General features: G+C 37.2%; 5 protein-coding genes, 2 long non-coding RNA genes and 4 pseudogenes across 13 annotated transcripts in view; 4 read left to right on the top strand and 7 right to left on the bottom strand.

The window, feature by feature from the left end:
• Positions 1 to 5657, bottom strand: part of LOC121972755 (sialidase-like) — an 11853-nt gene extending 6196 nt beyond the window's left edge. Inside the window, exons 1-2 of the mRNA XM_042524394.1 lie at positions 5403 to 5657; positions 4527 to 4690 (exon numbers count right to left, since the gene is read on the bottom strand). Coding sequence (XP_042380328.1) covers positions 4527 to 4690; positions 5403 to 5657 — 419 coding nt within the window. The remainder of the gene's footprint in view (positions 1 to 4526; positions 4691 to 5402) is intronic.
• Positions 5658 to 26920: 21263 nt separating this feature from the next.
• Positions 26921 to 32645, bottom strand: LOC121972756 (annotated as a pseudogene).
• A 12254-nt stretch (positions 32646 to 44899) lies between these two features.
• On the top strand, positions 44900 to 46859 carry LOC121970976. Its single transcript, XR_006109041.1, has 2 exons — positions 44900 to 45390; positions 46319 to 46859. It is a non-coding gene; the product is annotated as an uncharacterized LOC121970976 (long non-coding RNA).
• Positions 46860 to 70659: 23800 nt separating this feature from the next.
• On the bottom strand, positions 70660 to 74858 carry LOC121972757 (annotated as a pseudogene).
• Positions 74859 to 80618: 5760 nt separating this feature from the next.
• Positions 80619 to 83440, top strand: LOC121972758 (annotated as a pseudogene).
• A 622-nt stretch (positions 83441 to 84062) lies between these two features.
• LOC121970977 (protein SUPPRESSOR OF K(+) TRANSPORT GROWTH DEFECT 1-like) lies at positions 84063 to 91067 on the bottom strand. Its single transcript, XM_042522011.1, has 8 exons — positions 90318 to 91067; positions 88108 to 88213; positions 85693 to 85891; positions 84986 to 85054; positions 84804 to 84878; positions 84627 to 84725; positions 84387 to 84542; positions 84063 to 84315 (listed from the first exon to the last, which is right to left on the bottom strand). Exons 1-8 carry the CDS (start codon positions 90787 to 90789, stop codon positions 84190 to 84192), a joined length of 1302 nt encoding a protein of 433 aa, XP_042377945.1. The 5' UTR covers positions 90790 to 91067; the 3' UTR covers positions 84063 to 84189.
• A 1228-nt stretch (positions 91068 to 92295) lies between these two features.
• Positions 92296 to 94265, bottom strand: LOC121970978 (ataxin-2-like protein). Its single transcript, XM_042522012.1, has 2 exons — positions 93192 to 94265; positions 92296 to 93117 (listed from the first exon to the last, which is right to left on the bottom strand). Exons 1-2 carry the CDS (start codon positions 94169 to 94171, stop codon positions 92487 to 92489), a joined length of 1611 nt encoding a protein of 536 aa, XP_042377946.1. The 5' UTR covers positions 94172 to 94265; the 3' UTR covers positions 92296 to 92486.
• Positions 94266 to 108999: 14734 nt separating this feature from the next.
• Positions 109000 to 110811, bottom strand: LOC121970979 (dehydration-responsive element-binding protein 2D-like). Its single transcript, XM_042522013.1, has 2 exons — positions 110512 to 110811; positions 109000 to 110400 (listed from the first exon to the last, which is right to left on the bottom strand). The coding sequence occupies exon 2, from the start codon at positions 110226 to 110228 to the stop codon at positions 109371 to 109373; it is 858 nt and encodes a 285-aa protein (XP_042377947.1). The 5' UTR covers positions 110229 to 110400; positions 110512 to 110811; the 3' UTR covers positions 109000 to 109370.
• A 10327-nt stretch (positions 110812 to 121138) lies between these two features.
• LOC121972759 lies at positions 121139 to 123673 on the top strand (annotated as a pseudogene).
• A 6565-nt stretch (positions 123674 to 130238) lies between these two features.
• Positions 130239 to 137132, top strand: LOC121970982. Its single transcript, XR_006109044.1, has 2 exons — positions 130239 to 130542; positions 136716 to 137132. It is a non-coding gene; the product is annotated as an uncharacterized LOC121970982 (long non-coding RNA).
• LOC121970980 lies at positions 136488 to 138728 on the bottom strand. Of its 7 annotated transcripts, none has more exons than XR_006109042.1 (4): positions 138024 to 138544; positions 137855 to 137918; positions 137304 to 137731; positions 136488 to 136937 (listed from the first exon to the last, which is right to left on the bottom strand). XR_006109042.1 is itself a non-coding variant. In XM_042522015.1 (4 exons), the coding sequence occupies exons 2-4, from the start codon at positions 138191 to 138193 to the stop codon at positions 137447 to 137449; spliced, it is 519 nt and encodes a 172-aa protein (XP_042377949.1). In that variant the 5' UTR covers positions 138194 to 138231; positions 138580 to 138728; the 3' UTR covers positions 137149 to 137446. The 7 variants fall into 7 exon arrangements, 5 of the variants coding, with proteins under 5 accessions (XP_042377949.1, XP_042377951.1, XP_042377952.1 ...); XR_006109043.1 differs by having other exon boundaries at positions 136488 to 136942; XM_042522015.1 differs by lacking the exon at positions 136488 to 136937 and adding an exon at positions 138580 to 138728 and having other exon boundaries at positions 137149 to 137731; positions 138024 to 138231.
• Between the last annotated feature and the right edge of the window lie 5451 nt (positions 138729 to 144179).

Consider the following 144179-nt stretch of genomic DNA (forward strand, 5'->3'; position numbering starts at 1 on the left):
CGGATTTAGGCTAGGATTTTATCACCTATAATATAGAAGGTGACCCTGTGACATATAGAGATGCTATGGCTTCTCCTAAAGCTAAGCACTGGAAAGAGGCCATTAAAAGTGAAATGGACTCTATTATCTCTAATGGCACTTGGGAGTTGGTAGATTTACCTCCTGGGTGTACCACTATAGGATGTAAATGAGTGTTTAAGAGAAAACTAAAATCTGATGGGTCAGTAGATAAATTCAAAGCCTGCCTAGTTGCTAAGGGATTCAAACAGAAAGAAGGGATTGCCTATTTTGACACTTATTCTCCTGTTACCAAAATTACTACAATCCGAGTGTTAATAGCATTGACATCCATATATCATCTTGAGGTCCATCAAATGGATGTCAAAACGGCATTCCTTAATGGAGATCTTGAAAAAGAGATATATATGGATCAACATAAGGGACATGTAGTCTTTGGAAATGAGAATAAAGTCTGTAGGCTAGTCAAATATTTTTATGGTTTGAAGCAAGCCCCAAAGCAGTGGCACGAAAAATTTGATAGTGCTATGCTATCGTTTGACTTTGAAATGAATGAGTCTGATAAATGTGTGTATGCTAAAATGAAAGGTGATAATTATATTATCTTATGTTTATATGTAGATGATATTCTACTTTTTGGTTCTAACCTTTCTATTATTGATGAGACTAAGACCCTCTTAAGTGGTAAGTTTGATATGAAGGATATGGGTTGTGCTGACATGATTTTAGGGCTGAAGTTGACTCGTTCAACTGATGGAATAGCAATTTCTCAGTCACTCTATGTTGAGAGAGTATTAGAGAAATATGACTATAGCCAAGTTAAATATGTCGTCACACCCTATGATCCTTCAAAAACTCTCCACAAGAATAAGAGTAGTGTGGCAGTGTCTCAATTAAGATACTCACAAATAATAGGTAGTCTAATGTATTTAGAAAATTATTCTAGACCTGATATTTCTTTTGCTATAACGAAATTGAGCAGGTTAACCAACTGTCCAGACAGAACGCATTGGGATGCATTAGACAGAGTACTCAAATACCTAAAAGGCATTATATCCTTGGGCTTGTGGTATGGGAGATTCCCTGCAGTCCTGGAGGGATATAGTGATGCTAGTTGGATAGCTGACACTGTTGAGTGTAAAGGCGTTACTGGTTATGTCTTTACACTTGGAGGCGGTGTAGTTGCTTGGAGGTCTGTTAAACAAACGATTATAACCCGTTCTACATCTGAGGCAGAATTGTGTGCTTTGGATACCACAGTAACTGAAGCTGATTGGCTTAAGGGTCTTCTTTCTGAAATTCCCTTGATGATGAAGCCAATACCTTCTATTTTAGTACACTGTGATAATCAAACAACAATAGCTCAGATTAGAAGCTCTAAGTATAACCAGAAACAGAAGAGACATGTACGACTAAGATTAAAGTATATTCATGAGTTAGTGTCTCTTGGAGTGGTGTCATTGGACTTTGTAAGTTCAAAGGACAATATTGCTGATCCACTCAGTAAAGGACTTGATTATGAGAAAATCAAGATATCCAGTAAGGGAATGGGACTGAGGCCTATCCTGGTTTCATCTATAATGGCAACCCAACCTATCTGATTGGAGATCCCAAGAAGTAGGTTCAATGTGGTATAAACAAGTTATAAGGGTGAACCGTAAGCATCAAATTGATTGAGATGTAATCTCATAGTCTCTTCCCTGGATAGATGCTTGACTGCTAGTAAGGATGAGCTTAGGAGCTCTTAATGAGTTCAAGGTCTTAATGACAGGATGCTCACAGTACATCCTTGGAGAACTCACCTATGTAAGTATAACTATGGGGCCGCAGTGTGGGAGGTCTAGACAACTCTCCTTAGCACACATGAAACAAGATCGGTGGCATGACCGTAATGCACCAACCCAGAAGGATTCAACCGTCGCCCGTGATGAGTTGTTACCAATTGATTTTCACATATAAAAGGTTTAAGATCAAGACTGAGTTCTCTTCAAACTTATGTGAATAAGATTGGTGTACTTAGGTGAAAATTCAAACCAGAAGGTATTTTCACTAAAAGCTCATTGCAACTAAGCCTCAGAACATATCTTTGTTTTCGACCAAAATAATTTGAATTAGTGGGGGCTTGTTGAGTTTTAATTCAAACTATTCCTTTTGTGTTTTGGTAATGCATATGTGTATGCATTTAGTCCCACATTGCTAAGCTAAGAAGGTTGGAAGGCCTTATATATGGAGCCTTTCCATGCTTGCTTAGCAAAGTTAAGGGGACTTACACGCATGCGCGGGCCGAGCCCAAATCGAGTGGTTTCGGGGGGTTCGAGCCGGAAATCCATAAACGGGGGGGGGTGCAAATCCCCAGCTCGTGGGCCTCACGCTTGCAGGCGACCTGGTTTGTTTTTGCCAGTCTTTGGTTCGCTGGCAAGGCTTGGTTAACTCCCGCGCGTGAGGAAACGACACACGCTTTGGTTCTGTCCCGCGCGTGAGGAAGCGGAAGTGCCGCACTTCGAACCGACGCACGCTTTGGTTCCTGGTGTGCGTGCACTGCTTCAGAGTGTATAAATTCTAAAGCATTCTGCTTTCTCCTTCTTCCCTCTCTAGTGCGTGCACTACCTTCTTCTTCTTTTCCGAGTTTTCCCTTATTCTGAGGCTTGGTTCCGCGATCTGAGGTTGAGTCCGAGTGCGCCGTTCGTCTTGGAGTGCACCTACGGACTACGCGAGTGGTTGTCGGATCTTGGGAGGATTTTGCCGGAGAGCCTTTGCACCGTGGGCGGCAATAAATTCTCTAAAGACAGCCGGCACGCCGACGCTTCAACCGGAAGATACCAATTTCTAAATCTTACTCTTTTATTTACCTGTTTATTGCATGCTTGCTATTTTGGTGCAATTTACTACTGTTTAGTACTCTCCTAACAACAACAACACCGTGGGAACATCTTGGGCAGAATTCGAGACGACCAACAGAAGCACGAGAACAAAAGTGATCTTCATCATTTAAGCGTTGCGGCGAGAGCGGGTGAGATTTGAGATTTATAGTGGAGGGAAAGCGCTGTGTACATGGAACATGGCAAATGGGACAGGACACTACATATGTGGAGAGGGACAAAATTACAATGGTGGTTATGTCCGGGAATATTTTATTGAATTAAACATAATGCAAATTACAAAGTATATTCTTTTGTTTTTTTTAATAATTTTTTTTGGATATGAAAAAGTACTCATTTTTGTAATCAATATGTTAGTTTTTGTTGATAAACTTTATTTTTTTAATCAATATTTTAGTAAAGTATTTTGTTAATGATTGATTATGTTTTTTAAAATATTATTGTTTGTTATACATTTGTTAATGCTTTGTTATTATTATAAACAAGAGTATTATTTGGCTTCTGAATTGGTTATGTTTCTTGGTGTCAAAGTGATTTTGTTATACCAAAATTTTTGGTAAGATCGGTATGCAATTTATTCTATACCGAAACTTTGGTATGCTGAAGTTTTGGTATAATGAAATTTTGGTATACCAAATTTTCACTATAGTATATGTATAAATTTTTTTATGTCAAAATTTTCGATATGGTATACGGTATCGTATGAAAAATTTAGTATAGCATACTGAATCAACCCTAAATACAGCATGACCTTCGGCGGCTTGGGACCACCATGAATGAAATCGTAGGGCAGCACCTTGGGATCACCTTGGGTCAAATTGGAGGTCCGCGTCTTTAGAAAACCCTTGGCCGAATCGGAGGGTGGTACCTTGGGAACACCTTGGGAGGAATCAGAGGTCAATGCCTTGAGAATAGCCTAGGCAGAATCGGAGGGCAGCGCCTTGCGAATATCCTGAGCGGAATTTAAGACAACCAACAGAAGCACAAGAACGAAAGTGATCTCCATCATTTAAGCATTGTGGTGAGAGCGAGTGAGATTTGAGATTTATAGTGGAGGGAAAATGTTGTGCACATGGACCACAGCACATGGGACAGGGCACAACATTAGTGGGGAGGTATAAAATTACAATGGCGGTTATGTCCGAGAATATTTTACTGAAAAAACATAATACAAATTTCAAAGTATTTCCATTTGATTTTTTTAATAATTTTTTTTTGGATATGGAAAAGTACTTATTTTTGTAATCAATATGTTAGTTGTTGTTGATAAACTTTATTTTATAATCAATACTTTCGTAGAGTGTGTTGTTAATGATTGATTATGTTTTTTTTTAAATCGAGTATTATTTGGCTTCTAAATTGGTTATGTTGTTTGGTATCAAAGTGATTTCATTATACCAAAATTTTTGGTATCATCATACTTTATTGAAACTTCGGTATATTGAAGTTTTGGTATAACAAAATTTTGGTATACTAAATTTTCAATACAACATAGGTATAAATTTTTTTATGCCAAAATTTTGATATGGTAAACGTCATCGTAGGGAAAATTCAGTATTGTACATCAAACCAGCCCCTAAATATAGCATGGCCTTCAGCGACTTGGGACCACCCTAGGTGAAATCATACGACGGTGCCTTGGGATCACTTTGGGTGGAATCGAAGGGTTGCGTCTTGGGAACACCCTGGGCGAAATCGGAGGGTGGCGTCTTGGGAACACATTGGGAGGAATCAGAGGTCGGTGCCGTGGGAACACCCTGGGCGGAATTAGAGGGTGGCGCCTTGGGGACATCCTGGGCAGAATCCAAGAAGAACATAAGCACGAGAATAAAAGTGATCTTCATTATTTAAGCGTTGTGGTGATAGCGAGTGAGATTTGAGATTTATAGTGGAAGGAAAGCGCTACACACATAGTCCATGGCAAATGGGACAAGACACTACATTAGTGGAGAGGGACAAAATTACAGTAGTGGTTAAGTCTGAGAATATTTTGCTGAATAAATCACAATGCAAATTATAAAGCATTTCCATTTGTTTTTTTAATAAAATTTTTTTTGCTATGAAAAAGCACTTAATTTTGTTTATTCAATACATTAGTTGTTATTGATAAACTTTATTTTGTAATCAATACTTTAGTATAGTGTGGTGTTAATGATTGATTATGTTTTTTCAAATCTTATTGTTTGTTATATATTTATTAATATTTTGTTATTATTATGAACAAGAGTGTTATTTGGCTTCTAAATTAGTTAAGTGTCTTGGTGTCAAAGTGATTTCGTTATATTGAAATGTTTGGTATATCAGAACTTTTGCTATAATCGGTATGCAATTTATATTATACCGAAACTTCGGTATAATGAAGCTTTGGTATAGAAAATTCGATATACCAAATTTTCAAAACGGTAGAGGCATACATTTTTTTATTACAAATTTTTTAATATGGTATATGGTATCGTATGGAAAATTCAGTATTGCATATCGAACCGACCCTAAATTTAGCATGACCTTTAGCGGCTTGGGACCACCCTGGGAGAAATCGTAGGGTGGCGCCAAGGGATCACCCTGGGCGGAATCGGAGGACGGCGTGTTGGGAACACCCTGGGTGAAATCGGAGGGTGGTGCCTTGGAAACACCTTGGGAGGAATCAGAGGTCAATGCCTTGGGAACACCTTGGGCAGAATCGGAGGGCGACGCCTTAGGAACATCTTGGGCGGAATTCAAGACGACCAATAGAAGCACGAGAATGAAAGTGATCTTCATCGTTTAAGCATTGTGGCACGAGCGAATGAGATTTGAGATTTATAGTGGAGGGAAAGCGTTGCGCACATGGACCACGACAAATGGGACAGGACACTACATTAGTGGAGAGGGACAAATTACAATGGCGGTTATATTCGGAAATATTTTATTGAAAAAACATAATGCAAATTACAAAGTATTTCCTTTTTTTTAATAATATCTTTTTTGAGATATGAAAATGTAATACCCCGGTTCTGAGATTCTGGTTAAGTATGGGTTAAAATGTTAGATGTTACTATCCATATCACCAAGATGAACCTTCCTTTTCGGAAGCCCAAACTTAAGAACTCCAAAGTTAAGCGTGCTTGGCTTGGAGAAATCTTAGAATGGGTGACCTCTTAGGAAGTTTCCCAGGGTGCATGCGAGTGAGGACAAAGCACGCTAAAAGGACTTTCGGTGGTCTGTGGAGCTAGTCGTTAACCTGATGGACAATTCTAGTGGCATGGCCGGTTCGGTTCGGGTGTTGCTCGCCTGGGCCTAAGCGTTACAGATGATATCAGAGTGACCTTGCGGCCGTGAGTGCGCCTGTGGTAGGAGCACCCAGGGCACCACCTAGGGAGGGAGATTCTGGGATTTGTCTGTAGTGTGATTCGTGGTTACACAATGAGGACATTGTGTGTCTTTAAGTGGGGGTGATTGTAATATCTCGGTTCTAAGATTCTGGTTAAGTATGGCTTAAAAGGTTAGATGTTACTATCCATATCATCAAGGTGCACCTTCTTTTTCGGAAGCCCAAATTTAAGAACTCCAAAGTTAAGCGTGCTTGGCTTGGAGAAATATTAGGATGGGAGACCTCTTAGGAAGATTCCCAGGGTGTATGCGAGTAAGGACAAAACACGCTGAAAGGACTTTCGGTGGTCTGTGGAGCTAGTCGTTAACCCGATGGACAATTCTAGTGGCGTGTCCGATTCGGTTCGAGTGGAGTCCGCCCGGGTCGGGGCGTTATAGAAAAAGTACGTATTTTTGTAATTAATACGTTAGTCATTATTCATAAATTTTATTTTGTTATCAATACTTTAGTAAAGCATATTGTTAATGACTGATTATGTTTTTTCAAATCGTATTGTTTGTTATACGTTTGTTAATGCTTTGTTATTATTATGAACATGAGTATTATTTGGCTTTTGAATTGGTTATGTTTCTTGGTGTTAATGTGATTTCATTATACCAAAATTTTTGTTATACCAAATTTTTTGATATGATCGGTATGCATTTTATGCTATACTAAAACTTCGGTATATTGAAATTTTGGTATAACGAAATTTTGGTATACCAAATTTTCAATATGGTATAGGTATAAATTTTTTTATATTAAAATCTTTGATATAGTATACGACATCATATGGAAAATTCAGTATTGCATAACAAACCAGCCTTAAATACAACATGGCCTTCGGCTGCTTGTGACTTCCCTTGGTGGAATCGTAGGTGGTGCCTTGGGATCACTTTGTGCGGAATCAGAGGTCCGCATCTTGGGAACACGCTAGGTGGATTCGGAGGGTGGCGTCTTGGGAACACGTTGGGAAGAATTAAAGGTCGGTGCCTTGGGAATACCCTTAGCCGAATTGGAGGGTAGCTCCTTTGTAACATCCTGGGTAGAATTTGAAACGTCCAACAAAAGCATGAGAACAAAAGTGATCTTCATTGTTTAAGCGTTGTGGCGAGAGTGAGTGAGATTAGAGATTTATAGTGGAGGGAAAGCACTGCGCACATGGACCACGATAAATGGGACAGGGAAAAACATTAATAGATAGGGATAATATTACAATGACGGTTAAATCAGGGAATATTTTATTTTAAAAAAAAAACATAATGCCAATTAAAAAGTATTTCTATTTGTTTTTTTAATAATTTTTTTTAGATATGATAAAGTACTAGTTGTTGTTGATAAACTTTATTTTGTAATCAATATTTGAGTAAAGTATGTTGTTAATGATTGATTATGTTTTTTTAAATTTTAGTTTTTTGTTATATATTTGTTAATGTTTTGTTATTATTATAAACAAGAGTATTATTAGACTTTTGAATTCGCAATGTTTCTTGGTGTCAAAGTAATTTTGTTATACTGAAATTTTTGGTACTATCGGTATAAAATTTATACTTTACCGAAACTTCGGTGTACTGAAGTTTTGGTATAATAAAATTTTGGTATACCAAATGTTCAATACGGTATAGTATAGGTATAAATTTTTTTATGTCAAAATTTTCGATATGGTATATGGTATCATATGGAAAATTTAATATTATCAAACCAACCCTAAATACAGCATGACCTTCAATGGATTAGGACCATCTTGGGCGGAATCGTAGGGCATCACCTTGGGCGGAATCTGAGATCCACATCTTGGGAATACCCTGGACAGAATCAGAGGGTGGTGCCTTGGGAACATCTTGGGAGGAATGAGAGGTCAGTGCCTTGGGAATATCTTGAGCGGAATCGAAGGGCGGCGCCTTGGGAACATCCTAGGCGAAATCCAAGACAGCCAACAGAAGCATGAGAACGAAAGTGATCTTCACCGCTTAAGCATTGTGCCGAGAGCAAGTGAGATTTGAGATTTATAGTGGAGGGAAAGCACTGCACACATGAATCATAACAAATGAGACAGGGCACAACATTAGTGGAGAGGGACAAAATTACAATGACAGTTATGTCCAAAAATAGTTTACTGAAAAAAATATAATGCAAATTACAAAGTATTTCCTTTTGTTTGTTTTTAATATATTTTTTTAATATGATATTTATTTTTTTAATCAATACATTAGTTGTTATTGATAAACTTTATTTTGTAATCAATACTTTAGTAAAGTATGTTGTTAATGATTGATTATGTTTTTTCAAATCTTATTGTTTATTATACATTTGTTAATACTTTGCTATTACTATGAATAGTAGTATTATTTGGCTTTTGAATTGGCTATATTTTTTGGTTTCAAAGTAATTTCGTTATACTAAAATTTTTAGTATACCAAAATTTTTAGTATGATCGGCCTGCAATTTACACTATACCGAAACTTCAGTATACTAAAGTTTTGATATAATGAAATTTCGATATACCAAATTTTCAATACGGTATAGGTATACAATTTTTTATGCTAAAATTTTTGATATGGTATACGATATCGTATGGAAAATTTAGTATAGCAAACCGAATCAGCCCTAAATACAACATGGCCTTCGGCGACTTGGGACCACGCTGGGCGGAATCGTAGGGTGGCTTCTTGGGATCACCTTGGGTGGAATCGGAGGTCCGCGTTTTGGGAACACCCTGGGTGGAATCGAAGGGCGGTACCTTGGGAACACCTTGGGCAGAATCGAAGGTCGGCGTCTTCGGAACACCTTGGGCGGAATCGGAGGGCGACACCTTGGGCAGAATCAGACGGCGGCGTCTTGGGAACACCCTCGGTGGAATCCGAGATAGTCATTGAGACGACCATCAAAAGCACAAGAATGAAAATGGTCTTCATCGTTGAAGCATTTTGGCTAGAGCGAGTGAGATTTAAAATTTATAGTGGAGCGCAGCAGACATGAACCAGGACAAATGGCACAAGGCTCGACATCAGGGAGGGATAGAATTACAATGTCGATTATGTCGGAGTATTTTAATGAAAAAGACTAAAGCCAAGAGCTGCACATGGAGGTGGTACCTACTCCCGCCACGTTCGAGTCACTACATTGGAGCCACGACATTTTAATTTTACCCAAAAATAAATAGGCGTTGATAAATAGTCTATTATAACGGTCACAAAATCTAAATATTAATTCTTTTTACTATATAATTTTATCTTGTTTTAATAAGATTATTAGCTTCCTGATAAAATTTAATTGATTTAAAAGAAATAAAATAATTTTTAAAAAATTCTAATAAATTATTAAAAATAATAATTTGGACAATTTTAAATAATTATAAATAAAATAAAATAAAATTTTAAATTATATTATTATTCTTCTCCGTCAAAAGACTTTAAGAGTTGTTGATTTCTTTCTTAAACTATTATAGTTTTGATTGCATCAAGAACTTACTGCAAATTAAAAACCAGGCTGGCACATATACACGTACAACTTACTGCAAAATGAACACTTGATTCTCACTGATATTCATCTGTTTTCTATGGCTACTGAGTGACTTGGTTCCATTCGATATTGTAATAATCCTAGTAAGACACTCAATACTTTTATTTTTAATTTGCTGTTTAAATATACTCTGTTTTGCAGTGATGGTTGGCTTCTAGGAGCTGATATTCTTTTTCTTTTTCGTTTTTTTAAGAAATGGCAAGGGGGATCTTGATCTTCGAAAGAAGATCCTCAATTATAACATGAATAATAGATCATTATTTAAATGAAACTAAAATTTTTAATTTTAAGTTCATTGTCAATTACGTGAATTTAAAATTTAAACTTTTAAATGATGAAAATTGATGTACATTAATATTTAAAATTTTTAAAAATTGTCCATCTTATTTTGAAATTCTGGCTTACGCCACTGTCATATCAGAAGCCGCCACATAAAACTTTCTTTGAAGTATATGTCAGCACGATGTTCATTTTGCCGACGAAAGAAGGAAACATGAAAAAGACACCCTTTAGTCCTTTACTTCAGAAAAAACAAAAGGACTGGAAGGTATCAGCTGCCCAGTTTGCATGGAGTACCCACACAATACTGTTCTCCTTCTCTGCTCTTCTTAGGAGAAAGGCTGCTGCACCTACATGTGTGCGACCAGTCACCGCTACTCCAACTATCTCGAACAATTGAAGAAGGCGCACACGAAGACTACTTTGGTGGTCGAAGATCAGATCCATGATCTTCTGCCTACGAGGAGGAAATCTGATGTAACTGAACTAGCATGCCCGCTGTGCCGTGGCCAGGTGAAGGGATGGACGGTGGTGGAACTGGCACGCAAACTCCTTTGTGAATTTCTCATGGATTTCTAGGTCTGCTTTGCTAACTGTCGGTCTCTGCCGCGCCAGCACCTTATCGAAATCTGCCCTTGCGATTGGAGGTGGAAGGATCTGTTCAAACACTTGAATTTTTTTTAATTATTTTTTAAAAGAATAACAATTCGACGAAGTTTCAAAAGGCACCTTATCGGCGAGCCCCTTCACGGCCAGATCCTGCAATGTGGTTTGAACAGCACCGGGTTGTCTTGGCCCGCATGGCAACCACATACCTTCACTGGTCTTGTAGAAATGCATAGCCTCTTGAGCTTTTCAAACTGGTTCGAACTCAAACTGGTTCGAACAGCACGTCCTTAACCTGTTTGATCAAAAGCACAAAATAAAGCAAAAAATTAGTCATTTTGCATAATATAGAATTAGGTGTCGCTGAAGACTTTGAACCAAATAAATTAGTGTGTCTTGTTTATTTCTCTTCCTTGATCATTTTATTCCGTTGTGCACTTGTTTTTTAAGTTTGAAAAAGACTCGTTTTTAAATACACGTGATTCACCCTCTCTCTCACGTGCACACAATCCTACCAGTGGTATCAGATCTTTGCTCACTCTGAATTAGTGCAACCATCATTCGAGCAAGGGGTTTTCTCTTATTGGTTTTTGCTTCATTTTTTTTGATTTTTGAGTTTTTTGATTTAGTCAAATTGGTGCAATCACCTCTTTGGATAAGTTTTTTTTTCATTGTATTTTGCAAATTGCTCGAAATTGGTGTAACACCACTGAGTCACTTTTTTCTACATTATTCTCTCCCATATACTAATTCAAGATTTAGTCTTGGGACTTGTCTCTCTGGTTTTTTATGTGTGCAAGTTTTCTTTTCTAAATGGGCTAAAACGAAAGCTATAGCACCGCTCGCCCTGCACTCTTCTGCGGGGATGATTTTTCTTATTGAAAGAGGATAATAGAGGTGTACCTAAAGACAGACATCGACTAATGATTTTCCCTCCGACGAGGATACAAGGTGTCAATAGATGAGTTAACAAAAGTACCTCTTGACCCGGAGAACTAGAACCTAGAGATGAAGAAAAAGACACAAGTTAATTCAAAGGCATTGAATACTCTTCAATGTGGACTGACCATGGAAGAACTCAACCGGGTCAAGCCATTCGAAAACACAAAAGAACTCGGGGATAAGTTGATTGAGTTGTATGAAGGCAAAAGCGATGCTAAGGTAACTAAACGTGATTTTTTATTAAATAGTTTACTTAATAAAAAATAAAGGACGGAGAAACGACAACCAAGTTTCACGGGAGGATCAAGGACATCCTCAACAGACTGCATCTAATCGACCACTAATTGGAAAATAGAGATGTTATCAAGTATGCACTAAACTCATTTTCTCGAAATGCACTGTGGACCTAAAAAAATAAGTAGGACAAAATCAATTCTATGTACCCAAAAATGAAATTTACTGTAATAAAAACTAGACATAGAATATATGATTCAAAGGGAGACATCAACTTAGTTGGTATCTCAAAAACATAACCTATTCGTTTGGGTAATTAGGACTAGATTGGAAAAAGATAATTTGACTCTTGTCCAACATAGTTCTAGGGTGGGGCGAGATAATAGTACGTTAGAAAAATTTGATCAAGGAAGTCAAGTAGGATAAGACGTACCTTACTTGATGTACTTAGCTAAGTGGAACTAACCGAAGCTATCTTGTCACATCCTAGACTAGTTAGACCAAGATTTTTCAATAGGAAGGTTAAATGTCAATTTTGCTAAAAAGACTTTGTTTAAAAGTGGTCGTTGCTCTGATACCCAAGAAGGTCTCTATGCCTCGCCATAATCTGAAAGCTAATTTTTGAAATGTACATTTAATTAATTAACGATTAAATCTGAATCAAACACAAGGTTGAACTATCTTCAAAATAAGAAATTTAACTAACTCATCTCACAAAATTATAAGAATACCTTAGTTTAAAAACTAGACCAGGTGAGATGATTAAGGACCCTAAATTTAAAATATTTGATTAAAATCATTTTTTAAAACTTAATTAAATTTGTAAAAGTTAATTAAAAACATAATTTAAAAACTTAAAATTTAAAATTAAATAAAAACTTAATTAAATTTTTTTAACTTAATTAAAAACATAATTTAAAAACTTAAAATTAACGACTTAATTAAATTTTTTAACTTAATTAAAAACATAATTTAAAAACTTAAAATTAAAAATTAATTAAAAACTTAATTAATTGTTTAAAACGTAATTAAAATTAATTTAAAACTTAATTAATTGTTTAAAACATAATTAAAATTAATTAAAAACTTAATTAAATTCTTAAACTTTATTAAAACTTAAATCTAAACCTAACTTAGACTTAATCAATGTTTCCAAAGTTAAGTATTAACGACTCCTACTTTTTGTCGGAATTTATGTGGATATTGGATAGTGGTTGTTTTAGACATATAATTGGAGATCACACCAAATTCATTGAACTAAAATATAAGAGCTTAGGAACAATTGTCTTTCGAAACAACGTCAAATTTAAGATAATTGGAATAGGTACTATTGAACTTAAATCTAATTTCATTATTCATAAAGTATTATTTGTTGAAAATTTTAAGTTTAATTTATTTAGCGTCAGTCAATTGTATGATTTTGACTATAAAGTTAGATTTTTATCATCTAAATGCTTAATTAAACACACAGACAATCGTAACATAAGACTTGAAGGATTTAGGCAAAATAATATCTATGCAATTAAACTAGCTAGCTTCTCACTCAAGTGTCACTTGACATAGAAAGAGGAAACCTCACTATGACATAGAATACTGTCTGATACGATGGTGAAGATGGGTCCTCTAAAAGTGAGTCAAAGCAGGGAAGACTGGCTGACGTGGAGGTCAAAGTCGCAGGTTCATGTGGACTACGGAATACAGATAAAAGAGAGTCAACCAAGCGGACCATAAGAGCCGGTCGAACATGAAAGCCGACCAGACCATTCGAGCAACAGTCCTCCACAACTTGCAGCCGAGGTCTAGATCCAAATACTGAGCTACCCGGTCCGCCATCCTACCTAATTGGACCTTAGGTCCGATCGAGAAAAGCGTGCCTCTCTAACAATAGTTAGGCTGAGTGAAGATCAGCCCAACAACCCCATTAAGTATGATCAAGATGGCGATGTCTTGGACGAGCGGCTTCTGGTCGGCATATAGTGGGACCCATATACGTACTTCACCATACTCTTTTGGAAATTTGTCCCGCCGACAACAGAGCATGTCCAGTGTACAAATCGTACTTTAGAAGCTTCTACCTTGTCACATTAGAGATTTGCATGCTCACTTAAGTAAAGGTGTTAGGTTCACTTTTTAACTTGTCTTTTCCTAGGATACTTGGGAAAACATGCATACACTTTGAGATGTGTGCACAGACGCTATAGTGACACAATAAAAGGGGATTTCCATCCATAAGCGGAGGTAGGTGATACTTTACTTTTCAATACACTCACTGCTACAGTTTCACTACTGTTCTTCTCTAAGCCGAGGACTGAGTTGAGCGTTAGAGGACCAACATCGGAAAACCCTTCCCGACCCGACACTAACGCTCCTGGTTTTGTAGGAGAATGAGGAGTCTTCATCCAGTCAACCACAAAGTCACATCCCCAGCTAGTCGTTTTCTCCACTTTTAGACAGGATCATATTTGGTGTCATCTGTGGGAACTTCACATGATTCGAAAACGTGAAGATGGAAGACGTTGGATAACTTACTATAGTAACGTTGACGGAAGAAGAGCTGGAGATGCTAATACATGTCTGAGATGCGAAGATGGTGGAATAGTAACAAATAGCAGCCGACTGTCGAGCACCGAACGACCCAGTTACGTCGGCAATAGGATAGCAAGTTGACCAGAGAGCCCAAGCGGAACACCCAACCGGCCGCAAACCAAACAACAAGTCGACTACTACCTTCCAGGAAGAATTGAATGCGCCGATACCATATCACCAGGCGTTATTCCGCACGCCCTCGGAAGAGCCTGACCAACCTGAAAGGACACAAGGATCCTCTTCCGAGAATGCACTTGTGCGGGATGGACGGAAGGGCAAAGCACCTCGACTCAATGACTCTCTCGAGAAGATCAACAAGCAGTTCTCCCAAGAGATCCTTGACAATTAATTGCAACCCCACTATAGACCGTTGACTATCGGAGAGCATATTGGGGCCATCGATCTTGTGGAACATCTCATCAACTTTAACAACATGGCCACACTCTAATAGTACACCGACAGAGTCAAGTGCCAAGTAATCCTCACCACACTCTTCGGATCGGTGCAGAGGTGGTTCAAACGCTTGTTGATTAGCTCAATCGACAGCTTTAAAGACTTCCAAACGGCGTTCCTTCAGCATTTTACTAGCAGTCGCCGCTACCAAAACACGAACGTAAACATGTTCATGGTCAAACAAGGGCCCAAGGAAGGATTGTGGGCCTACATTAAAAGACTCAATCAAGTGGCCATGGATGTCCCATCAGCCACCTCGGAGATCTTGGTAAATTCTTTTTCCCAAAGACTTATAGATAACGATTTCTTCCATTCACTCATCAGGAAGTCTCCGAAAAAAATTCAACCACCTGCTCGGAAGAGCCACGAAGTACATCAACGTCAAAGAGGCCCAGTCAGCTAGGAAGAAAGAAGTGATCCCCGGGTCGGCATCTGTCCCAGAGTGTCGAACGACCCACACCCATCAACTACCAAAAGAGCCCCGAGCGAGCTCGATTCGGCAACATCCAGAGCCCCGAGCTCATGCGGTTCAGCATGTGGAAGTCGAGCGGGCAAAAGTCACTGAGCCCCGACCGTGGACGTCATTATTTTGCTATTATCACTGATCGACAACCCATAACACAAGGGATTGCTACCATCTCAACCCAAAGTTGCGCCAACCAACTTCTCAAAGATTTCACCGTCGATCTCCATCTCCTGATCGCTACCATCACCATCGATCAAGCAAAGAATGTGAGGAGGGTAGGCTGACTGTTAGAGTGTATATTGAAAGCCTAAGCTTTTGTAAACATTTATTTTGAATAAAGAATCACATTTGGTCAAATCATCTACATTTGTTGTAGTTGTTCAATTAATTTATATTGTAGATAACATAGTATGTGGTGTCACATACAGAAAATGATGTTATCAGTACCTTATAAATTATAAACAGTAGCTCACGACCAAAATGGAAAGGAACAAGCCATTAGAAGGTCGTAGTGTAATTAGGTATTAGTTTATCTTAACTATATAATTACACTAGTACACTTAGAGTGTATTGAGTAGGACCATCAGAGGTCGTTTTCTTTTATACTGACTTTATAAAGGAACAAAGACCTCAGTTATTATGGAAGTGTGTGCTCTTAATCCTAATATAATAACAAGCACATATATTTGATATTTATTTCTTTAATTTATCAAAGGGTGAGATTTAGTTCGATGAATCAATAAGCCCGATAAGTTGGGAAATGATATCACTTATAGTGTGTGTTGTTGATTATAGAAGGAAACTGTGTCCTAGTAATTTAGGTTGATAATGTCCCCAAGATGAGCTCATAAAGATTGTCATGTTAAACCCTGCAGGTGGACTTAGTCCAACATGATGATAAGGCTGAGTGGTACTATTCTTGGATTAAGATATTAATTAAATGAGTTGTCAGTAACTCACTTAATTAGTGGACATTCGACATCTTAAACACAGGAAGACTAACACACTCATAATAAGAAAGAGCCCAAAAATGTAATTTGGGATTCGTGCGGTAGTTCAATAATAGTTCTCTAGTGGAATGAATTATTATTGATAAAATTAAGTTGTGTGTTCGGGGCGAACACGGGATGCTTAATTTTATCGGGAGACCAAAACCAATTCCTCCTCTCGGTCCCTATCGTAGCCTCTTATTTATAGAGTACTATACTCACCTATACCCACCTTTGTACCCATGATATAGGGGCCGGCCAAGCTAGCTTGTGGTTCAAGCTAGGGCCAGCCAAGCCTTAATTCATGGGTGGCCGACCCTAGCTTGAACCCAAGCTTAGGTGGTCGGCCCCCATTAAATTAAAAAGAATTTTAATTTTTAATTTTTATTATGTGGAAGATATAATTTATTAAAGAGAATTAAAATTAAAATATCTCTCTTAAAAGGATCTACAAAAGATTAAAGAAAGAGATTAGATCTCTTTCCTTATTTGTAGATTGGAAAGATATTTTATTTTTCTCTTTGAAAATTATTCACATGTTGAAAAATTAAAATTATAGAAATTTCTTTTTATCAACCATGAAGGGATTATAAAGGGAAATTTTATTTTTTTTAAATTTCCAAAGACAAATAAGGAAGTTTTAATTGTTGATTGAAACTCTCCTAATTTATCTATTTGAGGTGGCCGGCCATGATTAATTGATTAAGTAATTTTATTTAATTTTTCTTAATTAATTGTTGTCAAGGAAAGTTAAGGAAATTTTATTATAAATAAATTTCCTTATTTGCCAAAGCCAAGGAATATAAAAGAAGGGGTAGGGGTGCCTTCATGGGTTACAACTTCTATTGTTCTCTCCCTCTTTTCCTTGGTGTTGTGGTCGGCCATCCTCTCTTTCTTTCTTCCTCTTTGTGGTGGCCGAATTCTTCATCTCCCTTGGAGCTCTTGTGGTGGCCGGATACTACTTGGAGAAGAAGAAGAAGAAGGAGAGAAAGCTTGCATCCCTTGGAGCTTGGTTGGTGGTTTTCTTCATCCTTGGTGAAGCTCTTGTTTTGGCCGAACCTAGCAAGGAGGAGAAGAAGGTGTGTTGGTGATTTCTCATCTCGGAAGATCGTTGCCCACACAACGTCCAAGGTTAGAGGAGGAATACGGTAGAAGATCAAGAGGTCTTTCTAAAAGGTATAACTAGTAATTTTTCCTTTCCGCATCATACTAGTTATTTTTGGAAATAAATACCAAATACAAGAGGCTTACGATTCTAGTATTTCGAATATGTTTTTCAATGTTGTATTATTTTGTTTTTACTTTTCCTTGTGATTTGATTGTTCCTTTCGGTTAACCTAAAGTTATTTTAGGAAATTAAATATTAGCTTTCCTTAAAAGGTTTTGTCTAATCGGTGGTAGTTGCTCCCATATCCAAGAAGACCATGTGCCTCGCCACGTCAGTACTGGGAACCAATTATGGAAATTAATATTTAATGGAATTAATAACTTAGGTGATTTGGATCGAACGTGTTAAGTTCCGCAGGAGATCCAAGTCTAAACCTAAAAGAACAAATAAATTAAGTTTTGAATCAAACGTGTTAAGTTCCTCAGGCGATCCAAAATTTAATTTAAAAGAACACATGGTAGCTAGGAAAAGGTTCAGACCTTTGTACAAAATTTTTGTACAGTGGAACCTCTAGGTTTTCCGAGTAGCAACCAACACTGACATCCTAGTATCATCAACCGCAACCCTAGTGAAGAGATAATCAGAGGCCCGCCCGAGCATCTGCTAAGCGGTCGCACTCGTTAGCTTGGGAAGAAGAGAATCACATCAATGCCACTCAGGGCAACATCGACATGATTGCAGGAGGTCCGACCGACGATGATTCTGACCGGGCTTGGAAATCACACGCTAGGCGGTTGGAAATCTATGCAGTCAGGTGCAGCAAGAAGAAAGCACAAGGACCAAAAATCAATTTCGGTCTCCAAGATTTGGAGGGAGTAGAAGTCTCTCACGATGATGCTTTGATCATCAGGACGGTAATTTCTAACTATAACATTCACTACACTTTGTTAATACAGCCAGTTCGGTGAATATTATATTCAAGAAGGTTTTTGACCAACTTTAGATCGATTGGAGAGAACTTCAACCCATAATAACTCCACTGTATGACTTCACAAGGAATGAGGTACTGCCGATCGACTAGGCTCGGCTGACCATATCACTTGGGGAAGAGCCACTCATGAGGTCGAGGATGACAAATTTCATTGTGGTGGATGCTCCATCTGCTTACAATGTTATATTGGAACGACCAACGCTGAACGAGTTCCTAGCTGTCCTTTCCACTTTCTGCTAGAAGGTCAAGTTTCTGGTGGATAACTCGGTCGGCGAAGTTAAGGGTGACTAGCTTGCAGCTCGCCGTTGCTATGTGGAAATGGTGAAGACTGAATCGCGAGAAGCTCGGAAGGCCCAACGGCTGGAGGTCAATGCAATTCTGGAGGAACCTTCCACACTGGTCTACAAAGAAAAGGAGGAGGTTCAAGTGCACCCCAGCTGACCGGAGGCCACTACCTTTATTGTTGTTGATCTGAGCGCAGAAGCAAAGGCCGAGTTGGTTGCCTATCTAAGGGAAAATTATGATGTATTCGCGTGGCCAACTCATGAGCTCTTGGGTATCTCGCCAACAATAGTGCAGCATGAATTGCACGTCCGATTGGATGTCAGTCCAGTCAAGAAGAAGAAAAGAGATTTTAGCTTGAAACAAAATCAGATTATTCGTGTGGAAGCGAAAAAGTTGCTGGAGGCAGGGCACATCCGAGAGATACAATTTCCGAGCTGGCTCGCCAATATGATGTTGGTCTCCAAGCCGGGTAACAAATGGTGGGTCTGCATCGACTTCAGAGATCTGAACAAGACTTGCACGAAGAACTACTACTACCCACTGCCGCACATCGATCAAATGGTCGGCTCCACTGAGGACTGCGAACTGATCTGCATGCTGGATGCATATCAGAGCTACTATCAGGTTCTGCTCACCAAGGAAGACCAAGAAAAGATTAGCTTTATCACGATCGACGGGACCTTCTGCTACAACGTCATGTAATTCGGACTGAAGAATGCCGAGACTACCTACCAAAGATTGATGAACAAGGTATTTCGGAAGCGGATCAGCAGAAATATGGAGGTATACGTCGATAACATATTGATAAAATCTCTTCGAGCTGCTAACCTATGTGCAGATATAGAAGAAATATGTCGGACCTTGAGGAAGTACGGAGTCAGGCTCAACCCTAACAAGTGCTTGTTCAGAGCAGGAGCGAATGATTCCTCGGTTACATGATAACCGAGTGGAAAATCGAAGCAAACCCGAGTAAAGTGAAGTCACTTTAAGACATGCCCCCTCCACATAATATGAAGAAAGCTCAGCATCTGATCGGACGAATTACAACCTTGTTAAGATTCATCGCTAAGTCATCTAATTGGAACCAGTCATTCTTCAAAATTCTACGCTGAACTACTAAATTTCAATGGGACACTAAATGCGATAAAGTGCTCGAGGAACTCCAGAATTATTTAATTTCTTTACCTATAATGATAAAACTCATCGCGACGAAGGGATTCGAGAATAAGGTGAGGAGAAGCAAGAGCAGTCATGGCGCGAAATTAGTGTCGAGAATCTAAATTGCTATCTCTTCTGACCATGATTATCCGTACATATTAACAGAGTGATACTGATATGATCTTTCATCACCAACAACATCTTTATACATAGAGAACTTCATTATTTTTGTGCTGAATGGCCAGCTATTAAGGATAGAATTGCCCAACACACACTTCCTCTCGTAGAGAGATAATGCAGAAAGTTCACCCACGCAATTTGTCCTCACTGATGTTGCATGCCATATAAAAACAGGCAAACATTGCTATATCTTCATCCTCGCCTCCATTTATTACTCTACGTAGCTCGCTTACATGAGCATGATCAATCAAATGATCCAAAATCATTGATACTCGTCTACAGGTACGATCATAATGACCTAGTAAGAAAATTATCAACTGCAAGATTTGCATCTCCATGAGCAACAGCATCCTCTACTTCCGGCATGTAAAGTGTGAATGAGGAAGCCTAAAACAAAAAATTGTGGTGAGCTAAACATTTGAGGAAGTGACATTAATTTTCCCTAAAGAACCATTCAGCTAAATGTCGCACGGTGATAGAACAAATTCCCCTCTAGACAATCTGACTGCTATTATTTGATTCCAATTTTTTTTTTCTCATATTAGAAATGTATCTACACTATTCTAAATTAATTTGAAGCAACTTTGAATTATTAGTATATGCTTAGAAGCACGGAAAGGATTTAATCTAGTTTCCTAAATGTTCCAAAATCCTTATGTCCTGTAGAAGCTCAAAGAAATTTGCATCTTAAACAAATTTTAATACTCATTTGGCTACCGAAAAAGACAGGAATCACTAGGAACTACTAATGACAGGGCAGGATGGAAGAATGGTTAGTTACTCTGGTGCACGCCGAACACAAAATAGCCCAACTCTTGTTGAAGAAAAGATAGTTTTACTTTTTATAAGTTATAAACTGATCGTATTACCATATACTAATTAAAAAATACAGTGGACATTTCCTTGATTGTTGCTGTTGCTAAGAATTCAGATAGGTGGCGTAAGGTACCCAGTAATTAGGTCAATGACTATCATGAGTGGGAACTACATCTCCAGTTCACTGGGCAGGGGCTCTGGATGTTCCCATGAAGAATTAGAATTTTTTACTTAACGCATGTGAATAACTGCAACTCTGCATTATTAGAAGTGAGAACTGCTCCATGTGCCCTTAACCATTCCTCACATTCTTCAAATCCATCGATGCTAATTGCATCCTGAATTTTGAGAAGCCCAGGGTCGAGTAATATATGTAACCCCGTCCGGAAGCTGAGTCGGACGAAGGCGGGCTGCGTTGTCCAGGAGGTTGACGGAAAGTCGTTGCGAAGCCTGGTCAATCTGGCACCCACTGGAAGGGCTCGCACGGGCGGATGACGGGGGATGATGACTCGAGGGCTCTGCGCACACTCAGACAAGCCACCTCACGTTAGAGACCGAGAACCAAGGAAAAAGTCCCTGGGTCAGGCCCTCGGACGCTCAAGTCAGGTACTTTTTCCCCATAAGCACAGAGAAAGGACGAAAAGTAAAAGACGAGAATGAAATGACGAGTGAGCGTACCTGCATAAGGGACAACGCATCCCTTTTTATACTGCAGTGGATGCTTCTGGAGTCTGATGGGTGTTAGGGAATGTCGGATGTCAGACTTTGTCTGGCGGTGAATGACATGTGGCGTCCTCCTATAGGTCTAAGAAGGAATCAGCTGACAGTGAATGCCAGACCATTAGCATATTCTCTGACAGACAGTGATTATTCCCTGACAGGCTGTTACGATTCCCTGACTTGCTTGTCGTGTAGTGTATGTCTGCCCCGATCTGTTAACCGTGGACCGGGTCCCTGTATCTACCGATCTCAATTTGGGGGTGTAGACCTATCTTTCCCGACCTGCATTTGCCGTCTCACAACTCCAGACCTATGTGTCCATCCCTATCTTGTGTGTCTTGTTCTGTGAATTTCCGACCCGTCTTACCTTGTAAGTCGTGACCTATAAGCCTTAGTCTGGTTCCGCTCATCCTGAATCCCGACCTGTACGCCTTAGTCTGCTTCCGCTTATCATGAGTCCCGACCTGTACGCCTCCGTCTGCGTTCGCTTATCCTGCGTCCAGACCTGTACGCCTCAGCCTGCTTCCGCTTATCCTGAGTCCCGACCTGTACGCCTTAATCTGATTCCGCTTATCCTGAGTCCCGTCCTGTACACCTTAGTCTGATTCGGGATGTCCCGCCCCGTACGCCTTGGTTCATGTGTCCTGCCTGAGCCGTGAGGCTATAAGCCCTGACCTGTATCCTTGGTTGGCACATCCCGACATGTACGCTTTGGCCCATGAGTCCTGTGTCGCAAGGCTATAAGTCCTGACCTGTATCATTGGTTGGCACATCCCGACCTATACGTGTTGATTCATGTGTCCCGCCTAAGCCGTGAGGCTATAAGTCCTGACATGTATCCTTGGTTGGCCCATTCCGACCTATACGCTTTGGTCCATGTATCCTGTGCCACAAGGCTATAAGTCCTGACCTGTATCCTTGGTTGACCCATTCCGACCTATACGCTTTGGTCCATGTATCCTGTGCCGCAAGACTATAAGTCCTAACCTGTATCCTTGGTTGGCACATCCCGACCTATACATGTTGGTTCATGTGTCCCGCCTAAGCCATGAGGTTATAAGTCCTGACCTGTATCCTTGGTTGGCTCATAGCCGAGTATCTTTTTGGGTACATCACCCAGCGCCGTCCAATCAAGGAACGCCATGCTCTTATGGGAAGTAGTGTACAAAAAAGAGTTAAGCGGGCAGTGTTATACGATGTAAGCAGTAAAGACGTGGGACAGGTGTCACCCCCCTAGGAAGCGTATTAATGATAGACGTGATAAGAAAATCATGAGAGGGGGTAGGCATACGGAAGCGTCTGCCGCGCGATCTTCTCGGGAAGCAGCGAAAGAAATGGCGGGAGATAAATTCGAATGTTGCAATGCTACATTGTGTCATTTCCATGAGGGTTGAGTAAGGTTTTAATATTTTTTATCTTCACTTACGTCTGATACTGTATATTTCTTGACTGCAGACGGGGTCAAAGTGTTCCCTTCAAATAGTCCCTGGTCGGGAGCTCACCCCCAGGTCGGCAGCATCTTTCCTCGAGCGGGTTATCCTAAAAAATCTCGGTCGGTTGTCCCAGACTCTCGTCCCAGTGTGAGTTATAAGTGAGCACTGCTCTCACGCCTAACAACCTTCCTGGTCGGTTGTCCCAGACTCTGGCCCCAGTGCGAGTTATAAGTGAGCACTGCTCTCACACCCAACGACCTTCCCGGTCGGTTGTCCCAGACTCTCGCCCCAGTGCGAGTTATAAGTGAGCATTGCTCTCACGCCCAACGACCTTCCCGGTCAATTGTCCCAGACTCTCGCCCCAGTGCGAGTTATAAGTGAGCATTGCTCTCACGCCCAACGACCTTCCAGGTCGATTGTCCCAGACTCTCGCCCCAGTGCGAGTTATAAGTGAGCACTGCTCTTACGCCCAACGACCTTCCCGGTCGGCTGTCCCAGACTCTCGCCCCAGTGCGAGTTATAAGTGAGCACTGCTCTCATGCCCAACGACCTTCCCGGTCGGCTGTCCCAGACTCTCGCCCCAGTGCGAGTTATAAGTGAGCACTGCTCTCACTCCCAACGACCTTCCCGGTCGGTTGTCCCAGACTCTCGTCCCGGTGCGAGTTATAAGTGAGCACTGCTCTCACGCCCAACGACCTTCCCTGTCGGCTGTCCCAGACTCTCGCCCCAGTTCGAGTTATAAGTGAGCACTGCTCTCACGCCCAACGACATTCCCAGTTGGCTGTCCCAGATTCTCGCCCCAGTGCAAGTTATAAGTGAGCACCGCTACGCCCAACGACCTTCCTGGTCGGCTGTCCCAGACTCTCGCCCCAGTGCGAGTTATAAGTGAGCACTGCTCTCACGCCCAACAACCTTTCCGGTCGGTGTTCCAGACTCTCGCCCCAGTGCGAGTTATAAGTGAGCACGGCTCTCACGCCCGACCGTCCAGGTCAGTGTAACGACTCTCTCGGTCAGTACCCTTTACATTCGCCTGGACAGAGTACAACAAAACATACTCCCGCGCTCGACTGGTCAGTAAACTATATTTCCATTATTTCTGTTGCTAAATATGAATACTAGCAGGTATATTCTTAAGCATCATGACTTCCCATGCATCATGGTGAGAGATAAGAAGAAAGTCGGGTAAGTAAGTTATTATGTTTACTAGAAATATTGGAGAAATACAGGTGATGCGAAAGCAAGGCGACATAGATCTGCACCATAATAAACAGAATCTAGGAAACATGTTTCATTTCATTAAAAAAGGAACATTTATCAGGGGCTTCAAGTGCTGCCAGACCCAGAAGCCTGATGTTTTCCCTCTAAATGAGCCCTTGCCCGAACCAGTTCTTTCTGGACATGGTCGAGGGTAGTCTGTAGTTGGCCAATGGTCTCGTCCTTTATCCGACTCTCCTCTTTCAACAAGGTCACCTCGTCTTCGTGTTTCATTTTCAGATACAGAATATGATGGATCTGACTCTGGAAGTCTGCTTGCGCCTTCATCTTCAGAGCTATCTCGACCCGGGTTCTATATTGGGCAGCCTACCAGAGCTCTTCCATTTCCCTACGGAGGGAGGTCTGAAGATCCTTGCTTAGTGTCATGTCATGCAAAGCTTTTTCTTTAAGAGCCAGCTGGCGACGTAAAGAAGATAGCTCGGCGGGCTCCATGAGCGAGAGGAGGATAGTAGGGAGAAAGAAGAGATAAAAGTACGGGTGGGGATGAAAGAGTACGCTAACCTTTTTATAAGGAAGGAGAAGGTGAAGGGATTTCCTCGAAACTTGAATTGACGTTTGGAGAACAGTGCGGCATTTATAGAAAAAGGGTATGCTCGAAAATCGAAGAATCAACATGCACGTATTGACCATGCAGCTTATCTACTAGGGAGGTGAGAAATTCTAAAGGAGATAGAGGAAAACAGATCAGCAGGAGATGTGAGCACCAGGTCAGGTAACCAAGGGACTTGGATCTAGTCAGTCGGACTAGAGCCTCCTTCGACTAGACTTGAAGGGGAGGCTTGTGATACGGTGCATGAGAGGGGGGTCAGGCCGCTGACGCGGTTAAGGGTCAAGCCCAGGGGATGGTCAGAAGTCCAACCCCCGTGGAGGTCAGAGGTCAAGCTTGCGTGGTAAGGGTCAAAGCTTCCGTTGACGGGGCAGTCAAAGGTCAAGAATACAGGTTTGACAAGAGCCAGCCTCGATGGCAGTTAAGAGCTGGGCCCACAGGACAGGTAAAGACCGGGCCCACAGGCCAGGTAAAAGCGCAGAAGGAAAGGTTTTTGGCGTAGAACAGACCTGCCGTACAGGTCAGGAAGTATAGGTCGGGAAGTACAAACCAGGGATAGCAGAAGACAGAAGCAGGTCGGTTTACGGACCTAGCGTACAGGTCGGGAAGTACAGACCATGAATATCAGAAGACAGAAGTAGGTCGGCACACAGACCTGGCGTACAAGTCAAGATGTACAAACCATGGATAACCGAGGACAGAAGCAGGTCGGTTTACAGACCTGGCGTACAGGTCGGGAAGTACAGACCATGGATAGCAGAAGATAAAAGCAGGTCGGTTTACAGACCTAGTGTACAGGTCGGGACGTACAAAACATGGATAGCAGATGACAAAATCAGGTCAATTTACAGACTTGGCGTACAGGCCGGGACGTACAAACCATGGATAGCATATGACAGAAGCAGGACAGATTAGAGACCTGGCGTACAGGTCAGGACGTACAAACCATGGATAACCGAGGATAGAAGCAGGTCGGTTTACAGACCTGGCGTATAGGTCGGGAAGTACAGACCATGGATAGCAAAAGATAGAGGCAGGTCGATATACAAACCTGGCGTACAAGTCGGGAGTGTGCTTACCAAGGATACATGTCGGGACTTATAGCCTTACGGCATTGTGTACAGGGATCAAAGCATATAGGTCGGGAGTGTGCTTACCAAGGATACGGGTCAGGATTTATAGCCTTACGATGCAAGATACATGGATCGATGAAGCGTACCGGTCGGGATGTGCAAGCAAAGGATATGGGTCAGGATGTATAGCCGTATGGTCCAGGATAAGCAGAGTTGGATGTAGACATACAGGTCAGGTCGGACGGAGTCAGATAGACGTGTAACTGTGAAGGCGGGATAAACAGAACCGCACTAAGGCATACAGGGCGCAATACGTAGTGCAATAAGAGGCAGGGCTGGTCGGGAGTCTGCAATATGAGATGCATAGGACAGGGTTAGATGTACAGGTTTGGAGGCGATATCAGATCCGGGTCAGCAAGTGCAAAGACCCAGTTTAGCAACCACGAACGAAGTAGACCGGGCACTACACTACAAGTAAGGAAGGGAATCGTAACTACCTGTCAGAGAATAATCAGAGTGTCAGGGAATATGCTAACAGTCGGGGCTCATTACCCCTTCGGTTCTTCCGCCAGCTTATAAGAAGATGTCATGTGGCACTCACCGCCAGACAGAGCCTGACATCTAACATTCCCTGACACCCGCCAGACTCCAGAAACACCCATGACACTATAAAAAGGGATGTTTTGTCCCTTACGCAAGTACGCTCACTCGTAATTTTTTACTCGTCTTTACTTTTCATCCTTTCTCTGTGCTTCTGGGGAAAAAGTACCTGACTTGAGCGTCGGAGGGCCTGACTCGGGGACTTTTTCCCTGGTTTCTGGTCTCTAACGAATAGTGGGCTCGTCTGAGTGTGCGCAGAGTCCTCGCACCGTCATCCTGATCATCATCCCTCGTCATCCGCCCGTGTAAACCTTTCAGGAGAGTGCCACATCGACCAGGCTCCGCAAAGACTTTCCGTCAACCCCTAGTACATCGAGGCCCGCTTTTATCCGGCTCAGCTTCCGGACAGGATCAGAGCACATGAATATAGGAAGCTTTCAGGGTCTCTCGCTTGTCAGTTCTACTTCTACATGGTGCATTTAAAAGAGATTAGTTGGGAATATTATAAATGATCTAGATTCGAAGAAAGTGCCAGCCGTTCACTATCTTGATACTATAACTATAAAATGCTGGAAATGCAACAAATATTTCTACAAAAAGAATCACATTATATGCAATGATATTATATATTATCAATAATAGTAATTAGGGAGAGTACTTACAATATAAAAGCAGCAGAAAAATCATGCTTGTTAAAGCCTATCCCTGCATTGTATTTAGTGAAAGAAGCAGATGCACTATCAAATCAAATCTCAGCTCCAAGACTAAGTTCCCTGCTGCCAATTGCTGCAGCAAACTCTAGCAATGGGGTCGGTGTCAAGCCAATGCTAGAATTGAAAGTAACTAACTACTGATGAAGGTACTGGACGTGCATCAAGCTGCAACAAGAGGGGACATGATCAGATTCTAACTTCGGGTGCCAAATGAGGGGGTGAGCTTGTGGGATGATCTACTAGAGGCGATTCAGTATGCAAATTTATTACTAGAGGCGATTCAGTATGCAAATTTATTGACTGTTACTTGGGGAAAACTACATTAGGTTGAGAGGAAAAAATGGTATGGTCTCACGAAAGTATAAGGGTGCGTTTGGTACGTGCGTTTTTCATTTTCATTTTATGAAAAACGTGCATTTTCTGAAAAATGGTGTTTGATTTGTGTTTTTCGTGCCTGTTTTCTAAAAAAATAGATAGCATTTTCTAAAAAAATAGAGAGTGACAAAAAGTTATTTTTTGTTTTCTAGAAAATGCGCATTTTTCAGAAAATGAAAATGAAAAACGCGAGAACCAAATACACCCTAACTTTTTCAAAACTTTAAAAGTGAATTAAAAATTTAGAAACACAATAAATATTTTTCTCTAAGAAAGATATATACATGGCCTAAGACTATTACTTGGCCATAATCATTACTAGTGATAGTTTTTTCATTATACAAGGTAACAATATCAAAGTCAAAAGCTAAGAACAATATAAATTTGAAAAAGTATAGGCAACATTTTTAGAATTTTAGAATTCTCTTAGATTCATTAATATATATATATATATATATATATATATATATATATATGAGAAATCTTATGTTACGGTGCCTTATGTACGGTTTTACTGCGGTACTTGCCACGTCAGTGGCCTGGACCGATCAGGCTCCAACCTGATCGGTCTGGGAGTCTCCTGATCAGTCTGTGAACCGATCATGCCCTAGGTTGATCGGTCGGCCTTGACCGATCAGGCTCCAACCTGGTCGGTCTGGGAGTCTCCTGATCGGTCTGTGGACCGATCAGGCCCTAGGCTGATCGGTCCCCAGACCGATCAACTAACTCTCTATGAGAGTTGGCTTCGAAGCCTGATCGGTCTGTGGACCGATCAGGCTATAGGTGGATCGGTCCACAGATCGATCCCCTTACCTTTTTTTGCCTCCTGACAGGCTATAGGTTGATTTTTTTTTGTATTTTTTCGCTGACGTGGTAAGTACCGTAGTAAAACCGTACATAAGACACCGCAGCATAAGATTTCTATATATATATATATATATATATATAGACAAAATGTGATATATACAGAAATCAGTAAATATGGGTATATATATATATATATAGACAAAATGTGATATATACAGAAATCAGTAAATATGGGGGAGCTGAAACAACAAATTAGAATTGTTAAGAGGGTGACACCAAAGTCAAAGAAACCAAAATATATCAAAGCCATGTTTTTATATGGTTTTAGATGTGCCAATGTAAAATCCAACTCCAAATGATTCCCCAGCGTATATTTATGGACATGTGGAAAATTAATTCCAATACCAAATCTCCTAGGAGCATCATTTAATAGGCGTCATAAAAGTTATAAATTAATTTTAGTAGTATTCTACAAAATCTAATACTTCCATCCAATACATGCGTCACTCATTTTGGTATTTGGAATATATACAGAGAATCTTATTATATTTTTGCAATTTATTGCTCTAAGAACTTATCTATTGACTTATATTTTTTATAGGCTCATATTTGAAAGTAGACAAGCTAAGAGGAAAAGATTATGTGATATAAAACTTAATTGAGTTGAACTTGAAATGCTTTGAAAACTTTGATACAAATCAGGAATGATTTCTCAAAATAAACTAGCTCTATCATGTGACATTTGTATATCAAAATATTGATATTATATGAGAAGACATATACATTCCAACTATGTCTTCTAAGATATATAATCCTTTAGATTGTTGACACATGCTAATTTAGTGTGTTTCAGACAGATAACAACGTAGGTTGTCATCAAATATTTAACACTCAAAGAAAGAAATAAGAACATTTACTTTCCAAGGCATGAAATATTAACCCAACCCATGTGTCTATCTCACAGACAACAAGAAATAACCAAGAAGAAACTGAGTTACTAAAATAAATCGCATCACCATAGGCGAATAAACAGAGTAATAGTTAGGCTTGTGCATTTGTAGGAAACTAACCTTGCTGGACTTCTGATCATGTAGCTTGAAGCTTAACTTAGTCTTTGCACCAGCAAACGATTCATCTACAATAACTTTTGTTGAGACCTGATAACAGATATAGCATGTCTCAGTGGAAATTCAAAGAATCAGCCTTTAGGTAATGCATAGCAAGCACATAAGGGATTACAAAATACCATTGGAATCCATAAAAAACATAGTTGTCAATTTGAGGAGCAAGGAAATTTACAACTGGAAGTCAATTTACTTTGTAGTCGTACACTAAAGAACATAGAGTGTGTTACCACATTAGTACAAAGTAATAACCACTTTACATTAGAATTTGTATCACCTTTGACATCAACAAGTGTTTTACCACTCCTGTACTGAGAACTTATATCACCAAGACATTGTTCATTCACTTTAATGTCAGTAGCTGTGAGGCCCTGAACCAATTTAAGTTCATTGAGATGTAAATGCCAAAAAAGGCCAAAAATGAAACTATCAATAGAGTACATACACATACACAACAAAATACTCTTCATCGGATTAAGAGTCTCCAATACTAAAGCTGGAAAACAATGAATTAACCTCCAATAAAAATTAGTACAGTATCATTTTCTAAGTACTTAGGAAGGAAAATATCAAAAATGTAGTAGTAGCATTTAATAGACATATAATCAGTAACAAAATTGTTAAACTATTCTTGAAATTCAAGAATCAATACCTTAACAGTTTTAGAGGAATTGGAAGAAATAATCAATCATGGCATAAGAAATCAACAAGAACAGTAAATCATCAAGATACCCAATACCTTGTAGGCAACATAACATGGAGAACATTGGTTTGGTTAAGCAAACAAGCATTACTAGTTGTTAAGTTCATAGTTTGGTTAGCGTATCATAGATTATTAGATTATGCAATTTGGACTTGATCTAAAAATATACGATCCCAATATGAGTTAATAGTAATTCTGGGGAATTTTATTTTTATATGGATATATTGATAACAAGCTTCAGAAGTAATTAATTTAAAGAACAAATATAAAAGCAAGAAACATTGTGGAATATGAAACACGGTAGAAGCCTCCAATATTATCTTTCCTTTATCTCTAATCTATACAGCAATTCTTGTCCATAACTAGTTCTGTAAGAAGTCTTTGGCATTTGGTATCCCGCGTTGTGTGAGAGAGGAAAACTAATGCAGCTAGGAGCATTTGTTGTCCAACACTGAGAGGAAAAAAGATGTGCGGTATGGCAAGCAACCAAGGGTAAAACCTCATTATCACAATATGGTATCAGTCATTGTTTAGGTCTCTTTCCGTATGGTATCAATCGTTGTTTAAGTCTCTTTCCGTATAGTAAAATTTACTTATTGTTCCTTCCATGAACCAAAATGGGCATTAGTTGGTATGGGCATTGAGACATTAACATAAGTTGTTGGTCTAGTTGGTGCATTGATACTAGAATTAACTCTCCTTTTGTGGATTCAGCAAACTGGCGCCACGTTTGGAGCAATCCTAGCTAGGATTTGTAGGTATCTATCTATCTGCATTTTAGAAAACTGGCGTAAATATGTAGTTGGGGTTGTTTGTTGTGGTATCCGGAAATATTTCCGGAATGCGATTAAAAGTAGAATGTTGAAAGCGGGACCGGAGCTTGTGAATAAATAATCTTAATTTTGTTAATTATCATGGTTCTCGTTTGGAATAGTTATCCCCGGGGTCATGGTGTCGCGGTAGGATATCCAAGTTATCACTTAGACATCCACAGTTTGAACCCCAGCTATAGCGTATTTGCAGAAATTTTTTCTCCAAATGGAGGGCGTAATTAAAGGATGTTGGGCTGACCGCTTGTGCTTCCCGATTTATCCTGGTGGCCGATGGAAACTTTCGTGGGACTGAACCAATTACTTCCAGGAATAACGAATGAGGCTAATTGAATTATTATTCATTCGGAAGAGGAGATTATTTCAATAGATTCTTGACGATTTAGTTTTGTTCATGTCGTGCAACAGCTTCCCAACAACATGAATGAAAATAAGAATTATAAGCAAAATAGCAAATTAAATAGGGTTAGGCCATCCATTTCTTGATTACTAAAGTCAATATCATATCCATTACTAAGTCAATATCATATCATATCATAATCCCTTACCGTAGTTATTTAGGGATACAATCTCTCATTTCTCATTACTTCGGAGGTAGCGGTGGAACCCCTGGAATGGGTGGAATTGGAAGTACTGAAATAACGATGGCTTTATAGCATATTTTGAACTTTAGTCTGCAACACAAATTGGGCTTCGGCAACTTCGGCGGTAGAATTGGAATGACGGATTTACAGCATATTTTCAATTTTAATATGCAACGCAGATTGGGTTTCGGCAACTTCGGCAGCTCTCAGCATACAACTTTTCAAGGGTAAGTCTCACAGCATACAGTCGGTCAGTCAAAGAGCCGGTCGGATTTACGGGATTCGACTCCCTATTCTCATATACCAGTCTCCCAGCATACAGTCATTCGGCCCTATAACTGATCAAACTTAAAAGACTTAACTTTCCACTCTTCAAGTGCAAGTCTCTCAGCATACAATCGATCAACCCAAACGTCGATCGGACCTTCGGGGCTCAATTCTGCACTCCTTATGTGCAAGTCTCTTAGCATACAGCAGGTCGGCTACAGGGCCGGTTGGATTTCCTCCAGGAGATGATATTGTCAGAGAATCACAATAACCTATCAGATAATAACAGCTACCCCTCAGGGAATATTCCTTTACTTTGACATATACATGCAACGGAACCTTCCTCTGATGATGGTCATACATCATCCATTACCTGATATATTCTAACACCCGATATTCTCTGACACCTCATTATTACGGAGTTATGAGAGTTAGTATAACAAGGGGGTCCTCTCCATTGGCCAAGTACACTCACTTACGCTTTACCACACGCATTCATGTACACACATCCACATTGGCTGCTCTACTGTTCATCCTCCACCTTTTGGGATACTTGTTTGACTTGAGTGTCGAGTGCCTGCTCCAAGACCCCCTCCCTGGTTCTCTCTCTAACATTTCTATTTGCTCTCTCTAATGTGCGCAAAAGGGATTGCTTTGGGTCATCTTCTTCCACCTCATAGTTTTCCTTCTCGCGGTCAACAAGCGAGCTGCCTACCCAGCGCATTATCTCCATAGATTTCCAATAGGATCAAATTTGACATCGTTAATGGGAATCTTTGCCTGAATCTGAAATGCAGAGATGAAGGAGATTGGACGATTCACCACAGTTACTTTGTCACAAGAATATTTGGAGTTGTTAATAACTTCCCAAGAACAGAAGTTAATGCAACAACAACAAGCAGCAACCGTTGGTCCTCTACCGCATGACCTGGTTGTATCAATGGCGGTCCTCACATTGAGAGAGGGACCCGAGTAGAAGGACCAACTGGGTTTCTGCTAGTTTCTCCAACAACTAGCTTCGCACAACCACCTACTCATCCAATCATCCTTCCGCCCATGTCGTCATCCCTGGTCTAGTATCACCGGGAATTGCTCTGCACGCCATTTGATGATATAGGTCGGACATAAAGACCCTAAGGATCATCTTCTGAAGATGCACCTATTCGTGATCCACGAAAGGGAAAGACTCAGGTTCCTAGTAGTTCTCCCGAACAGAAAAGCATGTCATTCTCCCAAGAAATATTCGAGGACAAATTGTCGAGTCAATTCCGACCCTTGACGATAGGAGAATACCGACCCAAAGGACCGCCTCTTAAAATTTAAAAATACAGCTATCCTCCACCAGTACATGGATGGAGTAAAATGTCGAGTATTCCTTACTACTCTATCTGGCTTAGTACAGAGGTGGTTCAACCTGTTGGTCCATTGCAGTCGACAACAGCGAGGTATCCTACACAAAAAAAAAAAAGAATACCTTTCTCATACAATCGGGCTTAACAAAATTACACACTTAATTAGAATGAGTATGAGACACACAAGGTTTTACTTCATTGGCAATCAGACGATTGCTACTCTGAGGAAAGTAGGCTTAGTAGAAAAATCTCATTCTCGAATAAAACTTCGGAGGCAGAGAAGCCTCTACACGGAAATTAAGCTCGGAAATGTAAAACGGGAAAAGGAATTCAAGTACAAAGTCTGTTATCCTTCAAGGAGAAGACCAGGGCTCTATTTATAACCCACTAGTCGAAACTGACCGTTGCATACGTGGAATAGTCCGGTGCCTGAAGGTCTCCGAGTGTCTGGGTGTGGATAAAACTTTATTCTCGTCGCAACAGCTCGCAACGAATCAATCCGTTCAAATCTTATCTAGTCCGAGTGCATAGAAGGGGGTCGGGCACCTAGACTCGGCTGACCCGCCCCTGGTGGGCAGTGCGGGATGCATAGGGGGTCCGGGTGCTCAGACTCTAGTCAACTCTGAGTTTACTTTCTTCTGGGTCTTCCGTTTCAGCTCCGCTCGGTTAGGTGATTTTGGTCATCCAGAATAGGGCTCACCTGAACCCATTTTCTAGCCTTCTCGAGTAACCTTCCGCCCCGGCTTCTCATCCCTCGGAAACGCCACTCTCTTCCTTCTCGTCCGCCAGCGTACTCTTTTGCAGCGCCTCGTCCCTCGGACACATCGAGCCCGTCGACTTTCTCCCATGTCGTCCTTCTAACTAGTTGTATCTTTAGCTCGACTTCTTGTGCTCCTAAATTCTTGCACACTTAGATACAAGGCATTAATAGACAACAAGACCTAACTTGACTTGGTTGATCACATCAAAACTATCATGAGACACTTACAATCTTCCCCTTTTTTTATGTGAGCAAACCAAATTTAAGTTAGGATAAAAAAACAAATAATAGAGAAAAAAATAAGTACATTAATTGTAATTAATAATATTTATTGTAAAAGGAATGTACCCTCCCCTAGACTTGATCATTAATTCTACCCATTTGATCATATTAAAAATAGGGGGAAAACTAAATCTTAAATGGAGGAAATCTTAAATTTTGTGATTTATAAAGTAGTTTGAAAAAAGTAACTTTAAAATTCTTTTTAAGTGTTATAACAGTGAAATTGATATATCCAAAATAGTAAATAAATTTTTACAAAAAAGTAAAATTAATTTTAGCAGTAATTAATTTTCACGAACAGCAAGATATATTTTAAAAAAGTAATTCTTAAAAATAGTTTTAAAGCTAGAAAAGTCTTGAATATTTTCATAATGTAATATAGCAACTATTTTTATAGAAACAAATAATTTTTAAAAAATTAATTCTTCTAAAATTTTTAATATTAACGGTTAGCATTTGGATAAAGAATTCATATAAAATTCAATAACAGTAATAAAATTTTTTTAAAAAAATCATGGATAGAGAACATGATAAATGTTCAAAGAAAAATAAAGTTTGCAAAAATAATTCTAAGAAATACTTTTAACTTTAACATTATAATTTTTGTTTAAAAATGCATTAAAAAATAATTCAACGGTAAAAAAAAATTTTTAAAAATTTCTATAGATAAGTAATGAAATCATCTTTTTAGAAAAAAATTAAAGATACAATTAACTTCAACCAGAAATTATGCAAATCAATTTATTTAGATAATTCTAAGCAACATCAATTCATAATACGACATGTATAAAAATTAAATTAAAGCACGATTTTGGAACCGAATATATGTGAAGGATCGAAAGATGCGATAGAAGAGGGGTGAATATTTCTTTTAAAAAACTTTTTTTTTAAGGTTTAAAACACGAGTGGTGCAGCGAAAAATGAAAGACACGTTTCGGTTACCTGATTCGGAGCCTAGGTCGACTCCTACTCGTGACCTGTGATCTCTTGATCACACCGTTGGGCAATCCACTAAAACTCTTCTTTCCAAAAGTAATTCGTACAATGAAAGATGTAAGATAGTAACTGTTGGGACCGAAATGTAGCTAGAGGGGGGGTGAATAGCTCGTCGCGTGCTCATGTGCTTGACGTTGCTTGTTTCTTCAAAGATGCGCAGCGAAAATACAAGAAACAACTACAAACAATGCTAACAAGTAGATTTACTTGGTATCCACCTCCAAAGGAGGTGACTAGTCCAAGGATCCACACACTCACACACCCTCCACTATGAAAATACTCATTTTCGGTAACTACCAAAGGCGGAGAAGCCCTACAAGTTCACACTACAAGGAGAAAGGGAAAGGATATAAAATACAAGCACAAAGCTTACAATGAGTACAAGAAAACCCTAACCCTAGCTTTCTTCCTTGCAATAGATCTGCCTCTTGACTTGGAAGAACCTCCAAGAACTTCAAGAACTGGCGGTGAGAACCCTGTGGAGAAGCTCTGTGATCGCTGGTGAAGATTGGAAGAAGTGCTCGAGAGATCTTAGAAGCTCTGCCGAAGGAATCGAGCGCCTGCAGCTTAATATGACGCCAACGGTCGGATCCCGATCGATTGGATTGCTCCCAATCGATCGGGGAGGCTTTGGATCGATCAACGGATCGATTCACAGCGCCTCTGTGCTCTGGGAATTCACCTGGATCGATCAGCTGATCGATCCAGGGCTTATCGCGACAAAACGCGACTTCCCAATCGATCCACTGATCGATTAGGACCTCTGGATCGATCAGCTGATCGATCCAGAGGCGTTCTGTGCGCTCTGCGACTTGCCCACTCGAGGCTTATCGCGGGGGCCTTCCCAATCGATCGGTCGATCGATTGGGCTTCAGCCAATCAATTGGCTGATTGATCCAGCTGCTGGTTTTTGCCCAAAACCAAGTCCCAAGCTCCCAAACCAACATCCGGCCAATCCATAACCTATTGGTTCATCATGCCTAGCATCCGGTCACCCTTGACCTGCTAGGACTCCCTCACCAAGTGTCCGGTCAATCCCTTTGACCCACTTGGACTTTTTTTCATCATGCCAAGTATCCAGTCACTCCCTTGACCTACTTGGACTTTCACCAGATGTATGGTCAACCTTGACCCATCTGAATTTCCTCGTGCCAAGTATCCAGTCAATCCTTTGACCTACTTGGACTTTCACCAGATGTCTGGTCAACCTTGACCTATCTGGATTTCCCCGTGCCTGGCTTCACTCACCAGGACTTCCATTCTCCCTAGCTTCACTCACTAAGACTTCTCTTCTGCCTGGATTCACTAACCAGGACTTTCACCTAGCTTCACTCACTATGATTTTCACTTGGCTTCACTGACCAGGATTTTCTTTTGCCTAGCTTCACTTACCAGGACTTTCACCTAGCTTCACTCACTAGGGTTTTCCTCTGCCTGACTTCACTCACCAGGACTTTCACCTAGCTTCACTCACTAGGATTTTCTCACTGCCTAGCTTCACTCACTAGGTCTTTCACCTGGCTTCACTCACCAGGATTTTCCTTCTGCCTAACATCCCAGTTAGGACTTTCCCAGTCAAGTATCCGGTCAACCTTGACCTACTTGACTCTTCTTCAACCAACCTGATTAGACCCTGATCAGAGGGGAATTGCACCAAGCAATCTCCCCAAATGAACAACTGCACCTGCATTGTTCATATCACCGAAGTCTTGTATTGTCAAATATTGAAACTCAAACCAAGACTCAAGCTTGGTCAACCAGGTAAACCTTGACCTGAGGGATGTTGCACCAACAATCTCCCCCTTTTTGATGTTTGACAATACCACTTGTAAGTTAGGCTAATCTCGTAGCCTAAACCTCCTTCATGCCACTAGGTAATGAAGACATAAGTTAAACTCTTCATTCTCCTCCTAAGAGGGCAAACTCCCTCTAGGTAATGAAGTCCTAACTTAAACTCTTTCATTCTCCCCCTATTGGCACACATCAACAACATGCCCCATCTTTGGGCATACATCAACAAATTCACTTGTTGAAAACTCTCCCCTTTGAGACTCTCCCCCTGAAGAGTTGCTCATCATTGTTCATAACTTCACTCGTTGTGATCAACACGATAATGAAAGTCTCATACCTTTCATTTATCCTTAACCCTACATTCTCCCCCAATGTAGTCAAATGCTCATCCTTGAGTATTATCCACTTGAACAATGAGGATATCCACTCCCCATTAAAGTTCAAACGCTCAACCTTGAGCATGTTCTTAAAAGAAGGTTAACCACCTTCCAAGGTTCATGAAAATTAGTTTTCATGTCTTTAAAGAGTCCCTCCCCCTAAAGACATGGTGTTAACTTCTATCATTGCACCAACAATGACTTGGAATCCCTAAACCTTTAGGAAACCCAAATTTAGAAGTTTAGAGGTTCAATTGTTCAAAATTTGAAGCAAACCTCACTTAAACTTATACCTAGTCTACCTTAACCAATCCATCCTTGTTTTCAACATGAAAACACCCTTTTTATGTATACAAATGTATTTTGAGGGGTTTGGAATGGTTACATAGACTAACCATGGTTCAAAATGCTGAAAACAGGCTTTTCCAGCCAAAATCAGCAACTTCGATCGATTGGAATTGGGTCCCAATCGATCGGACCATGCTGAATCGATCCACTGATAGATTTAGGAGGGTTGGATCGATCGCTGGATCGATCCAGACGGCTTCTGGTCGCAAGAAGCCTGCTCTCAATCGATCGCTCGATCGATTGAGACCCTTCAATCGATCGGGTGATCTATTGAAGGACTGATATTTCTGAAATTCACTTTCAGTGAATTTCAGAAACCCCTAGAAAAATCTATAAAATTTCAAAAATCGTGAAAATTTGTGTAGACATTATTTAGGGTATACTTTATCATGGAAAAATAGTTTTCTATGAAAATACATCATATTTTCAAAGATTGACACAAACTTGAAAACTTGCGAAAACTTTAGTGTTTTCTTCAAGTTTGTGTCTAACTATTCAATGGTGATTACTATCAAAAGATAGCCTTCACCAAGGTTTTCCAAAATCATTTTAAAAATATTTTCAAAACCAATATCCCACCATGTTCCTTGGGCATAATGCACATGACTTGTACATTAGCTTTCCCAATGATGGGAAAACACATAACTATGTGTTTTGATGAACTTAAAACTCAAAAGAATACACTAAATCAACATCTTGAGTTTTGTTCATCATCCTAACATCTCACTTGTATCTAATGTGCACTAAAACACATACAAGTCATCTTATAGGTCTTTGTGAGATGTAAAGTTTTGGTTTTTCCCTAATCTAGGGATCATGCATATCTATCTAGGCATTTTGAGTGGTAAACATCCACCAAGGATGTTACTTATTGATTCCACTTGTTTATAAATCTCATTTGTCCTTAATTTTAAGGAAATAAACATAATGCATGATAATGTTATGGCATACATCAAAATGAAATAGCTTTCAAAAGAAAGATTCCTATAACTACATGATGTATGTATGACATGACATGGTATTTTTGTATTTTTCATAATAAAAGATGAATGCAAAATACAAAACTAAATATGATGTCATGACATATAATGAGCAAACAATCATGGCAAGGTTTAGCATACATAAAATACCTAGATTACTTATCTAAGTGTCCTTAAACCTTAGCTAACTTAAAGTTAAACCTAGATTGCCCTCTAAATGCTCCAAGAAAATGTCAAAACCTAAATTGGCATTTCTAGTTCTCTTGATTAACTTATGCCAATTTAAATTAAGCTTATTCCTCAAATATTGGCATATTTCGTTCTTCCACAAGAGTAACATTAAGAAATTACCAAAATCCCAACTTGCTATTTCCTTATGTTTTTCCCAATATGTGTCATTTTAAAATAAAATCAATACTTCTCAAATTTGGCACATTTTACTCTTTCAAAGAGTAACTCATACATCCATTTCATTTTCAAAGGTTAATAATAACCTTGAAAATGCTCCTTGAGTGTCAATTTCTTCAAAGTTGGGTTAACTACCTTTCTTCTTAGAGTGGACACTCTCTAACTCATCTATGGGGTAGAGAAAATGCTCCTAGGAACCCAATACCTATTGGTGCTCCTTAGATTCTCTAGGTACTCACTAGGGATAACTTCCCTAGATACCTTCCTAGTGACCTTGTTTGGCTTCTTAGAAGCCTTGGTCACTTTTTCTAGGTCAACTCTAGGGATTGCTTCCCTTGTGACTTTCTTAGACTTCTTAGAAGTCTTAATCCCATTTTTTGTTGCAAAGATACTTCTAGGGATAACTTCCCTTGTATCCTTAACTTGACCTCTAGACTTAGGGTTGGTTCCATAACTATATGGAACCCTATGATAGGTAGGTACATCCCTTTTGATTTTAGGTTTGTATCCCAAACCTCTATGGCCCTTGGATGACCCTTGTTGTTCTAAACCTAGATTTTGCTCATTTTGCCCTTTAAGGATATTTTCCATCCTTTTTAGGGTCTTTTCTAGTTTGTCAAGTCTTGACCTCAAGACTTGATTTTCCATCACTAAATCCTTAGTTTTTGGTTTTCCATTAAGTCCATGAGCATTTTTGTTTCTAGGCTTGTAGCTAAAATTCTTAGAGTTCTTGCCTAGACTTTTACCTACCTTCCTAACCCTAGGTGTGGTAATCTTAGCATAGAGAGTCATATGTTTTTCTTTAATGTTACCATGCTCTCTATTCTTATGGTAAATAGCATTAAAATGATATAAGTTAGAACTATCATGTTTTTTTATCATAATTTAAAGGAGTAGGCTCAATAAAAGATACCTTCTTTTTTACCTTGAAGGCTCCCCCTTGAGTTGAGCTTCCTCCTTGAGCCTTGACCACCTTCTTCCCCTTAGGGCATTGACTTCGGTAATGCCCCTTTTGATTGCAAGAAAAGCACACAATGTGCTCCTTGCTCTTCTTTGTTCCGGGGATGGTCTCCTTGGGCTTCTCCTTGCCCTTTTGTGCCACTTGGCCCTTCTTCTTGGCCAATTTAAGGCATTTACTTTTGTAATGTCCTTTTTCCCTACATTCAAAGTATATAATATGATTCTTATTATTAATTGAAATTGTTATACCTTTGTTTGTAGGGGTGGCATCTTCTCCTTTTGATCCGGAGGTAGAAGCTTTCTCTTGATCCGAAGATGATACTCCTCCAATAGATTTGACTTGACTCGTGGAGGTGGAAGCTTCTTCATCCTCTTCTTCTCTTGACCCGGATGTAGAGGATTCTTCTTGCTCTTGATCTGGTGTCAATGAAGATTGCTCCCCCTCAATCCTAGAGGTGGAGGCTTCACCTTCTTCTTCATCCTCTTGTACATGAAACAAGGAATATACTCCTTCCTTGCTCTTTTGATTGCACTCCTTTGAGGATGAAGCTTCTTCTTGGACTTCTTCTTCGGAAGTTGAGCATCTCTCAACTTCGGAGTCCTCCTCTTGGTCTTGCTCCAATGAGTCGCCCTCTTTGGATTTTTCTTGGCTTGGTATAGTGGAGGGGATCTCATGAATAGTTGCCAACTTGCTCCAAAGCTCCTTGGCATCTTCATATTGTCCAATTTGAGCCAAAATGTGGCTAGGCAATAAGTTGACCAAAAGCTTGGTCACTTTATCATTTGCCTCACCCCTTTGAATCTGCTCTTTGCTCCATTTGCTTTTCTTGAGGACTTTTCCCTTTGAATTTCTTGGAGCCTTGAAGCCTTCCATTAGAGCAAACCATTGCTATATCTCCACCATCAAGAAATTTTCGATCCTTGATTTCTAAAGATCGAAGCTTGTAGATGTGTACGGTGGAGCCACCCTCGTGTCAAATCCAAGTCCATCTTGGAATTGCATCTTGAAGTTGAGCTTCTTGAACTTTGATGAATTTGCTCCAACTTTTTCACCCTCTAGCTTTACTTGTTTTGTTTGCCCCCTTCGGCGATGATTCCGGTGAAGAGCGACCTGGCTTTGATACCACTTGTTGGGACCGAAATGTAGCTAGAGGGGGGTGAATAGCTCGTCGCATGCTCGTGTGCTTGGCGTTGCTTGTTTCTTCAAAGATGCGCAGCGAAAATACAAGAAACAACTACAAACAACGCTAACAAGTAGATTTACTTGGTATCCACCTCCAAAGGAGGTGACTAGTCCAAGGATCCACACACTCACACACCCTCCACTATGTAAACACTCCTTTTCGGTAACTACCGAAGGTGGAGAAGCCTTACAAGTTCACACTACAAGGAGAAAGGGAAAGGATACAAAATATAAGCACAAAGCTTACAATGAGTACAAGAAAACCCTAACCCTACCTTTCTTCCTTGCAGTAGATCCGCCTCTTGACTTGGAAGAACCTCCAAGAACTTCAAGAACTGGCGGTGAGAACCCTGTGGAGAAGCTTTGTGATCGCTGGTGAAGATCGGAAGAAGTGCTCGAGAGATCTTAGAAGCTCTGCCGAAGGAATCGAGCGTCTGCAGCTTAATACGACGCCAACGGTCGGATCCCGATCGATTGGATTGCTCCCAATCGATCGGGAAGGCTTTGGATCGATCAACAGATCAATTCAGAGCGCCTCTGTGCTCTGGGAATTCGCCTGGATCGATCAGCTAATAGATCCAGGGCTTATCGCGATAAAACGCGACTTCCCAATCGATCCACTGATCGATTGGGACCTCTGGATCGATCAGCTGATCGATCCAGAGGCGTTCTGTGCGCTCTGCGACTTGCCCACTCGAGGCTTATCGCGGGGACCTTCCCAATCGATCGGCCGATCGATTGGGCTCCAGTCAATCGATCGGCTGATCGATCCAGCTGCTGGTTTTTGCCCAAAACCAAGTCCCAAGCTCCCAAACCAACATCCGGTCAATTCATGACCTGTTGGTTCATCATGCCTAGCATCCGGTCACCCTTGACCTGCTAGGACTCCCTCACCAAGTGTCCGGTCAATCCCTTTGACCCACTTGGACTTTTCTTCATCATGCCAAGTATCCGGTCACTCCCTTGACCTACTTGGACTTTCACCAAATGTCTGGTCAACCTTGACCCATCTGAATTTCCTCGTGCCAAGTATCCAGTCAATCATTTGACCTACTTGGACTTTCACCAGATGTCTGATCAACCTTGGCCCATCTGGATTTCCCCGTGCCTGGCTTCACTCACCAGGACTTCCATTCTGCCTAGCTTCACTCACTAGGACTTCTCTTCTGCCTGGCTTCACTCACCAGGACTTTCACCTAGCTTCACTCACTAGGATTTTCACCTGGCTTCACTCACCAGGATTTTCCTTTGCCTGGCTTCACTTACCAGGACTTTCACCTAGCTTCACTCACTAGGATTTTCCTCTGCCTGGATCACTCACCAGGACTTTCACCTAGCTTCACTCACTAGGATTTTCTCACTGCCTAGCTTCACTCACTAGGTCTTTCACCTGGTTTCACTCACCAGGATTTTCCTTCTGCCTAACATCCCAGTTAGGACTTTCCCAGTCAAGTATATGGTCAACCTTGACCTACTTGACTCTTCTTCAACCAACCTGATCAGACCCTGATCAGAGGGGAATTGCACCAAACAATCTCCCCAAATGAACAACTGAACCTGCATTATCCATATCATCAAAGTCTTGTATTATCAAACATCGAAACTCAAACCAAGACTCAAGTTTGGTCAACCAGGTCAACCTTGACCTGAGGGATGTTGCACCAACAGTAACAGCCTACTATCTTACTAAAAATTAAGTACAATGCAAGCTAAATAAAGATATACAGAAACAAATAAGAAGAGTTGTAGATCGTAGGTACTTGATCAGAGTAGTAGCTTACTTGAGGATATGATGCAGAGCTGAAGCACGAACAGAGACTTTGTAGAGAGATGAAAAGAAAACTTGATACCATGCCTCGGACCTCGAGCTCCCATTTTATAAGCATGGTTCGGTCGACTGATAAACCCATCGGTCGACTGATCCGTTCAATCGATTGAACCTCCTATCGGTCGACTAAACACACTCCCTTCTTTCCTTATTGAGATCCAATCTTCGAGCATTAATGAGATTTAATGGTTTGGTTGACCGATCAGAATGTTCGGTCAACGGTGCACTTGCTCCATTCGTCAAGATTCTTCATTAATGTGCCTTTAATGTGACAATCGTTCGGTTGACTGATCAGGCTAGCTTCCATGTCTAGTTCTGATTGATCTAATCTGTGTCACATCATCAAGGTTCAGTCGACCGATCTACTAATTCGGTCGACCGATAATGCAGTGATCGAACTTTGCTTTTGGTCTGATCTATGGTCTGAGTCAACCTGGTGAGTGCTCCCGGTGAGTGCTTTGTCCCGGTAAAATAGTAACTTAGTAAATTCTTTTTTTACCTAAATATGTAGCTTATTGGAGGAGCCTTAAATTATTCCTATTCCCTAGCATCCAAAAAATGTTACTGAGCGTCTGAGCCACTTGCTTTCCATCGAGTCATTGCATTGTTTTAGTGCATTTTTACACTAATTGTCTATGCTTCATTACAAAATTCTAAAAGAAGAATCGAATCTCAAAATTTTGATTCAAATGTAAACACAGGTAGTTCCTTTTTGTTTCCTTCAACTAAATATTTAAAATTTGGAAATGTAAATTTTCATAAAAGATATTTACTATTTCATTATTACAATAGTGAAAGATATATAAGATATATAAGTTATTTTTGGAAGCCTGTTAGCTATCTTTGGTTTCATCAATTCTTTGAAATTGTTGGCTTGGGTATCTAATTTTCTAATAAATCTATAAGTCTACTAGTGCTATGTGTATATTCATATTTATCCTGACATAAGCATTTTGTTGTTACTAAAAAAATTAACTGTTTCCATGAGGCAGATGACTGCTGAGTGCTGACATATATGGTATATATGACGGTATGACGGTATTATATCGATATTATACCGATATTTCGGTATACCAAAATTTCGATATATTGAAATGTCGGTATGGTATCGGTATCATTTTTTAGAATACCGAATGTTTCGGTACAGTATACGGTACTCGGTTTTCGATACGGTAGATCGTACCGACCCAGGCCTAGCTATAGAGACTGCCATTAGAAGTACGAGAACGAAAGAAATTTTCATCAGAAGGAAAGTGGTCTTCATAGTCGAAGCGATGTGGCAAGAGCGAGCGAGCGAGATGGAATTTATAATGGAGGGGAAATCGTAGATATTAGGCACGGACATTAGCGAGGAGGGGCAGGGCAGTTACGTTCGGGATTGAAAAATCCTAAACTCGGCAGCTGACGAGTGACAGGGCGGTTACGTCCGGGACTGATGTGGAGAATGTAAATTATTTTAAAAATTATTATTATTTTAAAAACTTTAAAAATCATTTTAAAATTCTTTCAAAAATTCTTTTAAAAATTCTTTCAAAAACAAAAAAAAATTAATCATTTAAAAAAAATATTTAAAAACTTTAAAAGTCATTTTAAAAAATCTTTTAATTTTTTTTAAAAAAGCTTTTTTAAAATTATATATATATATATATATATATATATATATATATATATATATATATATATATACAGTTTTGTTCCGCTGCGGAACAAAACTTACGGACTTGTGCGGACCGCCGACGTGGCAAGGTCCGCGTCAGTTATTTCCACTGGGGAAAAAACGCGAGGCGAGGTCCAGTTAAGCCCTAACGCGCTCTGCATCGCCTTTCTTCTCGCCGCCGCCGCGTCACTCAACTTCTCTCCCTCGCGTCGCAGGTTCTGCCCTCGCCTTCCTCCTCGTCGGCGGAACATCTTCTCCTCGCCGGCTAGTGATCTTCTCCTCGCCTTCCTTCTCCCTCGCGTCGCGAGTTCTGCCCTAACGCGGTTCGAGTCTTCTGCCCGCCTTCCTTCTCGCCGAGCCCCCGCCCTTTACTGATCCTCGCGAGTGCGGCTCACGGCCTTCCGTCGAGAGAACAGAAGACCTCACTGCCGAGCTGCATCTCGGCTTGTGGAACGGAGCTAGGGTTCCCGTCCCTCACTTGCCGCAGCCTTCCTCGTCTAGCAGCCGTCGGTGTATCTAGGGTTCCCATCTCTCAACGCGACCAGTTTCTTTGCAGGTAAAACATCACAGATTATTATTGTTATTGTTTCTCATTTAGTTTCCTCTTGTCGCGGGTTCTGCCCTAACGGGATTTTTACCTACAAACTCAATAAAAATTTCCTCACCGATTACCTCTTGTCTCTCTCTTTACTCTAATCTCTATTGGAGAGTGCATGTTAACCTCGATGAAGGAAGACTTGATTTCAATCAAATATTCTATCAATTCTGATAATGTTTAGATTCTAGTTTTTTTTTGCAGTGCCCGAATTGATGTTGATAGATTCTTCTGATGAACTGAATAGTCACAAGAATTATAAGAAGTTTTTATAAGATCAATTAATAATATCAGTGTGCATGATCAATGTTTTTATTTGTGATTTGTTATGTTGATCTTTGTGATATCTTCTTCTGTTGAATTGAACAGTCATAGGAATTATAAGAAGTTTTTATAAGATCAATTAACAATTTGATTTTTGTGAAATCTTCTTCTGTTGAACTGCGGCCAAGTGATCATGCTTTGTAAATGTTGTGGTCAGAGGAAAATTAAGTTGAACACAATAATCCATCGACGGATGTTCATCATCGTCCAACTCGAACACTTTGGTTTGATTTAATCGCCTTTCGACTGGCCCACCAAACAACCTTAGATTCCTTCAATCATTCAGAGGCTCATGCAATCAGAGCTAGCTAGCTAGCAAAGTGATTGATTTTCTATGGCCTACTAGGTTTGTTAGGAATCAGTTGAGTGCAGATTAGCTGACAGAGTTTTCACTAATCTTTGAGATACAATACAAGTCTATCTGTAGTTATATTCTTGTAGCGCTTTAAGTTGCAATCATTTCTTTGGAATGCTCCAAATATTGTCACTTGAATACCATCTATATTCTTCATTACTTATGCAAACTGCTATTGTTTAACTTGATTTTGTTAATTTTTACTTTTAGGTTGTTATTGAATGGCATCATCAAGTAACAGTAGCATCAACCATACCAAATATGAAACTGTACGTTGCAGGGACTGCGGATTAACAGCATTTGTGCTAGTCTCTAGATCGATCAAGAATCCAGGAAGACTATATTATGGATGTAGGCAGCATGGATGGTTAAAGTGGGTGAGGTCCGATACTGAACTAAATGTTGACACCAATGATATACATTTTAGGATGTTGCCAAGAGTGGAGTCAAGATTAGGAAGTGAACACATTGTTTATCCTCGAAATAATATGAGAAATTGGAATGTACCGCTTATGGTCTGGATATTAGTCATAGTGAATTTATTTCTTTTGGCTATATACTTGTTTTGTTTGTTGGTTGGTCTAGTTAAGTAATGCTAGTTTTGTAATGTGACAAAGAAATGTAATGATGGATGATGTTGACAACGTCTTTGATGATGGTTGCAATCTTTGTAATGATGGTTGGTCTGGATTTTGTAAGTTGTAATAAATCAATTGTTTTGAGTAGTTATATACATATTTAGTTTTATTAATTGTTGTACTCCGTCTTTGATGCTATATATTTAGTTATGAATTGCTCCACTAAATGGTCTTATGCTTGCAATTAATTTGAGTATGTTGGCAGCATCTTCATAATTTTCTTTTTTTTTCACTAGAGGACCTTGATTATAGTACTAGATCTTCAACCATCTGGAATATGATAGCTATAGACATTGATGCTTTTATGAAAATATAGTCTACAAGATGATTTAATGGTAATTCATCTCATCAGTGATATTTTGAGGAAGAGACAAATAGTCATTTACAATGAAAGAGAAATCAAAAGCTGTTTTATTCATAGCTTAGTGAGTGCGTCTTCTCTTGATTATAGCATCTTTTATCCAGCAGGTCTGGCTCGATATGTTTGGACCTAATCAACCAGTCTTGGAGTTCAATGTTCGGTAAGGATTATGAAAGTATGCATTAAAGTGTTTACTGACATATATGGCTTAGATTGGGAGAATCATTTCAGCTCGTTCCTATGACCACTCACATAAAATTGAATCGCAAGTACAGTTGGGACTAAAATCAAAAACATTGTGGAACTGAAAATTAGGTTTGATTCAGAAACAAACAAACAGTAAATCAGCTCGGTTACATTTGATGCTAGGTCGAGGAGAATTCATTTTCTTATTTGTTTGAATGACTGCAGATTTGCTGAATATCTTTGAAGTCTTTCTTCCCCAGCTGTTGTTGTATCCAAACCCTTTAGATCCATTAAATAGCGATGCCGCTTCTTGATAGATTCCATTTGTTCATTTTATTGCTGTTTTATTGCATCAAAGTGAGTTACAGTGAGCAAATGAAAAGCAAAGGAGTATTGAGTGTTACTGCATCAAAGTGAGTTACAGTGAGCAAACGAAAAGCAAATCCATTCCTCTTTCATGCTTCATTAAAGAACAAATATGTAGAAATATATCTCAGTACCAACTTATGTGCAAGGCACATACAAGAAATAAATGAGAGATATAGCCAGAATTAAAGAAAATATATGTAGCATCAAAGACACATCCAACACAATGCCATTAGAGTTGTCAATGAACTGCATCCAGCATCCACAAGTAAAAAGGTTTTGATGTCAGATAATACATGAATTAGGACTACAACTCATACTCAATTACCCAAGTACATAGTTTTTGATGTCAGATAATACATGAATTACTAATACAGCTCATACTCAATTACCAAACTGCCATCTTCTGTGCCTCTTACAAACTTTTTCAAGCACTTGAACACCATGCTGAGAAGAGTAAGCAAATAGTTTCCAACCAAGATATCCACGTAGGAAAATATCAGCCTAATTGGATCAACAATATAAACAGTATGTGAATGATAAAAAATATGATACCACAACATAAAATAAAAATTAAAACAGTATGTGAATCAGATTAACAATCTAAGAAATAAATAATATGATATCCATGTAGCTAAATTTGTTTGATCTATCAAGTTAAGAAGTTGATCTTTGTGAGGTTATCTTGTGCTACAATATGATGTTTAGGATTGTAAAATATAACAAAATATAGCATTCACTACTTTTCTAATTAGTTGTGTACATTTTGTGTACTGTGCTACATTCACTGTTGTGTAAATCTGATTAGTGTGTTGTGCTACATTCACTACATTTTGTGTGATGTGCTACATTACTACTTTTGACAATGGTGAATGGACAAATCATTCACGAATGAAATAATTTACAGCAAGTAAAAAAGTAGCAACTATCAAATCTCAAAATTTTAAACCCACACCAAAAAGTTAATCTACAATCACATAAAGACTCAAACCTATACATACTGTTTCCAATGACACTAAATCACAATAAGCAAACACCTCAATATAATAAACACAATAAACCAATCAAACTTACCAACAAAGCAAATAGATGAATACCAACCATAGTTAGCATCCTAACGCATGTTATTAGAACCTGCTACAATAAAAATAATTATTATTTACATTTTCTCAATAAACCACTATAATTCAACAGAAAAAACGTTAATAGTACCAGATATAGATGCCAAATCTGGTTCATATGTATTGTCAACGCTGTTATGATAATTATCTTGAGTTGACCTGAAAATTAACACAGTGTCATATTTATAAAATATAATAAAATTAATCTGTTCTTGCAAGTAAAATTATAATATAAATACAGAATTAATAGACACTTACCCTTGCTGTAAATTTGGACAATTACGCTTGTCATGTGACACTCCTCGATGTCCACATCCATGACATAGCCTGGAATTTGAGGTTGATTTCTCCTTCGCTGATTTCAATCTCTTCCCACATCCCTTTGTTCTAACTAAAGAAGGATCAATAATACCAAGACCCTCGTCCATGGATTTCTTCCTTTGACTTCTATCACTGCATGCTCTACTAATGTTCAACTCTTGAATTTTATTATAGATACAATCAAATTGTTCATCCAAGAAGGTTGTCCCCTCATTAGTCAAAGATGCATCATCAATTAATATTGAAGCTTTATAGGATAACCTTGAGTGTCTCGACATCAAAAACTTTTCTGGATCTGGATCATCGATGACATTTTGCTCACCCAAACCATATACTGCTCCAACTTTTGCATCTCTTGTCCATCGCTTAAGTATATATGTATCGGGCAAATGAAACACCTGGTTGATACGAAAAAAAGCTAACATATGCCTGCATGGAATGCCCTCGAACTCGAATTTTGTGCAACTACACGATATGTAATCTCTTTGTTTATCATGCGTGAGCACCCTTGATTTGGAGGAAGAAGAACTTTGAAATTTCATCACATGGTAAACCACTGAATCAACACCTGTAAATGCATGTTGCACATAATAACCATGACTTTCGGTCATCTCACTTTGAAATTCAAGCCATTTCTTTTTTGTGTACACCTTAACCATTTGAATTTCCATTGGCCAGTTTGTATTAATCTTAGGATGCTCATTCATATCAATATGATCTGCAACCAACTCATTGTGCCTTTGGTGTCTTAGTGCTCTATTAAAACGGGTGACAAAATCCATCAATGAGTTCTTATTTGAAACATATCTCTTGAAAAATGCATGTGAACCTTCGGATCTTTGACTACTTGACATTCCAGCACAAAATATATGGCTAAAATATATTGGCACCCATCTGTGTCGCAGTTCATACATCAAAGACAACCAATCATTATTTCCTAAGTTAGCACACTTGATAGCTTCTTCCCATGATTTTTCAAAATCATCAGGCGTTGTAGAATTTGCAATGACATTCTTTATGGTTTGATAGTGGTTTCGGAAAGTCAAAGGGTCCAATTTATCTGGAAATTTATTCAATATATGCCACAAACAATATCGATGCACTGTTTGAGGGAAAATCTGTGCAATAGATTTTGTCATAGCAGGATCCTGGTCAGTGATGATAATGTTTGGTGCACCTTTGGGCATAGCTTCTAAGAACTTTGTAAGCAACCAAACAAACGAATCAGTTTTCTCATCACTAAGAAACCCGCAGCCAAAAAGAATTGTTTGATGATGATGATTAACTCCTACAAATGGTGCCAAAATCAAGCCATATCTGTTGGTGTTATATGTCGTATCAAATACCACTACATCACCAAATACACTGTATGCCCTTCTTGATACATGATCAGCCCAAAAGCACCTACTAAATCTGTTATCTGAATCAGTCTCGTAATCAAAGAAAAAAGCTGAATTCTTCTCTTGCTCAGATGTAAAAAACTCAATAAGTGTTTCTGCATCAATACCCTTTTGTTCATCCCTTAGATTTCTTTCAAAATTTCTAATATCTCTTTCTGTGCAACCTACACCTTCAGGTCCTCCATACTCTATCTCTAATAATCGCATTTGTTGACAAGTTGGCACATTTGCCTCTGAAAATTGTTGAGTTAAAGCTTTCTTTGCAGCAGAAACATTACGATGTGAGCGTAGCAAATGCACCTTTGATGGAGTTGCAAGTGGATGATTATGGGTTTCTACAAAATTACTGACAACCCAATTAGGTCCAGTTTGTTTCTTGACAAATGCAATATTTGACTTACATCCCGTTCTAACTGACCCACGTGCTCTTTCCCTTGTCAGTTGATCAAATTGTGCATGTTTATTCCACCGCATTACATCTGTATGCCCTTCTTTAAAGCATACAATTTGTTTCCACGTTACTTCATTTGTTATCTTATTTTTCTTGCTCGTGTGCATCCTTGAACTAAATCCGGCTTCTCGTGCATATTGGTTGTAGAACGAATATGCATCCTCTAGTGAAGAGAATTCCATTCCAATTTGTGGCTTTCGATCTTCTGAAACTTGGGGAATGTATTCCTGATCATCAACTCTATTTTCTTCCATTTCTAGGCGCCATCACATAATAATTGACAAAATATAATTAGATAAAACCAACAATTAAAACCTCATTACTATTTGCATAAGTAATGGAAAATATATACAATATATGGAGCATTCCAAAGTTTTGATTACAACTTAAAGCGTTACAGAAACCATAAATAAACAATTAGGTGTAGACTTCTTTATAATATCATGCATAAGGGTAGTGTGAATCTAATTAATTTAGTAGACATTATAGGAGAATGTCTAGTTATAATTCCTATGTCTGTTCAGATATTTGGGCAATGTGACTAAGAACAGAAATCATAAATAAAAATATAAACCATCAAAACTTCTTATAAAAACATTGATCAACAGAAAATGAAAGAATCGAGATTTCTGCATCACTCACGACAATAAAAAAATGTAGTAAATATGATTCACATATGGCAGTTAGTAAACTAGAAGCATGTAGTGGCACATCGGCACTGCAAAAAAAAACTAGAATCTAAACATTATCAGAATTGATAGAATATTTGATTGAAATCAAGTCTTCCTTCATCGAGGTTAACATGCACTCTCCAATAGAGATTAGAGTAAAGAGAGAGACAAGAGGTAATCGGTGAGGAAATTTTTATTGAGTTTGTAGGTAAAAATCCCGTTAGGGCAGAACCCGCGACAAGAGGAAACTAAATGAGAAACAATAACAATAATAATCTGTGATGTTTTACCTGCAAAGAAACTGGTCGCGTTGAGAGATGGGAACCCTAGATACACCGACGGCTGCTAGACGAGGAAGGCTGCGGCAAGTGAGGGACGGGAACCCTAGCTCCGTTCCACAAGCCGAGATGCAGCTCGGCAGTGAGGTCTTCTGTTCTCTCGACGGAAGGCCGTGAGCCGCACTCGCGAGGATCAGTAAAGGGCGGGGGCTCGGCGAGAAGGAAGGCGGGCAGAAGACTCGAACCGCGTTAGGGCAGAACTCGCGACGCGAGGGAGAAGGAAGGCGAGGAGAAGATCACTAGCCGGCGAGGAGAAGATGTTCCGCCGACGAGGAGGAAGGCGAGGGCAGAACCTGCGACGCGAGGGAGAGAAGTTGAGTGACGCGGCGGCGGCGAGAAGAAAGGCGATGCAGAGCGCGTTAGGGCTTAACTGGACCTCGCCTCGCGTTTTTTCCCCAGTGGAAATAACTGACGCGGACCTTGCCACGTCGGCGGTCCGCACAAGTCCGTAAGTTTTGTTCCGCAGCGGAACAAAACTGTATATATATATATATATATATATATATATATATATATATATTAGTAAATGAACATTTAACCTTAATTTAACTTAATATACTTTAATTTTGACGTTTATCAAAATCTTAATCATAATTTATATAAATTAAAAATTAACTTAAATTAACCTTAACTTTACTTAACTTTATTTTCAAAGTTTAACTTTGAGTCAATTCAAATCCTAGCTCAATTTTAATGAATAATTTGCCATAAGTTAAACCTTATTAAAACTTAAAATTAAAAATACTCCAATTAGTCAATCAACTCATCAGTTAATATAAGTTAAGTATTAAATTATTGAATTAAGTGAAGTAAAAATCAATGATTAACTATTATTGAATTCATATATCTAAATCTAAAATTAATTATTTAATCGAACTTCAGTGAATAATCATAATAAGATATAAATAATTTTGATGAACATTAATATAACGAGCAATAAATTCTCTAGGCACTAAGGTCCCAAGGTACTAAAGTTCGAAATCTTTGTTGCTAACAAAGATAATCAGGAGGTGCTAAGTTAAGGGAGAGTAGTAAATCAGGAGAATATCAAAATCAGGAGGAGTATCGAATTCAGGGGAGTATTGAATTCAGTAGGAATATTAAATTCAGAGGAGGATTAATTCAACTTATTAATAAAATTATTTTCTCTTTTTTTTTTTTTTTTTTTTTTTTTTGAACTAAGCCAATAGTTTTGGATATTTAATAAACATATCTAATCCTCGATTTCTAATGAGGAATAAAGCGAAACAACTACTTAAATATGCCTAGGGTCGAGGGCTAGAGCCAGACCAAATCTGGAAGGTGCACTTGCTGCCTTCGGATCAAACTCGGCGGAAACCGTTAAGAGAAATATTGGCCTCCACTGGTGCTGACACAGACAGCACTGCGGATTTTCTGCTGTTGTTAAATCAAGTCTTTATCGTAGTCAATGGATTGAGATTGTGCGAGCTTCCGATGGCAAATCTGTTCTCATATGTGTTGAACTTATGAACCATTTCATCAGTGATTACTTGGCCATAATCATTACTAGTGATAGTTTTTCATTATACAACGTAACAATATCAAAGTCAAAAGCTAAGAAGAAAATAAATTTGAAAAAGTATACGCAACATTTTTAGAATTTTAGAATTCTCTTAGATTCATTAATATATATATATATATATATATATATATATATATATATATAGACAAAATGTGATATATACAGAAATCAGTAAATATGGGGGAGCTGAAACAACAAATTAGAATTGTTAAGAGGGTGACACCAAAGTCAAAGAAACCAAAATATATCAATGCCATGGTTTTATATGGTTTTAGATGTGCCAATGTAAAATCCAACTCCAAATGATTCCCCAACGTATATTTATGGACATGTGGAAAATTAATTCCAATACCAAATCTCCTAGGAGCATCATTTAATAGGCGTCATAAAAGTTATAAATTAATTTTAGTAGTATTCTACAAAATCCAATACTTCCATCCAATACATGCGTCACTCATTTTGGTATTTGGAATATATACAGAGAATCTTATTATATTTTTGCAATTTATTGCTCTAAGAACTTATCTATTGACTTATATTTTTGATAGGTTCATATTTGAAAGTAGACAAGCTAAGAGGAAGAGATTATGTGATATAAAACTTAATTGAGTTGAACTTGAAATGCTTTGAAAACTTTGATACAAATCAGGAATGATTTCTCAAAATAAACTAGCTCTATCATGTGACATTTGTATATCAAAATATTGATATTATATGAGAAGACATATACATTCCAACTATGTCTTCTAAGATATATAATCCTTTAGATTGTTGACACATGCTAATTTAGTGTATTTCAGACAGATAACAACGTAGATTGTCACCAAATATTTAACACTCAAAGAAAGAAATATGAACATTTACTTTCCAAGGCATGAAATATTAACCCAACCCATGTGCCTATCTCACAAACAACAAGAAATAACCAAGAAGAAACTGAGTTACTAAAATAAATCGCATCACCATAGGCGAATAAACAGAGTAATAGTTAGGCTTGTGCATTTGTAGGAAACTAACCTTGCCGGACTTCTGATCATGCAGCTTGAAGCTTAACTTAGTCTTTGCACCAGCAAACGATTCATCTACAGTAAGTTTTGTTGAGACCTGATAACAGATATAGCATGTCTCAGTGGAAATTCAGAGAATCAGCCTCTAGGTAATGCATAGCAAGCACATAAGGGATTACAAAATACCAATGGAATCCATAAAAAATATAGTTGTCAATTTGAGGTGCAAGGAAATTTACAACTGGAAGTCAATTTACTTTGTAGTCGTACACTAAAGAACATAGAGTGTGTTACCACATTAGTACAGAGTAATAACCACTTTACATTAGAATTTGTATCACCTTTGACATCAACAAGTGTTTTACCACTCCTGTACTGAGAACTTATATCACCAAGACATTGTTCATTCACTTTAATGTCAGTAGCTATGAGTCCCTGAACCAATTTAAGTTCATTGAGATGCAAATGCCAAAAAAGGCCAAAAATGAAACTATCAATGGAGTACATACACATACACAACAGAATACTCATTTTCATCGGATTAAGAGTCTCCAATACTGAAGCTGGAAAACAATGAATTAACCTCCAATAAAAATTAGTACAGTATCATTTTCTAAGTACTTAGGAAGGAAAATATCAAAAATGTAGTAGTAGCATTTAATAGACATATAATCAGTAACAAAATTGTTAAACTATTCTTGAAATTCAAGAATCAATACCTTAACAGTTTTAGAGGAATTGGAAGAAATAATCAATCATGGCATAAGAAATCAACAAGAACAGTAAATCATCAAGATACCCAATACCTTGTAGGCAACATAACATGGAGAACATTGGTTTGGTTAAGCAAACAAGCATTACTAGTTGTTAAGTTCATAGTTTGGTTAGCGTATCATAGATTATTAGATTATGCAATTTGGACTTGATCTAAAAATATACGATCCCAATATGAGTTAATAGTAATTCTGGGGAATTTTATTTTTATATGGATATATTGATAACAAGCTTCAGAAGTAATTAATTTAAAGAACAAATATAAAAGCAAGAAACATTGTGGAATATGAAACACAGTAGAAGCCTCCAATATTATCTTTCCATTATCTCTAATCTATACAGCAATTCTTATCCTTGACTAGTTCTGTAAGAAGTCTTTGGCATCTGGTATCCCGCATTGTGTGAGAGAGGAAAACTAATGCAGCTAGCAGCATTTGTTGTCCAACACTGAGAGGAAAAAAGATGTGCGGTATGGCAAGCAACCAAGGGTAAAAACTCATCATCATAATATGGTATTAGTCATTGTTTAAGTCTCTTTCCGTATGGTATCAGTCGTTGTTTAAGTATCTTTCCATATAGTAAAATTTACTTATTGTTCCTTCCATGAACCAAAATCGGCATTAGTTAGCATGGGCATTGAGACATTACATAAGCTGCTGGTCTAGTTGGTGCATTGATACCAGAATTAACTCTTCTTTTGTGGATTCAGCAAACTAGCTCCATGTTTGGAGCAATCCTAGCTAGGATTTGTAGGTATCTATCTGCATTTTAGAAAATTGGTGTACCTATGTAGTTGGGGCTCTTTGTTGTGGTATCCGGAAATATTTCCGGAATGCGATTAGAAGTAGAATGTTGAAAGCGGGACCGGAGCTTGTGAATAAATAATCTTAATTTGGTTAATTATCATGGTTCTCATTTGGAAGAGATGTCCCCGGGGCATGGTGTCGAGGTTGTCACCCAGGTATCCGCGGTTTGAACCCCAATTATAGCGTATTTGCAGAAATTTTTTCTCCAAATGGGGGGCGTAATTAAAGGATGCTGGGCTTCTGGGCTGGCCGTATGTGCTTCTCGATTTATCTTTGTGGTCGGTGAAAAACTTCCGTGGGACTGAACCGATTACCTCCAGGGATAGCGAATGAGGCTAATCGAATTATTATTCATTTGGAAGAGAGATGGTTTCAATAGATTCTTGACGATTTAGTTTTGTTCATGTGGTGCAACAGCTTCCCAACAGCATGAATGAAAATAATAATTATAAGCAAACAAGCATATTAAATAGGGTCACGCCACCAAGAAATTACTAAGTCAATATCATATCATATCATATCATATCATAATCCCTTACAGTATTTATTTAAGGATACAATCTCTCATCTCTCATTACTTCGGAGGTGGCGGTGGAACCCCTAGAATGGGTGGAATTGGAAGTTCTGGAATAACGATGGCTCTACAACATATTTTGAGCTTCAGTCTGCAACACAGATTGGGCTTTGGCAGCTTCGGCGTTGGAATCGAAATGACGGATTTACAGCATATTTTCAAATTTAATATGCAACACAGATTGGGTTTGGGCAGCTTCGGAAACTTCGACAGCTTCGGCAGCTTCGGCAGCTTCTGCAGCTTCAGACCTTCCTGGGTGGGCGGCGCCTTGAGATCACCGTGGCTGAGATCATTGTGGCTGGAATCGGAGGGCGGCGCCTTGAAACCACCATGGCTGATTTCCTTGAGATCACCGGAGGGCGGCGGGGCTTGAGATCGCCGTGGCTGATTCCCTTGAGATCATCGGAAGGCGGCATCTTGAGATCACCGTGGCCGATTTCCTTGAGATCACTGTGGCCGGATTCGGAGGGCGGCGCCACAGCCATAGATAGTGCTAAAAAAAAATACTGAAATACCGAAAAACTGTACCGACAAAATACCATATATACCGAAATTTTTGGTATACCGAAAAATTTGGTACGGTATCATATCGTACCGAATTTTCCAGTAACGGTAACGGTAACGATTTATATTATTTTGGTATACCAAAATACCGACAAACCCATATATTAATTATATTAATTTAATTACACTTAAACCAAACGGTCCAAACCCTAAACTCTTCCCAAAGACCCAAACCAAATTCACGTACACGACTTCTCTTGCGTAGCCGATCATCGCGCACAACCGCCGTCGTGATTCTTTTCCTTGCACAGTCGATCATCGCGTGCAGTCGCAGTCGTAATTAAATAGGGTCAGGTCACCCATATCTTGATTAATAAGTCAATATCATATTCATTACTAATATCAGATCAAATTATATCATATCAGATCATATCATATCAGATCATATCATAGCATAGCATAGCATGTCCCTTACAGTAGTTATTTAAGGATAAAGGAACAATCTCTCATCTCTCATAAGTCAATATCATATTCATTACTAATATCAGATCAGATCATATCATATCATATCATATCATATCATATCATATCATATCATAGTATAGCATGTCCCTTACAGTAGTTATTTAAGGATAAAGGGAAAATCTTTCATTACTTCGGAGGTAGCGGTGGAACCCTTGGAATGGGCAGAATTGGAAGTACTGGAATAACGATGGCTCTACAGCATATTTTGAGCCTTAATCTGCAACACAGATTGAGCTTCGGCAGCTTCAGACATTCCTAGGTGGGCGGTGCCTTGAGATCACCGTGGCTGAGATCACCGTGGCTGGCACCGGAGGGCGGCGCCTTGAGACCACCATGGTCTGATTCTGAGGGCGGCGCCACAGCCAAAGATAGTGCTGGAAAAAAATACTGAAATACTGAAATACCGAAATACCGAAAAACTGTACCGACAAAATACCATATATACCGAAATTTTTGGTATACCGAAAAATTCGGTACGGTATCATACCGTACCGAATTTTCTAGTAACGGTAACGGTAACGATTTACATTATTTTAGTATACCAAAATACCGACAAACTCATATATTAATTTAATTACTCTTAAACCAAACGGTCCAAACCCTAAACTCTTCCCAAAGACCCAAACCAAATTCACTTACACGACTTCTCTTGCATAGCCGACCATCGCGCCCAGCCGCCGTCGCAATTCTTCTCCTAGCGCAGTCAATCATCGCGTGCAGTCGCAGTCATAATTAAATAGGGTCAGGTCACCCATATCTTGATTAATAAGTCAATATCATATTCATTACTAATATCAGATCATATCATATCATATCATATCATGTCCCTTACAGTAGTTATTTAAGGATAAAGGGACAATCTCTCATCTCTCATAAGTCAATATCATATTCATTACTAATATCATATCATATCCCTTACAGTAGTTATTTAAGGATAAAGGGAAAATCCCTCATCTCTCATTACTTCGGAGGTAGCGGTGGAACCCTTGGTATGGGTGGAATTGGAAATACTGGAATAACGATGGCTGTACAACATATTTTGAGCCTTAATCTGCAACACAGATTGAGCTTCGGCAGCTTCGGCAACTTTGGCAACTTCAGCAGCTTCGGCAGCTTCAGACGTTCCTAGGTGGGCGGCGCCTTGAGATCACTGTGGCCGGATTCGGAGGGCAACGCCACAGCCATAGATAGTGCTGGAAAAAAAATATTGAAATATCGAAATACCGAAAAACTGTACGGACAAAATAACATATATACTGAAATTTTCGGTATATCGAAAAATTCGATACGGTATCTTACCGTACCGAATTTTTTAATAACGGTAACGATTTACATTATTTTAGTATACCAAAATACTGACAAACCCATATATTAATTATATTAATTTAATTACTCTTAAACCAAACGGTCCAAACCCTAAACTCTTCCCAAAGACCAAAACCAAATTCACGTACACGACTTCTCTTGCGTAGCCGACCATCGCGCACAGCCGCCGTCGCGATTCTTCTCCTTCGCAGTCGATCATCGCGTGCAGTCGCAGTCGTAATTAAATAGGGTCAGGTCACCCATATCTTGATTAATAAGTCAATATCATATTCATTACTAATATCAAATCAGATCATATCATATCATATCATATCATATCATATCATAGCATAGCATAGCATGTCACTTACAGTAGTTATTTAAGGATAAAGGGACAATCTCTCATCTCTCATAAGTCAATATCATATTCATTACTAATATCATATCATATCATATCATATCATATCCCTTACAGTAGTTATTTAAGGATAAAAGGAAAATCTCTCATCTCTCATTACTTCGGAGGTAGCGGTGGAACCCTTGGAATGGATGAAATTGGAAGTACTGGAATAACGATGGCTCTACAGCATATTTTGAGCCTTAATCTGCAACACAGATTGAGCTTCGGCAGCTTCAGCAACTTTGACAGCTTCAGCAGCTTCGGCAGCTTCAGACGTTCCTAGGTGGGCGGCGCCTTGAGATCACCGCGGCTGAGATCACCGTGGCTGGCACCGGAGGGCGGCGCCTTGAGACCACCGTGGCCGGATTCGGAGGGCGGCATCACAGCCATAGATAGTGCTGGAAAAAACAATACTGAAATACCAAAATACCAAAAAATTGTACCGACAAAATACCATATATACTGAAATTTTTGGTATACCGAAAAATTTGGTTCGGTATCTTACCGTACCGAATTTTCTAGTAACGGTAACGGTAACGATTTACATTATTTTGGTATACCAAAATACCGACAAATCCATATATTAATTATATTAATTTAATTACTCTTAAACCAAACGGTCCAAACCCTAAACTTTTCCCAAAGACCCAAACCAAATTCACGTACACGACTTCTCTTGCGTAGCCGACCATCGCGCACAGCCGCCGTCGCGATTCTTCTCCTTGCGCAGTCGATCATCGCGTGCAGTCATAGTCGTAATTAAATAGGGTCAGGTCACCCACATCTTGATTAATAAGTCAATATCATATTCATTACTAATATCATATCAGATCATATCATATCATATCATATCATAGCATAGCATAGCATGTCCTTACAGTAGTTATTTAAGGATAAAGGGACAATTTCTCATCTCTCATAAGTCAATATCATATTCATTACTAATATCATATCATATTATATCATATCATATCATATCATATCCCTTACAGTAGTTATTTAAACATAAAGGGAAAATCTCTTATCTCTCATTACTTCGGAGGTAGCAGTGAAACCCTTGAAATGGGTGAAATTGGAAGTACTGGAATAACGATGGCTCTACAACATATTTTGAGCCTTAATCAGCAACACAGATTGAGCTTCGGCAACTTTGGCAGCATCAGCAGCTTCGGCAGCTTCAGACGTTCTTAGGTGGGCGGCGCCTTGAGATCACCGTGGCTGGCACCGGAGGGCGGCGCCTTGAGACCACCGTGGCCGGATTCAGAGGGCGGCGCCACAGCCATAGATAGTGCTGGAAAAAAATACTAAAATACCGAAATACCGAAAAATTGTACCGACAAAATACCATATATACTGAAATTTTCGGTATAGAGAAAAATTCGGTACAATATCTTACCGTACCGAATTCTCTAGTAACGATAACGATAACGATTTACATTATTTTGGTATACCAAAATACCGACAAACCCATATATTAATTATAATAATTTAATTACTCTTAAACCAAACGGTCCAAACCCTAAACTCTTCCCAAAGACCCAAACCAAATTCACGTACACGACTTCTCTTGCGTAGCTGACCATCGCGCACTGCCGTCGTCGCGATTCTTCTCCTTGCGCAGTCGATCATCGCGTGCAGTCGCAATCGTAATTAAATAGGGTCAGGTCACCCATATCTTGATTAATAAGTCAATATCATATTCATTACTAATATCAGATCAGATCATATCATAGCATAGCATAGCATGTCCCTTACAGTAGTTATTTAAGGATAAAGGGACAAATCTCTCATCTCTCATAAGTCAATATCATATTCATTACTAATATCATATCATATCCCTTACAGTAGTTATTTAAGGATAAAGAGAAAATCTCTCATCTCTCATTACTTCGGAGGTAGCGATGGAACCCTTGGAATGGATGGAATTGGAAGTACTAGAATAATGATGGCTCTACAGCATATTTTGAGCCTTAATCAGCAACACAGATTGAACTTCGGCAGATTCGGCAACTTTGGCAGCTTCAGCAGCTTCGGCAGCTTCAGACGTTTCTAGGTGGGCGACGCCTTGAGATCACCGTGACTGAGATCACCGTGGCTGACACCGGAGGGCGGCGCCTTGAGACCACCGTGGCCGGATTCGGAGGGCGGCGCCACAGCCATAGATAGTGCTGGAAAAAATACTGAAATACCGAAATACCGAAAAAATGTACTGAAAAAATACCATATATACTGAAATTTCCGGTATACCAAAAAATTCGGTACGTTATCTTACCGTACCAAATTTTCTAGTAACGGTAACGGTAACGATTTACATTATTTTGGTATACCAAAATACCGACAAACCCATATATTAATTATATTAATTTAATTACTCATAAACCAAACGGTCCAAACCCTAAACTCTTCCCAAAGACCCAAACCAAATTCACGTACACGACTTCTCTTGCGTAGCCGACCATCGCGGACAGCCGCCGTCGCGATTCTTCTCCTTGCGCAGTTGATCATCGCGTGCAGTCGCAGTCGTAATTAAATAGGGTCAAGTCACCCATATCTTGATTAATAAGTCAATATCATATTCATCACTAATATCAGATCATATTATATCAGATCATATCATATCATATCATATCATATCATGTCCCTTACAGTAGTTATTTAAGGATAAAGGGACAATCTCTCATTTCTCATAAGTCAATATCATATTCATTACTAATATCATATCATATCATATCTCTTACAGTAGTAATTTAAGGATAAAGGGAAAATCTCTCATCTCTCATTACTTTGCAGGTAGCGGTGGAACCCTTGGAACGGGTGGAATTGGAAGTACTGGAATAACGATGGCTCTACAGCATATTTTGAGCCTTAATCTGCAACACAGATTGAGATTCGGCAGTTTCGGCAACTTTGGCAGCTTCAACAGCTTCGGCAACTTCAGACGTTCCTAGGTGGGATGCGCCTTGAGGTCACCGTGGCTGAGATCACCGTGGCTGGCACCGGAGGGTGGCGCCTTGAGACCACCGTGGCCGAATTCAAAGGTCGGCGCCACCGCCATAGATAGTGCTGGAAAAAAAAACTGAAATACCGAAATACCGAAAAACTATACAGATAAAATACCATATATACTGAAATTTATGGTATACCAAAAAGTTCGGTACGGTATCTTACCGTAACGAATTTTCAAGTAACGGTAACGATTTACATTATTTTGGTATACCAAAATACCGACAAACCCATATATTAATTATATTAATTTAATTACTCTTAAACCAAACGGTCCAAACCCTAAACTCTTCCCAAAGACCCAAACCAAATTCACGTACACGACTTCTCTTGCGTAGCCGACCATCGCGCATAGTCGCCGTCGCGATTCTTCTCCTTGCGCAGTCGATCATCGCGTGCAGTCGCAGTCGTAATTAAATAGGGTCAGGTCACCCATATCTTAATTAATAAGTCAATATCATATTCATTATTAATATCATATCAGATTATATCATATCATATCATATCATATCATATCATAGCATGTCCCTTACAGTAGTTATTTAATGATAAAGGGGCAATCTATCATCTCTCATAAGTCAATATCATATTCATTACTAATATCATATCATATCATATCCCTTACAGTAGTTATTTAAGGATAAAGGGAAAATCTCTCATCTCTCATTACTTCGGAGGTAGCGGTGGAACCCTTGGAATGAGTGGAATTGAAAGTATTAGAATAACGATGGTTCTACAGCATATTTTGAGCCTTAATCTGCAACACAGATTGAGCTTCGGCAGCTTCGGCAGCTTCTGCAGCTTCGGCAACTTTGGCAGCTTCAGCAGCTTCGGCAGCTTTAGAAGTTCCTAGGTGGGCGGCGCTTTCAGATCACCGTGGTTGAGATCACCGTGGCTGGCACTGGAGGGTGGCGCCTTAAGACTACCGTGACCGGATTCGGAGGGCGGCGCCACAACCATAGATAGTGCTGGAAAAAAAATACTGAAATACCGAAATTCCTAAAAACTGTACCGACAAAATACCATAGATACTGAAATTTTCGATATACCGAAAAATTCGGTACGGTATCTTACCGTACCGAATTTTCAAGTAACGGTAACAGTAACGATTTACATTATTTTGGTATACCAAAATACCGACAAACCCATATATTAATTATATTAATTTAATTACTCTTAAACCAAACGGTCCAAACCCTAAATTCTTCCCAAAGACCCAAACCAAATTCATGTACACGACTTCTCTTGCGTAGCCGACCATCGCGCACAGCCGCCGTCGCGATTCTTCTCCTTGCGCAGTCGATCATCGCGTGCAGTCGCAGTTGTAATTAAATAGGGTCAGGTCACCCATATCTTTATTAATAAGTCAATATCATATTCATTACTAATATCAGATCAGATCATATCATATCATATCATATCATAGCATAGCATGTCCCTTACAGTAGTTATTTAGTGATAAAGGGACAATCTCTCATCTCTCATAAGTCAATATCATATTCATCACTAATATCAGATCATATCATATCATAGTATAACATGTCCCTTACAGTAGTTATTTAAGGATAAAGGAAAAATCTCTCATCTCTCATTACTTCGGAGGTAGCGGTGGAACCCTTGGAATGGGCAGAATTGGCAGTACTGGAATAACAATGGCTCTACAACATATTTTGAGCCTTAATCTGCAACATAGATTGAGCTTCGGCAACTTTGGCAGCTTCGGCAGCTTTTAACGTTCCTAGGTGGGCGGTGCCTTGAGATCACCGTTTTGAGCCTTAATCTGCAACATAGATTGAGCTTCGGCAACTTTGGCAGCTTCGGCAGCTTTTAACGTTCCTAGGTGGGCGGTGCCTTGAGATCACCGTGGCAGAAATCACCGTGGCTGGCACCGGAGGGCGGCGCCTTGAGACCACCGTGGACCGATTCTGAGGGCGGCGCCACAGCCATAGATAGTGCTGGAAAAAAATACTGAAATACTGAAATACCGAAATACCGAAAAATTGTACCGACAAAATACCATATATACCGAAATTTTCGGTATACAAAAAAATTTGGTACGGTATCATACCGTACCAAATTTTCTAGTAACGATAACAATTTATATTATTTTGGTATACCAAAATACCGACAAACCCATATATTAATTATATTAATTTAATTACTCATAAACCAAACGGTCCAAACCCTAAACTCTTCCCAAATACCCAAACCAAATTCACGTACACGACTTCTCTTGCGTAGCAGACCATCGCGCACAGCCGCCGTCGCGATTCTTCTCCTTGCGAAGTCGATCATCGCTTTCAATCGCAGTCATAATTAAATGGGGTCAGGTCACCCATATCTTGATTAATAAGTCAATATCATATTCATTACTAATATCAGATCATATCATATCATATCATATCATATCATATCATAGCATAGCATGTCCCTTACAGTAGTTATTTAAAGATAAAGGGACAATCTCTCATCTCTCATAAGTCAATATCATATTCATTTCTAATTTTATATCATATCATATCATATCATATCATATCCCTTACAGTAGTTATTTAAGGACAAAGGGAAAATCTCTCATCTCTCATTACTTCGGAGGTAGCGGTGGAACCCTTGGAATAGGTGGAATTGGAAGTATTGGAATAACGATGGCTCTACAACATATTTTGAGCCTTAATCTGCAACACAGATTGAGCTTCGGCAGCTTCGGCAACTTTGGCAGCTTCAGCAGCTTCGGCAGCTTCAGACGTTCCTAGGTGGGCGGCGCCTTGAGATCACCGTGGCTACCACCGGAGGGCGGCGCCTTGAGACCACCATGGCCGAATTCGGAGGGCGACTCCACAGCCATAGATAGTGCTGGAAAAAAAATACTGAAATACCAAAATACCGAAAAATTGTACCGACAAAATACCATATATACTGAAATTTTCGGTATAACGAAAAATTCGGTACGAAATCTTACCGTACCGAATTTTCTAGTAACGGTAACGATAACGATTTACATTATTTTGGTATACCAAAATACCGACAAACTCATATATTAATTATATTAATTTAATTACTCTTAAACCAAACGGTCCAAACCCTAAACTATTCCCAAAGACCCAAACCAATTTCACGTACACGACTTCTCTTGCGTAGCCGACCATCGCGCACAGCCGTCGTCGCGATTCTTCTCCTTGCGCAGTCGATCATCGCGTGCAGTCGCAGTCGTAATTAAATAGGTTAGGTCACTCATATCTTGATTAATAAGTCAATATCATATTCAATACTAATATCAGATTAGATCATATCATATCATAGCATAGCATGTCACTTACAGTAGTTATTTAAGGATAAAGGGACAATCTCTCATCTCTCATAAGTTAATATCATATTTATTACTAATATCATATCATATCATATCCTTACAGTAGTTATTTAAGGATAAAGGGAAAATCTCTCATATACCAAAATACCGACAAACCCATATATTAATTATATTAATTTAATTACTCTTAAAACCAAACGGTCCAAACCCTAAACTCTTCCCAAAGACCCAAACCAAATTCACGTGCACGACTTCTCTTGCGTAGCCGACCATCGCGCACAGCCGCCGTCGCGATTCTTCTCCTTGCGCAGTCGATCATCGCATGCAATCGCAGTCGTAATTAAATAGGGTCAGGTCACCCATATCTTGATTAATAAGTCAATATCATATTCATTAATAATATCAGATCAGATCATATCATATCATATCATAGCATAGCATGTCCCTTACAGTAGTTATTTAAAGATAAAGGGACAATCTCTCATCTCTCATAAGTCAATATCATTTTCATTACTAATATCATATCATATCATATCTCTTACAGTAGTTATTTAAGGACAAAGGAAAAAATCTCTCATCTCTCATTGCTTCGGAGGTAGCGGTGGAACCCTTGGAATGGGTGGAATTGGAAGTACTGGAATAACGATGGCTCTACAGTATATTTTGAGCCTTAATCTGCAACACAGATTGAGTTTCGGCAGCTTCGGCAACTTTGGCAGCTTCAGCAGCTTCGGCAGCTTCAGACGTTCCTAGGTGGGCGGCGCCTTGAGATCACCGTGGCTGAGTTCACCGTGGCTGGCACCGGAGGGCGGCGCCACAGCCATAGATAGTGCTGGAAAAAAATACTGAAATACCGAAATACCGAAAAACTGTACCGACAAAATACCATATATACTGAAATTTTCGCTATACCGAAAAATTCGGTACGATATCTTACCGTACCAAATTTTCTAGTAACGGTAACGATAACTATTTACATTATTTTAGTATACCAAAATACCGACAAACCCTTATATTAATTATATTAATTTAATTACTCTTAAACCAAACGGTCCAAACCCTAAACTCTTCCCAAAGACCCTAACCAAATTCACGTACACGACTTCTCTTGCGTAGCCGACCATCGCGCACAGCCGTCGTCGCGATTCTTCTCCATGCGCAGTCGATCATCGCGTGCAATCGCAGTCGTAATTAAATAGGGTCAGGTCACCCATATCTTGATTGATAAGTCAATATCATATTCATTACTAATATCAGATCATATCATATCATAGCATAGCATGTCCCTTACAGTAGTTATTTAAGGATAAAGGGACAATCTCATCTCTTATAAGTCAATATCATATTCATTACTAATATCATATCATATCATATCATATCATATCCCTTACAGTAGTTATTTAAGGATAAAGGAAAAATCTCTCATCTCTCATTACTTCGGAGGTAGCGGTGGAACCCTTGGAATGGGTGGAATTGGAAGTACTGGAATAACGATGGCTCTACAGCATATTTTGAGCCTTAATCTGCAACACAGATTAAGCTTCGGCAGCTTCGGCAACTTTAGCAGCTTCGGCAGCTTCAGACGTTCCTAGGTGGGCGGCGCCTTGCGATCACCGTGGTTGAGATCACTGTGGCTGGCACCGGAGGGCGGCGCCTTGAGACCACCGTGGCCGGATTCAGAGGGTGGTGCCACCACTATAGATAATGCTGGAAAAAAATATTGAAATACCGAAATACCAAAAAATTGTACCGACAAAATACCATATATACTGAAATTTTCGGTATACCGAAAAATTTGGTACGGTATCTTACCGTACCGAATTTTCTAGTAACGGTAACGGTAATGATTTACATTATTTTGGTATACCAAAATACCGACAAACCCATATATTAATTATATTAATTTAATTACTCTTAAACCAAATGGTCCAAACCCTAAACTCTTCCCAAAGACCCAAACCAAATTCACGTACACGACTTCTCTTGCGTAGCCGACCATCGCGCACAGCCGCCGTCGCGATTCTTCTCCTTGCGCAGTCGATCATCGTGTGCAGTCGCAGTCATAATTAAATAGGGTCAGATCACCCATATCTTGATTAATAAGTCAATATCATATTCATTACTAATATCATATCATATCATATCATATCATAGCATGTCCCTTACAGTAGTTATTTATGGATAAAGGGACAATCTCTCATCTCTCATAAGTTAATATCATATTCATTATTAATATCATATCATATCATATATCTTACAGTAGTTATTTAAGGATAAAGGGGCAATCTCTCATCTCTCATTACTTCGGAGGTAGCAGTGGAACCCTTGGAATGCGTGGAATTGGAAGTACTGGAATAACGATGGCTCTATAGCATATTTTGAGCCTTAATCTGCAACACAGATTGAGCTTCGGCAACTTTGGCAGCTTCGGCAACTTCAGACGTTCCTAGGTGGGCGGCGCCATGAGATCACCGTGGCTGGCACCAGAGGGCGGCGCCTTGAGACCACCGTGGCCGATTTCCGCCTTGAGATCACCGTGGTCGATTTCCGCCTTGAGATCACCATGGCCGATTCCCTTGAGATCACTGGAAGGCGGCACCTTGAGATCACCATAGCCAATTCCCTTGAGATCACTAGAAGGCGCCACCTTGAGATCACCGTGGTCGATTCCCTTGAGATCACCGTGGCTGGCATAGGAGGGCGGCACCACAACCATAGAGACGACCATCAGGAGCAGGAGAACGAAAGTAGTTTTCATCATAAAGAAATTGGTCTTCATAGTTGAAGCGCTGCGGCAAAAGCGAGCGAGCGAGATTGGAAATTTATAATGGAGGGGAAATCGCAGACATTAGGCACGGGCATTAGCAGGAGGGACAGGGCGGTTACGTTCGAGAGTGAAAAATCTTAAACTCGGCAGCGGACGAGTGACTAGGCGATTACGTCCAGGATTGAAAAATCTTAAAGCCGGCAGCTGTGCACATGGAGTCGGTTCGCGTGGCGCTGGCGATGATAAATCATACATGGGTGGTCTGATGTGGAGAATGTAAGTTAGTTAATGTGTGCATCTGGACTCCCAATTGGGCTAAGGTAAGAGTGATTCTTGTTGTGAGTGAGGGTGTCGGTTCCCCTTCACGGTGGTAGTGGGGGGTTTAGCAGATGGTAAGTGGAACATTGTGCAAAAGGAAGAGTGAAGGGACAGAAATAACTCAAAAAAGGGTAGTTGAGGGAGGAGAGCATATAGATGACGTCTCGAGGAAGAGGAAGGGCAGAGTGCTGGTGTGGATATGATAGTTGAGTGTGAATGTGATGGAGCGAGCGAGTGAAATGATGGCTAAGATGGCAAAACGAGGTGTCCTTTGGGTATGATGGCGGCACACATTATTATCTCGATAAAATCATAGTTATCATAATCAAATTTAATTGATTATCTCAAAAGAAATAAAATTTAATTTAAATTAAATTTAAATTTAAATTTAAATTAAAATAGAATTAAAATAAATTAAATTTAATTTAATTTAAATTTAAAATTTAAATTAAATTAAATTAAATTAAAATTAAAATAAAATTTAAATTTAAATTTAATTATATTAAAATTAAATTAATTTATATTAAAATTAAATTAATTTACACTTAAATTAAAAATAAATTAAATTAAAATAAATATTAAATTAAATTTAAATTTAAATTTAAAATCAAACTAAATTAAATTTAAAATTAAATTATTTTAAAAATCTATTTTTACTTAAAATTTATTTCAAAAATTAACTTATAAATTATTTTAAAAAAAATATTTAAAAAAAAAATTATCTTAACTTAAAAATTATTTTAAAAAAAATATTTTAACTAAAAATTTATTGTTTTATTATTTTAAAAATTATTTAAATTAAAAATTATTTTACAAATTATTTCAAATTAAAAATTTCTTTAAAAATTATTGTTATTTTAAAATTTTTTAAAATTATTTTAAAAATTGTTTAAACTTAAAAAAATTATTTTAACTTAAAAAGTGTTATTTTGAAAAATTATTTTAAATTAAAAAATTATTTTAACTTAAAGATTATTTTAAAAAAAATTAGTTTAACTTTGAATTTATTATTTTAATTTAAAAAAATTATCTTAAAATTATTTTAACTCAAAAATTATTTTAAAATTAACTTACTTTTTTTTAAAAAAAATGTTTTAATAGAAACTTAAAATTTTATTTTAAAAATTAACTTAAAAATCTATTTTAAAAAATTATTTTAAAATTAACTTGAAATTTTATTTTAAAAAATATTTTAAATTTAACTTAAAAATTTATTTTAAAATTAACATAAAAAATTTTGGAATTGGGTCAAGCCGGATCGAATTTGGCTTGATTTGAAGGTCAAATGAAGGAGATCAAGCTGAATTAATATGAACCGTTGATCAAGATCCAGTGAAATCATGTCCCTTCAGTCAGATCAAGTGATCTATGTCTTCATCCTCATTTTAATAGATCTGGACCGTCCATAGAGATTATTCTCATCCAAGTCTAATTCATCTCCAATTTAGATCAAGAGAAGAGTTCAATTTAAACCAACAATTCAATTCTTAAAGCCCAATTCCAAAAGTCCAATTCTCCAATTTATAGCCCAATTTGAACTCTACCTTTAATGAATCGGATCTAAGCTCTATTGGATATCATTTCCTTAACCCAACCCGGATCCGAACCCGTTAAGAACCCATTCTCCTCTTTCTCACCCGCACGACAGTGTTTCTCAATTCCCCTTCTCTATTCGCGACCTTCTTCTCTTTTGCGCTAGGGCTCGCGACAAACTCATCCACAGCGTTTCTCTTCTTCTCCTTTCTTCCTCCGGCCGGCGGCGTCTTCTCTTCTCTTCTCTTCTTTAAACTAAGCCAATAGTTTTGGATATTTAATAAACATATCCAATCCTCGATTTCTAATGAGGAATAAAGCGAAACAACTACTTAAATATGCCTAGGATCGAGGGCTAGAGCCAGACCAAATCTGGAAGGTGCACTTGCTGCCTTCGGATCAAACTCGGCGGAAACCGTTAAGAGAAATATTGGCCTCCACTGGTGCTGACACAGACAGCACTGCGGATTTTCTGCTGTTGTTAAATCAAGTCTTTATCGTAGTCAATGGATTGAGATTGTGCGAGCTTCTGATGGCAAATCCGTTCTCATATGTGTTGAACTTATGAACCATTTCATCAGCCACTGCAACTCCATTGCCTGGATTGAGCACATGAATATGAATATAGGAAGTTTTCAGGGTCTCTCGCTTGTCAGTTCTACTTCTACATGGTGCATTTAAAAGAGATTAGTTGGGAATAGAAATGATCTAGATTCGAAGAAAGTGCCAGTCATTCACTCTCTTGATACTGTAACTATAAAATACTGGAAATGCAACAAATATTTCTACAAAAAGAATCACATTATATGCAATGATATTATATATTATCAATAATAGTAATTAGGGAGAGTACTTACAATATAAAAGCAGCAGAAAAATCATGCTTGTTAAAGCCTATCCCTGCATTGTATTTAGTGAAAGAAGCAGATGCACTATCAAATCAAATCTCAGCTCCAAGACTAAGTTCCCTGCTGCCAATTGCTGCAGCAAACTCTAGCAATGGGGTCGGTGTCAAGCCAATGCTAGAATTGAAAGTAACTAACTACTGATGAAGGTACTGGACGTGCATCAAGCTGCAACAAGAGGGGACATGATCAGATTCTAACTTCGGGTGCCAAATGAGGGGGTGAGCTTGTGGGATGATCTACTAGAGGTGATTCAGTATCAAATTTATTAACTGTTACTTGGGGAAAACTACATTAGGTTGAGAGGAAAAAATGGAATGGTCTCGCAAAATTTAAGGGAAAGTATAACTTTTTCAAAACTTGAAAAGTGAATTAAAAAATTAGAAACAGAGTAAATTTTTTCTCTAAGAAAGATAAATACATGGCCTAAGACTATTACTTGGCCATAATCATTACTAGTGATAGTTTTTCATTATACAACGTAACAATATCAAAGTCAAAAGCTAAGAACAATATAAATTTGAAAAAGTATAGGCAACATTTTTAAAATTTTAGAATTCTCTTATATTCATTAAAAAAAATTATATAGACAAAATGTGATATATACAGAAATCAGTAAATATGGGGGAGCTGAAACAACAAATTAGAATTGTTAAGCGGGTGACACCAAAGTCAAAGAGACCAAAATATATCAAAGCCATGTTTTTATATGGTTTTAGAAGTGCCAATATAAAATCCAACTCCAAATGATTTCCCAACGTATATTTATGGACATGTGGAAAATTAATTCCAATATCAAATCTCCTAGGAGCATCATTTAATAGGGGTCATAAAAGTTATAAATTAATTTTAGTAGTATTCTATAAAATCCAATACTTCCATCCAATACATGCGTCACTCATTTTGGTATTAGGAATATATACAAAGAATTTTATTATATTTTTGGAATTTATTGCTCTAAGAACTTATCTATTGACTTATATTTTTTATAGGCTCATATTCGAAAGTAGACAAGCTAAGAGGAAGAGATTATGTGATTTAAAACTTAATTGACTTGAACTTGATATGCTTTGAAAACTTTGATACAAATCACGAATGATTTCTCAAAACAAACTAGCTCTATCATGTGACATTTGTATATCAAAATATTGATATTATATGAGAAGGTATATACATTCCAACTATGTCTTCTAAGGTATATAATCCTTTAGATTGTTGACTCATGCTAATTTAGTGTGTTTCAGACAGATAACTGATAGTAACGTAGGTTGTCACCACATATTTAACACTCAAAAGAAAGAAATATGAACATTTACTTTCCAAGGCATGAAATATTAACCCAACCCATGTGCCTATCTCACAGACAACAAGAAATAACCAAGAAGAAACTGAGTTACTAAAAAAAATCGCATCATCATAGGCGAATAAACAAAGTAATAGTTAGGCTTGTTCATTTGTAGGAATTAACCTTGCCGGACTTCTGATCATGTAGCTTGAAGCTTAACTTAGTCTTTGCACCAGCAAACAATTCATCTACAGTAAGTTTTATTGAGACCTGATAACCGATATAGCAAGTCTCAGTGGAAATTCAGAGAATCAACCTCTAGGTAATGCATAGCAAGCACATAAGGGATTACAAAATACCATTGGAATCCATAAAAAACATAGTTGTCAATTTGAGGAGCAAGGAAATTTACAACTGGAAGTCAATTTACTTTGTAGTCGTACACTAAAGAACATAGAGTGTGTTACCACATTAGTACAGAGTAATAACCACTTTACATTAGAATTTGTATCACCTTTGACATCAACAAGTGTTTTACCACTCCTGTACTGAGAACTTATATCACCAAGACATTGTTCATTCACTTTAATGTCAGTAGCTGTGAGGCCCTGAACCAATTTAAGTTCATTGAGATGCAAATGCCAAAAAAGGCCAAAAATGAAACTATCAATGGAGTACATACACATAGGGCTGGAAAAAAATATCGAAATACCCAAAAATTGTACTGAAAAAATACCGTATATATCAAAATTTTTGGTATACCGAAAAATTCGGTACGGTATCATACCATACCGAATTTGTCAGTAACGGTAACGGTAACGATTTACTAGGTCAATATCGTATCCATTACTAGGTCAATATCATATCATATCATATCATAATCCCTTACAGTATATATTTAGGGATACAATCTCTCATCTCTCATTACTTCGGAGGTGGCGGTGGAACCCCTGGAATGGGTGGAATTGGAAGTTCTGGAATAACGCTAGCTTTACAGCATATTTGGAACTTCAGTAGTCTGCAACACAGATTGGGCTTCGGCAGCTTCGGCGGTGGAATCGGAATAACGGATTTACAGCATATTTTCAATTTTAATATGCAACACAAATTGGGTTTCGACAGCTTCGGCAGTTGCGGCAGCTCCAGACCTTCCTGGGTGGGCGGCGCCTAGAGATCACCGTGGCTAGGACTGGAAAAAAATATCGAAATACAAAAAAATCGTACAGAAAAAATACCGTATATATCGAAATTTTCGGTATATCAAAAAATTCAGTACGGTATCATATTGTACCGAATTTGTCGATAACGGTAACGATAACTATTTAAAATATATCGGTATACCGAAATACCGAGTAACTATAGATTAAATGATTAATTTAGATTCCCCTAAAGCCTAAACCAAACCCTAAACGGCCTCAAACCATGTTCTCTCCTTGCGCAGCAGACGCACACGTCGCGACTCGCGATTCTCTCCTTGCGCAGCCGACGCTCACGTCGCGATTCTTCTCCTTCCACAGTCGACCACCACACGTAGTCGCCGGAGAAGATGCACAGCAACTTAGAAACTTCTTCTCCAGCCCTAAAATTTTTTCCCCTCATTGAATCTGAAGAAATCTAATCACCGAGCTCTGTTCTGAGAGCTGTGCTTGCGCAAGTTCTTGTCCGATTTACCGGTGAGTTTTAGCTTTTGTTTCTTTGGTGGATTTATGGTATTTTTAGTAGGGATTGAAGCCTATATACTTCCCCTAGTTTTCCAGCTAGCATTTAGTTATTTCTGACAAGATTTCGACGAGTCTCCGGCGAGCCACCATCCTAGGACCACCAGCTACTAGTTTAATCTTCAATCTTGCATATTTGGGTCCGAAATCCCAACTCTTATTCTTATATGATCACTGTCCTTCATTACAAAAGAATTATTTTTTATATATTATATGTAATATAAATATATCTTCGGTATGACGGTATTTTACCGATACCGTATACCGAAATGTCGGTACAGTGTCAATATCATTTCTTAGAATATGGATTTTTTCGGTACGATATACGGTATTCGATTTTAGGAACGGTACACCGTACCGACCCAAGCCTGGCTGGAATCGGGGGGCGGTGGCGCCTTGAGACCACCGTGGCAGATTTCCTTGAGATCACTAGAGGGCGGCGCCTTGAGATCGCCGTGGCCGATTCCCTTGAGATCACCGGAAGGCGTCACCTTGAGATCTCCGTGGTCGATCCCCTTGAGATCACCTTGGCCGGATTCAGAGGGCGGCGCCACAGCAATAGAGACTACCATCAGAAGCACGAGAACGACAGAAGTTTTCATCAGAAGGAAAGTGGTCTTCATAGTCGAAACGATGTGGCAAGAGCGAGCGAGCGAGATGAAATTTATAATGGAGGGGAAATCGCAGACATTAGGCACGGCATTAGCAAGGAGTGACATGATGGTTACGTTCGAGACTGAAAAATCCTAAACTCGGCAGCTGATGAGTGATAGGGCGGTTACGTCCGAGACTGATGTGGAGAATGCAAGTTTGTCAATGTGTGCATATGGACTCTGAATTGGGATCAAGATAGGAGTGATTCTTGTTGCGAGTGGGGGTGTCGGTTCCCATTCACGATGGCAATGGGGGGCTTAGCAGATGGTAAGTGGAATACTATGCAAAAGAAAGAGTGGAGGGATAGAAATAACTCAAGAAAGGGTAGTTGAGAAAGGAGAAGCACAAAGATGACGTCTCGAGGAAGAGGAAGGGCAGAGTGCTGGTCTGGACCTGATAGTTGAGTGTGAATGTGATGGAACGAGCGAGCAAAATGATGGCTAAGATGGCAAAACGGGGTGTCCTTGTGGGTATGATGGTTGCACACATTATTATATCGATAAAATCATAGTTATCCTAATCAAATTTAATTGATTCACTCAAAAAAAATAAATTATATAAAAATTAAATTAAAATTATATTAAAATTATATTAAAATTAAAAATTAAAATAAATTAAATTAAAAAATAAATTAACATGAAATTAAATTATATTAAAATTATATTAAAAATTAAATTTAATTAAAATAAAAAATAAAATAAATTAACATAAAATTAAATTTAAATTTAATTTAAATTAAATTAATTTATATTAAAATTAAATTAATTTACACTTTAATTAAATTAATTTACACTTTAATTAAATTAAAATTTAAAATTAAACTAAATCAAACTAAATCAAATTTAAAATTAAATTATTTTAAAAATCTATTTTAAATTAAAATTTATTTTAAAAATTAACTTACAAATTATTTTTAAAAAAAATTTTAAAAAAAATATCTTAAATTAAAAATAATTTTAAAAATTGTTTAAACTTAAAAAATTATTTTAACTTTAAAAAAGTTATTTTGAAAAATTATTTTAAATTAAAAAATTATTTTAACTTAAAAATTATTTTAAAAAAATATAATTTAACTTTAAATTTATTATTTTAATTTAAAAAATTATCTTAAAACTATTTTAACTCAAAAATTATTTTAAATTTAACTTAATTTTTTTAAAAAAATATTGTAAAAGTAACTTAAAATTTTATTTTAAAAATTAACTTAAAAATCTATTTTAAAAATTTATTTCAAAATTAACTTAAAAATTTATTTTTAAATTTATTTTAAAATTAACTTAAAATTTTATTTTTAAATTTATTTTAAAATTAACTTAAAATTTTATTTTTAAATTAACTTAAAAATTTATTTTAAAATTAACATAAAAATTTATATTAAATTTATTTAAAATTAACTTAAAAATTTATTTTAAAATTTACTTAAATATTTATTTTAAAAATTATTTGAAAATTAACATAAAAATTTATATTAAAAATTATTTTAAAATTAACTATTAATTTATTTTAAAATTAACTTAAAATTTTATTTTAATATTATTTTAGAATTAACTTAAATTTAAAATTAACTTAACTAAAAATTAACTTAAATTAAAAATTAAATTAAACTTCAAATTAAAATTAAAGTACATTAAAATTAAAATTAAAAATTAAACATAAAATTAAAAAATAAATTAAACTAAATTAAAATCTAACCAAAAAACTATTTAAAAAATTTCTTAAAAAAAATAAAAATCATTTAAAAAATTATTTTAAAAAACTTTAAAAATCATTTTAAAATCATTTTAAAAATTCTTTAAAAAAATTTTAAAAATTCTTTTAAAAAATTTAAAATCATTTTAAAACTTTAAAAATTATCATTATTTTAGAAAATTTAAAAATCATTTTTAAATTCTTTCAAAAATTCTTTCAAAAACAAAAAAAAAACATTTTAAAAAAATATTTAAAAACTTTAAAAATCTTTTAATTTTTTTAGAAAAACATTTTTAAAATTTAATTTATATATATATATAAGTAAATGAACATTTAACCTCAATTTAACTTAATATACTTTAATTTCAACTATAATCAAAATCTTAATTATAATTTATATAAATTAAAAATTCACTTAGATTGAACCTTAATTTTACTTAACTTTGTTTACAAAGTTTAACTTTGAGTCAATTCTAACTCAACTTTAATGAATAATTTATCTTAAGTTAAACCTAATTAATACTTAAAATTAAAAATACTCCTAGTTAGTCAATCAACTCATCAGTTAATATAAATCAAATAAGTATTAAATTATTGAATTGAGTCAAGTAAAAGTCAATGATTAACTATTATAGAATTAGTACCAAATTATTTCATTCAACTTAAACTAAAATTTAACTTCATATATCTAAATCTAAAATTAATTATTTGATCAAACTTAAGTGCATAATCATAATAAGATATAAATAATTTTGATGAACATTAATGTAACGAACATTAAATTCCCTAGGCACTAAGGTCCCAGGGCACTAAAGGTCGAAATCTTTGTTGCTAACAAAGATAACCAAGAGGTGCTAAGTTAAAGGAGAGTAGTAAATCAGGGGGAATATCAAAATCAAAAGGAATATCGAATTCAGGAGAGTATCGAATTCGGGGGAATATCAAATTCAGAGACAGGTTAATTCAACTTACTAATAAAATTATTTTCTCTTCTTTGAACTAAGCCAATTGTTTTGGATATTTAATAAACTTATCCAATCAACCTTGCTAAATGTCAGGTCCTCTCGACCCACTTGGACTTTCCACCTAACTTCCACGATCTTCTAGACTTTCCTACCTAGCCGCGACTAGGGCTTTCCCGATTGAGTAAATAGCCTACACACTCAGTCAACTTGTTATATCACAACAAGACTTAACTTGAACCTTTGACAATATCAAAACTTAGGTTTGATTATGGTACAACTTGCACCAACAATAAGTTCCTTCCAACTGGCTTAATCAAAACTTTCTAAGAATATATTTTGATGATAATTTTCTAATTTGGTCCTTATGATATCTGAAATGTCAATTAAGTCGTTGATAATTCCTAATTTGTTGATCATGTGAACATGCATATTTTTTCAAATTTTCTATTTTTATTTTTTATTTTTTATTTTCAATTTTCAATTTTTATCTTGTCAAAATCTTCTATTTGATAAGATGTTGCTAAGGTTCTTTTTAATTCCTTATTTTCCTTTTTAAATTTTTCATTTTTAATTTCTAATTTACATGAATTTTTCGATGATATTTTTATAAATGTAAATAACTTATCAAGAGGTAGACATCGTACCTAACTTACCTTGTTGATCTCATTATTTGATTCTCCCTTGTAGAGCTAGTTTTTTTAGACGTTGCTCCCCCTTCATTGATGCTCTCGATGCTCATCTCCGATGAGTTTGCTCCATCGTCTTCTTGGTAACTTGCCATCAGTGTCAGTCCGGTATATACTACAACTTTTGAATCTGATGACAACGTTTCATCCCACGTTACCTTTGGATTCTTGTACTTCTTCTGTGTTGGTCTTTTGTCCTTATCCTTATCTTTGCTTTTGTCCTTGTGCTTTAGTTTCAGACAATTGTCTTTAACGTGCTCTTCTTCATTACAATGATAGCACCTTACTCTCCTTTTTCTTCTTTTGGCATGCACTTAATTAAACTTATTAGTTTTAAAAAAAAACTTTTGAACTTCCTTACCATGAATGTCGTTTCGTCATCATCAAGAGAAGTTTCAGAGTCTGATTCGTTCATTTTTGCCTTCAAGGCAATGTTGTATTTCATCTCCTTCTTTAGATCTTCACATCTAGTTTTATACCCTTCAAATGTAGAGAATAATTCCTCTAAACTACTTACCTCTAGATCCCTAGAGATGTAATTTACATCTACTAGGGTTGACCATACAGATGTTCTAGGGAAAGCATTAAGCATATACCTTAGCAAATCTCGGTTGGTTATCTTTTCTTTGAGATTCGTGAGTCCGGTGATTTTAGGGAACGGATTAAAAGTTCTAGAGATAAAACTTTATCCTCATCGTAATGACTCCCAACAAATTAATCCGTTCAAATTTTATCCAGTCTGAGCGCCTGGAAGGGGTCCGTGCACTCGGACTCAACTGACTCACCCCCGCTGGGCAGTGCTATACAAGGCACCTCGGGGTGCTCGAACTCCAGTCAACTATGTGTTGACTTTTTATTCAAAATAGGGCTCACCAAACCCATTTTTTGGCCTTTTTGAGCAACCTTCTGCTCCGGCTCTCGTCTCTCAGAAACGTCACGTACTTCCTTTTTGTCTGCTAGCGTACTCTTCCGCAGCACCTTGTCCCTCGGACACATCGAGCCCATGGACTCTCTCTCTCTTGTGTCGTCTTTCTTGTTAGCTACGTCTTTTGCTTGACTTCCTGTGCTTCTAAATTCCTACATACTTAGACACAATGCATCAATAGACAACAGAATCTAACTTGACTTGGTTAATCATATCAAAACTACCACGGGGTACTTATACAATCGACACCCAGCCGAGTCCATCTATTGCTTCAAGGATTTTCGTAAGGCATTCCTTTACCACTTTGCTAGCAGTCAATGATACCACAAGATCACGCTGAGCCTCTTTTTCCTTAAGTAAGGGTCAAAGGAGACATTGCGATCATACATTAAAACATTCAACCTGGCGGTCATAGATGTTCCTTCGACCACTCTGGAATTCTAGTGAGTGCATTTTCCCAATGGCTCATTGACAGAGACTTCTTCCGATTCCTGATCAAGAAGCCCCCTAGAGACTTCAATCATCTTCTCGAAAGAGTTACCAAGTACATTATGTAAAGGAGACGTAGTCTGCCCGGAAGAAGGAGGTTGTCGCACCTTCTCCCACCTCCACTCCTGAGTGTCGAGCTCCTCCTCCTCTTCCTCACAAAGAACCCTGAGCGAGACCCCCACCATATCATCATGATCCATGCCCTAACGTTGTACAACACCTGGAGGCTAAACAGACTCAATTCCCCGAGCCCCCCTGGACTCCAAGATTCTGCACCTACCGTCGTTCGAAAACACACAATACTCAAAACTACTATTAGTATAAGCAGGAGGCATGCCGAACAGCCAACCAAGGGTTTCGTCAATGCTCGCCGTCTCCTAATAATCAGTGTCACCAACAACCGAACAGACCACCTAGAAGAGACCATTGAGACACTGAACGACATTAGCAAGTGCCCCAATTGCAAGAAAACAGGGTCCAGGCCCCCGCAAGAGTTAAACAGATACTTCCCCTGACGCAGCATCAAGAAAATCGCAGCAACACGACTAGGGGAGACATTGGTATGATCGCAGGTGGTGCGACCGATTGAAACTCCAATTGGGCCCGCAAATCTCAAACTCGCCGATTGGAAATCCACGTAGTTAGTTGTAGCCCGGAGCATGCACAAGTGACCCAAATCAACTTTAGACCTAAGGACTTAGAGGGGGTGGAAATACCCCATGATGATGCTCTAATCATTAAGGTTGTTATAGCTGATTATGGCATACACCGTACTTTTGTTACCATAGACAACTCGGTCAATATTATTTTCAGGAAGGTGTTCAAGAAACTGCAAATAGAAAAGAGCGAGCTCCAACCTATAATGATGCCTTTGTACGAGTTTACGAGCAATTAAGTTCAACCACTTGGACAAGTTAACCTAGCCATATCGTTGGGGGAGGAACCCTGATGAGGACGCATTAATCAACTTTCATCATGGTGGACGCGCTCTCGGCTTATAATGTAATCTTAGGTCGACCGGCCTTAAATGAGTTCTGAGTGTTTGTCTCGACTTTTTGTCAGAAAATCAAGTTTCCCGTAGTTGATCAGGTTGGGAAAGTCAAAGGAAACCAGCTAGTAGCACGTAAATGATATGTTGATATTGTCAAGACTGAAGCCTGAGTGGATTTGAGAATCCAACAAATAGGGGTGAATGTTACACACAAAACACCCTCGACACTCTATGAAGAAAATAAGGAGTTACAAATTCAACCAGGTCGGTCGGAGGCCACCACTCAAATAGTAGCTGACTTGGCCCCAGAACTCAAAACAAAGATTGTCGCATGCTTAACTCGTAATGATGATGTCTTCACCTGGATGCCCAAGGAAATCACATGTATATCATCAACGGTAATGGAACATGTGCTCCACGTTCGCCCGGAAGCCCGGCTTGTCAAACAAAGGAAGTGGGGTTTTAGAGTCGAGCGGGACAAAATCATCCGGGTAGAGGTAGACAAATTACTGGAGGAAGGATATATTCGAGAAGTATAGTTCCCATGTTGGTTGGGCAACATGGTCCTGGTATCCAAACCTGGGAACAAATGGCATGTCCCTAAGGACTATTATCTCTTACCACGCATCGATCAAGTGGTGGCTGCGAGTTGATATACATGCTAGATGTGTACCAAGGATATCATCAGGTCCAACTGGATGTATACCAGAGCTACCATCTAGTCCCAAGAGTGTAGTCAAGAATACTTACACTTTACCCCATCTAAATACTGATGCAGTAGCGACATGTTTTTGAACTTATAGATATGTCCTCGGGATCCGTGAACCCATTATATTCCCCGGTAGTAGGTGGTCGATAATGACGCGACAGAGGATCTTCCAAGATGTTAAGGCTGAAAGGAGAAATAGCTGAATTTCCTTATCAGCCTCTCATCAGTGCTTGCGGCCGGCCGGCGTCACGTGGAGGAGTATTCCTAGCGAGAGACTTTGCTAATCATGAGCCCTCAAGCTGCCTGATCCGATGTAGTCCTAAGCCCCCATTCGGCCTTGATGTTAGTTGGGATAAGTGGGGTTGTTCCACTTGAGTGGGAGGTACGGGCGGAGGGAGGTTCATTCGCTCCTGTGGCATCGTTGCTTGTGATTGTTGTATTGGATTTACTTGCTACTATTGCACTTGATTTACTTGGTGTTGCACTAAGGCATCTCTCATAGCATCTACAACAATTTTTGCCAGCTTCGTTTGCGTCAAAGTAAAATGTCCGGTCTCGTCCATGAATATCTCAGTTCATGTATAGAGTTTCCATAGACGGTGTTAATTTGATCCTGCTCTAAGACACTCGAGGTTGACTCACCGGTGCACTAGCAAGGGAGTTGACTACCACTGTAGTGATTACTCTTGGAAATGCCTAAATGGTGGAGAAGAGAATAGAAGAAATAGAAGAAAATTAAAAGATTGAATTCAGACCTCTTTCCTTTTCTTATTACTATCTTTTTATAGATTTCCCTCATACCCTTCATTTTCTCTTCATTTACTGATGTTGTATTTATCATAAGGGATCTTCGTTTTATCTTCTTCCGAGTTTTTAATGAGGCTATTATTGAAACCATGGTAAATGAGGAAGACTATCATCTTGCTTCTTCTGGTTGTTCCTTTTTCACACATTTAAGGTCAAATGATGAGCTTTTTAATGTGGGCGGTGCTAAGCATTTAATGTAGGTGGCACTGATCCATTAAGGTGTAAATGAACATTGTCAAGCAGTGGTTCGACTATCTTCATATGTCGAGTGATGACTCGGCTACTCGAGGCAATGGAACACTGTAGGAGCTCCGAGCGGTGACTTAGCTACTCGTGCCTTGTGGAAATGGAACACGGTAGGAGCTCCGAGCGGTGACTCGGCGCCTGAGATGCTGGACCCTGAGCTATGACTCGGCTAATTGTAACTCGTTCGGGACTTCCTTTATATTGATCTTGACTAAGATTGCCATCTCACCTGTTATGTTGACTCTTTCACTCCACGCGGCACCCTCTGTGGACCACCACATCAACTTTCATTTAGCCAACCTATAAAGATGAAAGAAGAAAAAAATGAAAAAGACACCCTTTAATTTAAAAAAAAGGGATTGGAAGGGTGTCAGCTGACAAGTTTACATGAAGTACCCACACAATGTTGTTCTCCTTCTCTGCTCTTCTTAAGAGAATGGTTGCCGCCCCTACATGTGTGCGACTAGTTATCGCTACTCCAACTGTCTCGAACAATTGAAGAAGGCACACACAAAGACTACTTTGGTGGTCGAAGACCAGATCCATGATCCTACGAGGAGGAAGTCTGAAGTAACTGAGCTAGCATGCCAACTGTCCCGTGGCCAGGTGAAGGGATGGACGGTGGTGGAACCGGCACGCAAATATCTCAACAAGAAGAGCAGAAGAGGAACTCAAGACGAGTGCTCATTTTCAAGAAACTACAAGAAGCTCCGGAAACATGTGCACTTGTCTCACCCTCACGCAAAGCCCCCAGTTGTGGATCCAGTAACTGACAGTAAATGGAGAAATATAGAGTACCAGCGGTAACGGGCAAATTTGATCAGCACGATAAGGTCTTCCATGCCTAGATCAGTGATACTGGGGGACTATGTGATAGAAATGGGCGTCGATGATTCAAATTCCAATCTTTCTGATTTACATAATGATTTATTTAGTGTTGCTAGCAGGACAAGGGATCGTCAGAATATCTTTAGCGCATTCCTCCACCAAGAGGCTAGAAGGAGAGTCAAGGAAGGGTATGCTCTTTGTCAATCAAACCTCTAATGGTAAGGAGAAGGAGGAGGCGGTGAAAACCCTTAAGCAGCTGATCAAACTTCTGATGACAATGCAAATGAAAAACAAGCAAGACTATATCGTAGCTTAGTTATTTCTTAAACTGATCTTTTGATCTTCTTCTTAATCCGCTACCTTAGCGGCCCCCCTAGTGCCGGCCCCACGGATATGGAGGGAGGTTCATGCAGGTACACAGGCCATAGGCGCATGGCGGTGATCTTTTGATCTTCTGTTTCCATGAATACTTGTCTGATGGTGTAGATATCAATGACGTTCATTAAATCTATATTGTTGCATTTATTTCGTCGTACAAATTCTAAATTCTCTGATGCGATTTTGTTCATATTGTGAATCGAGATAAATATGACAGAATTTTGTTGGTTATGAAAAAGAAGAGTTTGTGGATTGTTCATGTTTGTTCGTCGTCTGTCTTATTTGTTCAAGCATTTTAAGATAATTAAATTTGTATCAGATTGTTTTTGGGCAAAAAATAAAAATCTTCCCTTTTCCAAAAATAAAAATAAAATAAAAGGGCTACCTTCAATGATTTTATTCCAAAAAAGCCACTTGACATTTTGTTAAAAAATAAAAAAATAATAAAGAAACGCAGAGATGAACGTAATCAGATTTCATATCGGAGTCACACAGACGAGTAATATGTGCAGGCTAATGCAACAAGTATAAATAACTACAATATGCAATGACATTAGCCGAAGAACTCAGAGATCAAAACCAAATAATTACCCCTCTTCTCCAAACTCCTTTGTGAATTTCTCATGGATTTCTAGGTCTGCTTTGCTAACTGTCGGTCTCTGCCGCGCCAGCACCTTATCGAAATCTGTCCTCGCGATTGGAGGTGGAAGGATCTGTTCGAACACTTGAATTTTTTTAATTATTTTTTAAAAGAATGACAATTCGACAAAGTTTCAAAAGGCACCTTATCAGCGAGACCCTTCGCGGCCAGATCCTGCAATGTGGTTTGAACAGCACCGGATTGTCTTGGCCCGCATGGCAACCACATACCTTCACTGGTCTTGTAGAAATGCATAGCGTCTTGAGCTTTTCGAACTGGTTCGAACAGCACGTCCTTAACCTGTTTGATCAAAAGCACAAAAATAAAGCAAAATATTAGTCACTCCGCACACTATAGCCTCCTTAGATGTTGAAGGTCACTTACACAAACAGCAATATCTGAGCCGGAAAATCCTTCTGTGTGGCGAGCTAAGTTCTCGAAATCGCGTTCACTCAAGTTATGAGGGGTGTCTCCCAAGTGTACCTGTTATAAGAATGTCTATATTTAGTATGATAGATAACAAGATGTGGAATCAGAGATTAAAGGAACTCCAATCAATACCTTAAACATGTGCTGCCTGGCTTTTTGATCAGGAAGAGGAATATAAATTCGCTTATCAAAACGCCGCCGGATTGCCTACGCTTGCAATTATAGTCAATAAAAGGTTATAGGGGTTAGGAACTTTCTAAAGGCAAGCGCGAACAAGAAACTACGAATATTTTTATTCTTTCTACACCAATAACCTGATCCAGTGCATATGGCGTGTTTGTGGCAGCAAGAACAAGAACTTTCTGATCATTGTTTCCTACACCCTGCAAAGTTCAAATCATTCAATGCAGAAGTCACAAAGGTAAGTTACACAAGCAGCTAATTGTTCGGCTTCAATTGGTCTTCTAGTGCCAAAAAAAACTAGTTTTATGCAACTACAGCTGAAAATAGCATGTGAGTCACTACCTCTGGACTGGTTCCTCTTGCTAACAAGGCAGTTGAAACACTTCAACTGGACAATACATAAAATCCTATCAGTTGAGAGTAATCTCCGAGTTTGTGCCCCTTTGATTGGCACAATAAACAAGTAGGTCAGTATCTATGCTATTCCAGATATTGAACTGGCGTGATTTTTTAACTAATGGAAATAAGATTTGGATATCATAATCCAGGTTCCTTTAAGCTCAATAGAGCTAGAGCAGTGGTTTCCCCACCTCACAAGTTGAAAAAGAGAGCATGAACCCTAGCTACAGATGGGAGATTCTTTATGCATACATTTTAATTATCACTTTTCCCTAGGAAAAAAAAAGAGCATACAACACCCCCTCCTTTCCTCGAAACAAAAGAACCACACAGAACCAGAAAAGATAACCCAATGACCTAATATTTTGGGTCATACATAAGTTAGTATAACATAAGACTCACAAAAAAAAAAAAGTGCACATCCTATTGTCAAAATTACCTGCATTTGCACAAGAAGTTCTGTCTTAATTCTTCTTGATGCTTCACTTTCATTGCCCTCTCCACGTTGGCCACACAGAGAATCAATTTCATCGATAAAGATTATTGAAGGTGCATTTTCACGAGCCATTTGGAAGAGGTTGGAAACTAGTTTTTCACTTTCACCCATCCACTTTGATACTAGGTCTGAAGAAGATATACTGCAATAATTTCATCAAATTCAAACCTCCTTGTATCATTCATGTACTTGTTTTCTCAGTAAGTTTATGAGCATTCGCCCCAAAAGGAACAGAGAGTAGGAAAATAAACCAACAGCGATAATTGCAATACTAAAGTCTATATGTTCTTAAAAGCTATGTTCCTGAGCTATTTTTTTGACAACTACGTATTTGAAGCTTATTCTAGTAACAAAGTATAGATAAACAAGTGTGGTGTTATCACAAGTGTCATGCCTTTATTAATATTACTTGACGGCATATATTTTGTAATCCTTAATCTTTAATGTGACCTCAATCTGACATATTTTATACAATTTTTTATTTTTCATGATTGCTAACCGACCATTAGCCTTCCATATTTATTCACTACACAATTCTTCCTATCCCAATAATTTTAAAATAATTCACCACCAGCCATTTTTGTATCTATCTGTGATTTATCTATCATGTTTGTATTCATTCTTAATATAATGCTATAAATCATTTCTGCATGTCACGTAAAGCATGGTGAACTTGAGAAAAAATATTTTATTCTGGTAAAAATAGCTTTCCAAATATTTGGTTGAAAATACAATTGAAATTATGGAGAAAAAAATAATGCCCACACTTTGTTAACATTACTTTGTTTTTAGCATGGAGAGTATTTTCTTATTGATTTACATTTTTATAACTAATAATTTAAGTTGATGAAAAATATGTTAACCTGCACTGACTGACTTTAGAAGTAATATAAACATCGTTTGATGTAATTTTTTTTTCATCGCACCTATAACTAAGTATATTTGTTCTTCAGTATTGATAATTTCAGTTTTTATGTGCAAATTGTCAATCAATATTTTAGTAATCTTTTCACTATTCAGTGCACAAAGTGAGGGGTTTTTTTGTTTAAAATCAATGTTATCTTCAAATATATCTTGATTGGTAAAACAGGATTACTTTCCAAGGATTACTTCGACTCACTAATCACTTGTTTCCAGTGTAGCTAACAGTCATTTTGCTTCTTTCTTGAGAATACAAACATTAATTCCTAGACACTTACGCTATGAACAATGCACCACCAAAAATTACACGAAGGTTGCAGAAGAAGAAGCAAAAAGAACTTCAGCCAGTTTTGCCCCATGAGGTTCTAACAAACTGTTGATTAAAACATCTTCATATAACACAAATAATATGGTCATCTTGGAAAGTTAATTCTACAACAATTATTAAATAAATTAATCGACATCCAAAAGCAATAGCCAAAGAGATCAAAGAATGGTATAAGGAGCATCAAACATATTAAAAACCATCTGTAGGAGGATATTCCCATGAAACTTTCAAGCTTATATGTTGCTGGTTGTGCAGAAAGTGAAAAAAACCAATCAATATACCCATGGATAATCCAATCCTGGAGGCCCGAAAGACTTCATTATCAATTAGAAAAGCCTAAGCTCAATTTTTCCTATTTAGTTACTATCCATATTGAGGACATAGTGGTACTCTCAACCAGTTCATGGAATCAACCAACTTAAATCAAGGAGGAAAGATAACAAATTGATGAGGCAGTTAGAAATCTTAAGTTTAACATTAATGGACTACAGAACAAGTTTCAATACTTGGCGTGAAAAGTAGATTCATGGGACACTCCAAAGTCCAAATCACTAAAACATGCGACGAGGTTAATAACAAATAGATTCTAGCAAGGTTTTTTTTGTAGTTAGCTTGAGTGAAATGCACTTGATGAGGATGACGAGCCTTTGGATGAGGAGAAATTTTGATACTTGGGCTGGCCTCAAAATGAGCTGACAGTGGTATTTAGCATACAGAATCATAATATAGCCAACAAGAACCAAAAACACATAATATCTCTAAACAGTGATCGCCTGAATTGGCAAAACACTGCCAGCAACCATACTATTAAGCAACATTCACTTCACCCAGATGATGAAAAACCAAATAGTAAACATAAGTCCAAATAAACAAATTTTAGAAGTTGAAAAACAAATTCTAGAAGATTGGTAATAAACTAAAATTTGTTTAATACAAAAAGTTCATACCATAGAATAGATTTGCAATGAGAGACAACATACACACACACACCCCCAAAAAAAAACTACCTCTAAAGAATGATCAGGAAATGTATGATAAGGCTTGATATGATTAAGAGTAAAAAATATAATTATAAGTTTGATCAACAGATTTGTGGATTGAAAATTAACCTAAAGAAGGTTGATTCTGCCTCTGTAGCAACAGCCTTTGCCAAATATGACTTTCCAGTTCCAGGTGGACCATATAAAAGAAATGCCCTCCATGGCCTTCGCTTGCCTACAGTTCACAAAAGATAATTTACTTTTGGACAGATCTATAGTTTAAAATGATAAAGAATGGCTTCTACTAACCCAGCACATATGAAAAAGAGAAGTTCATATTTGTGTATGTAAAAAAAATCTAATAACTTGAAATAACCCAACAACAAGAAGGAACCAAAATAGCCAAGTACAATGGAAAGTAAATCATTATTACATATCCAAGGGATCCTTTGTTGAGTTTGCTATATTGGTCATGATGGAAAATAATACCAGATAATTCTTCTATAGGAGCTATGTATTTTAGAATGGCAGGCCCTCGTCCTGAATTCACTGATTGAACATATCAAGTATTTAAACTTCACATAAAGAAAAACACCCAAAATTCTAGGTTTAAGGATTATAAGCTTGTGAGTTTTAACAAGCCTATCATGCACTTAAAAATTATCAAAGATATTGTATACTATTTATGGTAGTAATAAATCTATCCTCCATTAACTTTCCTTCCATTTCCTGTTAAGTGGATGACATGTGAAAATACCAATTCAACAATTTAAGCCATATTGCCACTTAAATAATATATCTCTACATATACCAAAATTTAACAACAATAATATAAAAGGTGAATTATTTCACAATAATGGATGGCAATAGGTACTACATCAGTGGCATGCAAATTGATGTCTCACAACTGAATGGCACAGCAATTTAGGCATTCAACACCAGTAATAAATTCAACATCTCAAAACAACTAATTCAACATTTCATAAATAATATGTCTAAAGTGAAAGTCAAGCTTCAATAAGATGTGCCCAATAAAATCATAATGATCCAAGTAAGCAATCCCAAACTCATCCTATACCTGTGACGAATATCCACCATTTTACCAAATGCATTCCATATCTAATGAGTACTCAACTAAGTCGAGGCTTTGGTTGATGAACTAGGATTTTGACATGTCATCCACTTAACAGGGAATGAATGGAAAATTAATGAAGAATAAATTTTAACTTAATTTAGATATAAGATAGATTAGATAATTTTTTAAAACTTGAACGAACATGATAGATTTAGTAATTATCCCTAATAAGTAATGGTTCAATAAGGTCTTTAATTTTTCATATTATGTTGTTAACAAAAGTTGCATGGATAATTCACATCCTTCCATAATTACTAGTTTCAAGTATATGGCCTTACAGTGAACCAACTATCTGGATCTTTCCGCATCACTCAATTTTCTAGTGCAAAATCCCTAGATAATAGAAGGAATCCTGCAACTCTGCTTTTCCCCAATATATATATATATATATATATATATATATACACATATATACACCATTCATTGCCCCATTGATCCTGACTAACTTGCATTACCTCACGGCAACTGTATATCTGGATAGTGGTTTCTCCCTATCAGGACAAGGAGACAAGAAGCAATGATGTGGAAATTTCAGTTCTGTACAGATTATAGCCCTCGCAATGAATTTCAATCATAGAACATATCAAGGAGAGAAAATGCAATGATGCGCAAGTTTCAGTTGTCTTTTTGATGAACTAATCTTCCAAACATAGAACACATTATTTTCCAAGAAAGTACCTTTCTTTTCCTCCCTTTCTCTTTAATCATCTCCTAAAACTTAAGCCAAATGAGTTCTTCAACCACCCCTACTAAACATTTTGGTCTCTTTTTTACTCTTTAATTCTCTCAATTAAACCCATAAAGAATTATATATTTATGCCTTCCTATACTCTCTTCACATTCTGGATCAAGAGAGACATTAAAACCTACATTCGTAGCCATTTTAGTTCTTAATTCAGAGGATTTTCTCAGAAAATTCAATCATGTTTCAAAGTGTTGGACTAATTCAGTTTCGTTTTTTTTTAATAATTAGATGTAGGTAATATCTTCGAGCCAGCTAGACAGTGCAGCTTGGATACTGCATTAACAAAAGAACCTAACGAAGTCAGGAAAAAGCCGAACATGTCAAAATTGTTATTTGAAGACCAATTCACGTATTTGGATTTCAATGCGAATTGTTGGGGCACTCTAACCATAAAAAAATGATCAAGTTAGAATTCAATGAACAAAAGGTCGTCTAATGAAGTTTTTGATAGAGAAAAACCAGTGAAGAACTGAGGAAACTTGACGGGTAGGATCACGGCCTCCTGCAAGGCCTGCTTGGCACTCTCTAGCCCCGCAACATCATTCCACTTAACGTTAGGCTTCTCCGTGATGATTGCGGAAGTAAGCCCCGCCCGGAGCTTAGCCTGATCGGGATCCTCTCCGCCACCGTCTCCATCCTTGGGCTTCGTCTTGGGCCTCGTGGCAACGGCCGCGTCCCCGTTGGCAGCGGGACCTGAGCTGCCACCGTCATCGATCACGGCGCGGATCTCCTCCGCGCGGCGGAGGTATTCGGTGAACTTCTGGGTGATCGCCTCCTTGATCTTCGGGTTCTTCTCGTACTTGAGGTGGGTGCGGAAGTACTCGAGGGCGTTCATGTAAAGGGGGAAAGCCTTGACGTAGTTCCCGGCATTGTCCTCCTGCACCGCCTGCTTCACGTACTCGATCGCCTGCTCCTTGAAATTGCTATACATCGCAATCCCAAACCAGACCGGAAAACACGCGAGGAGAAGGGATTCGAAGAACCCAAGAGCTGCTGGATTCCAAAATCCCTCAGGCGATTGGCCGATCACCAGCGAAATCAGTCGATTCGAGATGGAATTCGAAAGGAAACCGAGGAAGGAGGGGATCGAGGATCACTGATCGATCCCCGGAGCCCTCGACGACGACTTGGGGAACACGCATCCGATTTCTCGAGGAAACAAAGAAACGGAGGAGAGACCGAGTCGTGGCTGGCTGCGGATCGGATCAGAAATCGTTTTTCGTTTGTTTGTTTTTAACGTTTTATCAAGATTTTTGCTTTTTTTTAATAAATGTCCCTTTAATTACTATAATCGTTTCATTTTTGCTTTTTCTGCTATTATCATTTTATTTATATAAATATCAGTAATTTACCTTTTATTACTTGTGATTAGGTGAATAATAATGCTCCTAAGAATATAAATTAAAGAGTGAAAATACAATATTATCAGTAAAAGTAAAATTATAGAATATTTTAACAACATTAAGTAAAAAAATAAAAATAATAAAAGAAATTTTAAAATATCTATTTTTAAATTTGAATAAATCCTTTTTCTTTAGTCAACTTAAACATGTTTTTCTTGCTTGCCTCTAAAGGGCTTTAATTCACATTGAATTGTATTTGTTCGTTAGGAGTGAAGGACTCTAGAAACAATAGGAGTTCGCATAAAACGAGCTTGATAGGGCGCAAGAAATGAGCTTGACCTTGATAGGAGTTCGCTAGCTGAATGCCTTGACCTCGTCAATGACGAAGTCAGGATCTTTAACTACCCTGGACTATCAAGTATAACTACCCTGGACTAAACTTGATAGGAGTTCACTAGCTGAATGCCCTGACCTTGTCAATGACGTAGCCAGAATCTTTAACTACCTTGGACTAAACTTACGGTGGCAACTGTAACTGAGAAAAAGGTTGCAAGATCTATCGATTTATAATACCAAGTATCCAGTTGTTGGGTAGGATCTTCAACTGCCCTGGGCAAAACTTGCTGCAGAGGCTGTAACTAAGAAAAAGATTGCAAAATCTATCGGCTTAAGATATTAGGTATCCAATTGCTGGGCTAGCACTGGCTACGCCCTTAGACCTCGTGACACTCAGGAAGCATTCCGCTAACGACTTCCCACTTGGGAGCATTCGGTTAATAACTTTCCCACTACGGCTAGGAAAGCACCCGAACTACTTGAACCTTGCGGCACTCAGCGCTTGAGTAGCAATCTTCCTACTCAGGAACACCACTTGGATAATTCAACAGATCAGCTTAACCAACTAAGACGGACCGTTTAAAATTATCACTTTAAGTCATCTCGACATATACGTCTGATTTCGATTGTAATTTCCGTAAATATCTATAAGATTGTGGAATATTTTCAAACAGAAAATTCATCATCTACCGCCAAGCTCAAGCTCCAACTCACATGGACCGGAAGGCCTTCTCGATCGCAAGACATGTAAACAAGATTTTTCATCAAGAACTGGCAAATTAATACAATCACCAAGTATTGACAAGTTTATTCTAATAATACAGTGTATTAACATGCCAGTTTTGCACTAATGACAAGGCCATGAAGTACCAGTAAGCAATGAGATTGCCTAATAAAGTTCTTAAGTTCATACCTTCCTCCAGATCCTCTACAAGCCAAATGACAGTGATCATGGTGCTCCGGAGGCGCTGCCATCTCCGGGAGCAGCCGCTACTTCGGGAACTAGAGACGCAGAACCAACCCCCTGATGTTGCTGGAGCAACACCGGCTGGGAAGTGGCCTGAGAGTAGCGCATCTGCTGATAAGGATAGTTGGCCATTGTTGCAGGGGGCTGAGACAGGTGTGGATGCTGCATAACATGAAACCCTGCTCCTCCGTAAGGATGGGGGCTTTGATTGGCTGCGACATGGATCAATTGAGGTTGCGATGAAGAAGGCGCAGCTGATAATGTCGCCGAAGATGGTGAAGAACTTGGATCATTCAAGTCGGGCTGAACTGGTGCCAAATTGTAAGGTGAGGTATGATGGACAGGCACGTAGAACACCGGAATTGGGGGATTGAGTGGGTGAGCTTGCGGCATTTGCTGCAGCGAATGACCGGCGATCGGGTAATAGGAAGGCACAGGGAGAACAGAACCAGGTGCTGGCTGGTGTAGATAATGGGGATTGGCCGGTATGAACTGTAGCTGCTGTTGATGGAGATGGAGATTAGATTGTTGCTCTGGTTGAATCGCAGGTATTACATAAACTACTTGGTCAGAAGGTATCTTTGGATCGGAGTTTTGCATCGAGTGGATGGATCTAAACGAAGGGATCAAGATAATTTCACAATGATTTGGTAAAATTCAATAGTTGGAAGGGGGGAAAAATCATACCTTGATGCTGGATCAGAGGTGATGGTGTTGCTTTGAGTAGCGTTTGGAGGCTGCTTTGGATTTCGGAATCCGCGGAGATCGGAGTTGTTGCCGTCGGAGGTCCTCATGAGAGATGAAGAAATGGCGACCGGGAGAGGATCAAGACGGCGATCGGCGATGTGGTCGATTGTGGGAATGGGGATGGGTGGGAGATTGGAGAGAGATGGAGCGGAGGAGGTGGATCCGAAGGAAGAAGCCTTATCGAGCATTGGTGAATTGGGGACGGATTGGCTCTCCTGGCCATGGCGTCTGATCTTGCCGAAGGAGTCGGGACGGGGGAGGACGGGCCGCTCAGGTTCCAGCTGTCGGCCGTCGCGGTCGCCGTCGCTGCGGCGGAGCGAGTTGATGGAGGAATCCTCATCGTCTAGGGCAAGGAGTCGGGGGGTGTCCTCCACGCCCAGGCCGCCCATCGCGTTGTTGAGGGAGTCGACGAACCAAGTCTCCGACTCGGATCCATCGAGTGGCGGTCTGATGGGCGCCGAATCTGGTTTCGACGGGAAAAGAAACACACGAAGGCGGGCGGAGCGCGTCGAGCCACCTCCGCTGGAAGAAGAGGCCGGGGAGGTGGAGATGCGATCGAGCTCGTCGATCATGTTCTCGAGATCCTCATCAGTCGAAACGGAGATCAGCGAATCGAGGTCCTCGTTGGGGAGCTGGTACTTGAGAGCGAAGGTTGCGCCGCCGACGAGGTCGCGGGAGAGCTTGGCGGAGAGGTGGGCAAGGGAGGCGTAGCGGTCGATGGAGACCATGCGAGTCTCGCCGCCGATGTAGCAGAGAGATTTGTCGGCGAGGCGGGGGAGGATTTGGCCGCCGTAGCTGCACATGACGCGGAAGCGCGCAGAGGTGGCGGGATCGTCCCATGAGTCGCCGGCGCGAGAGCGGGGAGAGGATTCGACCGAATGGTATCCGGCGACGGAGGCACCCGCCGCCACCGATTCCATGGAGGGATTTGCTGCCGCGGCTATGGAATCAAATTCGGGGATTTGAAGAAGAAAGAAAGAACATACAAAAGGCTTTTTTTTAAACAAAAAAAAAAAGGGTAAATTCGATTTTATGACAATTTATTAATGTATTCCTAGTTCTATTCTGATTATGATATTAATTAATTAATTAATTATTCTCTTCATTTGTAAGTTAATCGGATCGGTTCGAAATCACCGTTGGAAACCATCGATGGTTTAGAATCATCAGGTCGATGGTTCCTAATAGGTCAATCTAATTTTAACCGTTCGTAACGATTTATGATTTCGAATCATTAGTTTACGATTTAGAGCCATCAATTCACGATTGGTATACGATTCATCATAATTTAAAATTATTATATTATTTATATATAAAATTATAATTTAATAAATGAATAAGTATTTTTTAAATTATTAAAAATAATAATATAATAAAAATAATATTAATTAGTTATTAAACAATTAACTAATCTATAAAAATATTATAATCAGTCTCACTATCAACAAATTAACTTTTAATATATATATTATATATTACGGACCATCTACCTCAACTCAAGAGGCCTCTAAAACAAAAACAAAAACACAACCACCGATTAAACGATTAATTTGTACCGAAATCAGGTCAACGGATACCCAATCCGTTAAATCGATTACGGCCCGTTCGGACCCAACCCGAGATAGGGTCTACTTCAACTAACATCAATGTCAATGGGCCATAGTGGCTCGATCACAGCGATTGCTAGTGGCAATCTGAAGACCAAGACGGAGACCGAGAAAGAGATGCATAGTAGCACGGTTAAGTAGTTGTTGCTTATCGCAAGGGGAAAATGAACAAGTTGCAAAGGTCGTCATGTGTGAGAGTTATTGTTATACAAGTAACTTCATACACATAAAGAACGCATCTAATCTCCTTCCTTGTCACAAGTTATTGTTATCTTTCCTTGTGAAATTGGACAACCGAGAAAGCCAACCTAATCTCTCGTCATCGACCGGTTTTATTACTCCCCCAAAAATTGACTTGAGAGAGAAGTACTCTCAAGTCTTCTCTTCGGTGGTCTCATCTCCCCTAGTATTGATAAGCATGATTTAAACTCTGTTAGGTGTAACTCGCTTGTGTCACAATGTCCCTTTTGATATTAAAGTGCGATTAGAAAGGGACCTTGATATTTTGATTTGGATTAGATGGGGCCTCTTGGTTTTTGACCTAGTATCAAAACACGAGAGAGAATTGAATTTTATTGAGTTAGTATTAAATTTTAAACGAGTTAATAAATATGTAAATGCATTTATTTATTAATTGTTCATAGAAGTTTTTTTGTAAACAACTTGTATCAAAGTTATTTACGACCATCTTATTTTTTATAACCCTAACCACTAATTGACTTAATCAAACCTTTTTATCACGAGGATTGAGAAATTTACCTTCTTATTAGCATTTTATTTATTTGTATAATTATTATTTTCATTACGTGTATATTTGACACAATCAATTGAACAAACACCAGCACAGTCAACTAATTGACTGAATCAGGCTATCCCCTCTCCCTCTCAAGTCTTAACAACATCACAGAACAAACGAAAATTGAGGAAAAAATAAAAGATACCTTTTGTTTTTTCTTTCTTTATTTATTATTAAAATAACACCGCATCTCATCTGAATCTATTTTTATTTTTAAAAATATATTAATTTTTGCTGTTTTATAGCAATTACGATATCAATAATTGCTATAAATGGTAACAACTACAATCTCGTAGTGACAACTACGGTCTTGTATGGTTACAATTATAATTGTATAGTAATTATGATCTCATAAGTTATAACTATTACAATATAGATGAATTAATTATACTATAACAACTATTTATAACTCCTCACGTTTCTAGTTAATTAGCAATAGATTATAAGCTTACCTCTCAGACCGTAAAAAATATTTAGAATGAACATAATTATTTCCTTTTACTATAATATAATATAATATAATATTAATACCAATGTTGATCAAAGTTAAATTATCTTATAACAACTATGATTCAAATTATTATAAATATAATATTCATCAGAGATAAAATATTAACAACATCAATATTTTTAAAAATAAAATTGGATTAGGTATGATAAGGTATTATTTTAATTGGATCAGATTTTAGCAGTATAAAAATTGTTTCACTCAGGAGAGTTGATAAAACAATGGAACCACTATATTGATCTTTCTAGTACTAAAGGTGGATCATGCATAAAGAGTTGCAAACCATCGCCTTATCGTGTGTTGTAATGCTTTGTACAAGGTATTAGTTAGCCGGTTAGTCATGATTTTAGGATACTTGTTGGACTTGACACAAGCAGCATTTGTGCAAGGACATTCTATAGGAGATAACATTAACCTAATCCAAGAACTACTAAGGAAGTATGCCCGTAAAAGAATCTCACCAAGATGTATGATTATAAGGTGAATTTGAAGAAGGTCTTTAACATGATTGATTGGGATTTCTTAGTTTGGTGGTCGTTGGTTTTGATTTTCCTCAATAGTACTGAGGGTGGATTAAAGAATGTATCAAGGTGGTCTCTTATTCTATATCGTTAAATGGTGGCCTTTGTAGATTTTTTAATGGACAACGTGTCTTGAGGCAAGGTGACCTTCTATCACCCATGCTCTTCGATTTATGCATTGAGGTAGTATCAAGAAGAATACATGATGCTTCCTTACTACCCTCTTTTCACCTCCACCCTATGTGCACAGAGATTGATATATATATCACCCACCTTATTTATGTTGATAACTTGATGTTATTCGTACGAGCAGATGAAACCTCTACCAAGGTGTTGGCAGACTGTTTGGAATAATTTGGGAATAAGGCGAGCTTTAGGACTAATCCATTGAAATCCTACGTGTATATGATAGGTATTGATGATAGAATGAAGAGTCTGACTACTCAACATTATGAGGTTCCAAGAAAGCACGTTTCTATTATGGTATTTGGGTATTCCACTTGCGGTGAAAAGGTTGCGAATTGTAAATTATGGGCTCTTAATTGATAATATCATAAGGAAGATAAAGGCTTGACCAAAACATACTCTATCTTATAGAGGGCATTTGGAGTTGATTAGATCAATTCTCCAAGGAGTGTTGTTCTATTGGCTCTTCTCATACTCCATCCCTAGTGGTGTTATTGAGAAGATCAAAAGTCTATGTTAAATGTTTGTGTAGTCCTCCAAGCACCCTCTTGTTGGTTGCTACTCGGAAAGCCTAGAGGTTCCACTGTACAAAAATTTTGTACAAAGGTCTGAACCTTTTCCTAGCTACCATGTGTTCTTTTAAATTAAATTTTGGATCGCCTGCGGAACTTAACACGTTTGATCCAAAACTTAATCTATTCGTTCTTTTAGGTTTTGACTTGGGTCTCCTGCGGAACTTAACACGTTCAACCCAACTCACCTTAAGTTATTAATTCCATTAAATATTAATTTCCATAATTGGTTCCCAGTACTGACGTGGCGAGGCACATGGCCTTCTTGGATATGGGAGCAACCACCACCGACTAGACAAAACCTTTTATGGAAAGCTAATATTTAATTTCCTAAAATAACTTTAGGTTAACCGAAAAGAACAATCAAATCACAAAGAAAAAGAAAACAAAAGAACACAACATCGAAAAACATATTCGAAATACTAGAATCGCATGCCTCTTGTATTTGGTATTATTTCCAAAAATAACTAGTATGATGCGGAAAGAAAAATTACTAGTTATACCTTTTAGAAAGACCTCTTGATCTTCTACCGTATTCCTCTTCTAACCTCGGACGTTGTGTGGGCAACGATCTTCCGAGATGAGAAACCACCAAAGCACCTTCTTCTCCTTTCTTCAAGTTTCGCCCAAGCACTATGCTTCCAAGAGATGAAGATCTCTTTCCACCAATCAAGCTCCAAGGGATGTAAGCTTTCTCTCCTTCTTCTCCAAGCTAAAATCCGGCCACCACTTGATCTTCAATGAGGAAGAGAGGTCCGGCCACAAGATGGAGAGAAGAGAAAGGAAGGAGGCCGGCCACACCAAGGAAGAAAAGAGGGAGAAAATAATAGAGGTTGTTCACCATGAAGCCTTCTCTACCCCCTCTTTTATAATCCTTGGTCTTGGCAAATAAGGAAATTTAATTAAAAACTTCCTTAATTCTTTTGTCATGAAAAGGAAAAATTTATTTTAATTAAAATAATTTTTCTTCTCACTTAAACATGGTCGGCCACTTATTTCCTCAAATCAATGAGAGTTTTAATTAAACAAGAATTAAAACTTCCTAATTTGTTTCCAGAAATTTATAAAAATTTCTCCAATAATTTTATCCCTTCATGATTGGTTTATAAAAAGGAAATTTAATAAATTAAAATATTTCTTTTAAACATGTGGATAAAAAGAAAGTTATCTCTAAAAATTAAAATCTCTTTTAATCTACAAATAAGGAAAGATATCAAATCTTTTCTTAATCTTTTGTAGAAACTTATAAAAGAGAATATTTAATTTTAAACTCTCTTTTAAATCATGAACATGATTAAAAAGGAAAGTTTTCTTAAAATTTAAAATCCTCCTTTAATCAACAAATAAGGAAAGATTTCAAATTTTAAACTCTCTTTTAAACATGTAGATGATTTACAAATAAGGAAAGTTTTACCAAAAAATTAAAACCATCCTTTTAAACTACAAATAAGGAAAGAGATTAATCTCTTCTCTTAATCTTTGTAGAAAGCTATAAAAGGAAATTTTTAATTTTTAAACTCTCTTTAAAATCATGATATCCACATAAGAAATAATTTTAATAAAATCCTTTTAATATTCTAGTGGCCGACCACCTAAGCTTGGGACCCAAGATTTGGCCGGCCTCTACAGCTCATCCACTTGGACTTGGCGGCCCTAGCTTGGGTTCCAAGCTAGCTTGGCCGGCCCCATTGGATGGGTAAGAAGGTGGGTACACGGTGGGTATAAATCTCTATATACTAGAGGCTACGATAGGGACCGAGAGGAGGAATTGGTTTTGGTCTCCCGATGAAATTAAGCATCCCGTGTTCGCCCGAACACACAACTTAATTTCATCAATAATAATTCATTCCACTAAAGAACTATTATTGAACTACGCACCAATCCCAAATTACATTTTGGGCTCCTTCTTATTATGAGTGTGTTAGTCTCCCTGTGTTTAAGATAACAATGTCCACTAATTAAGTAAGTTACGACAACTCACTTAATTAATATCTAGCTCAAGAGTAGTACCACTCAACTTCATCGTCATGTCGGACTAAGTCCACTGCAGGGTTTAACATGACAATCCTTATGAGCTCCTCTTGGGGACATTCTCAACCTAGATCACTAGGACACGCTTCCTTCTATAATCAACAACACACACTATAAGTGATATCATTTCCCAACTTATCGGGCTTATTGATTCATCGAACTAAATCTCACCCATTGATAAATTAAAGAAATAAATATCAAATATATGTGCTTGTTATTATATTAGGATTAAGAGCACACACTTCCATAATAACTGAGGTCTTTGTTTCTTTATAAAGTCAGTATAAAAGAAACGACCTCTAATGGTCCTACTCAATACACTCTAAGTGTACTAGTGTAATTATATAGTTAAGATAAACTAATACCTAATTACACTACGACCTTCCAATGGTTTGTTCCTTTCCATTATGGTCGTGAGCTACTGTTTATAATTTATAAGGTACTGATAACATGATCCTCTGTGTGTGACACCACACACCATGTTATCTACAATATAAATTAATTGAACAACTACATTTATCATAAATGTAGATATTTGACCAATGTGATTCTTATTTCTAGATAAATGTTTATACCAAAAGCTAGGCTTTTAGTATACACTCTAACAATCTCCCACTTATACTAAAAGACTAAGCTGCCATATCTGCTGCCATACATCTGATTTCCAACCCTTCAACATGTCCATCAAAAGCTCTCGCCTTAAGGACCTTAGTGAAAAGATCTATAGGTCATCATCTGATGCATTCTAGGCAGCAACAACTTCTCCTCGTTTATACGATTTCTCGTATTGGGTGGTACTTGCGCTCTATTGTGTTTACTTGCCTTTATAGACTTATGGTTTCTTCGAGTTTGCTACTGCACCAATATTATTACAATAAATTGTAATAATCTTTGGACAAACTAGAAATCATATCTAAGTCTATCTTGAGGTTATTGAGTCATTCAGCTTTTATGGCTACCTCAGAGGCTTGCCATATACTAAACTTCTATGGTGGAGTCCAGAAAAACACCTATGCTTATCACTCTTCCATAGTTATGACTTTACCTCCTAAAGTAAACACAAAACCCCGAGGTTGACTTATTATTGTCCCTATCCGATTGGAAGTCAAAATCCATGCAACCCACAAGGACCAAAATAACTGCCTTGTAAACTAGCATATAATCTCTAGTGCATCTAAGGTACTTCAATATATGCTTTACTGCAGTCCACTGTCCTTGTCCAGAGTTACTTTGATATCTGCCAACTATGCCCTTGGCAAAACAGATTTTTTATCTCGTGCATAGCATTCATTAGGCTTCCGACAGTCGAAGCATAAAGAACTGCCTTTATTTCCTTTATCTCCTTTAATGTATACAGAGACATATCTTTAGATAAAGTTACTCCATCCTGAAAAGGTAAGAAAACTTTCTTGGAGTTTTGCATGCTTTAAAATGAGCAAGGATTTTTCCGATGTATGAAGCTTGGGATAAGTAAAATATTCTTTTCTTGCGATCCCTTATTACTTTGATCTCAAGAATATATACATTCTCCCAAGTCCTTTATATCTAATTGTTTAGACAACCATACCCTTACTTCTGACAACATTTTGATATTGTTTCCAACTACCAAAAATGTTATCTACGTATAGTACAAGAAATACCACCACGCTTCCATCACACCTTTTGTATACACAAGACTTATCCGGTTACTAAATAAATCCATAGGTCTGAATTACTTTGATAAACCGGATGTTTCAAGACCTTGAAGCTTTGCCTCAGTCCATAGACTGATTGAGCTTTACACAAGATGCTCTCAGCCCTTTGCAATGAACCCTTCTGGTTGCTTTATATGGATGCTTTCTTCAAGACTTCCATTAAGGAATGCTGTCTTGACATCCACTTGCCAAATAGATAAAAGAATCCGGATAGACTTAAGCATGGCTACCAGTGAAAAAAGTTTCCTTTTTCATCAGAGCTTGCTTTGAAGGTTTCAACCTTCCTGTCTATCCCTCTTTTCCTATTATAGACCTTTTACACCAAAAGGCTTTTACACCACTTGGTGGTTCTATAAGCTTCCAGATTTTATTAGAATACATATATTCTAATTTTATTATTCATTACTCTTTGCCAAGATGCTGCATATTTATCTTGGAGTGCTTCGTCATATGTCCGGAGATCAGGTTTATGTCCTTCAGGGATCGAGTCCAAAAACTCTCCCAAAACATGAACCTATTTACCCTCCCACTGTGACAAGACACTTTATGCAATTGTGTATCATTTGTGATACGTGTTGCAGTTTTCTTGTGGTATCTCATCTTGTACAGTTGGTACTAGCTTAGACATGTCCTTTATTATTTCCTTAAGAACAAATTTACTTATGAGCACGTGGTTCATTATATAGTCCTTTTCTAAAAATCAGTCATTGATGCCAACAATGACCTTCTGAATTTTAAGACTATAAACCTACTTTTGTTTATCTAGGATAACAAACAAGTGAACTCCTATCCAACTTATCATTGTCTCTTTTTAACATATGTGGATTACCCGAATCCGAATATGCTTCAAAATAGGTTTTCACCTATTCAGCAATTCTATATGAGTACAGAGTTCTAACTTGGAAGGTACTATGTTCACTTTCGTTTTCAGAGTTTATCCTTAAAACAAATTTGGTAATTTTCTGAATAACTTATCATCTATCTAATTATTCCATAAGAGTCCTTTACCTTCTTTCTACTACACCATTCTGTTGGGGTGTACCAGATGCAGTTAGTTGGGATTGAAATCCAACTTCTGATAAGTGACTCCTAAAATCTCTCAAGAGGTACTTGCCACTACGATCTTCCATAGTGACTTTTTACTTTAACATTTCTCCGCATCAACCTTGTACTCTTTGAACTAATCAAAGTACTTAGTCTTGCGGTACATTAAGTAAATTTATTTGTATCTTGAATAGTTGTCTATTAAATGGACAAAATATTCAATACTACCTCTTGTCTGGATAGTCATAGGATCACACAAATCAGAATGAACCGTTTTCAACATATCTTTGACTCCATACCCCTTGGACTTAAAAGCTTCCTGGTTATTTTCCTTCCAAATAAGACTCGTAGGTTGGAAAGATTTCCACTACCAATGAACCCAAAAGTTCATCAGCTACCAATGAATCCTACTCAAGTATAACCTAGCTTTAGATGCCAAAGATATAATTGGTTCATTTCCGAAGGTTGCTTTCTCTTAAAATTAGAAGATGTGTTACTAATTTCCATTTGTTGCATCGTGGGAGTTTATTGGATTATAAATTGTCAACCATCATACCAGAATAGATAACTTTCCTATTTTTCTTGATAACAACTTTGTTATCAAAATAGACATAATATCTATAATAGTTTAGAAACTGAAATCAGGTTCTTTCTAAACTTGGTACGTAAAGACAATTACTTAAAATCCATGTTTTATTCTTATCAAAGGATAAACATCTCCCACTGCAACAGCTACCACTTTTACAGTAGTGCTCATGTGGACGGTGATTTACCTTTCATTTAGTTGTCGGGTTTCCTGGAACCCTGCAATGAATTGCAGACATGATTAATGGCATCTTGTATCTACACTCCAGGTTCTGATAGATAACACCACTAGACATGTTTCAACTAATGAATTAAATACACCTAAATTGTTCTTAGTTCTAAGAAGACAGTCTACCTTAATGTCCAAGTCCTATTTCCAATCTTTACAATTGGGACTACTAAGTCTTTTTCTATAGTATGACTACTAGGGATTGACAAACATCCTAAGAATCACAAAATATTTGGTCAAGATCAACTCCTTAAAATCTCCATGAATTTTGTGTATACAAAATCGAAGAGGAGATTTTATTCATTAATTTTATTATCTCGTCAACTTTACTTTATGACAAATAAAATTAATAGTTGATCTGTCTTTGATCAAATATTTGGTCAAAACTCTTTGAATTTAAAATAACATTGATTCCTCAAACAATATTATTTAAATTTACCAACACCTCAAACACCGTGAATTTTGCATGCCACGTTAGTGTGGACGTATACAAATTCAACATTTGTAAAAGGAGGGTTTTACCCATTAACTATCTTGTCAACGTATCTTTATGACAAATAAAATTATCTCAAACACTGTTAATTTTGTATGCCACGTTAGTGTGGACGTATACAAAATCAATCATTTGTAAGAGGGGTTTTAACCCTTTAATTTTATTTTCTTGTCAACCAAGTTTTATGACAAATTAATAGTTGGTTTCATTTGGTCACACAAATAATAACAGTGACTCCGATGGGGAGGATACTATTAGATGTGTCTAAGTGTATACCATTACTTGACACTAAGTCCATTAATAAGATTATGCCCCTTCCGTTGGGGAAGATCACACGCTCTTAATTAACTTCCTATAGTCATCCAAAAATGGAAGTCTGTTCTAGTGATCCACAAACAAGCTCATCCGTTATGGAGGAAGGCACTCAGAGCCAACGCGCAAGCTTGTTTGCATCACTTACAAACCAGTAATGGAGACCATGAGATTTACTTAAAAATCCCTCTCCCACTTAGTTATTTATAAATGAGGAATTTTAACTATGCTAGCCTACTAAATATGTAAACCAACATGCACACACAGCACAATATAAAAGCAATAAATAGAAAATCTAATTTTCAACTATTATGGCTTTTATCTCTAGTTGTCCTCCGTGTGTTGTCATCCCAAGCTGCTGCCATATTTGGCCACCGCTACCGGGTCTAGCTGTCGCATCCATCTTGCTCCTAGTTCCGCTGCGCCTCTGGTCCTCAGAAGGTTCCACGCTTTGCAAGATTAGATCCGCGACATAAATAGAATTTTACATTTTTGATCCTATATTCCATAAAAGGAATGTACATGTATCTAGATCAAAAATAAAATCCTAATAAAACTAAATACGGCTCCTGCTGTATTTTATAATACAATCATGCACACACAATAAAATGCCCTTGACATGTCCAAGGGTCCAATCACACACATAATAACTATAAGCCATAATAGTTGGATCCTGCATCCACAAAGTTAGCACATCCTACTATTAACCTGCCTAAATTATGTATGACATGTGCATAATTAAACTAATACCAAATACACAGAGGCAAAACCCTAGCTCTGATACCAATTGTTGGTTGCTACTCGGAAAGCCTAGAGGTTCCACTGTACAAAAATTTTGTACAAAGGTCTGAACCTTTTCCTAGCTACCATGTGTTCTTTTAAATTAAATTTTGGATCGCTGAACTTAACATGTTTGATCCAAAACTTAATCTATTCGTTCTTTTAGGTTTTGACTTGGGTCTCCTGCGGAACTTAACACGTTCAACCCAACTCACCTTAAGTTATTAATTCCATTAAATATTAATTTCCATAATTGGTTCCCAGTACTGACGTGGCGAGGCACATGGCCTTCTTGGATATGGGAGCAACCACCACCGACTAGACAAAACCTTTTATGGAAAGCTAATATTTAATTTCCTAAAATAACTTTAGGTTAACCGAAAAGAACAATCAAATCACAAAGAAAAAGAAAACAAAAGAACACAACATCGAAAAACATATTCGAAATACTAGAATCGCATGCCTCTTGTATTTGGTATTATTTCCAAAAATAACTAGTATGATGCGGAAAGAAAAATTACTAGTTATACCTTTTAGAAAGACCTCTTGATCTTCTCAGTATTCCTCTTCTAACCTCGGACGTTGTGTGGGCAACGATCTTCCGAGATGAGAAACCACCAAAGCACCTTCTTCTCCTTTCTTCAAGTTTCGCCAAGCACTATGCTTCCAAGAGATGAAGATCTTTTCCACCAATCAAGCTCCAAGGGATGTAAGCTTTCTCTCCTTCTTCTCCAAGCTAAAATCCGGCCACCACTTGATCTTCAATGAGGAAGAGAGGTCCGGCCACAAGATGGAGAGAAGAGAAAGGAAGGAGGCCGGCCACACCAAGGAAGAAAAGAGGGAGAAAATAATAGAGGTTGTTCACCATGAAGCCTTCTCTACCCCCTCTTTTATAATCCTTGGTCTTGGCAAATAAGGAAATTTAATTAAAAACTTCCTTAATTCTTTTGTCATGAAAAGGAAAAATTTATTTTAATTAAAATAATTTTTCTTCTCACTTAAACATGGCCGGCCACTTATTTCCTCAAATCAAGGAGAGTTTTAATTAAACAAGAATTAAAACTTCCTAATTTGTTTCCAGAAATTTATAAAAATTTCTCCAATAATTTTATCCCTTCATGATTGGTTTATAAAAAGGAAATTTAATAAATTAAAATATTTCTTTTAAACATGTGGATAAAAAGAAAGTTATCTCTAAAAATTAAAATCTCTTTTAATCTACAAATAAGGAAAGATATCAAATCTTTTCTTAATCTTTTGTAGAAACTTATAAAAGAGAATATTTAATTTTAAACTCTCTTTTAAATCATGAACATGATTAAAAAGGAAAGTTTTCTTAAAATTTAAAATCCTCCTTTAATCAACAAATAAGGAAAGATTTCAAATTTTAAACTCTCTTTTAAACATGTAGATGATTTACAAATAAGGAAAGTTTTTACCAAAAATTAAAACCATCCTTTTAAACTACAAATAAGGAAAGAGATTAATCTCTTCTCTTAATCTTTTGTAGAAAGCTATAAAAGGAAATTTTTAATTTTTAAACTCTCTTTTAAAATCATGATATCCACATAAGAAATAATTTTAATAAAAATCCTTTTTAATATTCTAGTGGCCGACCACCTAAGCTTGGGACCCAAGCTTTGGCCGGCCACCTACATGGCTCATCCACTTGGACTTGGCCGGCCCTAGCTTGGGTTCCAAGCTAGCTTGGCCGGCCCCATTGGATGGGTAAGAAGGTGGGTATGCGGTGGGTATAAATCTCTATATACTAGAGGCTACGATAGGGACCGAGAGGAGGAATTGGTTTTGGTCTCCCGATGAAATTAAGCATCCCGTGTTCGCCCCGAACACACAACTTAATTTCATCAATAATAATTCATTCCACTAAAGAACTATTATTGAACTACCGCACCAATCCCAAATTACATTTTGGGCTCCTTCTTATTATGAGTGTGTTAGTCTCCCTGTGTTTAAGATAACAAATGTCCACTAATTAAGTAAGTTACTGACAACTCACTTAATTAATATCTAGCTCCAAGAGTAGTACCACTCAACTTCATCGTCATGTCGGACTAAGTCCACCTGCAGGGTTTAACATGACAATCCTTATGAGCTCCTCTTGGGGACATTCTCAACCTAGATCACTAGGACACTTCCTTCTATAATCAACAACACACACTATAAGTGATATCATTTCCCAACTTATCGGGCTTATTGATTCATCGAACTAAATCTCACCCATTGATAAATTAAAGAAATAAATATCAAATATATGTGCTCGTTATTATATTAGGATTAAGAGCACACACTTCCATAATAACTGAGGTCTTTGTTTCTTTATAAAGTCAGTATAAAAGAAACGACCTCTAATGGTCCTACTCAATACACTCTAAGTGTACTAGTGTAATTATATAGTTAAGATAAACTAATACCTAATTACACTACGACCTTCCAATGGTTTGTTCCTTTCCATTATGGTTGTGAGCTACTGTTTATAATTTATAAGGTACTGATAACATGATCCTCTGTGTGTGACACCACACACCATGTTATCTACAATATAAATTAATTGAACAACTACATTTATCATAAATGTAGATATTTGACCAATGTGATTCTTATTTCTAGATAAATGTTTATACCAAAAGCTAGGCTTTTAGTATACACTCTAACACCTCTAATATCATAGGTCACTATTTGCCTTCCTAAACAAGATAGTGGCTATGGACTTCGTGATTTTCACGCATGGAACAATGCATTATTAAGCAAGACACTATGGGATATCCAATCCAAAACTGATTCTCTATGGGTAAGATGAGTACAACACTATATCAAGGGTATGGATCTTTGGCAATAGAAGGTCAAGGCCTCATACTCTTCTCTTATTAAATAGCTCGTAGACATACGTGATAAAATTTTACAGGGCTTTCATGTACAAGGAGCGGCCAACATGGAGTTGATTGGGTGGTTCGCGACGAAGAAAAATGGGATTGTAAATGCCTATGAATTATTCAAGCCAAGAGGATCAGTGGTGACTTGGGTACAGGTAATTTGGAGACTAGAGATCTTGCCACAACACCAATTTATTGTATATAGCTATTAAAACATGGGAAACTACGTACGACTGACAAAATGATATATGTTTTGGACAAATCTTGTGTGCTTTGCTGTGAGCATGAGGAGATGAACCAACACTTGTTTTTTGAGTGCCCCATCACTCGTGCTCTATAAAACAAGGTGAAGTGGTGAATAGAGTTTAGACATGATGTTTAGACAGTGGAGGAACTCTTCCAAGTTCTTGGTCAGCACTACAAGGATGGTAAATATAAAATAAAGGGTCGACATTTTGGCGTCTCAAGTATAATATATGTTTTGTGAGAAGCTCACAATCAATGTCGTTTCGATGAAATTACTTCTGATGTTGATAGGACATTTTACAAAATTCAAATATCTGTTTATCACTTTATAGACATACATTGAGAGCGAGTAAACACGATGGCTTATATCCGTGTGTTAATATGGTGTGACCTATTATGGAATGATTGAGGAGTATATACCTGGTTCTTAACTCCTATTTTATGAATATATCCATTTTTACCGATTGAGATTACAACCACTTAAGGCTTTTTATACATTTAATAATAATAATAATAATAATAAATACTAAACATAAAGAATATTTCTAAAAAAATCAAGATGAGGTATTATTTTAATAACAAATGAAAAAAAAACTTTGATGAGTGTCCAAATTTTTTTTTCTAGTCTTCAATGAGCTACAAATTGCATATTTTATCGGCATTGGCAGCAACTTCATTCTCTGTTTTATGGATTCTGTAAGTTCAAATCAATTAATTTCCGTTGAAGATCCATGTTCTTGGCGCTTGGCGAGTCCCAGCAACTGATTTTTGTTTTGCTTTTCCTTGTTCAAGGATGGTGCAATTCTCTCTTGAGTAGCAAAAACGTAAAGTCGTCACATTGGCGTGATTTTAACAACCTCCGCAGAAGGGCCCCACACTCCGTAAGAGGATAAAAAGAGGAATATTTATTCTAGTGCAGCCTTTGTACGAGAGAGGGGCCAGACACAGAGATATTTTAGTATTTTACACTATTTTAAAATTGACGCAAAGACTTATTGAAACAATCAATATCAACGGCATTTTATGCAGATACCAGTTGAACCAATCCAGATCAATTCATACTTTCCTGGCTTTAAATATATTGAGCAAAAACTAATTTCCATGCAAGATTATGGAAGATTTAGAAAAGCAAAGATCGAACAATAATAAATAATAACAAATTTATCTGAAATACTGCATGATATCAAAAATAACAAACATTTTTTTTTTTTGTATCGGAAACTAAAGCACCACCAACTCAGTGAGAAACCACGTGACAAAGAAAAAGTGACACTGGTCAACAAACTGAATAACGAAGATCTTGTTCTTACCAATAACACTGTTTCCATGGCAATAAAAGCAGCCTAATGAATTCAAAATATTACGCAAAAACACGTCAAAAGATAGACTAGCAGCCGACATGGTTAGGTGCTAAGTGCTAACGACAAAGGAAATGCCTCGAGTTCTTGGGAAAAATCCCAAGAACTCTTTACAAACACTGCAAATTTTCAGATTTTAGAAGGCCCGAGAACTCTTCACCCAACTCTTTATTTCGATAGCATGCTTATTCTTTTTGATCGTCTTGTGATATAGCAGATAGTATAATCAGTACCTGTAGAGTTGCAGTAATGGCGAATAGCAGAAACTATGCTGCAAAATTTTCAACTCCAATTGATTCGAAGTCCGTCCATTGGGAGAGAGTATGGAGACTAGGGAAGTCGTCGTCTTCCAAGAGCTCGGAGTCGATATGGCCCATAAGGAACAGGTTTGGATCGAAGGCAGAGTCTGCCTCAAGCACAAGCAGCTCGTGCTCCAGAAAGAAGTCTGCAATGGACTGCTCCACCGCAGCGGCGGCGGCGGTTGACTGGTTGAGGTCGAGAATGGAGGAGGGGGATGGCGGCCCCTTGGCTGCGTCGGAGGGCGTCATCAAGGCGGAGGATGAGGAGATGGTGGCGGAAGAAGCTGCGGCGGGTTGGTTCTTCGATTTTTCAGCTTTGAAGCGGCGGGCTGCTGCCGCGTAGGCCGCGGCGGCGGCCTCGGCGGTGTCGTAGGTGCCGAGCCAGAGCCTGGCGCCGCGGATGGGGTCGCGGATCTCCGCAGCCCACTTCCCCCACGGCCGCTGCCTCACCCCCCTAAACCTGGTGGCCAACGACGAGGTCGCGGAGCTGTGTGCTTTGTCCTTGTGCCTGCTCAGGGTTTTGGGGGCTCTGCGATTCCTCCCGATCCTCTCTCGCGGTAACGCTGGAGAAACGGCAGAGAGGGACGGTGAAGGCACCGTGAACTCGTGAATCGCCCTCTTCTTGCGCCAGGAGTAGCTCACGCCTTCGCCCTCGCTCGATTCGGTAGCTTCGGCGTCATCAAACACGATGCGGATTGTTCTCGCGTGCAGTTTCGAATCGAGATGCGAACTCGAATCCAATCGATCGACTTGCTGCTTCTTGACTCTCTTCTTAGTGATCTTCTCTCGGTTCGTCCCGAGTGGGTAGTACTGAAGCACAGTCATCTGTCTCGATCCCAAAACTGAGCTCCAACAAAACAAAAAAGGGAAAAAATGCAAGCAAAACTGTGGGGTTTTGTTTTCTTTTCTCGTTATCTCTTAGTCAAATCAGTGCTCCTCTGAAGAACAACAGAGATCTATATGCTTAAATCCAAAATACTTCACTCCAAAACCAACTCTGCAACCACGGAAACCCCCCAAAAGGTAAAAATCTTCAATCTTTTCCTTCAAAATCGTTCTAATACAAAGCTCAAAAATAACTAAACAGGGAAGTAAGATGGATACGTACCTAGTATGTCGCATCGAATCCGTCTTCTTCGATCCCTCCGTCGTTGTTCGAATGAGAAGAGAGTGATCGAGGCGCTTCCGATTCAAATTTGGAAATTTTCCGGCGACGAGCAAAAATAGATCGAGGGCACCAGACGACATATACATATAAAAAAATCCGAATCCAGACCTCGATCCGTCGCTCGGTAGATCGATCGCCGCCGGCCTCCTCCTCGACCTCCCTTCGCTTTATCGATCTGGTCGCCCGCTAAAACCCCAAAGCGAAGAGGAGGAAGAGGGGAAAGAGGAAGTGGATGATGAAGCTGGCCGCATTAATAATGAGCGGAAACGGAAAGTGATGAGGATCCGACGGACGGTGTTTGCTGAAGAATCCTCTCACGAATCTCGATGTTTGATCCGGGAATGAACTGCTCCAGTGAGTATGGTACTGAGAAACGCACAATTTCTATTTGCCCTCCAATGTTTAACATTTCTCAATCACATCCTAATCTTGTAAATCATTTCATAATTGATGAATATTTGAGGGTCTATTTGTAAAATATAAAGACAGCTAAAATTTATTGAAGTTTGACCTTTAAGGACCTGGTTGATTTTAAATTAATTATTCCTATATACTTTATTATATTCATTCTTTTGCCTAACCCCATCCACGACTAATTCGATTAGATGGGTCCTAAATCTGAATATATATATATATATATATATATCGTTAAATTAAGATAAATATTAATAAATAAATCCATTAATTATTATAACAATACTAAATTATTTCCATGAAAGAATATGTTATATGTTCCGACTATAACGTCTCGATAAGGGTTGTTATATCTCTAAAATTTAGATGTAATATTAATTTAGATCCAATACTAAATATGTAAGAGTTTGCGTTATAGAATCCGACTGTAATGCATCGATAAGAACTATTACATTTCCATACGAACTTGAGTTTAGTGTTAAATAGGCAAGAGTTCTCACACCATAAATTCGATCAGAATAAAAATTATAAAAAACTAATAGTTAAGATTTGGAACATAAGAACACTCATTGATAAAATAATGAATATAGTACATACGATGATTAAAAGAAGAATTAATATTTTATATATATAAGAGACAAAATATGTAGATGGGAAGACAAAGATTATAAAAAATATTAGGATTTTAAGTTATGATACATAAGAAACAATAAACAAGAAAATTCATTAAAGGATAAAATTATAGAAGTAGATAGAAAAAAAGATAGAATTACAGCTCTCAAAATAGTAGTAACGAAAGAAACTATGAACGTGATTAGTATATATGCATCTCAAGTAGGGTTTGATGAACGTATCAAATCAAAGTTTTTGGACGACCTAAATTAAATTGTACAAAATATTTCGTCAAATGAAATGATTTTAATAGTAGGTGATTTAAATGAGGTATATTAAAGTAAAAAATGAGGAATATAAGAGGGTACATGAAAGTTATGGGTTTAGAACAAGAAATAAGAGAAGAGAAAACTATGTTGAATTTTGTGATAGCATATACCCTTATACTAGCTAATACATTTTTTAATAAACGAGAAGAACACTTGCTCATATTAAAAAGTGAGAATAATAAATCGCAAATTAACTTTCTTATGATTAGAAAAAGGGATAGAAAGATTTGTAAATATTGCAAGGTTATCATTGGTGAAAACTTAACTACCCAATATAGGTTAGTTGTGTTGAGAATACAATCAAAATCCCACATTAGAAATAGATGAAAAAGATTATGGGTTTAAAAGATGAAAGACATCTCTATTAGTATGATGCTTTTAAGATAGAACTCAAAAATAAATCCACCATAAATGATTTCAAAGTTAAAAATAGTAATTAAAAGTGTATTGGGTAAGGCAAATCGATATGTGATTGTAAAAGTAAGTGGGATCATCTAGTTCATAAATTATAGATCAGAGGATGTTAGTGGACTATAATGGACCACATCTGTTTAAGTGATAGGATCCATCAAAATAAATCAATCCATAAAATGGACCATCATCTGATCCGTAAATTACGAACCAGAGGATCTGTGCTCCAGTAAAAGCACATTACACTTTATAAAATGTTGTCCTCTCATTTGTTAAGGTTCAAAAGTATAACAATCTCATTGTCTTGGGACAATGGTGCAATAAGACGACTTTTCAGTTGGTAAGTTAACGGATAAATTTTTTTTTAATAAACGATTGATCTAAAAATATTGGATTGATAGACCCCTCATTACAAATACTTTTCAATTTACTTTGGTGGTCATGGAAAACTTATGTGGAGATAAGCTCATCACTCCCATGATTAATTGGCAAAGCTAGATACCTAGTGTCGACTAATTTTTTTTCAACAATCTCATAGGTCCAAGGATGGAGCCATCCTAATTTTTTAGTGTAAGAGGTGTATGGAGTATAGAAATAAGGGGTGAAAGAGAGGCAATGGAAAACGAAGATACGACCGTCTCCCGTCAATGTAAACATATACTTTTCATCCCTTTGATATAAAATTTATGGTTTCATCCCTGCATAGGTCCATAGCAACTAATTAAGCATGACTAAATCTTCATATCCTCCTTCAATTTCCATTTGCTTAAACCAAATAGAAAGTCCCAAATTGAGAAGCACACGCGGTCATCTCAGAAGCCCAGCATCCTTTAATTACACCCGGATTTGGAAAAAAATTTCTACAAATACGCTATAGCTGGGGTTCAAACTGTGGATATCTGAGTGACAACCTGGATGTCCTACCGCGATACCATGACCCCGGAGACATCTCTTCCAAATGAGAACCATGATAATTAACAAAATTAAGATTATTTATTCATAAGCTCCGGTTTCGCTTTCAACATTCTACTTCTAATCGCATTCCGAAAATATTTTCGGATACCACAAAAACAGCCGCAACTACATATTTATGCAACTACAAACAGCCACGGTGGTCTCAAGGCGCCGCCCTCCGGTGCCAGCCACGGTGATCTCAACCATGGTGATCTCAAGGCGCCGCCCACCGAGGAACCTCTGAAGCTGCCGAAGCAGCCGAAGCTGCCGAGGCTACCGTGGCTCCATCTGTGTTGCAGTTTAGGGTTCAAAACATGCTGCAGAGCCATCGCTATTCCAGTAATTCCAATTCCAGGGGTTCCACCGCTACCTCCGAAGTAACGAGAGATGATAGATTGTCCCTTTATCCTTAAATAACTATTATAAGGGACATGCTGTGATATGATATGATGTGATATGATCTGATCTAATATGATATGATCTAATATTAGTAATGTATGCTATGATCTGATCTGATATGATATGATCTGATCTGATCTGATATTAGTAATGAATATGATATTGACTTATTAATCAAGATATGGGTGACCTGACCCTATTTAATTGGCTGTTTTACTTATAATTATTATATGAACAAAACTAAATCGTAAACCATCTCCTCTTCCCTAATTCAATTAGCTTCATTCGTTATCCTTAAAGGTGCGTTTTTAAAATTTATAAATTTTTTTAATTTTTTATTTTTTTTAATGTTTTTTCTATTTTTAAATTTTTTTATATTTTTTTAAAGTTTTTTTTACCATTTTTATTTTTTATTATTATTATTTTTTTAAATTACGCTTTATTTTATTTTTTATATTTTTCATTTTTTCTTTACATTTTTTTAATATATTTTTCTTTTATCCGAGGGTATTTTGGGTAAAAAAAAATAGATAACCCCGGAATCAAGAAAAACCTCAATTTTTCGAGATTTTTCGATTCCTGGTTGCATGCCCTTTTGCTGACGTGTCGGCCATAGGATATTACTCGAGAATCATCGATTACCTAAACCAAACAGGGTTTTTGTTGATAACCTTGGATGGATAACCAAGATTATCAAGGATAACCCCTAACCAAACGCACCCTTAAAGATAATCGGTTCAGTCCTATGGAAATTTCTACCAGCTACCAGGATAAATTGAGAAGCACACGCGGCCATCTCAGAAGCCCAGCATCCTTTAATTACATCCGGATTTGGAAAAAAATTTCTACAAATACGCTATAGCCGGGGTTCAAACTGTGGATGCCTGAGTGACAAACTGAATGTCCTACCGCGATACCATGACCCCGGAGACATCTCTTCCAAATGAGAACCATGATAATTAACAAAATTAAGATTATTTATTCATAAGCTCCGGTCTCGCTTTCAACATTCTACTTCTAATCGCATTCCGAAAATATTTCCGGATACCACAACAAACAGTCGCAACTACACATTTACGCAACTACAAACAGCCACGGTGGTCTCAAGGCGCCGCCCTCCGGTGCCAGCCACGGTGATCTCAACCACGGTGATCTCAAGGCGCCGCCCACCGAGGAACCTCTGAAGCTGCCGAAGTAGCCGAAGCTGCCGAAGCAGCCGAAGCTGCCGAAGTTAACGAGGCTGCTGTGGCTCCATCTGTGTTGCAGTTTAGGGTTCAAAACATGCTGCAGAGCCATCGCTATTCCAGTAATTCCAATTCCAGGGGTTCCACCGCTACCTCAGAAGTAACGAGAGATGATAGATTGTCCCTTTATCCTTAAATAACTACTGTAAGGGACATGCTGTGATATGATATGATATGATCTGATATTAGTAATGTATGCTATGATCTGATCTGATATGATCTGATCTGATCTGATATTAGTAATGAATATGATATTGACTTATTAATCAAGATATGGGTGACCTGACCCTATTTAATTGGATGTTTTGCTTATAATTATTACATGAACAAAACTAAATCGTAAACCATCTCCTCTTCCGAATGAATACTAATTCAATTAGCCTCATTCGTTATCCTTAAAGGTGCGTTTTATAAAATTTTTAAAATTTTTATATTTTTTTAATGTTTTTTCTATTTTTAAATTTTTTTTATATTTTTTTTAAGTTTTTTTTACCATTTTTTATTTTTTTAAAAAAAATTACGCTTTATTTTATTTTTTTTATTTTCCATTTTTTTCTTTACATTTTTCTTTTTTTTCATATTTTTCTTTTATCCGAGAGTATTTTGGGTAAAAAAAATATAGATAACCCCGGAATCAAGAAAAACCTCAATTTTCCGAGGTTTTCCGATTCCTGGTTGCATACCCCTTTTGCTGACGTGTCGGGCATGGGATATTACTCGGGAATCATCGATTACCTAAACCAAACAAGATTTTTGTTGATAACCTTGGATGGATAACCAAGATTATCAAGGATAACCCCTAACCAAACGCACCCTTAAGGTAATCGGTTCAGTCCTATGGAAATTTCTACCGGCTACCAGGATAAATTGAGAAGCACACGCGGCCATCTCAGAAGCCCAGCATCCTTTAATTACACCCGGATTTGGAAAAAAAATTCTACAAATACGCTATAGCCGGGGTTCAAACTGTGAATGCCTGAGTGACAACCTGGATGTCCTACCGCGATACCATGACCCCGGAGACATCTCTTCCAAATGAGAACCATGATAATTAACAAAATTAAGATTATTTATTCATAAGCTTCGGTCTCGCTTTCAACATTCTACTTCTAATCGCATTCCGGAAATATTTCCGGATACCACAACAAACAGTCGCAACTATATATTTACGCAACTACAAACAACCACGGTGGTCTCAAGGCGACGCCCTCCGGTGCCAGCCACGGTGATCTCAACCACGGTGATCTCAAGGCGCCGCCCATCGAGGAACCTCTGAAGCTGCCGAAGCAGCCGAAGTTGTTGAGGCTACCGTGGCTCCATCTGTGTTGCAGTTTAGGGTTCAAAACATGCTGCAAAGCCATCGCTATTCCAGTAATTCCAATTCCAGGGGGTCCACCGCTACCTCCGAAGTAACGAGAGATGATAGATTGTCCCTTTATCCTTAAATAACTACTGTAAGGGACATGCTGTGATATGATGTGATGTGATATGATCTAATCTGATATGATATGATTTGATATTAGTAATGTATGCTATGATCTGATTTGATATGATATGATCTGATCTGATATTAGTAATGAATATGATATTGACTTATTAATCAAGATATGGGTGACCTGACCCTATTTAATTGGCTGTTTTGCTTATAATTATTACATGAACAAAACTAAATCGTAAACCATCTTCTCTTCCAAATAAATACTAATTCAATTAGCCTCATTCGTTATCCTTAAAGGTGCGTTTTATAAAATTTTTAAATTTTTTAATGTTTTTTCTATTTTTAATTTTTTTTTATATTTTTTTTAAGTTTTTTTTACCTTTTTTATTTTTTTTTATTTTTTTTTTAAATTACGCTTTATTTTATTTTTATATTTTCCATTTTTTTTCTTTACATTTTTCTTTTTTTTTCATATTTTTCTTTTATCCGAGAGTATTTTGGGTAAAAAAAATATAGATAACCCCGGAATCAAGAAAAACCTCAATTTTCCGAGGTTTTCCGATTCCTGGTTGCATACCCCTTTTGCTGACGTGTCGGGCATGGGATATTACTCGGGAATCATCGATTACCTAAACCAAACAAGATTTTTGTTGATAACCTTGGATGGATAACCAAGATTATCAAGGATAACCCCTAACCAAACGCACCCTTAAGGTAATCGGTTCAGTCCTATGGAAATTTCTACCGGCTACCAGGATAAATTGAGAAGCACACGCGGCCATCTCAGAAGCCCAGCATCCTTTAATTACACCCGGATTTGGAAAAAAAATTCTACAAATACGCTATAGCCGGGGTTCAAACCGTGAATGCCTGAGTGACAACCTGGATGTCCTACCGCGATACCATGACCCCGGAGACATCTCTTCCAAATGAGAACCATGATAATTAACAAAATTAAGATTATTTATTCATAAGCTTCGGTCTCGCTTTCAACATTCTACTTCTAATCGCATTCCGGAAATATTTCCGGATACCACAACAAACAGTCGCAACTATATATTTACGCAACTACAAACAACCACGGTGGTCTCAAGGCGACGCCCTCCGGTGCCAGCCACGGTGATCTCAACCACGGTGATCTCAAGGCGCCGCCCACCGAGGAACCTCTGAAGCTGCCGAAGCTGCCGAAGTTGTCGAGGCTACCGTGGCTCCATCTGTGTTGCAGTTTAGGGTTCAAAACATGCTGCAAAGCCATCGCTATTCCAGTAATTCCAATTCCAGGGGGTCCACCGCTACCTCCGAAGTAACGAGAGATGATAGATTGTCCCTTTATCCTTAAATAACTACTGTAAGGGACATGCTGTGATATGATGTGATGTGATATGATCTAATCTGATATGATATGATTTGATATTAGTAATGTATGCTATGATCTGATTTGATATGATATGATCTGATCTGATATTAGTAATGAATATGATATTGACTTATTAATCAAGATATGGGTGACCTGACCCTATTTAATTGGTTGTTTTGCTTATAATTATTACATGAACAAAACTAAATCGTAAACCATCTTCTCTTCCAAATGAATACTAATTCAATTAGCCTCATTCGTTATCCTTAAAGGTGCGTTTTATAAAATTTTTAAATTTTTTAATGTTTTTTCTATTTTTAATTTTTTTTTATATTTTTTTAAAGTTTTTTTTACCTTTTTTATTTTTTATTTTTTTTTTTTTAAATTACGCTTTATTTTATTTTTTATTTTTTATATTTTCCATTTTTTTCTTTACATTTTTCTTTTTTTTTCATATTTTTCTTTTATCCGAGAGTATTTTGGGTAAAAAAAATATAGATAACCCCGGAATCAAGAAAAACCTCAATTTTCCGAGGTTTTCCGATTCCTGGTTGCATACCCCTTTTGCTGACGTGTCGGGCATGGGATATTACTCGGGAATCATCGATTACCTAAACCAAACAAGATTTTTGTTGATAACCTTGGATGGATAACCAAGATTATCAAGGATAACCCCTAACCAAACGCACCCTTAAAGGTAATCGGTTCAGTCCTATGGAAATTTCTACCGGCTACCAGGATAAATTGAGAAGCACACGCGGCCATCTCAGAAGCCCAGCATCCTTTAATTACACCCGGATTTGGAAAAAAATTTCTACAAATACGCTATAGCTGGGGTTCAAACTGTGAATGCCTGAGTGACAACCTGGATGTCCTACCGCGATACCATGACCCCGGAGACATCTCTTCCTAATGAGAACCATGATAATTAACAAAATTAAGATTATTTATTCATAAACTCCGGTCTCGCTTTCAACATTCTACTTCTAATCGCATACCGGAAATATTTCCGAATACCACAACAAACAGTCGCAACTACATATTTACGCAAATACAAACAGCCACGGTGGTCTCAAGGCGCCGCCCTCCGGTGCTAGCCACAGTGATCTCAAGGCGCCGCCCACCGAGGAACCTCTGAAGCTGCCGAAGCAGCCGAAGCTGCCGAAGTTGTCGAGGCTGCCGTGGCTCAATCTGTGTTGCAGTTTAGGGTTCAAAACATGCTGCAAAGCCATCGCTATTCCAGTAATTCCAATTCCAGGGGTTCCACCGCTGCCTCCAAAGTAACGAGAGATGATAGATTGTCCCTTTATCCTTAAATAACTACTGTAAGGGGCATGCTGTGATATGATATGATGTGATATGATATGATATTAGTAATGTATGCTATGATCTGATCTGATATGATCTGATCTGATCTGATATTAGTAATGAATATGATATTGACTTATTAATCAAGATATGGGTGACCTGACCCTATTTAATTGATTGTTTTGCTTATAATTATTACATGAACAAAACTAAATCGTAAACCATCTCCTCTTCCGAATGAATACCAATTCAATTAGCCACATTCGTTATCCTTAAAGGTGTGTTTTTTAAAAATTTTTAATTTTTTTTATATTTTTTAATGTTTTTTCTATTTTTAAATTTTTTAATATTTTTTAAAAGTTTTTTTTAACATTTTTTATTTTTTTATTATTTTTAAAAAAAAATTACGCTTTATTTTATTTTTTATATTTTCCATTTTTCTCTTTACATTTTTCTTTTTTTTTCATATTTTTCTTTTATCCGAGAGTATTTTGGGTAAAAAAAAAATAGATAACCCCGGAATCAAGAAAAACCTCAATTTTCCAGGTTTTCCGATTCCTGGTTGCATACCCCTTTTGCTGACGTGTCGGTCATGGGATATTACTCGGGAATCTTCGATTACCTAAACCAAACAAGATTTTTGTTGATAACCTTGGATGGATAATCAAGATTATCAAGGATAACCCCTAACCAAACGCACCCTTAAAGGTAATCGGTTCAGTCCTATGGAAATTTCTACCGGCTACCAGGATAAATTGAGAAGCACACGCGGCCATCTCAGAAGCCCAGCATCCTTTAATTACACCCGGATTTGGAAAAAAATTTCTACAAATACGCTATAGCCGGGGTTCAAACTGTGGATGCCTGAGTGACAACCTGGATGTCCTACCGCGATACCATGGCCCCGGAGACATCTCTTCCAAATGAGAACCATGATAATTAACAAAATTAAGATTATTTATTCACAAGCTCCGGTCTCGCTTTCAACATTCTACTTCTAATCGCATTCCAGAAATATTTCCGGATACCACAACAAACAGCCGCAACTACATATTTACGCTAGTTTTCTAAAATGTAGATAGATAGATACCTACAAATCCTAGCTAGGATTGCTCCAAACGTGGAGCTAGTTTGCTGAATCCACAAAAGGAGAGTTAATTCTGGTATCAATGCAGACCAGCAGCTTATGTTAATGTCTCAATGCCCATGCCAACTAATGCACATTTTGGTTCATGGAAGGAACAATAAGTAAATTTTACTATACGGAAAGAGACTTAAACAATGACTGATACCATACGGAAAATGACTTAAACAATGGCTGATACCATATTGTGATAATGAGTTTTTACCCTTGGTTGCTTGTCATACCACACATCTTTTTTCCTATCAGTGTTGGACAACAAATGCTGCTAGCTACATTAGTTTTCCTCTCACACAATGCGGGATACCAGATGCCAAAGACTTCTTACAGAACTAGTCATGGACAAGAACTGCTATATAGATTAGAGATAATGGAAAGATAATATTGGAGGCTTCTACTGTGTTTCATATTCCACAATGTTTCTTGCTTTTATATTTGTTCTTTAAATTAATTACTTATGAAGCTTGTTATCGACATATCCATATAAAAATGAAATTCCCCAGACTTATTATTAACTCATATTGGGATCGCATATTTTTAGATCAAATCCAAATTGCATAATCTAATAATCTATGATACGCTAGCCAAACTATGAACTTAACAACTAGTAATGCTTGTTTGCTTAACCAAACCAATGTTCTCCATGTTATGATGCCTACAAGGTATTGGCTATCTTGATGATTTACTGTTCTTATTGATTTCTTATGTCATGATTTATTATTTCTTCCAATTCCTCTAAAACTGTTAAGGAATTGATTTTTGAGTTCCAACAATAGTTTAACAATTTTGTTGCTGATTATATGTCTATTAAACGCTACTACTACATTGTGATATGTTCCTTCCGGAGTACTTAGAAAATGATACTATAGTAATTTTTATTGGAGGTTAATTCATTATTTTTCAGCTTCAGTATTAGAGACTCTTAATCCGATGAAAATGAGTATTCTGTTGTGTACGTGTATGTACTCCATTGATAGTTTCATTTTTGGCCTTTTTTGGAATGTTCATCTCAATGAACTTAACTTGGTTCAGGGCCTCACAGCTTCTGACATTAAAGTGAATGAACAATTTCTTGGTGATATAAGTTCTCAGTACAGGAGTGGTAAAACACTTGTTGATGTCAAAGTTGATACAAATTCTAATGTAAAGTGGTTATTACTCTGTACTACTGTGGTAACACACTCTATGTTCTTTAGTGTACGACTACAAAGTCAATTGACTTCCAGTTGTAAATTTCCTTGTTCCTCAAATTGACAACTATGTTTTTTATGGATTCCAATGGTATTTTGTAATCCCTTATGTGCTTGCTATGCATTACCTAGATGCTGATTCTCTGAATTTCCAGTGAGACATGCTATATTTGTTATCAGGTCTCAACAAAACTTACTGTAGATGAATCGTTTGCTGATGCAAAGACTAAGTTAAGCTTCAAGCTACATGATCAGAAGTCCAGCAGGGTTAGTTTCCTACAAATGCACGAGCCTAACTATTACTCTGTTTATTCGCCTATGGTGATGCGATTTTTTTTAGTAACTCAGTTTCTTCTTGGTTATTTCTTGTTGTCTGTGAGATAGGCACATGGGTTGGGTTAATATTTCATGCCTTGGAAAGTAAATGTTCATATTTCTTTCTTTGAATGTTAAATATTTGGTGACAACCTACGTTACTATCAGTTATCTGTCTGAAACGCACTAAATTCGCATGGGTCAACAATCTAAAGGATTATATACCTTAGAAGACATAGTTGGAATGTATATGCCTTCTCATATAATATCAATATTTTGATATACAAATGTCACATGATAGAGCTAGTTTATTTTGAGAAATCATTCGTGATTTTTATCAAAGTTTTCAAAGCACTTCAAGTTCAACTCAATTAAGTTTTAAATCACATAATCTCTTCCTCTTAGCTTGTCTACTTTCAAATATGAGCCTATAATAAATATAAGTCAATGGATAAGTTCTTAGAATAATAAATTGCAAAAATATAATAAGATTCTCTGTATATATTCCTAATACCAAAATGAGTGACGCATGTATTGGATGGAAGTATTGGATTTTGTAGAATACTACTAAAATTAATTTATAACTTTTATGACCATATTAAATGATGCTCCTAGGAGATTTGGTATTGAAATTAATTTTCCACATGTCCATAAATATACGTTGGGAAATCATTTGGAGTTGGATTTTATATTGGCACATCTAAAACCATATAAAAACATGGCTTTGATATATTTTGGTTTCTTTGACTTTGGTGTCACCCTCATAACAATTCTAGTTTGTTGTTTCAGCTCCCTCATATTTACTGATTTCTATATATATCACATTTTGTCTATATATATATATATTTTTTAATGAATCTAAGAGAATTCAAAAATTCTAAAAATGTTGCCTATACTTTTTCAAATTTATATTGTTCTTAGCTTTTGACTTTGATATTGTTACGTTGTATAATGAAAAACTATCACTAGTAATGATTATGGCCAAGTAATAGTCTTAGGCCATGCATTTATCTTTCTTAGAGAAAAAAATTTACTCTGTTTCTAAATTTTTAATTCACTTTTCAAGTTTTGAAAAAGTTATAATTTCCCTTAAATTTTGCGAGACCATACCATTTTTTCCTCTCAATCTAATGTAGTTTTCCCCAAGTAACAGTCAATAAATTTGCATACTGAATCGCCTCTAGTAGATCATCCCACAAGCTCACCCCCTCATTTGGCACCCGAAGTTAGACTCTGATCATGTCCCCTCTTGTTGCAGCTTGATGCACGTCCAGCACCTTCATCAGTAGTTAGTTATTTTCAATTCTAGCATTGGCTTGACACCGACCCCATTGCTAGAGTTTGCTGCAGCAATTGGCAGCAGGGAACTTAGTCTTGGAGCTGAGATTTGATTTGATAGTGCATGTGCATCTGCTTCTTTCACTAAATACAATGCAGGGATAGGCTTTAACAAGCATGATTTTTCTGCTGCTTTTAAATTGTAAGTACTCTCCCTAATTACTATTATTGATAATATATAATATCATTGCATATAATGTGATTCTTTTTGTAGAAATATTTGTTGCATTTCCAGCATTTTATAGTTACAGTATCAAGATAGTGAACGGCTGGCACTTTCTTCGAATCTAGATCATTTCTATTCCCAACTAATCTCTTTTAAATGCACCATGTAGAAGTAGAACTGACAAGCGAGAGACCCTGAAAACTTCCTATATTCATGTGCTCAATCCAGGCAATGGAGTTGCAGAGGCTGATGAAATGGTTCATAAGTTCAACACATATGAGAACGGATTTGCCATCGGAAGCTCGCACAATCTCAATCCATTGACTACGATAAAGAATTGATTTAACGACAGCAGAAAATCTGCAGTGCTGTCTGTGTTAGCACCAGTGGAGGCCAATATTTCTCTTAACGGTTTCCGCCGAGTTTGATCCGCAGGCAGCAAGTGCACCTTCCAGATTTGGTCTGGCTGTAGCCCTCGATCCTTGAGCAATCAAGAAATGGGCAACTTCAATGGCCTAGTCATATTTAAGTAGTTGTTTCGCTTTATTCCTCATTAGAAATCGAGAATTGGATATGTTTATTAAATGGGTAGTGCTAAATGGTCAGAATCTGACCAGCTAGAATGTATACATGCATACATATACAAGGACATTTTATTAATATCAGATGTGTATATTAATTACATGCATGTATTATAATTGGGGGATACAGATTTCTAGTTTGTTAGATTCTAGCTAACAAGTTTTACTGTTATTAAATATCCAAAAACAATTGGCTTAGTTGAAAGAAGAGAAAATAATTTTGTTAATAAGTTAAATTAATCTTTTCTTTGAAATTGATATTCTCTCTGAATTCGATAATCTCCTGAATTCGATACTCCTCTTGATTTTGATATTCCCCCTGATTTGCTACTTTCCTTTAACTTAGCACTTCTTGATTATCTTTATTAGCAACAATTAACAAAGATACTGACCTTTAGTATCCTGGGACCTTAGTCATTAGAGAATTTACTGTTCATTACATTAATGTTTATCAAAATTATTTATATCTTATTATGATTATTAACTTAAGTTTGATTAAATAATTAATTTTAAATTTAGGTATATGAAGTTATCTTTTAGTTTAAGTTGAATGAAATAATTTGGTATTAATTCAATAAGAGTTAATCATTAACTTTTACTTGACTTAATTAATAATTTAATACTTAAATAATTTAATACTTATTTGACTTATATTAATTGATGAGTTGATTGTCTAATTATGAGTATTTTTAATTTTAAGTTTTAATTAGGTTTAACTTAAGATAAATTATTCATTACAGATTTGAATTGACTCAAAGTTAAACTTTGTAAATAAAATTAAGTTTAAGTCAATTTTTAATTTATATAAATTATAATTATGATTTTGATTAACGTCAAAATTAAAGTATATTAAGTTAAATTGAGGTTAAATGTTTTTAAAAAAGAAATAAAAGATTTTTTAAAGTTTTTGTAAATGATTTATTTATTTTTTTTGTTTTTGAAAGAATTTTTAAAAGAATTTTTGAAAGAATTTTAAAATGATTATAAAAGTTTTTAAAATAATAATAATTTTTAAAATAATTTTTAAAATGATTTTTAAAATTTTAAAAATGCTTTTTAAACTGTTTAAAATAATTTTTTAAATTTTTAGAAGATTTTTTTAAATGATTTTAAAAGTTTTTAAAATGATTTTTAAAGCTTTTTAAAATAATTTTTTAAAATAATTTTTAAAAGAATTTTTAAAATTATTTTTAAAGTTTTTTAAAGTAATTTTTTAAATAGTTTTTTTTGTATGATTCTAATTTAGTTTAATTTTAAGTTTAATTTAATTTTTAATTTTAAGTTTAATTTTTAATTTAATATAATTTAATGTTAATTTTAATGTACTTGAATTTAATTTTAATTTTAAGTTTAATTTAATTTTTAATTTAAGTTAATTTTTAGGTAAGTTAATTTTAAATTTAAGTTAATTCTAAAATAATTTTAAAATAAATTTTTAAGTTAATTTTAAAATAATTTTTAAAATAAATTTTTAAGTTAATTTTTAATATAAATTTTTATGTTAATTTTAAAATAAATTTTTAAGTTAATTTTAAAATAATTTTTGAAATAAATTTTTAAGTTAAATTTAAAATAATTTTTAAAATAAAATTTTAAGTTAATTTTAAAATAATTTTTTAAAATAGATTTTTAAGTTAATTTTTAAAATAAAATTTTAAGTTTCTTTTAAAACATTTTTTTTAAAAAAATTAAGTTAATTTTAAAATAATTTTTGAGTTAAAATAATTTTAAGATAATTTTTTAAATTAAAATAATAAATTCAAAGTTAAACTATTTTTTTTTTAAATAATCTTTAAGTTAAAATAATTTTTTTATTTAAAATAATTTTTCAAAATAACACTTTTTAAGTTAAAATAATTTTTAAGTTTAAACAATTTTTAAAATAATTTTAATAACAATAATTTTTAAAGGAATTTTTAATTTAAAATAATTTGTAAAATTATTTTTAATTTAAAATAATTTTAAAGTTAAAATAATTTTTAAAATAAATGTTTAGTTAAAATAATTTTTGAAAATAATTTTTAATTTAAATAATTTTTAAAATAATAAGACAATACATTTTTAGTTAAAATAAATTTTTTAAAATAATTTTTAAGTTAAGAAAATTTTTTTAAAATAATAATTTTTAAAATAATTTATAAGTTAATTTTTAAAATAAATTTTAAGTTAAAATAGATTTTTAAAATAAATTTAATTTTAATTTAATATTTAATTTAAGTGTAAATTAATTTAATTTTAATTAATTAATTAAATTAATTAATTTACATGTATGATTATCGGCAGCGCCACTCGAACCGACTCGATGTGCACAGCTGTCGGCTTTAAGATATTTCAATCCCGGATGTAATTGCTTATCACTCGTTGAAATCCCGGATGTAATTAGACCGGGATCGGTACGGTATACCGTACCCTAAATCGAATACCGTATACCGTACCGAAAAAATCGGTATTCTAAGAAATGATACCGATACCGTACCGACATTTCGGTATACCGAAATTCGGTACGGTATCGATAAAATACCATCATGCCGAAGTTATATATATATATTACATATAATATATAAAAAATAATTTTCTTGTAATGAAGGCAGTGATCATATAAGAACAAGAGTTGGGATTTCGGACCCAAATATGCAAGATTGAAGATTAAACCAGTAGCTAGTGGTCCCAGGATGATGGCTCGCCGGAGATTTGTCGAAATCTTGCCAGAAATAACTAAATGCTAGCTGGAAAAATAGGGGAAGCATATAGGCTTCAATCCCTACTAAAAATATCATAAATCCACCAAAGAAACAAAAGCTAAAACTCACCGGAAAATCGAACAAGAACTTGCGCAAGCATAACTCTCAGAACAGAGCTCGGTGATTAGATTTCTTCAGATTCAATGAAGGGGAAAAAATATTAGGGCTGGAGAAGAAGTTTCTAAGTTGTTGTGCATCTTCTCCGGCGACTACGTGCGGTGGTCGACTCGACTGTGGAAGGAAAGAATCTCGTGTCGCGACATGCACACCGACGGCGCAAGGAGAGAACATGGTTTGGGGCCGTTTAGGGTTTGGTTTAGGCTTTAGGGGAATCTAAATTAATCATTTAATCTATAGTTACTCGATATTTCGATATACCGAAATATTTTAAATCGTTACCGTTATCGTTACCGACAAATTTGGTACGGTATGATATCGTACCGAATTTTTCGGTATACCGAAATTTCCGATATATACGGTATGATTTTTCGGTATTTCGGTATTTCGATATTTTTTTCCAGCCCTAGATGTAATTGCTGTCACTCGTCCGCTGTCGAGTTTAGGATTTTTCACTCGCAAACGTAACAGCCCTGTGCCTTCTGCTAATGCCCGTGCCGATTTCCCCTCCATTATAAATTTCCAATCTCGCTGCTCGCTTTTCACACAACGCTTCAACTATGATAAAACTACTTTCGTTCTCCTGCTCCTGATGGCTTTCTCTATGGCGGTGGCGCCGCCCTCCTATGCCAGCCACGGTGATCTCAAGGCAGAAATCGGCCATGGTGGTCTCAAGGCGCCGCCCTTCGGTGCCAACCACGGTGATCTCAAGGCGAAAATCGGCCACGGTGGTCTCAAGGCGCCACCCTCCGGTGCCAGCCACGGTGATCTCAAGGCGCCGCCCACCGAGGAACCTTTGAAGCTGCCGAAGCTGCCGAAGTTGCCGAGGCTGCCGTGGCTCCATCTATGTTGCAGTTTATGGTTCAAAACATGCTCCAGAGCCATCACTATTCTAGTAATTCCAATTCCAGGGGTTCCATCGCTACCTCCGAAGTAACGAGAGATGATAGATTGTCCCTTTATCCTTAAATAACTAATATAAGGGACATGTTGTGATATGATATGATGTGATATGATCTGATCTGATGTGATATGATCTGATATTAGTAATGTATGCTATGATCTGATCTGATATGATATGATCTGATCTAATATAAGTAATGAATATGATATTGACTTATTAATCAAGATATGGGTGACCTGACCCTATTTAATTGGTTGTTTTACTTATAATTATTACATGAACAAAACTAAATCGTAAACCATCTCCTCTTCCGAATGAATACTAATTCAATTAGCCTTATTCGTTGTTCTTAAAGATGCGTTTTTTAAAAATTTTTAATTTTTTTTAATTTTTTATATTTTTTAAATTTTGTAATGTTTTTTATATTTTTATTTTTTTTTATTTTTTTATAGTTTTTTTACCATTTTTTTTTGTTTTTTTTTAAAAATTAAATTTTTTTTATATATATTTTCTATTTTTTTCTTTACATTTTTCTCTTTTTTTTCACATTTTTCTTTTATCCGAGGGTATTTTGGGAAAAAAAATCGATAACCTCGGAATCAAGAAAAACCTTAATTTTCCGAGGTTTTCCGATTCCTGATTGCATACCCCTTTTGCTGACGTGTCGGGCATAGGACATTACTCGGGAATCATCGATTACCTAAATCAAACAGAGTTTTTGTTGATAACTTTGAATAGATAATCAAGATTATTAAGGATAATCTCTAATCAAACGCACCCTAAATAGTCATAGTCCTCATTCACATCATCCTGCATAACCATTTCACCACCCCAACTTTCCCTTCGGCATCGAATCTGTTGGATGTTATCTCAACCAAGCAAACTGGTATAATGTAACAAATTAATACAAATAGCACATATAATTAGAATAAATTTTTAAGATAAAAAACCAAGAAGCGTCAATTACTGACTTTGCACGTACAAAAACACCAACTTTTACATAGATATATAAACTCTTACAAACAATGTCACAATGATATAATAATGGATGAGAAAAGCATGGCTTAGCTTAAATCGGTTGAAGCCAAACCTTGGCTCCAAGCTCCTCCCTCAGTATCTCAACGATCCCAAAGCCAGTGATCGCCTTTCCTCTTCCTAAACGGAGTAAATCTAGGGAGTAAATCTTCTTGTTTATAAAAACAATATATTAGGGGATAAACTACTTATAATTATGATCAGTTTATAGTTATGATCCGATTACAATTGGTTACGATCCCTTCCTATGTTTACCGTCTTCAGGTTATAATTTGAATCAGGGTGGGCGATCGGAGGCCCGACAGTGGACAAGTGTCCAAACAGCCTGGCACCGTGTGGAGGGCGGCCTCTGGATGACCACCTGTTCTGATCCAAATTATAATATGAGAAGGACAATAAATTCAAAGAGAAATAACAATCAATTATGATCATGATCTTATCATAGTAAAAAATGATTCATTTCCTAGTCTATTTTATTATGAATAAGAAGATCTGATCTGCTTTCAAAACCCTCGACAACTTTTAAATTCTAATTGCCAGTGTGGCGTTCTGTTGGATCATGCTCCGGCAAGTGATAAGCGCTCTCTAACATCTCTGATCGTTAGATTCTCGATGAGTTTTTTTATACAATCCTCAGTATATCATGTAAAGGTATTAAAATCTATTATTCTTTATCATTAAAAAACATTTGAATAACTTTTTTTGGAATATATATATATATATTATTAAATCATATGTTTTTATTTATTAATTTAAAATATAAATCTTGGATCTAGAGCCCATAATAATTTGAATTTTTTATTCAATATCTAGATGAACCTCTCTTAAGTACCAATTTTAGGAGTACATCAAATCTTTAAATTTTTTTATTCAATTTTTTAATTTCACCGACATCTCCAAAATCTTGGGCCTCCAGCATGTAGGCTCATTTATAGGCAGCACACCGATTTAAGCCTAATCTTGCTTAAAAAGCATTGAATGGGCCCACTTGTTGATTGGATATAGACATGATCATGATTTCGAATATGTAGTTTGACGATTTGAAATTGTTGACTTGACCATTTGACAAGTCGACTCTTCATTTTAAAAGTCTAAGACAATTACGGTTTATAAAATCATCTTATATGATTCACAATTCATTATAGTTCTCTTCAAAATTATTGTTTATATTTTATTTTTTAAAATATTTAAAATTTTCATTAATTAAAATTTGAAGAGATTAAATTGCTGAATACAAAAGGAAAGTGTTGAATTGAATTTAAATTAAATTCATTAAATAGTTTCGGAGATAAAGATCATATAAATTTAAATTGAGTCTTTATACGTACTCAATTGGCTAAAGCGTAGCATATTTACTACAATGAAGGAGAAATAAATTTTTCAAAGATAATTTATTTTTTTTACATAATCTAAAAATGAATTATAAGTAATGTTAACATAATTATCTTTTACTAATATATGAATTTAAATTGAGAACATATTAAATTTAAATGGTCAAATATGATAATTAATTTTTTTATTGGTTTCTCAATAATTGTTTCAAATAAAATTATTATCTCTCTTTATTTTCTCTCTCCCACACCTTATCTTTTTCTTTTCTACACGCGGTATCGCCAATGTTAAAGCCACTCACGACTATCCAACGCCATCCAAATTGGCAGGCGCATGGTCGGTCCGCAAAGATGATAAAATCACTCTTCGACTAACACAGTCATTATCCCTACACATTTCGAGGGCCCATGCAAAGCCTCTCTATCTTCTTCGGGTTGCTTCCTACCGGCTTCCATCGGTACTAGAGCTTTTGATGGCCATGAACGAGGAGGTCCTCGGCCTCCTTGTGTTCAAGGAGGTGTTGTAGGACTTGATGGTCTCGCTGGTGTCGTGGAAGGAGGCCGAAGCCTCCCCCTCATCCACTACAACTGGACACTCATCCAATGGGACGACGGGACTAGGTGTGTCACCCGCCTTGTACTCGAGGTACTCTCCCTCTCGACCCTCTCCCTTGCGGCCTCAACTACCTCCTGACGCTTGCTGCACTCTCCCTCTCTCATGTCCCATTCTGGCTGGGCTCTCCTCTCCCTATGCTTCTCCTCGACCTCAATCGCAAATCCTTCTCCAGCTGCGTCTTGCGGGACCTCGCGCTCCTCCCCTTGCGCCTCTTTGCCTCTCCCTCGACCTATCCTCCAGCAAACTCGTCGAACTGACGGTTACGATTAGTTTGGGCCTTGAATCGTAACCGACCCAACTACTACCAGACCCGTTATGATTCAGGTCCAATGACCCAGATCAATGGATAACCAATCCATTAACTTGATTATGAGCCTAGGTTAGATTTAGTTGGTGTTAGCTAGAGCCCTAGAACCAATCATTTGATGATTGTATTATGGACTTATTGTATCATATTTTTATATTAATAAAGGTATTTGTTTGGTTATTATACTTACTTGTATTGGTGCCAAATAAACTAAGTATAATAACGTCCTTTAGTAGAAGGTTCTTACCTATGTCAATCGATTGGTTGAATCGATAGTGAGATGATATAGGGAACACTACTCTTAATCATTTCTAGTCGAGTATTAACATTCAGGGACAATGTTAATGGAATAAGACTAGTATGTAGGTCAACTCGATGACTTGATCTCACAAGTCATGGATATAGAGATATCAAGTTGACACATGGGTATACATTGGAGTATCATGGATAACAATGTATACTGAATGACCCGCCATGAGAAAGTATCATGGATCGTTATATGAGTGTCATATACTTTCTCATGTGGCTATTAGTATGACTACTAATCCTTAGACCTGAAGTCACCATAGATCCCTACATAAGGAGTTATGTACTTTGGTTTCGTCAAACGTCACCCGTAACTGGGTGGACTATAAAGGCGATTACTGGGTATATAACAAATTATGCAGAGGGATGTGAGTGATGTAGATGAGATCTATCCCTCCTATATGACGAGAGAGACATCGGTATTCTTGATAGAGTGAGACCACGAAGTGCATAGCCATGCCGAAATGAGTCAATATAGGATATTGAGCACATTTGATTTAGTGAGTCTACTTGGAGTTCAAGATTTAGATTGGTCAGAGGATGACACGGTCTATGCCTCACATTGACCAATCTAGATGTCTAGGATAGAAGGACACTTGTCATATATTGTGAGGAGTCACAAGGTGATGTTGGATCTCAACATTCTTGTAACTTGGGTAGTAATGATGTGTTGCTAGATACCGCTCATTACTTATACTCCTAAATGGGTTTAGGGCATTGCCAACGTTACAAGAACCTATAGGGTCACACACTAAGGACAATTAGATGGAGATTAGGTTCATATGATGAACCAAGAGGATTAGATTCATTTGATGAATCAAATTAGATTAAGAGTAATCCTAATTGAGCTAACTTGAGTTGGACTCCAGTGGATTCATGTATTCAATGAGTCTAATTTAGATTATGACTCATTAAATTAACTTAATTTAATGAATTAGATTCATTATATTAAGTTGGCTTGAATCAAATGGTTAGATTAGATCAACCATGGAAGAGATTTGGTCAAGTTTGACTTGACTTGAGAGGAAGATTAAAAGTCAAGTTTGACTTGACTTTATGCCATCTCATTTGTGAGTTGGCATTGATGTGGACCAATGATGTTACTCCACATCATCATGGGTGCCACCTCATGGAAGTTACAAAGCCATTTTCTTTAATAGCTTCACATTAATTGCACTTAATGCAATTTTTGGGAGTTACACTTTGAATATGGCCGGCCACTTTTGAATGGGGATGAAATTGATTTTCCTCGTTCAAGTGTATTATTCCTTCTTCTTCCTCTTGGAGCTCTCTCCCTCTCCCTCTCCTCCTCAACTTGGCCGAACCACACATAGGTGCTAGCACACCTTTTTGTGTGGTTTTCTCCACCTACGTGTTCGTGTGGATACTTCTAAAGGAGTATCTATCTTGATACTCTTGAGATCCGACACCGTTTGGACGAGCAGGAACGCGAAGGGCTTCGCTTCAAAGGTATAACTCGTTTCATGTAGATCTAGGAGTAGATCTAAGTAGAAACTCGTACTCATAATTTAGTTTTGAAATCTTTTCTTCGCACGAGATCCGTTGGCTAGGGTGATTCGGGGTTTCCGCGACGCGAAAAAGCGATTTTCGCGGCCCGAAAAACCCAACAGTTGGAACCCAACCCATGTCAATAGGATAGGTGCCTTAAATAGATCAGATAACGTCGAATCTGGGATGACTAGCCTAACCCTATAGAAGTTTCCCATCAACCACTAGAATAAATCGGGAAGTACTCACGACGCGTAGCCTAGAAGACCAGCCATAGAAGTTTCCCATCAACCACTAGGATAAATCGGGAAGCACTTACGACGGATGACCTAGAAGCCGAACATCCTTTGGTTATGCGCCCCATTTGAAAAAAAAATCTATAAATGCATTGTAGCTGAGAATCAAACCATGAGTACTTGAATGATAACTGGACACCCTTCCACTATACCATAACCCTGGAGCAATTAAAAACTTATAATTTAACCACGAAGATGTATTAATAAGACTTCATTGACTTAATTTTTATTTAACACTATGTATCTAGCTTTGCCAATTAATCATGGGAGTGACCAGCCTATCCCCACGAAAATTTTCCATGACCACCAAAGTAAATTGAAAAGTATTTGTAGTGAGGGGTCTATCGATCTAACGTTTTTAGATCAATCGTCTATTAAAAAAAATTTTCCGTTAACTTACCAATTGAAAAGTCGTCTTATTGCACCATTGTCCCAAGACAATGAGATTGTTACTTTTGAACCTTAACAAATGAGAGGACAATATTTTATAAAGTGTAATGTACTTTTACTGGAGCACAGTTCCTCTGGTCCGTAATTTGCAGATCAGATGATGGTCCAGAATATTAAAGAGAAAGTCAGATTTGTATGTATTAAGGAAAAACTCTAAAAGACATATTTAAAATAATACATATATGTATTTAGACGACCAATATTATTTTGATTAAGTAATATGAAACTATGACAAATACACACATCGTATGTAGAAAAGAAAGCGAAAGATAAAAAAAAAGACTTGATTAGTAATAATAATAAAATAAGATAAAATTTATTTAAATATAAATAATGATATAGGAAGTGATAGGACATAGAAGGATTCATATAAGATTATATGGTTATTATATTATTATTTTTCCTCAAATTAATTGACCATATTTAAATTTGATAATTCATATTTAAATAATACACTGTATTTGTACCAACTCAATTAATTGTGAATAGTTTAATATTTATCACTAAATTCTAACTTACATGTTGAATCCGTATCGTGTCCCACGTGAGCAACAGTGAGGCCGGATCTAGTAGAGGTCAACGATAAGCACAGACAACGTTCCACCGCGAATCTATCGTCTACTGTCCACCTGGTCCTGCACTATAGTTTTATATATTTATGCGAGCACAAAAAATTATGGTAATTTTTTTTTCACCTAATCTTGTAGAATTTTCAAGAACATATCATCAAAACCCACATAAGAATTTTCTTGGGCGAAAATAAAAAAGTCCACTAAATTTATAAATTATCAAAGGATATCCTTTTAAAAAAAATAAAAATAAAAGAGATGTCCTTTTAATAGCTTTATCTCAAAAATACCAGTTTATCCCGTGTTATCTTAGAAGAATTTACTGAGTAACTATTATAATATGTAAAAATTATCATATAGTTACTATAATATATTTAGGATAAATTTAAAATTTAGAATTCATATTGTGTAAAAGTTACTAAGAGGATGTTTTAAGAGTTTATAAGTTGTTAGGTCTTATTTTAAAAATAAGTTGTTAAAATATTTGGGTGAACTTATTACAATCGACTTAAAGGTATTGATGTATTTGGTATTATAAGATCTTTTTATTAATAAAATTATCAAAAAGGGTATAATAATATTAATAGAGGGTTTTGGATTTTTTATTAATAGAGGGTTTTGGATGAATTTTTACACCGAAGGAGAGAAAATTGGAAAGAGACGTTGGCGGAGAAGATGACACAGCGATGGAAGAGAAGTCGGTAGAGATAAAAAGATATTATACTTATAAAAATTTATGGAGGATAAGATAAGTATTTATGAAATTATATAAGGATATTTTAGAGAACAAATTATTAAAATAAGATTTTTTAAGAAAAGTAGGATCTTCCCTACTTTTTTAAAAACAGCTTATTTTGACAGCTTATAAGCTGTTTGAAAAAAAATTTACCAAACAAACTTGAAGAGCTTATAAGCTTCAAAACAGTTTATACACTGTTTTAGAGAGCTTATAAGCTCAGTCAAATACCCTCTAAATAACTTATACAATATGTAGAAACTATCATTAGTTGCTATAATATGTTTAGTGTGACTTAGGATTTAAAATTTAAGATTTAGGGTCTCTTAATACTATCATATCAAAATATTATTGATCAACTTGTCAAAATTATTTAAACTTTATCAAAATCAATTTTAAATGATTGTAAAATTATTATTTAATTACTACAAACCAAAATTCATCATAAACAAATTGTAGCAACTACTCAATAGATTCTGTATGGCGTAAACTCTAACTCCTAAATCTTAAACTCACTATAACACATTATAGCAATTACTAAATAACTTCTACACGTTATAACTATAAGATTATAGACATATAAGAGAGGATGAATCACGTATATTTTAAAAACTTTTTCTTTTTAACTTTTTAAAACTAAGTGCAAGTGCGCAGCAGCAGAATAAAATAAATTAAGAAAAATGAAAACGAAAAATTAAAAACAACATGATCAATTTACTTAGTTTGGAACCTTTGACGACTCTTATTCCAAGTCCCAAGTTCGTTGCACCTTTCTGATCGGTAATCTACTAATAAACAATCGATCACAAAGAGGAGAATAAGGAAGTGTAATAACCTACACTTCCTTTAAGCAGTAATGTAAAAACTTTAAAATAAATGTTACCAATACAATATGACGAAGTGGAAGCACTCGTGTATTCATGTTGATCTACTAGCAATGATTAGGCATAGTTGAGTAGTAGTGACACCGTACTATAATAGTAGGATGATCTCGAAGCAGCCGGATAGTCACATATTAGCATAGAGAAGTGATTATCAAGCCTATGCTTGAAGCCTCCTTTTAAGCAGTGTTGGAGGCGCCTCCAATAACCCAACGTGCCTCTGATATCGCTTATCCAATATGCAATACTCGGTTTCTATCCATGCAAGGGGTGTCTTCAATGGCTCTGTGGCGCCTCCAATGCACTCCGAGGCTCCTCCAATGCGCTTTAGGGCACCTTCGCTCAACGAACTTTTATCCCCAAAGTTTATTCACGCAAGGGCGCCTCCACTATGTCCAGGGGCCCCCCCTGCAATTTCGAGATGCCTCAAGCACTATTCATTTGAGGCTGAGTTATGCATTTTAGCTTCTGCAAAATCCAATAGTCCAAATAACAAATATACTATGCAAAACAGAGTTAGCACAATAGAAATAATACAACATTATTAATTAGATCTACGAAGATCGGGATTTAACCATGGTCTCAGCTTTGACTTCTAAAATGAATATAAATTGGATCAACACCTACAGTCCCACTGAGACTCATCCTCACTGGATCATTCTCCTCCAGTACTTACCTCACTTATTATTATAGACTTACTTGACCTTGATCTCTTGACCCACAAAGTCTTTCTGTCATATGTCTCATGTGGAGTTCAGGCAATCATTTGATCTTTCTTGACTCAACTGGACTTCTTGCCAACTATCTAATCCTCTCTGACTCAGTCGAACTTCCTGTCAATCGTCTGAAAGACTCAGTCGAACTTCCTGTCAATCGTCTGATTCTTTCTGACCCAACTAAAATTCAACCTAGTGTTCGATCTCTATTAAATCTTTTAGTCATGCACACTTAATAAAAAGATTACAACACACATTTAATTTTAATCTATTTATCATTTACCAAAATTTAAATTTACTGTTGATACTAACTACTCAAGTAATAACAGAATTTCTACCCGTAATAGCTATTATAATACTGAATCAAAGATTTTGGATATTCTTTGGATTTTTACCCCTTTTTTAAATAAAAAATAAAACAATATTATTGTAGTGTGCTTTTAGATAAAACTGGGATGAAGGCCTTGGTTTTTTTGGGGGGTGCGCCAGCAGATAACAACTCATTCATTCATTGGGCACCAGACTCTGTCATCAATGCCTTAGAATCGGTCGACAGGTTCTGCTGGAGCAGATCATAATCCAATTCCAAGCTCATCACCAAGTCCAACGACATCAATATTAAAATATCAGATCTTGGGAGGGCACTTGCTTGCATCTGTTCTTCAACAATGGTGGTGGCATCAGAACAGCACGAGCAAATGCAAACAAAGAACAGTCAATAGGAGGCGAGGAGGAGAAAGCAAGGGCAAATAGCACAAAAGAAAGATATCTTATATGTTTCAAGCATATATATATTTATACATGGTGAATATTTACACTCCTCAGGAGCAAAGCTAAGCTTTTTTTACAAGAATAATTCTTAAAACTGAATCAGAAAAGATAGATTTGGTTTTTCTTCTCCTTCATCTTCTCTCTCGCTCGAATTTCGTATGTACATAAGAACTTGAATTACAAACAGAAAGATTGGTGCTAGAAAAAAATGTGATGTTGCAGAGGAAAAGCTTAAGGCCATGCGAAGTACCTCAGAGCTCCATCCATGGCGACTTCAAAATTTCTTAGGATTCTGTGTTGATGCTATGTTAAGAAGCTAATTTTAGGGGGATTGATTGGTTGGTTGGTGTTATTTGGTAGAGTAGAGCTCCAAAAGGAGATCGGGGGTTTGGTTTAGGCCACCGCGGTGATGCTGCTGCAGCTCCTCCGGCGGCCGCGGTCGAGGCAGTCGAAGCCCTCGACACGGATTGCCGCAGGGACCAAGCCGAACTTGGCGAGAGCGAAGCCGTGGTTGGGGGGCATCGGCGGGTTGGATTGGGTTAGAGGTGAGGGGCCGAAGGGTGCCGGAGGGCGGTCGTCGCCGAAACGGGCGTCGTGGACGACCGGGTTCGCCGCTCGGCTCGGCGGAGAGCCGCAGAAGAAGGGTGGCGAGGAAGCTACTTGATTCTGGTCTCCGCCCTGCGACCAAATATTTAAATTTTATGAGCTAAAAAAACAAAGTCTGAGATCGCCGGAAAGAAATTTTCCGTTGGAATTTGGTATAGAAATCGATCTGACAAAAGATAGAGAACAAAATCTTACCTTCGATTGAAATATGTCAAGGAGATCTGCCCCAGCCTTCGAATCGGAGAAGTCTATCTGATAACTGAACAAGGAAGAAATGGTAGAGAGACTGAATTAGGCGAGGGAGAACGAGAGATTCACGAAGAAAATGTTAGGGTTCAGAAGAAAGGGGAAAAAAAAAAGGTACCTCGAGTGCCACCGAAGAGGTCTCACAGGATCCGCGACGGCAGAGAACGGGCTCAGCCGCTGGGGCTTGGGGCAAAAGACCGGCGGCCTCCGCTCGGCGACGGCGAAGGTTGCCCTAATCTCTTCGCAGGCGGCGAAGGCGTTCGGCTGTTGCATCGCGCAGCGATTCATGCTTACTCCGATCCTTTCGAGATCCGCGATTGCGACGCCTGTAAACGCAGAGATCCACAGAATGAATCCACCGATCAAGCGGATAAGCTAAGAAAACAAGGATTCCTCAACCACATCTGGAACGAAACCAGGATAAGATCTAAAACCAGCCAAATTCCTGAGGAAGGGCTTCGGTCGAAGCTAGATATTTGAAATTTCAACACCGGTAATCCAAACCCACTCCATTTTTTTCAGAAAAAATAGCCAAAAATCCCTCGAAAGTCCGGAAAAAGCTCAATCTTTCTCATATGTAAGATATCATAACTCCGCGACAGGTTCAAAAACCTCCGATTTTAAGATCGAAGAAGCCGAAAAATACGTTAAATCGAAATGTCACCATCAATTACCTTTTTATCCTTCAACGGAGAGGGGGAGAGGGCCGAAGGGGATCGATTGTAACAGATGTACAGTACGTCGGAATAAGAACGGGATCGGAATAAATAAAATAAATAACAAGCTGGAAAAAAGGAAGAACGAAAGAGCGCAGAGAGCGGATGACCGGGAACCGGGAACGACCCGTCCATTGAAATGTGAAATCTAATATTTTTAATTTATCTAATTTATATTTTTAATATTGCCATAATATATTAATCGTCCCCTGTAAATTGCAACTTTTATTTTATATTTACCTTTTTTTTATTTCATTTATATTCGAATTTTAAAAGAACAAAAATGGTACGTGGATTTATGAAATCGTGTTTAAAAAACAAATCAAAAAAGGCGTCCATCCGATATATTTATCTTGAAAATATCACCTAATATTGTAGCAGTACATAATAGTTGTCATAAGGATGACAATGAAACATGGCGGGACATTTGTTATCCCTATTTTATTTTTATTTTTTTTAGATTCGGAAATTTTCTGAACCTGGATCTCCGCCCCTATCCCTATCCCATCCTCAAATTTAATTTATACTAGTGATCGTGTACACGGGACTATATTGAAATCACATTAACTTTTTATAATAAAATTATATTAATTAAAGTATTTTAATATTAAAATACTAAAGTATAGTCATTAGGGTACTTTTGAAAATGTGAATTATTTGGGTCTTTAAAAATCCGAATTGTTTGAATTTTCGAGTGTCACCCTTACGGCTTCCCTATGAAAAAAAATTAATTTAATTTAATATTATATTTATCTTAGTAAAAAAAACTAAGAAAAATATATTTTTTAACATTATTGGCCTAAAATATTTATAGAATCTTTTTTGATCATAGTATGAGACTAAAGAGAATTATATTTTTTTTATATAAAACAACCAGAGAAAATTAATGATCAGAAAAATTCATAATAATATGTCGCAGCTGAGTCTTAAACTCTATATTATTGATTGTTTCGCTTATGGAATTACTAATAACCCTTGGAATTATTTTTAGTGTGAATAGAAAAGGATATTAACGTAAATTCATTTTAGGCTTCACCTAGTTAGTAAAGGAGAAAATTTTTTAATAAAATAGTAAGATTATTATTATTATTATTATATCATTATTAGTAATGATAATATTAATATTAATATCAATATTATTATTATTATTATTATTTTCAAAAATATTAATATTAATATTAATACTATTATTAATATTTTTTAAAAAATCTTATTATTTAATAATAATAATAATAATAATAATAATATTATTATTATTATTATTATTATTATTATTGATTCGAGGATGTGGATAATATTCTCATACTCATCTCAAAAAATCGAAGATCTCCATCTCAATTTCAGATTTTTCTCATGAGATCCAAAATCGACGGAGAAAATTACCATCCCTAAATTATCATAATGCTTAAAAGTTAGAAGCTATGTTATAATCTCGGCAATCGATACTAAAACGCTCAATCTTGTATCAGTTAATTATAATTTTTTCGGTTTATCTCTTTAAACATAATTAGACCAATCGTATAGAACTATTGAGATGACAGTCATAAAAATTATTTTATATTTGGAACAACGTATTTACGGTGTATGTTTATGATTTAATTTTATTAAAATAAAATAATTAATTTTTTATATAGTATAAACTAGTACACATTATAGTTAAATCTTAAATATTAAAATTTTAATGTTTAAATTTAAAATTTAAAATACTATTATATAAAAATAATAGTGGCTACAAAATAACTAATACAACTCTCGAGGAGAACATACAAGAGTATGGAAGAACTATGAGATATTAAATTTTTAGATGGAACATCACGAATAATTCTTAATTTATTTTAAAAAGTTTCATAAACGGCATGAATCATCTCATTTAATGTTACCTAATTTAATTTTTTTTTAACAAAATAACTGTTAATCTGGTAGGAGTTAACCGCAGACATTGCATTACGATAGAACTAAAAATATAAAATAATATTTTAACAATTACTCGATAAATTGTACATGTACACTTATTTAAAAAAAACATGATATTTCTTTTAATTTGGGACCTAGTCTTGAGTTTTTGTCCATTTTAAAATTTTTATATTAAAAATGTTGAAAAGGCACCGGGAATCACGTGAGGATTAGGTAGATATACATGTCGCGTCAGGAAATTACAAATTGTCAACGCCGCGGCAATCCATGCAAAACCCTTGCAATTAAGTTATTTAATAAGCGTCTTTTGAATTTTTTTTGCATTTGACTAATTTATTTGAGTGTAATTTTTTCCCTTCAAAATGTTGAATCTTCAACTAATTTGCTGGTTTGACCTATTGCCTATTTGCTAGTTTTATTTCGATTGAATTTCTGTGTTTTTATTTAATATTGCAATAGTAAAACATTTGAAAAAGGACACCACTAATTATTATTAAAAACTTCTTAAAATAATTATTAAAAATATTTTGATTGAATTTCTATGTTTTTATTTAATATTGCAATAGTAAAACATTTGAAAAAGGACACCACTAATTATTATTAAAAACTTCTTAAAATAATTATTAAAAAAATAAAATAAAAGACATCTATTATATTTCAGAGCAAAAATATAAAAAGCCTGTCATCAGGAGGATTCATCGGAGGGATAGATCATTATTTTTACTGACGATATAATTCATAGTATTATAAAATTCCATTGATGAAAATAAAGAATACCGTCTTTTATTTCATATAAAAATTAACTACATTTAAATTAAATCATAATCGTCTTTCCATATTTAAATATTTAGATCCGTCACTCCCTATCATATTTGATAAATAGTTAAATGAACAACCATCAATAAAAATGGACGCCGTATGTTTTATTTTGAAATTATACAGGAATAATTATGATTTACGGTTGTAGTTACTTTATAGCTATGATAATGTATAATAACTATTATAATATTATTGTAGTATTATAATATATATTATTTAAGTAGCTACTACAATTATATAACTAACTATATTAAAATAATTTTAATCAATTTAAAATAATTTTAATAAAGTATAAATAATTTTAATTAAATTAATAAAAATATTTTAATATAATAGTATTTATAATTTAAAATTTAGAGTTTAATATTTAACTAGTCGTTATAAATGTTTTAATGTGATTTTGATCAATTTAAAATAATTTTAATAAAATTTAAAATTTTTTAACCCAATTTATTAAAGAAAATTAATAAATAGTATTTTATGCATAATAATTATGATTAAAATTAAATACTATACATTTATAATAACTATCTAAAAATATATAAAAGACTCTATAGATAATTGATCATATCCGAAAGTCTATGACATGAATGCTAGGGATGTGACGGTGTCATTGACCTTTATGTAGACTTCGCTTCAACGTACAACACAAGTAACGTCAGTACCGAGCTAGGGAAGGGGTCTCTGGTGATGTCCCTCTGATTCTCAAGTTAGTCTCTAACGAAGAAGAAAGCAAAGAACATATCAACAAGAAGATTGTAGCGCAACAGTAAAATATCGCATGTAACGCTACCCCCGCTGATACTTGGACCCCCTTTATATAGAGCTCTGGTAGCGCGCGTGTACGCTTCCTGAGGCGGGATGCATCTTATAACTTTTCCTAAAAAGACCTGTCAATAAAACCTTAACGTCCCAAGCATATTTCTGAAGTGACAGTGGAAACTGTTGGTGCAACATCCCTCAGGTCAAGGTTGACCTGGTTGACCAAGCTTGAGTCTTGGTTTGGGTTTCGATGTTTGACAATGCAAGGTTGATTGAAGAAGAGTCAAGTAGGTCAAGGATGACCGGATACTTGACTGGGAAGTCCTAGTGAGTGAAGCTAGGCAGGAGGAAAATCCTGGTGAGTGAAGCCAGATGAAAGACCTAGTGAGTGAAGCTAGGCAATTGGGAAGTCCTAGTGAGTGAAGCTAGGCAGGAGGAAAATCCTGGTGAGTGAAGCCAGGTGAAAGACCTAGTGAGTGAAGCTAGGCAATTGGGAAGTCCTAGTGAGTGAAGCTAGGCAGGAGGAAAATCCTGGTGAGTGAAGTCAGGTGAAAGACCTAGTGAGTGAAGCTAGGCAATTGGGAAAGACCTAGTGAGTGAAGCTAGGCAATTGGGAAAGTCCTGGTGAGTGAAGCCTGGCAAGAGGAATCCAAATGGGTCAAGGTTGACCAGACACTTGGTGAGAGTCCAAGTAGGTCAAAGGGATTGACTGGATACTTGGCACGAGGAAATACAGATAGGTCAAAGGGATTGACCAGACATCTGATGGAAGTCCAAGTAGGTCAAGGGAGTGACCAGATACTTGGCATGAATAGAAAAGTCTAAGTGGGTCAAAGGATTGGCCGACACTTGGTGGGAAGTCCTAGCGGTCAAAGGAGTGACCGGATGCTAGGCATGATGTACCAACAGTCAAGGTTGACCGGATGTTGGTTTGAGAGGCTTGGAACTTGGTTTGGGCAAAACCAGTGTTGGATCGATCGGTGGATCGATCCAAGCTTCTCTGGCGAGCAGAGCCTCGGATCGATCCGTGGATCGATTCAGATGTTCCAATCGATCGGTGGATCGATTGACGCTCGCCACGCGATAGCGCCGGATCGATCCGTGGATCGATCCAGTGTTTCGATACAGAGGCGCTCTGGATCGATCCGTGGATCGATCCAAAGCCTCCCGATCGATTGGGAACATTCGAATCGATCGGGATCCGACCGTTGGCGTCGATAAAGGCCGCAGCGTTCATTTCCTTCGGCATCTCTTCTCCGATTCACTCCAGATCTCTCGCAAAGCTCAGATCGCCAGTTCTTGAAGGATCTTGGAAGTTTTCCAAGTCAAGAGGCGGATCAAAGCCAAGAAGAGAAGCTAGGGTTAGGGTTTATACTCATTGTAAGCTTGTATCTCTTGTATCCTTTCCCTCTCTTCTTGTATTGAGTCTTGTAGGGCTTCTCCGCCCTTGGTAGTTACCATAAAGGAGAGTTTTATTTAGTGGAGGGTGTGTGTGTGGTGTGGATCCTTGGATTAGTCACCTCTTGTGAGGTGGATACCAAGTAAAACCAACCGTGTTAGCGTTGTGTGATTGTTTCTGTATTTTCCGCTGCACATCTTTGAAGGAACAAGCAACGCCGAGCAACGAGCGAACGCGACGAGCTATTCACCCCCCCTCTAGCTACTTTTGGTCCTAACAAGTGGTATCAGAGCGAGGCCGCTCTTCACCGGAATCATCGCCGGAAGGGTCAAGCATAACAAGAAGAGCTAGAGGGTGAAGAAGTTGAAGCAAAATTGTCAAAGTCAAAGAAATTCAAAAGCTCAACTTCTACAATGGAATTCCGAGATGGGCTCGGATTCGACACGAGGGTGGCTCCTCCATACACTTCCACGAGCTTCGATTCTTGGAAATCAAGAATCGAAAATTTTCTTATGATGGAGATAGAGCAATGGTTTGCTCTTATGGAAGGCTTCAAGACTCCAACAAACTCAAAGGGCAAAGTTCTCAAGAGGAGCAAGTGGAGCCAAGAGCAAGTCCAAAGGTGCGAGGCCAATGACAAAGTGACCAAGCTTTTGGTCAATTT

The sequence above is a fragment of the Zingiber officinale genome, chromosome 4A (assembly GCF_018446385.1).
Source record: "Zingiber officinale cultivar Zhangliang chromosome 4A, Zo_v1.1, whole genome shotgun sequence".
NCBI lineage: Eukaryota > Viridiplantae > Streptophyta > Magnoliopsida > Zingiberales > Zingiberaceae > Zingiber > Zingiber officinale.

Bases quoted from the DNA above. Each gene is read 5' to 3' on its own strand.
- LOC121970977 (XM_042522011.1), bottom strand. From the start codon at position 90,789: ATGTATAGCAATTTCAAGGAGCAGGCGATCGAGTACGTGAAGCAGGCG. The intron at 88,214-90,317 runs GTTTTTCTCTAT...TGTGAACTGTAG, and splicing joins GTTTCCTCAGTTCTTCACTG to GCAAGCGAAGGCCATGGAGG. The intron at 84,879-84,985 runs GTTATTGGTGTA...TTGCAAGCGTAG, and splicing joins CGCCATATGCACTGGATCAG to GCAATCCGGCGGCGTTTTGA.
- LOC121970978 (XM_042522012.1), bottom strand. From the start codon at position 94,171: ATGGAATCGGTGGCGGCGGGTGCCTCCGTCGCCGGATACCATTCGGTC. The intron at 93,118-93,191 runs GTATGATTTTTC...CCCTTCGTTTAG, and splicing joins ACCTCTGATCCAGCATCAAG to ATCCATCCACTCGATGCAAA.
- LOC121970979 (XM_042522013.1), bottom strand. From the start codon at position 110,228: ATGACTGTGCTTCAGTACTACCCACTCGGGACGAACCGAGAGAAGATC.
- LOC121970980 (XM_042522015.1), bottom strand. From the start codon at position 138,193: ATGAATCGCTGCGCGATGCAACAGCCGAACGCCTTCGCCGCCTGCGAA. The intron at 137,919-138,023 runs GTACCTTTTTTT...TTCCTTGTTCAG, and splicing joins CCTCTTCGGTGGCACTCGAG to TTATCAGATAGACTTCTCCG. The intron at 137,732-137,854 runs GTAAGATTTTGT...ATTTGGTCGCAG, and splicing joins TTGACATATTTCAATCGAAG to GGCGGAGACCAGAATCAAGT.